Source organism: Amblyomma mixtum, chromosome 3, assembly GCF_055824585.1.
Source record: "Amblyomma mixtum isolate Tamu chromosome 3, ASM5582458v1, whole genome shotgun sequence".
NCBI classification, from domain to species: Eukaryota; Metazoa; Arthropoda; class Arachnida; order Ixodida; family Ixodidae; genus Amblyomma; species Amblyomma mixtum.
Genome location: NC_143014.1, coordinates 253,271,315 through 253,405,056, shown reverse-complemented (window position 1 = coordinate 253,405,056; position 133,742 = coordinate 253,271,315). Strand labels below are relative to the sequence as shown.

General features: G+C 46.1%; 1 protein-coding gene across 1 annotated transcript; it reads right to left on the bottom strand.

The window, feature by feature from the left end:
• Positions 1–20,067: 20,067 nt before the first annotated feature.
• Positions 20,068–132,598, bottom strand: LOC149354391 (uncharacterized). Its single transcript, XM_089575974.1, has 17 exons — positions 132,246–132,598; positions 130,841–131,648; positions 57,099–57,672; positions 48,617–48,828; positions 42,525–42,636; positions 41,430–41,514; positions 40,786–40,874; positions 35,210–35,389; positions 34,809–34,902; positions 34,499–34,585; positions 30,675–30,840; positions 29,046–29,128; positions 27,451–27,573; positions 27,131–27,251; positions 25,685–25,874; positions 24,843–24,985; positions 20,068–20,480 (listed from the first exon to the last, which is right to left on the bottom strand). The coding sequence occupies exons 1-17, from the start codon at positions 132,596–132,598 to the stop codon at positions 20,166–20,168; spliced, it is 3,735 nt and encodes a 1,244-aa protein (XP_089432100.1). The 3' UTR covers positions 20,068–20,165.
• Between the last annotated feature and the right edge of the window lie 1,144 nt (positions 132,599–133,742).

Genomic DNA, 133,742 nt, shown 5'->3' with positions numbered 1-133,742 from the left:
AGGCCCATACACTGCGCCTTGGATTGGCTGTTACCAGAGAATTACGAGAGGAAACACCAGGTGAAATACAAGAGAAATTATATTATTACATGGCCAAAATTATGCGATTTTTTATTTATTGCTATAGCGATATCATCCGCTGCCGAAGTACGCCTGCAGTAGGCTGTCGAGGTTTAGGGTGGGGTTCACTGCAAACAACTACGAGCAGAGCATTGCCTTCACAGTATCTGAAACAGTAACGATATCTCAGTGGAAATATATGCCAGTTCATTTACAAACCTTCATTGAACAAGAGCACAGACTGTTAGGCGAGTTATCGTTGCGCTTGTGGCGTCACCGTTACTCTTGGTCCCCATCTGTGGGCGCTCAAGTACAGCTGCCCCAAAAGTAATACGGAGCACACGAGTGGTGGCCGAAATACAAAAAACTGCATTCCAGCGCGCTCTATCAGCAGATGCGCGGCAAAGAGCGAAGGGGCGTCGGTACATCCGGCTGACCCATCTCGATAACTTGATGCTCGCGTTATCGCCGCCACGAGCGAAGTTGCGCTGCTACCATCAGTGCTCGCCAGGGGCGCTTTCAATACATCCTGCAAGCGATTGTTGTTTGTCCGCACAGTGTAGAAAGTGGCGTTCGGCAGGTTGCACTTTTTGCTTTTTCAGGAACGCCACCATTTTGAGCCTGCGATACTGCCGTGGTTCGCTCTTCGCTTCGCAGCGAGTTTGTGACAGTGAAAACTGAGCAAACTTCACGAAGGACACAAAAAGGGAAGATGAGAAACAGACGCTGATATAACCATGGAACGTCTTACACTGATCGTCTTCCCTTTCTGCGGTCGTCATGAAGTTCGCGCTGCTTTTATAGTGATGAACAAGCTCATCATGTGTTCGTCGAATTTGTGCGCGAACTATAGAATACAGATGCTTCGTCCGTCGGTTTGGCAAGTGTGATCAACTTTTTCTGGGTTCAAGGAAGTGCATGAAAAAAAGAATCACATTCATGTGTTGCCTTCGTTGTTTTCATTATAAAGATAGGGGCTCAACAGTATGGCAACTGAACTAATTAAGGATCAATTCTCTTGTCACAAATTTGCTTTCTTAAAATTGAGGAAAAAAAGACAAACAAAAAACGAGCTTGTCTCTCATTTAGTCGTTCCCTATTGGCTATATTTTTCAAACATGTAAAGGAGAAAACGGCAACAGGGTGGAGGTGATTAAAAAAAACAACTTCCAAAGGCACTTTTCATGCAAATGCAAAGTTTAATGACGGGTGAAGCTCCCGCTCACGTTAATGGCATCGACCATGCGTCGAGGAAGGGACTCGTATAATGACTCGACGTATCCGGGTTGCTCTCGAAGGTGGTCCAGTGTAAGAAAGTGAATTTGTGTGGAAGAAAATGGTCTTGAATTATTAGCCCACTTGCTATGCCGTTGAGCACCTATATTTCTCAAAGACAGCACACGCATGCTATTGGTTTTTGTTTTTTTTTTTGTTCGTCCTGCGTTCCCTAGAGCGAAGCAAAGTTGTCACCGCATTTGCCAAAACGTTGCTCGAGTGCTTATACTCGTCAGCGCACAAACTCGCCGCCATGTGTAGCACAATCTTCGGCTGCTCCACAGACAAAGATAATGCAAGTCCTGACGAAGCATAAAGCACACAGTGCAGATGGGAAACATTTCTGAACGGCCCGGACGAACAACAAACCATGAGGTATTGAAAGCGCCCCTGGCGGGCAGAGATGGTAGCATCGCAGCTTCGCTCGTGGCGGCGATAACGCGAGCATCAAGTTATCGAGATGGGTCAGCCGGATGTGCCGACGCCCCTTCGCTCTTTGCCGCGCATCTGCTGATAGAGCGCGCTGGCATGCAGTTTTTTTCCATTTCTGCCACCGCTTGCGTGCTCCGTATTACTTTTGGGGCACCTGTACGTACATGATCTGCACGTAGCAGAATGTATCCTCTTTGCTAAAAGTCACCGGACACCGGTGGTTCGTTTCTTAGATCTTATTTTATTTATTTATTTATTTATTTATGTATTTTCTATGAGTACTATCAACCCTCATTTTAGGGTCATTACAGGGAGCGAAAATGAAGAAGAAAAATACATATATGCACTACAATGAACAAGCCCCTTCGAGCATACAATACAAGAGAGCATAAAAAAGCAACACAGTTCACAGCAGCGTGCAGCCTCCTGATATACAAAAAGAAGTATCTGATAGTCAGTTACGCGCGCATCAACAGGAATCCCATGCCTAGAAAGAGTCACCAAGAGCATTCACCAAAGCCGCTACACCTGCAGACGCAGCAGCATGAGGGGGCAGTTTATTTCAGTTCTCAATTGCATCCGGAAGGAATGAGCAGCGAAAGACGTTAGTTCGAGTCAAGTATGCCCCAGTCGCTTTGTGGTGATTAGGGCAGGAGTTCAATCTACCTGGAGGGTGCAGATATCTGTTTTATTAATGCTAACTACCGTGAAAGATTCGGTAGAGTATTTTTATTCCCTGATTTTTACGTCTTGTTTCTAATGTCTCTGCAATGCATGAGTTTAACAGCTCTGAATCTTTTTAAACTGAAGTCAACCCTTGACCTCATGTTTTGACACCTTTCGGTCTTGAAAGGTGCTATAAAGGATCAGTAGTACGGTTAAGAAGCAAAAACCTTCTGCCCGGTTACTCTTCGCCAAGCGCGTACATGAGATATCGCGTACATGAATATGTTTACGTTTTGCCAAAACCTGCTGAATACATACTGCCGGTAGGGCGAAATGCTACACGAGCACTGCCCGCAGGTAGAATTCCTGGACCAGAACATTCTCAGAACACTTCTCATTCTCATGGCCAGTTTACTAATGGCTCTTTTAACGCCTTTTTTTGTCTTGAGTGCGCTCGAACCCTTGTAGACGGCCACTTGGTGTTCAAAAAAGAGCAACCGTTATCAGATAACGTACATAACTAAATACCACAATTATGATTCTACATTTCGTCACTGTGGCGAAATTTAGGGCGCTCGATGTTAAAAAGCAATACGACTTCTCTTTTTTATGATCTGTAGCGCAGAACGAAGGCATCATGCAAGACCGTCTTCTGTGATGTAGCCGGCTCAAATTCCACTTCTTTTCCACTCAAAAGCATGGCTTGATTATGGGAAGAATAACACCTCCTTAACTACACAGAATCCGGGTGTGAAGGGAATGTCTACATCGAGCGGACACCACGTCAATAGCAGTACGTTGCGCCATAACTAAATATTGAATTTTCTACCCAACCGGTATGACTATATATTTATGAAATTGAAAACGTTTTTGCAAATACGATAAAATAACTATTTTTAGAAAGTTAAACTATGGTAACGCTTTATACACTGTTCTCTTTTAAACACTGAAGACTACGCAGTGTTTCTTTGCCAGCTTTTTAGGTAGGCGCTCTCTGCAGTGCAGCCTGACTGCACACCCAGGGCCGCTTTCTAAAAAGTGCTGCCCGAAAGTAACGCATATATTTCTGTGATAGAACGTGCCTACGTTAAGGTAGTTGAAGGCGAAAACAATAGTCCTCAATCTGAATCCACAGTTCAAAGGGCTAAATACCCGCGTCAAAAGGACAGGGATAGCCTGAATTTCAGCTCAAAGTCGCTCGGGGTGGGCGGGGACACGTGTTATGTGGACCTTTAGTCGTTTATATTCACCTTCAGGGGAAGCTGCCACGGGAGTATTATTACTTTTATTAGTATAAGCATGCAGCCACGAGCGGAAAAAGGGTGCTATGCACTTCCTTGGCCTGCCTGCACAGTGCACTTCGTAACGTCAGGCCGCACCTCTAAGCGGGGAAAAAAAATCAGCTTTCCTATGGCTTCCGCCTTCGTAAAACTTCTGTAGGTGTCGCTACGTCGAACAGAACTGAAAAGGAAGCTTCAAATGCAGTCCGAAAATACTCTACATAAAGCTACTTTCAAGATATGACGGCATTCCAGCGGTCAGGAAGAAAGCAACAAGACTTGCAAACGAAGCTCTTTATTTGGGCTGACTTACGCCAGCAATAGAGCTAACCAGCGCGGCACCGGCGTAAGCAACAACCTTGCTCGTCAGTCGTCGAACTACGAATGCCCGCCGCTCGCTGCATCGCTCAATTTAAAGCCGGCAAGGAAACTTCGAGATAACCGGTCAAAATCAACTACAGTAATCTGGAAAAACATAGATGCAGTGCTTCATGGCTGTGATCAGTCGAAATTAGTCCGGTCGCTTCTAGCGTCATGAACAAAAATGATAACGCCCCGTTCCTGCGGCCTCGTGCGCGAACGAACACTGCAATGATACGTGGCATTACCCCCTCCCAAAGAAGCATCGCCTCGATGCTTCAAAAAGAAAATAAACACGGAGAATGCAAACTTCGAGTCCTTTAGCGTTCATAATAAGGTTTAAGACGTACGACATGTACGACATCCGCGCGTGTGCGCCGTCACTGAGAGGTTGTCGTGCCGTCGGGGGTGACTTCATAGTCTAGGGGCCCGATTCTCAATATTCGCCAATCCACCCAGAGCGGGGCGTACCCGTAACGCGTAAATTGGGGCGGTACGAAAGTGCGTAAAAGGAGAATAGAATGACGATATTGAAAAATAAAGGAAAAAGTACGACAACAAATAAACATTGTTGTCTGCTACTTGGCGCCAAGTACAAAAAACACCGCCGAGCTGCGGCGCGTAGGTGTGTACGCGTCGCACAGTAGCCACGTAGAGATGGACGGTGAAATGCGTTGCGGCGGCGGTCTCGGCGTACTCGCCACTGACATTATCTGAGTGATTGTGCTGAATGCGACGCGAAAGACCGTGCGGGCCGGTCGTCACGAAAATAAGAGTTTAGCGGTAATTATACTGCATGAAGCAACCGCTTATCGCCCGAAGCCATCGCGCAGCGTGTCGCGTCTCCGCACTTGTGAGACGCGATCAGCGTCACGGGGAGAGGAATTGGCGGAGAAACGGCTGGCTCTCGATCGTAACCTCAACGCGTTAGTGGCGTTGGAAAGCTTTACCTCACCGTGTCACGACTCGCGGTGTAGAGCGCGGGGCTTACGCGAATGTTAGCGGCGAAAAAAAAACCATGCCTAGCACGGCAGTCCGTTATACATTTTAGGAATCGAGGTGCATAGAACTTAACGCTACCCTTGGTTACGTTTGCAAGCGGCCGCGCACGAAACGCGACTGCGAATTGCGTCAAGCGCAACGCTATGAGCTCGTACGTCTTATTATCAAAAGCGTCAAATGCGAAAGGAAAATACGGAGATATTGTTTCCCGCCAGTACTTAAAGAAAAACAGATACAGCTTAGATACAGATACTGTGACAGAAGCATGTATTTCACAGTGTTGGCGTTTCGCTTAATCTGAGTAAGACATATACCTCATTAGTTGCTCTGAGGCACTCATCTTTTGCTTTGTGAACATTAACTATGAAGTCTGCCTGCAAGCAGACTTCACGGACTTTATATAAAAGCACCTCATGAATGCATGTCGTAGAGTGGTAGGTACATTATTTCATTCAAATAAAAAAGGCTCTCAATAATGCTATTTAATTTCAGTGTTTGAAAAGGCCCTGAATATCGTTAATTCTGTCTAACAATGAGCACATAGCGCTTACCAAGGGCATATAGGCAGCTACACCACTCGTGTGATGCGAGTAAGCACCAAAGTGTGAGAGGTGAAACAAAATTTGTCATGCCCATCCCTACAATTCCTTTGCTGTATGACAACAGTAATGCATCCACAGCAGCACCAGGCAGCTCCTTTCAATGCAGCAAGATTCCTCGTAAGATGGCAAGGTGTGATGTCAAGAGAGGTGAAGTCGGCTGGATAAAAATGTCTTCACATATGCTACTCAACACTGGGGAACGGGATGAATATAGGGATGGTTAATGAAGGTGGAGGGTGATGCCACATTACAAGCAGCTAATGCAGTGTGCAAGACACTTCCTTTATTCGCTTCATGCGAGTTGTTATCATAGCGTGCACATACACACGCATATTATCTAGCGCACATGCATAATGTCATAAGCCTGAACATGTCTAGGGTAAGGTCAAAGAGCTGAAGGAGAATAAAAACAACGGTGACTTAAGAAGGAAGAACAGCAACACAACAAGAAAAGCACAAGCATGCACAGCAGCCAGATAACGCACAAAGGGGGCAAGAAATGCAAGGCTAACATGGCCCACAGTATTTGAGGGAGGCAGCATTACAGACAAGCTGTGGTATTCTGGAAAAAGATCCATTAATGCAGCAAGATAACGCTGGGTGATTTGGGTTGGTTTACATATCAACATACATATCAAGACCATTGTTGGTTCTCTTTGAGCGGTGGATCACAATGCCGTTAGGCAACATTTACACCATTTACTGATGCAATAAAGATCCTATGATGCCACTATTGTGCACTGCAGGAGAGTAATGTTCAATTAAATGCGTTCACTTTCAAAGTAGTTTCCTTTACTGTGAACTAATATAGACAATCGTCTATGTACACTCAAAATATGACATCCACAGTTAAGTGAAGGACACCGTACCAGATGTAGGTGCTGAAATGTCGGCAAATGTCTGAAAGGACACTGAGGACCAATCTAAGTTGCTCTGTAACAATAGATTACCACATTCCAATAACAAAGAGCCTACCTGTACTGAGAATAAAGCTTGTGTACAGCTCAGAGATTATTTGTTCAAAGAAGGAGTTCAAAATTACTGCGGTGAAGTGCGTTGGCAAGAAGGTTATTACAGCCCTTGGTTGGTAATAACTTTATTAGTCCCACTTCACTGGATCAGATGAGGGTGGGTGGAGGGGTGTTGAATAGGTCGGCGACGATCTCAGGCCACTCTAGATGACCAGGCATTGCTTGGCTGCGGCGACTTTGAAGGCCTAGGCCATGATGCAAAGCTGTAGCTCAGCCCGTGAGCTGCGCAGAGCAGCCTCCCATCGCTCCTGTGATTCCATCCCTTGGAAAGGAGGTTTCCGTTTGTTTAGGCAAGCCCGATAGGTAGGTTTAAAATCCGCTCTGGTGCTCGAGCATAAGTGACAGGTTGGAGATTTCTCCCCTTTATGTATGTATTACACGCCTTCACTGCATGAAAAAAAAATAGTGCACTTAAAATGCCTATTGGTGTGTGCACATGGAGGGTAATTTTATTTTGAGCATGATTAAGGCAGCTTGAAAAATGGTAAGCAAGTCTAACTCAGAGTTTCCACGAGGAGAGTGTTAAATAAATGAACCGGAACTATTCATCACAAAATTGAAGCCTTCACATCTAAAAATTTCGTGCTACGCTGGAAGGCTGCCTGTGTTAGGCGAGCTTCAGCTAGTTGTTGCGCACCAAGGTGTGTCAGTTGAATGCACACTCATAGTACTAGAGTGCACCGGACCAATCCTGTGCGGGCGAGACCTGTTAACCCTGCTGGATAGAGCTGGAGTACCGGTACTGCAAGTCAGTCAAGGTGAAGCGCCAGTGGCGGGAGCACCCATCAGCCACATCAATGCCTTGCGGAGTAACTGGGAGGATGTCTTCTCGGAGGAATTGGGCCTGATGAAGGGACCCCCAGCCAGCTTGGTGCTGAGGGATGGTGCGGTTAGCAAGTTTTGCAAGGCAAGACCGCTTCCGTACGCGCTCCGTGACAAAGTGGCAAAAGAGTTGGATCGGCTAGTGTCGCTAGGCATAATATCGCCCATAAAATATTCGGTCTGGGCGACCCCCATAGTACCAGTGCTTAAAAAAGATGGCACAGTGCGGATTTGCGGGGATTTTAAAGCCACCTTGAATCAGGCTTGTACACTTGAGCAGTATCCTCTTCCTGTGATTGAAGAGATGTTCGCGTCGTTAAGCGGTGGTGAAGTTTTTAGTACACTCGACCTGAAAGACGCCTACAACCAGGTGCCACTAGACGAAGCTTCACGCAAGCTGTGCGTGATTAACACGCACCATGGGCTCTTCTGTTACAACAGGCTTCCGTTCGGCATTTTCTCTGCTCCTGCGATATTTCAAAAGAATATGGACACCATTCTAGCGGGCCTGCCTGGAGTTCAGGCATGCTTAGATGACGTGCTTGTGTCTGAAAAGGCGTCAGACAACGGAGCTCGGCTGAAAACTGCGTTGCAGCGATTTCGAGAGCACGGCGTAAAGCTCCGATACTACAAATGCAATTTCAGCCAGTCATCGGTTACTTATCTGGGACACGGTATTGATCGTCTCGGTCTTTACCCGACGGGAAAGAACGTGGAAGCTATCATGAAAGCACCAAGCCCTCGTGACGTGAGCGAGCTGCGTTCGTTCGTCGGGATGGTAACATTTCATTCAAGGTTTCTGCCGAACATGTCAACCGTGTTGTCCCTGTTACACCAGTTACTTGAAAAGAATGCGCGATGGCAGTGGAACCACTCCCAGGAAACTGCGTTCGTCAAGACCAAACAGTGTCTCAAGGATGCCGAAGTACTTGCCCATTTTGACCCGTTAAAGGAGCTGAAGCTAGGGTGCGACGCTTCGCCACACGGCATTGGCGCAGTACTGTTTCACACAGTAGGCAGCGTCCACAGACCGATCGGATTCCGTTCAAGGACTCTAACTAAAGCCGAGCGGAATTACTCGCAACTGGAGCGTGAGGCGCTAGCACTAGTTTTCAGGGTCACGAGATTCCGAGACTATGTGTTGGGCCGTGAATTCACCTTGGCTGCAGACCACCAGCCTCTCCTCGGGTTGCTAAGGCCCGACCGCCCGACACCGTTTATGGCTGCAGCCCGCATTCAGCGTTGGGCACTCTATCTCTGAGGATATCGTTACAAGCTTCAGTACACTCCCGGAAGGCAACTGCTGAACTCGGACGCCCCCAGCAGGCTTCATCTGCAATCATCCGGTCCTAGTATGGAGCCCCAAGAGCCGCAAGAGTGCGTTTTTTCTTTGGAAAGCCTGGATGAAGGCACCGTTACGACAAGAGAGATGAAGCAACTCACAGCTGTCGACTCGACACTAGATTGCGTCAAGCATTACGTGCTACACGGTTGGCCGAGAAGCTCTAAAGGCCTTGAGCCGTGCCTGGCGGTATTTTTTGACCGTCGACTTCAGTTGTCCCTGGCACAGGGGTTAATGTATTGGGGTCATCGAGTGGTTATACCTGCCCGTGCGCAAAAACGATTGCTGCAGCTGCTGCATGAAACCCACCAAGGGTCTTCGCCGATGAAATCCATTGCGCGATCGTTGTTTTGGTGGCCAGGCCTAGACTGAGAGATTAAGGAAATGTCGGGTCAGTGCAAGAATTGCATCGACAATTTGCCCATGCCGCCAGCCGCTCCCCCAGCAAGCTGGCCACAAACGTTTGAGAAGTGGTCGCGCATCCATGTGGATTTTGAAGGGCCGATAGAAGGCAAGATGGTGCTTGTTCTAATCGATTCTGAATGGCTCCGGAAATTTCGACCACCTGGGGATCTTTAACGTGCGCTGACAGCTCCTGAGTGGGAAGTGACTACTTTCCGTACCGAGACGGCGTGTGTGCAGACGTAACCACCGGCCCAGCGCCGCGGATGCCCCAAGCTGCTGTCGCTACCGCTACTTCGTAATGGAGAGAACTATAGCATAGCATGATGCGCTACCGAGACCCGCTTCCCCGGAGCTACACTGTGCATACGATTGTTCTCGACGCAGCTGCCTAGGGCGCTTTGATAAGCGCGCCCCCTCGCAGTGTGCAGTGATTCTTTGAAGCGGCCAATGCGTCGTTCGGAACGGCGGCAGCCGTTGCAGCGCTCACCCTTCCGTGCTGCAGGGTGGGGAAGACGCACGCGTAAAGTTTTTTGTGCTGAATGCCTGGTTGTTGTGCCCTAGTGCAGGAACCACTCGTGAAATGACTGAAAGGTGTTCCGACCTCAGAGAGTAAGTAGCTTCAATACTCATCTGGCTGGTAAAGACCAAGCGCGACAAATGGCAGTCAACGAACTGGTCCTGTGTGCGAAGTGTATACCATTTCTCTATTCGTCAAGTTGCCCGTTCACATCCGGGGTTTTGTCCGCGGCCATCATCCTTTGTGCATTCTCGATCTCTTGCGTATATGTGCGCACACAACTGGTGGAATTTCTGGATTGCATAAATTCCTTGCTCTTCAGTGTGTACGCGCTGCTGCGTGCGTATTGTTGTACACGCAGTGCGATTCGAGTCACCAACTCTTTCTGCACACTTTTTTTGCAAACGATGAAAAGAGCATGCGCACGATGTAGTGTTGTGTAGAGAGAACATGAAGCTTGCTTTTTTTTCTCTTCTTCTGGATGCAGTGCGATTCGAAGAAACTTCGGTTGCTTTTCTCCTAATTTATAATACGACGAATGATGAATGACGGTGAATTGATGGTTAGTTGACCCCTGAACAGCCGGCACTTTGGGGTGGGCAGTGGGCGGGCTAGGTAAAGTAGAAAATTCTTTTTTGAAGGTCCCTAGAACTTTCCTAACAATGTGAGGCGAATAACTTACTTAGGCTTGTGAAAAAAGGTGATCAAGAGCTTTGTCTTTGTCGTTGCTGCTTTGAGCGCATATTGTGTAACAGAGTGCCGTTTCCAGTATTTAAAAAAAAAGCGCGCGCACGGAGGCTAAATTTTCCTGTTCACTTTATCGAGGCACCCTACAGCTGTAAAGCACGTGGCGCTATCTGACGCCCTCGGGGCTTTCTGTGCCCGCACGCGCAGTGACGCCTCGCGGAAGCGGTTCACGATAGCGGATAGCGGATTGCACTATGCTGTAACTCTCTAATACTTGTGCCGCGCCTCGTCATCGCCGCGGCATAATTATTACCTGCCTTACCTTCCTGGATTATGCCGCCTCATACCTCAGGTGACATCTCCACCTTGGTTTTATTCTTCGTTCATCCCTCTAAGCGTGTGGAATGTGTTACTGTACTGTGTTACTGCAATGTGTACTCTATCTATGGAGTGCTTATGTGCACTGCAATGAAATATTTGTGTAGTATCGCTTCGGCTCTTGCTGAAAGGCTCCCAGATTGTAGCTGGTTAAAAAAAAAATTCTCAACAGAGCAGAGGACCAAAAAATATCCGTTTGTTAGTGAAAAAAATTCAGGGGGGCACTTTGTTCACCTAAAGTGCGGTGAGGCGAAAGCCTTAAGCGCGGTGTGGCTGCTTGTGTCACTGATGTGTGGTTAAGATGGTAAGCTTCGCCTCTAAGAGTGGAACGCGACAGCATCTTGCAACGCTGCCAGGGAGTCCACAGAACGCCATCGCCCGTTCGGCTCTACGCCTTGCCCGTCGGTAAACTGGTTTTTTAGCAAAGGAAATGTATCTGTCTCGAATATCTCGGTGGACACCTGAACCTCGCCGTAACGGGAAGAGAGGAAGACGGGAGCCAACCAAGACACCGTATTCACTAGACGCGCCTTTGTTCACTCCAAACAGCTGGCATGGCGGAGCGGTTATTGTGCTCGTCTCGCACTTCGCAGACCCTGGTTCGATTCCCCAACTCCACCAATTTCCTACTTGGTTTTATTTATTTATCTGGTCTGACTAGAAAGGTTAATGAGGGTAATTGGTTATTTAAGCAATTAACAAAACTCAGACCCGTTTTCTTGGAGCATCACTATACGATCCCTTTAATTGGTTGTATGGTTACGAGCCAAAATACAATTGGCCTCGTTTGAAATTCGCGCACTTTGACTTCACAACCATTTCGACCAATTGAAAACACACCATCTGTTAGGCGGGGCGGCGGCTCCTCGAGGAGCAGGGGGGTCCACGGGCTACGCGACGAGCGGTTAGACCTGGCGTATTATTGCTTTCGCAATGAATTGTTTCGACGTTTTCTCAAAGACTTCATTGGTTTTAAAATGAATTCCTAGAAGCTACCTTTAAACCTGCCTGTGGGCATGAAAATGGTTGCCTCAGCACCCTTTACCGGTTCCTTGAAGGAACTAATAATATTTCAATTGCGCCCGGAAAAAAACTCCCTCGGCGGGCATCAATTATTAATGCGTAAGCATTTTTCGCCTCAGGCGTGGCGTGTACAGAAAGTACCCACGGTTTCTCTCCACAAAGTAACTCGGTAAGCACGGGCAAGTTCGGAGCAGCGCTGCGTAAGCTGTAGCCAATAGGAGGAAGCTCGGGTAGTAACTAGCGTAAGCTGCTCGAGAAGTTTCTCGGGAAGAGCAACATGGGTCGCACATTCCATACCGATGGCTTGGACGGAACAGCCACCGCCAATGCAGTTGTACATCGCTCTACCGCTGCGCCACTGCGCTGGTATTGGGATAAGGACTCACCGCCATATATGAATATTAAGTACGAAATGACTAATTCTCTACATATCGGCATAACCCGGAGAGATCCGTATGGTGTGTGGTTTGGAGGCGAACGCGAACTATTTTATAGAAACGCACACAATACCACAGACAATCACCCACAAGCGCACCAACGGTAACAGCAGTAGTGCACATTGCTTTCGCAGTCATATATAGGCGCAAGTAGACTTAAGTGCCCCCCGTATTTTATTTTTAACCCTTTTGAAGGCATAAAGTTCCCAATTCCCAAAAGGTTAATGCGCTTGAAACAAGTGATTTTATGGCCATGTGGATATTTTTTTGGTAGGTTCGTGTTTAGTGTGCTATAGTAAAGCCCACACAGGGGCCATGCTTCGTTCCCTGATTGTCATTATGACAACGCTAGATCCGCAACCACCGAAAAACTCCAACACATCGGCTACAAATTCCCTAGGGAGGACGAGGACCTCTTTCAGGCACTGCACAGAAGATATATCGTGAATATGGAACTCCATCCTTACACCCTCATCTACCAGGAGCGCCTACCCCGGATCTAGAAGCCTGCATTACCGTAGAATTGCTTTACGCAGCCGCTCATGCAGCTCAAAGAAGCATGGCACCTCGAGTGGATAACATAAAATAGGAGTGGATAAAACACCACTTTAGGATTTTCGGCATTATGGCACCATGACGGCGATTGTGAACGCAAAACTTTGAAAGTTCACCCCGGCAATTTTTCTCTGTCTATGACAATGAAAACCCGAGCAACATTTTTCGCACATTTCGCATCTTAAACGGACTCGTTCACTATCACTTGAAGAGAGAGCGAGTCAAAATAAATGCTGTGATTATTCGTCTCGCAATAAATCATTGAGGTGTCCATCATTAGTTGCTGCTTACACACCCATTTCAGTATACCTGCGATAGAACCCAGACTTGATAGGCGGTGACTAATATTTAGGGCGCACAATTCAAATGCTGAAATCCGCCTTGTATACGAGAATGTGACTGGGTTCAGGTCGTGTCCAGTACTGTGTACCCAGCGTCTGAAGGGTATGAAAACGGTTGAAGGAGGCTGCCCGTACAGCAGCTACAGGGCATAGCCAACAGCCGGCTGCGGCTACCGCCATCTATGAGACACATTTCTTACAATGCATTTCATGCTTACGACTACTGTCGACATCGAGATATAGTGGATTTTTCGAGCGCGAGCTTTTCAGGCCAAGGTTCCCGCCCGTGCGTAGCAGTCAGGACTGTCACTATCAAGTGTTCGGTGGACCCCTCAACAGTGCCGTGGGAGTAGCGAGGAGGGAGGGAGTGAAAGAAGGAAGACAGAAAGAGACGCCGCATTGCAGGGTGCCGGGTAAATTTTGACCACCTGGGGTTCTTTATTATGTACTGACATCGCAGTCGTGGCCCAGTGGTTTGAGCGCCCGTCTCGGCTACGGGAGGTGGTTGGTTCGAAACCCACCGCCGGACACCCACCGGTAAAATGGGTACAAGCGTCCCCCGGCCTAGCGCTCGGCTTTCCTTAGGGGTGTACGTTTGGTAGAAGTCATAAAAAGGGCCACAAATTGGGCTTCTACTGCACAAGATGGATTTAGTGTTGCATGGCGGCGGAACTTATCTCTGATCCGTCAAAGAAACTGTGCTCCAAGACCCTTCTCTCAAGCATCTCACCCTAGAAGAGCCGAGCACCAGGCCAGGGGAAATCTTGTACCCATTAATGAAACCGGTGGGTACCCGGCGGCACTGGGGATCGAACCCAGCAACTCCCGAATGCGAGGCGGATGCTCTACCGCAAGGCCACGCTTCGGTATTAAGCATGAAATGCTTTTAGCCCCCGTTGTCGGCAGTGTGGTGACGTCACGCCGAGACCGAGTGCCATCATCCGGGTACTGAAATCCACTCATCCGGGCACTGAAATCCACTCATCCGGGCACTGAAATCCAGTCATCCGGGCACTGAAATCCAGTCATCCGGGCACTGAAATCCAGTCATCCGGGCACTGAATTCCAGTCATCCGGGCACTGAATTCCAGTCATCCGGGTTCTGAAACGAGAACATCCGGGCACCGTACGAGACTTAACGAGATTTAACGAGACTCTCTAAGCCCTCCTACGCTACCGGCATGCAAGCGCCGGTCGGTCTCCAAAGGAGTCACAAAAAATAACTGCTGCCAGTGCCTTCTCAATGTTTATCAAGATATCAGTCGCTGTGCGTTTGATAATGCACGGAATTATAACTTCCGATTTCTAATAGCGCGTGCAAAAAGCACATAAATGCCACGATACACTTCGTTGCCATACCTGATCTCTTAGGGGCTTCGCGCATCGAAGCAAAGCCGCGCAGGCGCACAGGGGCCCGCGGGAGAAGCGCTGCGTTCAAAGGGCAAGGCATCGCGCCGAACGGGTGGTGGCGTTCCTCCCTTCCATTACGGTGCGGTTCGGGTGTCCACCGAGATGGCAGAGAATTACTGCGCCATTTCCTTTCCTCAAGAAACCTTGCGTTCAAATGGCAAGGCATCGCGCTGAACAGGTGGTGGCGTTCCTCCCTTCCTGTACGGTGCGGTTCGGGTGTCCACCGAAATGACATTAGGCCCGTAAACATTTCATGCTTACTCTACTCTCGGTTACGGGAGAGGCAGAGATGTTTTGACCACCTGGGGTTCTTTATTATGTACTGACATCGCACAGCGCTACGATAAACGCTGCCGTCGTAGCCAGGGTTCAAACAGCGTTGCTTCGGAGCGGAGCGCAGGACGCGACAACAAACTGTTCTGCACGACGAGAAACGCAACCCTGGTTAATAATATTACTTTGCATCATAGTCTGCCCCTCCCACTCTTTAATTTCTTCATTGCGCAGCCCAGGTGTCCACCAAGTGAAACACGGCTACAGATAGCACTCGGTACATTCAGCGTCCATCGGTGCTTTAGGATAACGGACGCATCCTACACAGAGATAGGACCATCGTGTCCAGAGCTCTGTGCTGTGATTAGTGGCGTCGGAGCACCGCTCTGGAGGATTTTAATCGCAACAGGCTTCCGGAGAGCACTCAGATTTCGCCGCCTGTCCCGGAGTTTCCTTGTGCGGCTGAAGCTCGCGTTAGTCGCACAGAGGAGCAATATCTTGCAGAGGAGCAACATCTTGCAGAAGCGTGGGGCGCCGTGTTAATAAACTGCCAAGGCTCGGCAACTGTGAGAGGTGCAAACATAGCAAGGGCCGTTGCACCCACTTATACGTTAGGAGCAAGAGAAATGGGCCGAGGCCAAGCTTCAGGCGCGTGCTTAACGTGAGATGTGGGCGTCTGAGCTCGAAGCTGCCTGCGAAAGTCGGCCTGTGAGATCCTTGCAAAAAATGGGCGGCGTTTTAGCATTGCTAAGCACAAAATGATCTGCGAAAGCAGGGTTTTTTGCAGGTGGACGCTGCCGCCATGTGCCTCAAAGCATTGTTAAAGGTATCTATTGACCCAGGTAGTCAGTTATGCGCCATTCCTTTCCTCATAATCAACGTAGTCTAAACTTTCCGCTGGTTTTGAGAAAAGTAAAAGCGCATAACTGCCTGCCTTCGTAAGTGGGCGCCACCGCCTACTCACAGCGCGATTGAGGTGTTCACTGACGCATTCACCCAATTACACTTGGTACTCAGAGGCTTCATACAGACCGACACCGTTTAAACCTGGGGAGTGCGGATAGAATTGCTTTCGCACTGAAAACACTCCGAAAGCATGCTGGCGTTCATCATCCGAATTACCTTCTTGTGTGATCACCGTGCAACTATTTTTTTTATTGGTGGGATTGTTTTGGCTTTTGAGTTTCTGCGCTCGACTTCGCAACGTAGAAGTCGAAAATAGTTTTGTCAGCGCGTTATGGGTTACGTGTTTGTACGGCGCACAGAGCAGACAGGGCGTTTCCCTGCGCGGTAAGATGCGAAAGTTGGACGTAGTGGACAAAAAAATTCGCAGTTATAGATGTGGGGAGAAAAGTGCCCATTGCCTGCGAGCAAGCTGTGAACCAACGCCAAACACGGAGGCACAAGAGCGACCACTTTTCACTCGAAATGGCTCATGCGTGTCACTTCGTAGGCCGCATGTTCCTGGAGTGATAGCAGTCAGTAGGCCAAAACTGAGAAATGCATATCATCGCGTTTTGAGTGAGCAATGAATGAGTAACTGCAAGTTAATTGCCGCTTTCTATGCATACGTAGTTTTTCAATAAGTCCACATCCGCTTTATAATCATCACAGATCAATTATAACGGCAAAATAAATTTATTACACTGTCCGTGCTCAGTAAGTGCAGTCTGCCTGATATGCTTTAATTGCAAAAACATGCCTCTCCGTCACTCGATACCCCTTACAATTCGCAAAAATAGCAATAATCAAATTAAATCAAATCTTTGTTCAGAGAAACTTGATACACTTCTCTAGGGGGCTAAACAATAGGCATAGTCTTGTCTTAAAACCGGCAGCCAATCACCTCCCCTCCTCTTCCCATCTGTCAGTGCACTCGAAACATCAACGTAAATGCGAAGCTATACAAAAATCAAAAAGTTAATGGTGTTTCCTTGTCGGGCAGACACTATCAATGCCGTCCAGTCCCTATTGCTGTGAAAAAAGAGGCATATCTTTTCAAAATCTAGAAAGGCTTGCTTCGCTGCCCGCTTCCCTGCTATTTTCTTCTGCAGAAGCAGACGTCCATAGCACTGTCTGCCTTGCTTTCTTGCCAGCATGGCAAAACACCCAGGATAACTTTGTCTTGACCCCTTGAGATATCAGAAAGTCCGCAGTCATGCGTTATACAGGGTGCGTCACCTAAGACTTTATGAGTTTTTAAAAATAGGCTTCTTGGGTTAGAAACCGCTTTTTTTTGGCATAGCACTGTCAGCAGTGTAGTACATCCGAATGAGGTAAAGACGTGCTAAGTAGCAGTCTAGTTAACTAATATGGAATAGTTAACTTTTTATCTATTACCGTTAGCTCCTTAATTATTGACATGTGTGTAGCTCAGCTGAAGTAATATCGATATCAGGTTTTACAATTTCTGAAATGCGGTTACCCTCGACGCGGTGGGCGAACAAATTTTGGCTACATCGCGCCAAAATCCATGCGCTTTCGAGAGGCTTGCAGGCAAAGCAACCCCTCCAATGCACGTAACTCGACGAAATAGCCAAAATTTGTTCGGCCACAGCCTCTCGGGTAATCGCATTTTCGAAATACTAACAATTGATATGAATATTACTTACGGTGGACTACAGGCCTGTCAATAATTAATGAGACTGTCAGTCACAGTTTAAAAGCTAACCATTCAATACCAGTTAACCATCCTGCTATTTAGCTCGTCTTAGATATATTCCGAAGTACTACACCACTGACAATCCTATGCTGAAGAAAGCATTCTTCTAACTCAAAAAGCTTAATTTTTAAAAAGTGTAAAGTTTTAGCTGAAATGCCCTCCACGTTTATGTAAGGCGCTGTTGATGTGCATGTTGCGGCCTGGCAATCAAGGCGGCAGCCAGAGCGGAATGAAAATTGTCTAGACCCGTTAGCGCGTAATGTATTCGACGATACTTGCGCAGGTAAAGGCATTTTCAGGAAAATCCTCGTGTTAGAATAGCGTTTGGTGCGGAATGCTACGATGGACCATTTTCAGAACAAAAAGTTGGGGGAACACTACAGCTTCGTCTTTCAGGGTATGACGGGACAGCGGTTCCCCTTGTCCATGCAGAGCCAAGCGCTATTTCCTTTTTCACATTCATAAATATTATTATGTGAGAAAATAGACGACATACATACAAAGCCACACTATAGCCAAGCCATACGAAGGCACCTGCGCGGCCTCTGGGCAGTGTGTTTGACATGCAAACCAAGGGTTGGAGGGTACATCGACTTGAGTCGTCGTCAGCTGCGTGTTGATATGAGGGTGAGGAGGAAAGCGGCGGCCTACTTCCCGTGCGCTTGGCGCATTGCTCGCGGCTGCTCCCATTGATAAAGATCCGTAGCATCCTAGTGTTGCTGACGTCATCTGTGGGAGCCTCTTGTGGCAGCCACTTTTGCGGCAAATCAGGATTTTTGACTGCTCAGCGTTAATGATCTCGAGGATCTTGAGGCGTCATCACAACCTGCTGACCGGATAGTGAGCAAGCTGCCCACCGTGGCAGGGGGCATTTAAGTTAATAGAGAGTTTTAGAATTCGGGACCCAAGACTCTGGGCCCCCAAGCCGCGTTCCGTTGTTGCCATTGGGTTTAGAGGAGCAGCAGAGTTTGAGAATTGGGTCAAACGCAGACAGCGTTGGGTCGAGCTCTCGTTACGCCGCAATGGGGAAAATAAAAAGGCGCTTGAAAGCAACAACAAAGAAAATTTTTCTTGCAAATGAAAACGAACAGAATGCATTTTTGAACAAGAAGAGCGAGCAACAAAATCTCATGAACGTAATAGTTTTATTAGTACTACTCATTAAGTAAACTATATTAAATCAAGGAAAGCCAATCGCAGCCTAGTGCTCTTCCATGGTGATTTTTTGGTGATTCACTTCAAAACTGCGAGATCACCTGTGTAAAATGGCAAAAATCAGACGAAGGACAGCAAGTTTGCTCTGCGATCCTCTGCTGTACACTGATTTGAGTTGGGCTGACATTGAAGATCTATTTCTGCCGTTGCCGGAAGCGATTTACCGACGACATGGCCGGCGGCAGTATACGTCTCGCAAAGAATGGCTCGACGTCGGAAGCATTAAAGACGACGTCTTTTGGAAAATGTTCTGTTTTGAGAAAGAAAACATCGATAAATTGTCATCTGCTCTCTTAATTCGCTCTCGCGATTTCTCGTCACACCCGATGGTGACCCAAGACGGCTTGGGGGCCCACGCTAGGTTTCGATTTTTGGGTCTTGGGTTAACGCGAACGCAAGAGCCCAAGACTGGCTTGAGTTCTGCGAATGCGCACATGCGGCCGGCAATTCTCCTGGGGCCCCAAGACGCTTGGGCCCCTAATTCTAAAACCCTCTAATGATTGGTGGCCCAAGAAGGGCAACCCGGTCGCACAAGGCCCACCGGAGGCAGCACCTGCATGCCATCGCAGGGCAGTGGCTCATAGCCTAAAAAGCTGCACCGCTGTGCCAGGAGTAGTATGAGGGCTCCCAGGCATCTATGAGCCTAATGTATAAAATGAGCAATTTTGCATATTTGGGAATTAACCCATTGCGCTATCGCGTCATGCCCTTCAAGCGGAGCTTAAGTGTCCCCTCCAATTTTTTCGCAGCAGCAGCAATGGCGACGCCGACAGCAACTCCGACGTCATCTTTTGTGTATAACGAGGCCCTTACGCTGCCGCGTAAAAGAACAAAGCAAAAATGAACCCGCTGTAGATGAAGTGGCATATAGCCAAGCTGCGTCGGATGCAGCTTCCGTGCTCATTCGTCAGTTGGCGTCGTAACGCAATCAAAGGTCCTGGTAAAATGCCACCGCCTTCCCGGCCGCTGCTCGCGGCTAGTTTCATTTTCGCAGCAATTCCGACTGGCGGGACGACGTCCTAATAAGGGGGAGAGTAGTAGCGGAAAGATAGAGTGCACAAAGATGTGTTCGCGAGAGAAGTATAACGGAGGGAGAGAGCACACAGAAACGTAGAGCCTGTGGTACCAGCCTGGTATTATCGGCATGTGTCCAATGCACTGCGGCATGCTCTATGATCTGTACTATTTTCTACCCCACACCTTCCCTGCCAACGTTCGCACACTCAAAATCGCAACAGAAAGACTTGCGAGCCATTCCTTTCTTCATTTATCTATCGCTCTGTTCAGTCCCCCCTCCCCTTACTAGATAGAGCCAGCGCAGTAAAATGACGAATCATCGCGCACTGAATAGACCGTCCACCAATAAGCGTCTCCCACTATGGTGGCGCCATCATAAGCGGCACGACTTCTTGGTGCAGCTTTCGTCACACTCTGCTCCGTCTCCTGCTGGCGGCGAGACCCCGTTGAAGTAGTTCTTGATAATGCCCTCCTCGATGATGCCGACAGGCAAGTCCTTGACATTGTTGTGGTTGTTGATTCCGCTGTTGATGATACCGTTCGCCGGCGCGCCGTTCTGCGATGTGTCCCTTCGCCGCTGGGGCATGAACACCAGCTTCTCTAGATGCCCCGTGGGAGCATCGCAGGCGATGAAGAGGAAGTAGCTCAGGATGTAGCTCCACACCAGCACGGCGAAGCACTGAGACACCTGCGAAGCCGCAGTACAGCAGTATGAAGCAGCAACCTAAAAAGCTCGCTTGTCACTAACTTGCTTGAAAGTGGTAGCTGTATTAAGGCTGACACTTTTTTAGCAACTCTCCCTGTGAAATTCGCGTGACGAAAAATCTAGCGTGGCACGCTACCAAGAATTCATCGCACCGTGCGACGAAGAAAGAGCTGACAGCACCGGTACATCCCGCTCTTTTTTAGGCGTGGGCAAAAGGGAATTTTAGGGTCGATGAGAAATGGAAGCAAATGGATATTCGAAGAATAGTTTCGAATTCAATAGCTCGAATATTTCAAGGAGCACTAGGGACAATGAGAAATACCCCTGTATAGACAGACTACGGCATTTTAATGACAAAGAGATCATTCCCATGAAAACGGAGCTTTTATAAGCTAGGAAAGACCCAAAAGAGACATATAGCTGTCTCCCTCATCGGGCGATTTCGCAAGCAAGATGTGTGCGTCGACACTATTTTGTCTCGGATCTCAGAGGCTACATTACACCACTATTCAAGTAAATACAGTGGCAACTTGTCCTTTTCGATAAGGATGTGCCGAGAATGAATGAACTGGCGGGATGACATTTGATTCCAATTTTCTGGCCGGTAAATGAGCTTTTTGTTGCCCGACAAGGGTCGGTGTAGCGAGAGAGCTGAAAATGACTTTTTACAGAGTTGTCCCGAGTTGGCCTCGGTGTCTCTCTAAGCGGTCTATTACACCGCAGTCTAGTAAGCGGACTTTTCCGCTATGAAACGCACGCCGTAGAATGCTTATTTCAGCTAAACCCCTAAAATATTTGAGCTCAAATTTCACAAAGAGGTGACATTCAGTCGGAAGAATAGTTTTGTATGACATTTGTTTGGGGTACTTGCCTTAATCAATAAGACGAGGTCGGATATTCGTTTTAAGGAAAGTATGTGCAGCGCAAAAAAAAAAAAGAGGGACAGCAGAGAAGACACAAACAACAGGAATGGCGCTGTCAGCGCCAGTCCTGTTGTTTGTGTCTTCTCTGCTGTCCCTGTTTTTTGCGCTTCATATACTTTCCTTAAGATAATCCACCGACTAGCCCATACCAAAATTTTGATCGGATATTCGTGTCGTATGCCGCGATGACGAAGCAAAACAAGCCGCTCTCTCAGAGATTGCACCGTTGGCTCCAACTTGTTTTTCGGCCGTGGAGATTAGGCAAAGGAGATTGGTGTTTTGCGGCAGGTTTGAAGACGTTTCTTCAACTGCTTTGTCAATGATCACGAAAAACTTAGTTTGGCCAAAACTGCACCAAAGTGAAAGCCGTTCGCGAAAAAGCGCCTGCGGACTTCCTGCAAAAGACCCTCCTACACCACTCCTGTAACGAATCTTCACGCCAGACAAGCGAAACGGCGCCACCGGGGCATCGCTGAGAGAGCTGCCTGCTTTGTTTCTTGGTCGCCGCAGACGAAGCGAATATCCAACTTTTTCTGACTGAATCAGGCAAGTACCCGAAACAAATGTGGTACAAAACAATTCCGCCTACTAAATGTTACCTATGTGCAGAAGTTGAACTCGAACAATCGAATGGTTTAGCTGAGAGAAAAATTCGACGGCGTGCGTTTAATAGCGGCATACACCGTAGAAAGTACGCAAAAGCGAATATCACAGCTGGGATTGTTCAGTTTAACTCTAATGACTAAGATTTCTACTGGAACATCTCTTGCAGACAAATTGCAACATCCGGCATTTTCTTATTGTGAGAATTACAAATGGCAGCTGGACGAGCTGAATCGTTTTAGGAGTGCCATTAATCCATATAAGCACAAGGGTTTACTACGCAAAGGTTTACTTCTGTGAAAAGAGCGACTATATTTTCATCTTCACTAAGCTTGAATCCCTCATACCAGAATTCACTGCTGCCAGGCAAACTTTAGACTGCAATGGGTTAAGGATAATGATTAAAAATACACTTGGAAATTTAATTGACCAGCATTAACTAGAAAATGAATGTCTCCAATAATTTGAGGCGGAAAACCCTGGGTAGCTTGTGAGACTCGATTGCTTATCTACAAAAACATCGCTTCCTATCCAGATAAACAAGAGACAAGGATCGTAATCACTATGGCTCCCTAAACCGTCTGAGTAAAAAAAGATTAAGAACAGGATAGTAAGACATAACTATTTTTAGGCCTTAGGGAATAAGCTGCAGACAAATTATATGGAGATATGGAAACTCTTAAAAACTCGTGGGCGAGAACCCATAGGCATACCGTACTTAGTAGAGTGTCACGGTGTTATGGCGGATGATGATTACAATAAGGCCTGTTCATTTAAGACTTTTTCTCTCTACTCTGCCCTATTCAGGCAACCTCCCCGCAGTGTCTGAGGCGCTAACTACTGTTATGCCAGACCTGGTTATTAGAGCGTAAGCAATAACCCGATTGTTGCCAAACTCTAGGCAAATTGTCCGTCGTCTGTTCCCCTGTCTGTTCGCAGCTGTCCTAGCGCTAGAGCTTCGTCCCGTGTGCACAGCCCGCTCATCGTCGTTCTCTACGTAGCACAAATCCGCACTTTTGCACTGATTCCAATGTAGCAAACAGTCTCTGTAGTTTTTTATGCAGAACGGAGCCTAAAAGCTGCTTCAGGATTTAAAAGCTACTTCTGCAGGCGGGCTTGACGGTCTCTCTTCTTATGTCCTGCGGGACAGCTCCAGCATGATTGAGCAATATTTGGTTAATTTGTTGATCAAATCACTTAAAATCATAGCTTTCTGCCCGAGGAGCGGAAAGAAGCCAACTTAGTGCCGATTCACAAAGGTGATTGACGGAAAAGTCTTGTAAATTACAGACGTATCGCCCTTAATTGCATTTGTTGCAGAATAATCAACTACATCATTTGTAGTTCTGAGATTAAACACCTTTAACCAAATAAAATCTTTACTGAACCTCAACATGGTCTTCTGGCTGGCCTTTCATGTACAACGAAATTAGAAGAATTTAGTGATGACCTTTTCTTTGTGTGTGACAGCCAGGAGCAGGTTGAAAGCGTATTTTCGGATTTTAAATATCCCTCCGACGCAGTTCCCCACGTCCTGCTATTTCATAAGCTACCGTTTCTTGGCATAACAAGCGAAGTGTTTTGAAAATGAATTAAATACTATCTTGAAGGGCCAAAGCAAGGAGTCTTGATGAGCGGCCACTTTTCAGACTTTTTAGGGATGCGTGTTAGGGCCTGTGCTGCTGTTAATTTATGTCAGGGACATAGTGAAAATTGTTACTTGCCAGGTGCTGTTGTGTTCGGATGTCTGTATTTTATATCATTCATTTAAAACACCATGTGACACTCTGAATGCCGCGAAATGCCACTGTGTTTCTTTTACGCCCAGGCGTACTCCTATTGTATCGGATTGCCTTTTAAACAACTTGCCGTTATGTAAAACAAGAGATTATAAATATCTCAGTGTTTATTTTTCCGCTGACCTCACCTCGAGAAAGCAGATTGAATACGCTTCGACAACAGCGTCATGCTACTGGGAGCCATTTTGCTACGCTGGGGTGCAGTCAAAATCAATGAGCTATTTTTTTTACAAGAAAGTATTCTTTAAATATTCGCAGTAGCTATATCAAGCAGGAGCTGAATTGGGACTCGCTAAAGGAGCGCTGATTGCGAATTAGGTTTGAATTTCTCTACCGCATCTATTTCAATAAAACCGATATTATTCATAAAACTTCTTTGCTGACAACGCATTTTTATCCAGAAGGTGCGACCACGAATGAAAAAAGATGTCCAGGCTTAGCTTGGTTAAGCCAAAAATGCGTTGCATATTGCGCGGTCTTTTTGCGCGAGGTATTGCTTGGCGGCACTCGATTTTCTCAGCAGCTTTTCCTCCGTGACGTATAGATGGATGGATGGATGGATGGATGGATGGATAGGAGCGCCCCCTTTGAAACGGGGCGGTGGCAAACGCCACCATGCTCAGCCGTCTTTTTTTCTTGTTTTTCTTGTTTTTTCTTTTTTTTTGCGCAGTTTGGTGACGTCACGTCACCACGTGACGTCACCAAACCACGTTACGTCCCGTCACGTGGTTTGGTGGCTGCCCGGCCGCGCCCAAGGGCTGAACTGAGTGATTGCAATATGCTACGCATAAAATTTAGGAGACAAAATGCTGTACTGCTGCGTTAAATGCTGTAACCTGTTGCTCGTACTCGACACCTTTGTTCTTGGCTTGTACTAACGCACTATGAAGAGGGAAAGAAGATCCTTGGCGCCTTGCATAGTCAACGTGTCCTGTATTTACGCGTAGGTCGCCATCAGACGGTGCAAAAGCCTAGAAGGTTAACGTGGCAGGCTCTCAAAGTATGTTCAGCGAACTTACCAGCGTGTAGTGGGAGAAGAAAATGCGTTCCCTGATGACATGAAGAGTGACGACATAGATGGGGGAGTGGATGAGGTAGACGCAGAATGACAACCGACTGAGCGGCACGAATCCATCCCAGGAGAGGAAGCGGTTGACGAGTCCTGCGTTGATTATGTCCCAGAAGTGGTCACAGACATACGAATAATACACAGAAATAGACAAATTTTTGTCACTCTTTGTGGCAGTACGCAACTACAATTAGCCTCCCAAGCGAATTGCTTCAGTCTTGAAGCAGAAAGCCTTATTCAGGCTCCGGCCGGGCATCGCTAAGAAAAAATTTACTAGTCTCTCACAGAAAGGTAAAAGACTAAAAAAAATAAATGTATAAAAAAATTGTCTCAGGCATTAGCTAGAACATCGTATTGCGCTATCAGTATATTCACGAGAAACGCGATACATTTTTTTTTCTGCTTTTTAGCATGATACCGCTTCGCCTACTTTCTCCTTACGGGCCTTTAATCTACGACTGGTCCAAATGTATGCCCAGTTGGCTTAGATCCTTACTGGGCCAAAAGGTGAAAAGCTGGTGTATGAATAGCAGTAGTCCAAAAGCCCAGAGCGTTGACTTAGCAGTGACAATATTTTCCGACGTTTCCTTATCCGCCTCACACAAGTGTAAATAAAAGCTGAGGCTCCAATTTTCTATTCATGCACTGTGCGCGTGCGTGCGTTAGCGCATGCGTGCTCACGTGTGCATACGCGCGCAAGATCGCCGAGTGAACGCTTTCACAAATTACGAAACTTCCTAGATGATTAGCTGTCCACTCAAGTATTTTACGCAATCACGTGTTTAGCCTTACCTCCTCTGCCAGTGGCGCAGGTGAAGACGAACCAGGCGACGCCCACAGACCAGAAGATGCGGTCCGTGAAAGCATGGAACATCCGCCTCGCCTCAGAACCGCGTTCGTTGTTTCGGTACCACTCAAGCTTCATGAACAGGCAATACAGTCCACAGAACAGGCTTATGCACCATAATGAAGCCAGGATTATCTGCAAAAATGTTGCCGTGAAACCCAAGACGTGATTGAACATGCAAGGCGTACACTGTGAATATCGTGCATTCTGCTTTATTTTGCGGCTCATTTGTTATTCCTAGATATCATCATCATCATCATCATGATCAACCTGACCACGCCCACTTCAGGACAAAGGCATCTCGCATGTCTCTCCAATTAACCCTGTCCTTCGCCAGTTGCGGCGACCGTATTCCCGCAAATTTCTTAATCTCATCCGCACACCTAACTTTCTGCCGCCCTCTGCTATGCTTGCATTCTCTTGGAAACCACTCCATTACCCTTAAGGACCAGCGGTTATCTTGCCTTCGTATTACATGCAATGCCCAAGCCCACTTCTTCCTCTTTATTTCAACTAGGATATCATTAAAGCGCGTTTGTTCTCTCACCCACTCTGCCCGCGTCCGATCTCTTAACATTACACCTAACATTTTTCTTTCCATAGCTCGCTGCGTTGTCCTTAACCTAAGCTGAACCCTCCTTGTTAGCCTCCACGATTCTGCCCCATGGAAAAGTACCAGCAAGATACAGCTGTTGTATACATTTCTCTTGAGGGATATTGGTAAACTGCCATTCATGATCTGAGAGAACCTGCCATATGCGTTCCACCCCATTCTTATTCTTCTAGTTATTTCTCTCTCATGATGCGCATCAGCTGTCACTACCTGCCCTAAATAGACATATTATCTTACTACTTCGAGCACCTGGCTACCAATTGCGAACTGCTATTCCTTTGCGAAATATGTCCGTGGCAATTAACGTGTCTGCTGTTGATTCATCTTAACCAGAATTTTAGTGGTGGCTGATATTCATAATGAGTGTTACGTTACGATTTTCAAAAAGTGTAGCATCTTTGATCCCCCCACTTTGCGCCCAGGGACATGTCACAGAAATACCCAGTTTTTTTTTAGTTTTTCTTCTGACAGCTGGCAGGTGCACTTTTATTTTTCCTACAAACACTGCTAGAATTTATTCCCGGTTAGTTTAGGCAACACAGAAAAAAATCTCCACATAAGAATAGGGCATCATTAAAACGCAAGAGTTGATCCGAGCAGCTATTGATGGGTTCCGTACAGACACCAGGTAATGATCTTAAAGTGGAAGATCTTATCTGCCTGTCGAGACGGCCGAAAATTTTCCATTCCTTTTTGTTTCGACTAGTGCGCAATGTTCAGAACAGTACTACGTGAAATCGCGCTTTCTCCGCAGCAGCGTCGAGGCCGTCTGACTCACTTTTGAGATCTTCGCCTTGCCGTACTTCTCCACGAGGAGAAAGGTGATGCAGCCGGAAAAGAAGCAGACGCCATGATAGAAAGGATGCAAGTAGTAGTAGTTCAGCGTGTCCACAACAGTGCTGCAAGAAAAAAATTTAAAAAAGATGTCGCCATTTTATTTTGGTGAGAATCAACGTGCGCTCGAGCTAATAACAGGTTTATGCGCTCTGAAATGCACATGTTTTATTTAATGTCCTTGAGAATATTCGTTGTCTCCCGACCAGACGCTTCACGCGTAGTTCCACGTGAGATTACAGAGTGGGAAGCAAGAAGTATTACCTGAAGTTCTCTGCGAGTGCTACAACGAACGGTGTCATATTAGTGCCGTATATCTCCCAGGCAGAGATGCCGCAACACACAAGGGACAGCACAGCGAAGGCGCAGGCGACGAGCCACTTTCTCCTGCAGACAGAGATGGAAACAACGTTTAGGCGGTCGTGCAAACAAAAAGTGTTGAAAAGCTACGTAACGTGAAATCTAACGTGCCCTAAAAAAGTACAGTGTCGGAGACAGTAGAATAAATAAAATAAATCTGCTGATTTCTCAAACTTCCTCACATTATTGTGCGCTGCCGTTTGAGGATCCGCATGTGTATTTTCGAAAGAACAACGGTTAGTGATCATATAAAGTACTTCGTGATTTTAGAGTACTTACTGTAGATACTTACACGGCATTGCGTCTCATTCTTTGCCACCATGCTTTAGCTATAAACTCATGATAGCGATCAGTTAGACATATGAGGAACGTCTGAAGAAAGAATTTGCAATTGATGAGAATGCAATGCAAGAAAGTTCTCAGCTTCGACTGGCAAATAAAGGACCAAACATTTTCGCTTTCCGAAAATTCGAGGCTTACAAGTGACGAGGGATAGGAAATAAAACATCTGCATTTCATACCTTGGAACACACAATGCTTTTTTTCAAATGAAATAAATGATGTCCCGCTTATACTCGCCACATATATGAGCGCTACAGATGTAATGTCAGCGCCAATTTCACCATCGTGAAAACAAGAGTATGAGGAGAAAGTCCCATTGATTACAGAATAACATGAAACTTGATTACTTTTTCTTGGGTTTGAAGTGAAGAGGAATAAAAATGCGCAGTGGATCGTAGAAGCGATCTCCGCATTCAGGAATAAACTGCAAATGTTTGGAAAATCAAGAGCACCAGGCCAGAATATGAAACGAAAATAAGTAATGCAGTTTAATACCGTGCTTGTGGTGTGCGTTCTTTGCTTCGACTTTAGATTGATTGCGGTTTTGTTTTGTATAATAGATTACCAACTAGATGAACTATTTGAAACAGTTCAATGCCTTTATTCTATGATTCCATATGCAGTAACAATTGGGAAGTGTAGTAAGTAAGCACGTGTGGCATTCGCGATTACACATGCGAAAAAAAATGTTTATCAAAAAGGTAAAACAAACCAGAGCCGTTAAAATATAACATATAAACTCCAGCGAGACTGATTTTTTCGCATCAGCGCTTGATGGGCGCATAAACCTTCGTTTCACTTTGAACGAACCTTGCAGATTGATTTTTACGCTTGAAGCGGCTCCTCTTATAACGTCGCACGCATTAACCTAATAAGCCACGATCCTGACTACGATACTACAACGGGGTTGAACTGACCTCGAAGATGCTGAATATAAGATTCTGTAATCAACTGTAATCTAACGACGAGGAATTTTTTAATGGTCTTCGAGGTGTTCGGTGTCCGCGAATTCATGCAGTTAAAGCAAAATATTAATGTCAAGTGCTGGCAACGGTGAGCGCTAGGTATCAAAGGACGCACAAGGAAAAAATGTCACTTGATCCTGAGGTTCATTGACTTGTTTGAAATCCTCAGGAGATACAACGGAAGGTACCTACGTCTTCAGCACCTGTATAACCAGGACGCCAACGAGGAACAGTTGGTAATCTACGGAAAGATACCATAGATGCGAGAAGATGGTCTGAAAGAAAAATATATGAGGATAATTAATAGATGGCGTGCAGCCAACTGCACATTATGCATTAAAAATTGTAACACTTCTATATTTCATTAAGTTATTTTCATAGACAGGGCGGAAACAGCAAGCCGTGTCGCACATTGCTAAACTTCTGACCTGCCTCTGGCGAAGTCGTTGTCCACTGCTGCAAGATGTGAAAGAATGTAGACGCACTTCAGCTTTTTTTGATTACCTCCAACATTCACTCTATGTGTGTAGTAACGATAGTTCGTCCTATATTTTTAAAACATATAAATTTAAAAAGTCGTTTTCATAAAAATCGTCAGAAACAATCCACAAATGTTTCTAAATGCAAGAAGTCAGTTCCAAATATAATCCCTCAGTTTTTACGACAAAGTCAGCTTTACAGAGGAAACTACCTCATTCGCAGCTAAGCACAGTTTAAAAAGAAAACCAATATCGCTGTATCTGGGGGAGCAATAATCATTCCGTTCGAATAATATTCTTATCATACCCGCCTACGGCATAGTGTCACAAATGCTACCGAATAGAACTGTGTGCTCGAAACCTAAATCTCAGAAGCAGTTATACTTTTTGGATCAATATTATTCTGTCCTGATTCTGTAAGGTGCAGAATCCGATCCAACTTGCCGAGTATGGCGTTCTGGTACAGTCTGTAAGGTGCTTCTGGCTGTATTTTATGTGTGTCTTTGTGTGTTCGTGTGCGTGCGTGTGCGTAAGTGTATGTGTGCGTGCGTGCGCGCGGGTACCGGTAGCTTGCTGTACTGGGCCATAAATTTGACCACTCCATCGCCTCCAAATTCAACTATTGTGGCAGCTCGTTCAAGTTGAAAGAAGTAAAAATTAGTTGGAGGAATTTTGATATATTTAAGTGCGGGAAGGCGAAAACCGTTTGCGACTCATTGCATTGATTTGAATTTGCCGACCTTGAATTAATTTCACGACAGAGGAGCAGAGCGTGGCGAGAAGCGGTGACGTCACGCTGCGCATGAGCATCGAGTCGGCATTCGTTGCTTGGCGGCGGATCACACTGCTTCGACGCCCTTTCGGCTGATGTGACGTCATCATCCACCTTTCCTCGTTTTTGAGGAATTTTAACCATATTATAGATCTTTCGGTGATCTTAAGTAATGATTACAATTAATTACACACTTTTCAATCTAATTTGAAACAAATCCTGCGTTTTTCCGCCCATTCTGGGATAATATTTCCTGTGCTCTGACGACATACAGTGGATGTGACGTCACGCCATTCCCATAGCTATATCGACGTCCGCGCTATATCACGCATTTTGCTTTCTTTGTTTTTTTCGCTATAATTGGCTATAATTAATTACCTAATAATGCTACAGTCATCACACTTGGCGTCGGGGTTACATATCGTTCCCTCTATCTGACGCTACCATTCGTTTTCACCTATCCTGTTTAGATGCCGCGTTATTCGTTGAAGACAGCGTAAACCGGAAGTGACTTTGGCCGCGAAAATGAGCCACAAAAGGCTTTCGCCTTAAAAATGTCTTCACACTCACCACTTCTTGGTCAGCTCTCCAGTTGCGCATCATAAAGAGCAAATCCCACCAATGCTTGCGCATTTCAGCGTAGAACTTATTGTAAAGGTCCTTTGAATTGGGTCCAGAGGCAATCAGCGGCAGCAAGTACATGCACATGAACATGAAGAACAGGGGTACGGTGATCCTGTGGGAGAGAAGAAAGGGCCTTGTATTACATAAAGCGACTGCTTGACATTATGGAATCCGAAGCTCAGCAGACAGCATCAAAGCGTGCGTTGTCTGCTACACTTCTGAAAGTCCCTGAACGAAGTACATTTCTTCCACTATTCTAGCAAATAGAAGCAACGGAAACTGACAGCAACATCGGGTTAGAATAGTTGGTGCGTGTTAAGTTCAGAGGAATCCCCGACGACAGGGCGTAAAAAAAAAAATCAGCATTCCCACTTCTTCAATGTCTTCGCAACTCCCATCTCCGTAAGAATACAGGCATTTCAAATAGAGTGACCCCACTTTAAAAGGCACAGCCTCCTATATTTTCCATGCCTGGTCATCGGCGCCGAGATCAATGAATGCCGACCGTCGCAGTTTTCGTCAAAGCTGCGAGCGCCGCTGCTCGACGATCAGCAAAAGTATACGTGCGGTGATGAATGAGGCGCTGGCAACCACAAGGCGCTCGCATCGGAGAATACCTAAAACCTCGTTCATCTCCTGGTTCATCGCGGCGCGCCTAGTTTTGCCGCTAGTCGCGACGAAGCGCTCGCATCTCAGACAACCTGAGCTGCAGATAGACTGAAGTGCGCGCGAACCAGCAGCAAGCGCTCATTGGCGCGTAGTGAAATCCCCACCTTAAATCCTCACACTTCGCCCGCAACGAGCGCTGGTAGCCTTGATTTTGCTTGAATGGCTGCTTTTGAGCCGATGCTCAGGCACAGAAAATGTAGGAGCCTATGGTTAGGGCAACAGGGGAATAGCGGGGCGCCAGTGCGCAGGCGCTGGACAATTGCGCCCCTCCCTCCGGTCATTGTCCTGCGCGTGCGCACTGGCGCCGCGCTAGTGCCCTATGCTCCTAACCGATATTATCAACCTATTCTAAAGGTGCCTAATTATGGCTCCGAAGATGGGGTTCGAGGTCACAAAGTGACATGGATTGTGGGGGATGCACTAGTGGAGAGCTCCGGATTGATTTCGGCCACCCGGGGGTCTTTAACGCGCACTGACATCGCACAGTACACGCATGCTATGTGTTTCACCTCATCGATACGCGGCCACCGTGGTACGGATTGAACCGGCGTCCATGGGCACAGTAGCCGGGCGCCCTAACCACAGAGTACCTCGGAGGATCTAACGTATTAGTGCAGATTTAGGAAGCAGACCTAAGACAGCGTTATTCTTGGTCTAAATGTGCGCACTATTCTACTCTTGCTCTTGTCCTACTAAATGCACTCACTTATCTAACATCGCGATTCCTAACAGTCTTGGCACACTGTTCCTTTGCGCAATTGTTACGTCTGCGGTCATGAACTTGCGATGCCTACTCTGTACTTTCTTAAACTAATCTTTGAGCTCCTTGAAGTTCTTCCCCACTTGCTTTCGCATCTCATCTATAGTCGGTCCGTCCGATTGGAACACCTTGCATCTGATGTCCAGCCCTACGTGACTGTCAGGTTCTCAGATGTACTTTTCATGAAGGTTCTTGGTCAACTGAAAAGCGAGTTTCATCTAGGCAGCTTCTTTCTTTGTACGGTTCGATGCGAACGCTGGCTGTGCCTCTCTGCCCTCAAACTTTCTGTCGCTTCTGCACCTCTCTCGTCTTCTCTTGGAGGTGATTTCGGCGTTTACCTGCAAGGCGGTCGCTTTCAACCTGTTCCCTGTAACGAGCCCTTATGTCTACCATGACGCCGTTCCTTTTGTGGAAGATGTCTAACTTTTTTTCTCTTCATGAGTACGTAATGAATTTTGGAGATCCCGAAAAGCCGCTTGTGACTTGTTCTGACCGTGGAGTACTTTTCTCAAGTTGAAGCGATGCTTTGTGTCCGCCGAGGTATTTGATCTGTCACTGGGACCGCACATCGTCAGCTTGCGTGATGAGTCAGAAGTCCACATAGTTGGTGACGGCCAACTTCACGCGAGCAGTTACTTGGCCCATGAAGCATCCACCTCCTTCTCAATAGATGACACCGTTACCTGAAGTCAGTATCACTCACTACGGAAGGCTGAGAAGGCTTCTTCGATCTGTCGGTGTTTGTACAAGGCCCCCGGCAACTTTCTGGCACCTCGTTGATAGAGACAACGTTCGTCTTACGCTTCTGCTTGGCGCAGCTCTTCTTAAAGCTGGAAGGCAGGTTGCACACTGACGGTCGTATGCCTTCCATCGCACTGCTGACAACTCATGTTGCGGAGGCAGTCTTTCGGTCGTTGACCCTCAGTTGGGCAACTAAAACATTAGTGGAATTTTGTTACGCGGTGCTTCTTCTTCTGCAGGCCGATGTCAAACGTGCAGCGTTCTGTCGCGTGTTTAAAAGATCGGAAGAACTAATACTAGCCCTGCTTGGACTCGTCGCAGGACAAAATAAGCTTCGAAGGCTGGTAGATCCGGCTCAAGTGTGCCTCGTCTTTCGTGCTCCGTGCGGTCAGGTCACACGTGTCGACCCACTCTTGTTGGCCGCTCCATTCAACGCGGCTATGATGTCCAGTGGTCCCCGCCTCTCTGGGCATAGTTTCTGGACGGAACTCCATGGAAGAGTCTGTTGCAACGCTAAGCACTCGGACAACAGGAGTGTGCGCCTGAGGCGTCTCGATGTGGCAGCACCGTAGCGAGAAGGCCATTGTGGCATTATCTTCGTACTCCAGCACTGGCATAGTCTTCTGCTGTGTACTCGTCCGCAAGAAATGCATCAATTAAGCTTTTGATTAAACAAGCGCTAACTGTCGTTGGAGCTCTTGAATCAATGACACGTGTCTTTCAATTCGGGAAGAGTGTCCACGTCCCAGGCGGTGTGGTGGCAGGCCTTATTATGTATCCAGGTATGGAAAGTACACTGGGATGAGCGACGTGGGGCCCTGTGCTGCTAGCTAGCTTTTCTGTGGGCTCATCACGCGGGCGAGAAGTTCGAGTGGCCTTGCAACAACCGTGAACCTGTAGCGAACGGGCTCTTCCCAGAATACGTCCTGAACTGCCAGCTTTATACGGCACATTTTTTTAGAGCACTAGCTCTTATTAGCTCGTTGTTCAATTTCGAGCCGTCGTCTGCGTCCGCTGCGCCACATACCGCTTGCCACCTGCCTCGGTTGGCAGGTGGCTCGCCATAGCGTCGTCCTTCAACAGTAACACTCCTCCTCCTTCCAGAGAACTATACTCTCCGCGGCAACCACTGACCGGTTGCGCCTTCTTACGCTGTCGCCAAACTCTCCTCCTTTCATGGTAACCCTCCTCTGGTTCGAGATTGCTGTGCTCCTCGTCCTTCAACGGTACACACTTTCGAGACGTAAGAAGTCGCCACTGTCAAACCACACCTAACGCTCAAACATTCGCGTTTCGGATTGGTAACCGCCCTGTGATTTTTTAAAGACCTTCGCGTAAATGTGGACGCCCGCTTCCTGACCCCTCCCCAGAGTCGTTTGAAACCTAACCTATAAATACATAGACATCACCAGAAAAATTAGCGTAAAGATCTCGCTCGTGATCGCATCGCTCCTGAAAATAACCGTCCTGAGTCTCAAGCGATCACAGTGCTTACAACAGCTGTCGCAAAACGCTGTGGAAAATGTTTAAACGGACGTCCAAGTTCCACAAATTTCGCGCGCACACTGGCGTCCATGCATTCATTTGCGCAACAACTTACCTTATGTATCTTCTTATGAGTGCAACCACCGTGACCACAGCTCGGTTCCGGTGCTGTCTGCTAAGTGTGTAGTATAGTAAAAATCCGCTGCAAGGAACAAACAGCTATAATTTGTATAGTAACATTCTTGAAAATAATTGAAATGTCGCAAGCCAATTAAATGCGCTAGGGCTGACTACAGGAGGAAAAACACAGTTTGGTAACTGCGAATAACTGTCCGGCAAGCCTGAAAATCACTTGATGTATAGAAATCGCATAGACTCCATTTAAAAACTTCTGCACCAAGACACAGCAACTCTGCGAAGCTTACCTTAAGAAGAAAAATGTGTCGACAGCCAAGTAGCCTGCTGTAACAATCAACGTCTCCCAGCGCTCAAAGTAGTGCACGGCTTTCAACATTCCCGCTACAGAAAGAATATGAAAAACTCTGTAAAAATGATTGTACTCAAACAAAACGCAGTGACGTTCCATGAAAACAGGCCTCAGTACGCAATAACACTCAATTAAAGTGATGTACCCGTAAGCTAAGCGCATTTGCCATGCGTAGACTTTGTGTACCGATTGCCAGCTCTTGAACTAAGCGTCGGCGATGCGTTTTTTATTTTCGTGGCAATATCTTCAGAACACATCTGACATTGTGATTGGAAACACGAAATAGCTCATAAGCGGAGACGAAACAACTAGGAAAATAAATGGTTGCCATTTACTCACTGTAGTTTTCGCTAATAGTTCCGTAGGAGTGTCCGAGGCAAATCCAGAAAATGCTTAGGAAACGGATGCCATGCATGAATCGGAAAGAGTAATTATCCGAATTCTTGTCCTTGTTGATGCTCATGATCAGTCTTGAATTTGTCAAGGCTGAAAATGCCGTGACGCACTTGTATGAAATGGCTAGAAAAAGAAAGGACCAGCGGAAAGAATGAATTTGGAAGCGACAGAAACACTGCGGACGGTTGAACTCATGCAAATGTGCATGATTATGGTGCATAATCAGAACGAATAAAGAAAGTAGACTGCGAAGGCTGATCACCCCTGCATTATCTAAAAGGTTTCGGATAGTCGAAGACGCGTCTTTGCTGGCGCGGTAAAAACATTAGTGAAAAAATTGAAATTTCAGCGTTGCCACCACAATGGAGTGCATATTGCAACCGCGCAAAACGACGCAGGACGAAGAGAGGAAAGCACAGGTCGTCATCAAAAAATTGACGACCCAGCTTAGCAGGGAAATCTTCGAAGCCTACCGCATAAAAAGAGAAAATGACCGGTTCATCAGCTCCACTTCAGTATCTTTATCTAAGAAAGATTTAAACTATCTAGATGCTAACTTGTGCCACACGCGCCCACGTGCCAGTGTTATTTGATGATTTCGGCTGTTTATCAGGTGTGAATACGGTTCCTGTATAAATGTGGTTTTCCTGTAGTAAACTTTAGTTGAAGTTCCGCGTCTTGTCCTGTGCTTTCCTCTCTTCGTCCTGCGTCGTTTTGCGCGGTTGCAATATGCACTCCATTGTCAACCACCAACTAGCCCGCCTTCACTTGTTACATGTTGCCACCACACCATGCCGTTTAACCTGGCTAACGGAGTATCAAGGCAGTATAAATGAAGACAGTTTCAAGAGTTTTAAGCTTCGTGCCGTCGGTAAAACTCATTTGATTTTATGCGGTTCAGAGCCAGAAAGCGACTCAGGCTATAAGGAATAAGGATCGCCCGCCGTAGTGGGGGGCCCACGATAAGTTAGGCCACCTGGTGCTCTTGAACGCCCACTGATATCGCACAGCACGAAGGCTTCTAGCGCTTTGCCTGAACTGCAATGCTTTCCTCCCGCCCGGGATGAAGCCGCGTCTTTCGGGTCAGCAGCCGACCGCCATAACCACAGGCGCACCACAGCGGCTTGCTCGAACTTGTGGGATCGAGCCATAAATACAGTAAAATAAAGCTTATCAATGCGACCGAAAGAGAGCATTTTTGCTTTTCAGTAAAGCCAAAAATGCAACCGGTATGTCGGGGCTTCTTCGAGACTCGATGTTGTCATACTGCCACACAGTTTCGTCATATTGGCAAGACACCTGAAGAAAAAAAATGGTAGGGTTTTAACGTAGTTAAACCGAGTACGCGTGCGAAAGCATGTGTTTATCATGTTTAGCTCATAGTTTTGCTTTGATGGGTCGCCAGCACGTTTGGCGACGATATAAGACTGAGTTTAAGCTCTGTTCGAGGCTAAGCTGATCTGATCTGTTCGCGCCGGATATGGAAGCTGAAGAAGGTGACGACGTGCAATGCACAGCGCGAGAGTGTGTTGCACTTTAACACGAGTCGTGTTCGGCTGCGGCGACAGCCTAGCAGCGTCACTATAAGTACATTAATAATACTGAATTTCTAATACCTCCTTTGCCAGAACTTCCTGCCTTTCACCACTCTATGCTCGTCGAGATAATTATTCTGCAAGGAACCTAAGCGTCGGAGGTCTAATTAGGGCCCCCTGATATTTTCCTTTGGTAAAGTGTTGCATCTCTGCTTTAATATTGTTTATGTCATCAACATAAGCCCCAGATTAATCCTTTTTTTTATCCTTTTTAGCTCATGCAGGTTATTTAAGGTACGTCCAAGCTGACGAATGTGATGACGCTACAGAAATGCGATTCGTGCTGACGCTTCGATTGGCAGTTCTTCAGCCTAAGGTACAAGCGCTGCACAGACTATTTGCGACCTTTTTTAGGCGCTCTCATTGGGAGCCTATGCGTAGAGAGATGATTTGTTTCTTTCTCTGGAGTCTGAAGAGTTTGCCTTCTACACTTGTTTGCTTATCAGATGGTTTCACAGTTTTTGTTCTTGAGAGCTGCAAGCCATCCCTTTCTGCTAGCTGTGCTTAGAAGGTGACTGAATTGTCTGCCTTATTTGTTTGCTTTCACTGGTTATCGCCTTGAGGGAGCTTTGTGGGGTTTCGTGAAGGAGGTTGCTGGTACCTTTGATTTTCTGATTCTTTCCTTCTCGCTGCAATATTTATAAGACCTGTCAAGGAGGCAGATGAGAAAAGTAATAACAGAATCTCTGTTCCCTCTGCCCGTGTATTGGCAGCCTAACATTAGTTTCCTTCATTCTAGTGTATAGGAACGAGTTCAGGTAATGTATATTCAATCAGCTGCAAAAACGTTTTTTTTACTCTATATTTGGTTGGTTGGTTTATGGGGTTTAACGTCCCAAAGCGACTGAGGCTATGAGAGACGCCGTAGTGGAGGGCTCCGGAAATTTCGACCACCTGGGGTTCTTTAACGTGCACTGACATCGCACAGTACACGGGCCTCTAGAATTTCTCCTCCAAAGAAATTCTAGCCGCCGCGGCCGGGATCGAACCCGCGTCTTTCGGGACAGCAGCCGAGCACCGTAACCGCTGAGCCACCGCGGCGGCTACTCTATATTTCGACTCTACCAGTAAAAGCTTGGCTTCGCGCCAGGGGGGCTTTTGTGCCATTGTCGATAAACTGTGGGCTGTGCGGCCAACCAGAGACGATTGATCGTTGCTTTGTGTGGTGCCATGATGAAGTTTTTTTCTTGGAAATACTTCATCGGGTAATCAAAAAGGAAATTGAGATATCTCCTTACACTATAAGGTGCTTGCCTTTCCTTAAAGACTCCGGGATTCCATGCGATTTTTTAATGCTGATCAGACATTTTAGGCTGTGGAAGAGCCGCATCACGGATTGACAAGTAAGACCACCTCGTTCACCTGAGTCTCTGTTCAGTGCACAGTGCGCCTTGGTGCGGGGGGTTTATGCTGTGCACTACCGGCCGCCTGAAGGGCTGCCGGTTCTTGACGCATGTGTATGCCACCCGAAATTTTGATGTGCAGGTGGAGAGCACTGTATGAAGACGAGAATACGCGTCTGCATTGCGGAATAGTATGTGGGCACTAAAAGCGTTTGGTTGCTCAGCGGGACTGATTTCCACGTACTAAATGAAAAGAACCGCGGCGAGAGCCTACGGATCTCGCGCAGCGGGATGCGAAGCTGATCTGTTCGCCTTAAATATCGCCGTAAATCTCCACCCTGTTCGCCGTAAATTGCCACTCGTGGATATTTATTGATTTCTTTTTAAGTTAGCATGACCTCCGTGTTGCTAGGCAACGCCTCAAGAAAGATAGCGACAAGATTCATGGTCTGTGTTGGGGAGAGTATGTGTGTTAAATGTATCTAAAATTCCACCTGTTAGTATCCCAGCCGAAGGATTATGTAAACTTATTGAAAATTTAAAGGTATCAAGTGCTCCTTTGGTCGACAACATTTCTGTGAAAATTCTTAAAGGTAACAAAGTAATATCCAGCCATTCCCTGCAAATCATTTTCACGCAATCTATTTCTAGTGGTCAAATCCCGTCTGAGTGGAAGATTAGCCGAGTCGTCCCTTGCTTCAAGGTTGGAAACCGCTGTGATCCATCTAATTATCATCCCATCTCGCTAACATGTATTGCGTGTAAACTACTTGAACATATAATTTACTCCCAAGTAGCTAATCGCCTCGATAGAAATTCTTTTTTCTTCCCAAACCAACACAGATTCCGTTCTGGCTACTCATGTGAAACTCAACTTTTTGAATTTATGACTGACCTCCACCCAAACCTTGACTCCTCGTTCCAAACAGACATTTTTACCTCAGTTTTTCGAAAGCTTTCGACCGAGGTCCTCACCAGCGCCTCTTGGCTAAACTTTCCTCCCTTTCACTGCACGTGCTGATATTATGGATTCGCAGTTTCCTAACTGATCGTTCGCAATACACCGTCATCGACAACCATCCTTCTACCGTGTACTAAAGTTACCTTCGGAGTGTCTCAGGGCTCAGTTTTTGGGCCACTCCTGTTTCTTGTCTTTATCAATGACTTTCCTGTCGGCATTTCATCATCCATCCGTTTGTTCGCAGATGATTGCGTTCTTTACCGCCGTGTTAGTACTACGAACGACCAGTCATTGCTGCAGGACGACCTGAACTTGATACAAAGTTGGTGCTCGACCTGGCTCAAGAAATTTAACGAAACTAAATGCAAGGTTATGCACGTGTCCCGTAAAGGATCTAACCTGCACTTTTCATACACGCTAAACAAGACCGCGCCATCTGAAGTTGACTCCTACAGATACCTCGGCATAGAAATAACAAGTGATCTTAACTGGTCGAAGCACATTTCGTCCCTTGCTGCTAGCGTTTCTAAATGACTAGGATTCATCAGACGATCGCTCACATTTTCTCCCCCTAAGGTTAGACTAATCGCATATGAAACTTTCATCCGCACTAAACTTGAATATGCATCGAGTATTTGGAATTCCTATCAAGAGTATATAATTCATATGTTTGAGGCCATTCAAAATCGAGCTGCTCGGTTTATAACATCAAATTATGATTCTTGGATGAGTGCTACTAATTTCAAATCCTCCGTTGGTTTACCTTCCTTGGCATCCCGTCGTAAGATAGCAAGACTCTCTCTATTTCATAAACTTTATTATAATTTTCCCCAACTGCGTGAGAGCCTAATTATGCCCCCTTTAAGGTCATCGCGACGTTTGTTTGATTGCCGTAGTGTTCAACGCATTCATGGTTCAACCATTGCGTTCAATTCCTCGTTTTTGCAAGCTGCCATAGCGGAGTGGAATGCCCTTCCAGACAGTGTTGTGAATGAGGGTAATTCCATAAAATTTAAAGTAATGTTGGTTGATTTATTCCCCTAATAATTCCTGTTGAAGGCCCTTTTTCTTTCTTTTTCTTTTGTTTGCCTACTTACTCGCTTGTTTTTCTTTTGAAGTGTTGACACCTGCATCTGCATAAATTTATGCTCCAAACTTTGTTCTTTGTGACTTGATTACTGTTGCCCCCCCCCCTCCCCCTGTGTAATGCCCCCTGGGGCCCTTAAGAGTAAATAAATGATGATGATGATGATGATGATGATATTGCTGCAGACACAGTGAGCACTAGAATAATTACTAGGAAACGTAAGATTCGCTCTATTCGCTTAGAGAATTTATGCCCAAAAATTTAAAGTTTCGCATAATCGCGCATCTGCCTGCAACGAAGCTTGCAAAAAAAAAGTATACAACCTGCAGTCTACGTATCCAGGGATTTTTTATAATGAAGCTCATGCTTTTCATTTTGTTTCGCCAAGCCTGTTGCTGCTACTAAAGACCATCCGCTGCAGTACACAAGATTGTCGCCTGGCCAGGACGCTTCTAACCTCCCTTGCTGTTTGCGAAGTAAACGGCCTATTATATCCGAATGCTTGTTTTCCGGATCATAAGGATTTTACTTACCACTCTTGCGGTTCTTGTCCCACTTTTCCGTTAGCAGATCAAAGCCTGTTGCAGCAACAATAACCGTCGCAAGGACCGCCAGAAAAGCTCTGCACACAATTGCCCAAAAATTCGTTGTTTAAAAAAAACGGCACCTGGCATTTTTAGTGTGCCATAACTAGTAGCTGTGTAATATGAGTAGGATTTTCTTTCTTTTCTCTTTGCTGTTAATCATACAGCGCCAGGAAGTTCCCATTTCGGGGTGGATACTGTAAAGACGCATTTTCAGCTCTGTTTTATCCATATTTTTGCTCCTAATTGGAGAACAATGTAGTGGAAGTAGGACTTTTTCACCTCGAAAAATATCAGGGAAGTCACCAAAAAACTGCGTACCGAAATATACTTTTTTGTGGGAAAGTAGTGACCAATATCATATGAGACCGAAGAAAGGTTTTCCAGAAAACTACGAATTTTATTGGGTATTTCTCCGCAATATGCCAGAATGACTATTCGATACTACACTTTCAGATGAAAACTAACTGAAAAACAAAAAATATGCTTGTCACATTTAATTGCAATTAATAAGTGAATGTTAAACTCTTTGCCCCCTCAAATTGTTGACGACTGTACGTGTCTGTATGCGTGCCTGTATGGTGTGTACTTACATGATCACCGCTTGAGTACTGTTCATTCCGTCGTCCACACTTGTCACGCAGTTGTCGACAACAATCTTCGCTGCGCTACCCGCCACTAAGAACATAAGAGAAAATTATTTGTTGATAAACTCCTCTGTGTGTGCGTGTTACAAATTTACTGACGAGCGTAGGATGCTTGCTAAATCAGAAGGTGTGGCAGATTTCCACTGATTATTGCCTGTGTTAGTGGAAAGCATCTCTCGTAACACACAATCACAGGACGGTTGCTTTCTTGGACAACATGTAGCAACGCAACCTAAACATGCTAATTCACATTTTTCTTACCTCAAAAATGAAAAATGTAGCGCCAATCAAATCGTATTATGAACCGATTCTAGCGGAAATTCAGTTACCAGCACTTCGCAAACTATGCCTTTCTCTCATTAGCGATAAACGCCGTAGTAGCGCGAGATTTAAAACAATTACAGCTCCTTTATTCTTTTCACTCTCTTTCACTAAGATACCACCGGTACTAAAACGGGTTATTCACAATGTTATTAACAAATAAAATTGCTCAATGCATTTTCTTTTCTAAAACGAACTGAATAAATAGTAGATATAAAATCCGCCTATTGCCCCTCACCAGGGCATTGTTCTACAGGCTGTGAAATACCCTAAAGACAACACTAAAATACGTAGTTAAAATATGGTTTGTGGGGTCGAGCATTCCGGAGGTCTACGTGGTATATGAAGGACGCCTTAGTGAAGGGCCGCAGATTAATTTCCAGCATCTGGGGTATCTTGACGCGCGTGGCATCGCCCAGCAAGCGGCCGTTTTCGTGTTCAGCCTCCGTCGAAATTCGAGCACAGCAGCAGCCTGGGCTTCATCCTGCGACCTTATGGGCGGAGCAGCTGGACGCGCCAAGGCCACTGAGTCGCATCGGTTGTGTTTGGTGAACAGCGCGGAGCGAAAATGCGAGACAAAAAACTAAATGATCGTTACTGAAAATCAAAATGTTAATTGTTGCACCCCACATTTCGACCAGCAGGCTTTATAGGAGCAGTTAAGTGAAATAAGGCAGCAGGTCTTGTGTTGTTCAATTTTAGAGAACTTGCGATACATACTGGTTCGTGCGATGTTCGTCAGGTCCTGCGCACTGCATGAGCTGACGAAACACAGGCCGAGGCGAAGACCGGGCAGCTTCTTGTCGACGAAATAACTCCCAAATTTGTCTGCCTGAGAAAGCAAAGATCACAAGAGGTATAGTGAAGAGTTGAAGCCCAAATTTTTCTGCAAAGGAGCAGGAATTTGGGTGCAGCTTAATGCGTAATCTGGATTCTGCCGTTTCAGTTATCATTGACTACAGATCCTTGCAACGTCCTAGTGTTGGTTTTAGAAGGGGAGGCGCCGGAACTAGAGAAGGAAAAGGCGAGGGCAAACTAACAACTGAAATGCTAATAGAAAGTTGGTCTTTTAAGCTGAAATGCAGATGCGTGGAAGAATGAATTCACGGCATATATAATTAATGGACAGCGGCAGGCCGCGATGAGCATTTCGCAGGCTAGGCGGTACACAGATAGTGTTTCTTTTTTTTGGTCATGCTGATTTGTGGAGTATTCACGCATTCGGCGCTGAGTACTTGAAAAAGAGACAATGGCGCCTACCAACACAAACACACTGGGAGAACGACGCAGGAAAAATGACGACTTCATCTAAATTTATTCACTGAGAAGCCAGAAAATAAAAGGAATACCAAGGTATCTGCGGAATCGAGACCACTCACAATCAACAAAACCAGTCAAGATACAAAATCTCCCTCTGAAAAAGGGTCACGGTATTATTAACACATCTCTTCCCCTCGTTTTGTGTGGAAAGCTTCTCCTTATCTCTTTACTTTAGAAGCCTCATCTCATGAAACTGTGGTTCACACTTCCTGTAGTGCGAGCATTTTTCCCTTTGCGAACGGTCTCCCGCTCGGTGACACACATTGCATTCGGCACAAGGTTTTGAAAAATGCCCGCCTCCTACTTATTTTAGCGATCGCACGTGTTCAGCCTCACGGTCATTCACGCATGGCCCCTTTCGGCCTACATATGCCTTCCCTAAGTGGGTACAAATCTAGGCCTAATTGAAGTTCCTGTAAATTCTCGCTGAGGCTTGTTTAAACTAATAAAGAAGGCCTATTTCTTATTTTTCTGCGTCCTCTTCGCCTTTACATTTACTTTCTATTTTCTCTCTCTTCGAAGTCTCCTAGTGGCCCACGGGGTGATTGCTTCAGAGGATGCGCAAGACAAGGCTGTGTCGCATTCACCCACCAGGCCAACAATGTCCGACGGATGTCCGATTAAGATCCGTATCTCCGAAGCCAAATCCTGACATGTCCTTCCTGTCCTGCTGCCGCCACGGAGGCATTGCTCAGCCATGTTTTCGAAACATACCCCGGATGTTGCGCAGCACGCGACTTGCCTAGACGCAGACAGCTACCACCCTAACTACCCGCCAGATACACGCTTGTGGACACACGGGCCTCAACATCGAGCCTTGCTAGCATTCATTACTGACACCAGCCTGTATCTTGGCTTTTATTTACGCCAAAATGCGAATTTGGGGAACGAAAAAAAAAAACGAGCCTTCAATATCGCGAACGGTTTATTTCGCTGCGCTATGTTCGTTTACATTACCGTATATTTGCTAGTCTTGAATCTTGTATTGCCTTTAAGCGAAGAAAAAAAATGCCTTCGAGTGAATACCAAAGCTGAATTACAATTCTCGACATTTACAAACGTACTTTTATATATTCTTTCCATTTTATTCCTCCTTGGAAAAGAAAACTCCGTCGTCGAAAAGGCCGGTGGCTCAAAAAAAAAAGGCAACGGTGGCATCACGAGTTAGCGAAACTAGATAAACCCATCGCGAGCCTCGCTGAATTAAACAACAAAAATAGGTGCCGTTTGGATTTGGCTTTTAGCCTGTAAGCTCGCTTTTTCTTTTTTTTTGTCTTCGGCAAGCACTCTTCGCCGACAGTGGAGTCTTGTAATTGACGAATGAGTGTCTCGTCCATCTGTAAGTGGCACCTGTTTTCGGAAAAGAACATTCGACAGCAAGAGAAAGAAGCAATTTGTCATTAGCCCTCGTATGCTCTGAAGTAACACAGCGGAACCTTTCTTGTCAGGGAGTGGTGGCTGGAGGAAAGCAAGCGTGCGAAAATGCGCACTGGTGCGGTCAATTAATACTGGTGTTTGAAAAAAAAACCTTGAAGTTAGAAAAAGTTTGATGCGCCTTATCGTCGTGTTGCGCCTGTAGACCTAGCCTCTCCAGCATAACTCATCTGCTGGAGAGAATGGAGAGATCCTCCCTTACGATTCAGCTCACTCGAAACTGGTAAAAAGAAACATTGTAAGATCAACCTTCATAAGTTCTCTCACAAATTCCTGTGAGCACTTTTTGACAGACAGTTTTTCCCGTCAAGTTATTAGGCGAACGCATTCGGGATACCCGAAGCCCCTCCTCACATCGGTAGCGGAAAAACTCCTGAAAAGCTTGAAGTGCGGATGTAGTAACTAAGACGAAACGCAGCAGCGGGAAAAAATGGTTGCTGTCATTCCATTTCTTCACCAACTGTCGCACAATCTCAAGAAAATCGGTAAAAGAGCAGGCGTAGAAGTTGTTTTATCCGCCCCGTCGCGCCTCTCGAGCCTCTGCAACAAAGTCAATAAGACAGAAATGAGAAGAGGCTGTGCCGTTCGGCACCGGAAACCCTTTGTTGCTTGTGAACAGGGTGTTGTGTATAGGATTCCGTTAATTTGTGGCAAGGCCTACAAAGGCCAAACGGGAAGATGCCTCAACGAAAGGTTAATGGAGCACAGCAACGATTTATCAGGTTCCTCACAACGAAATCTACCCACCCACTGTCAGGGATGTGATAGCAAAAAGAAATGTGTTCCCCGTTTCAAGAGAACATCTGTGCTAAAAACGCATAAAAACCAGTTGACGCGCGAAATTGTTGAAGCTGCCTACATCAGGAAGTCTAGGGAAGGTTGTGTTAGCACTCCTTCAATCTCCCTGTCCGAAAAAGAAGTCGCCTTTTTCTCTGGTTTTATTTGATTTCACCCGGTTTTAGTGGCATCCTTTACATGGTTTCTGACCTTTTAGCTGTGTTAGTTGTTGGCGTTCATCTTTAGTTAACCTTTTTAGCAGTTGTTTTTGCCATTTCACCTAACAACCTCCGCTTCCCCGGCTTTATTATCCCATCGTGTTGTAGCAATGTCATTCCTGTGTTTTTATCTTTTTTTGCTTGTGTTTTCTTCAGACCTTCATGCACCCTCAGCCCTGTTGTTCCATGCTTTTTACATGTCTTTCACTGCTTTTTAGTCTTTCTTTGTTAGCGCTCATGCTCGTTGTACCCTTGATAACCCGGGAAAAATTGATAATATACTCGTTCGCGCTCTGATTGTGTTGTGCTTACATAAACCCCCAGGTGGGCGTTTCTGTGGCGTGTGTATTTAAGAGCGGGGCCTTGGGCATTCTTGAAATAAAGTTGATAGTTAAGCGCTCTGTCCTGTCCGCCTTCTGTCTTTTCCTAACCGTGTTCGCGCTGCTGAAATCGTATTTCTTCAATAGCCAGGTTAACAAAATAATCATGGTATTGATAAACAGCCAAATAGCTCTGTACGTCGAGCAAGGTGCCAGTGTCTGCCAGGACCTGATCGCACATCTGCGGCCTTCCAAGTAAGGAAGGATTTGAAAGCTCTTGGTCTTGAACTTCTCTCGTGGCATACCCCACTTTCGGCTGTTACCAAAACTGGCAATCGAAACCAACTAGCTCAGCTCCAGCGCACTGTCTTTTAAACGTCTAATGTTCGGCAACGAAAAGAACAGGAGGCCAAGGCTGAAAAAAAAGTACCATCCAGTCACAAAATCAACCATGCGCTTTCGAATCTGAATGAGTCGGGCCGGTTAATTTTTATTTAGAGTGGCGCCGCTGTTTTTCTTGCAGTCAGTCATTTTGACCTGTTTTGCCTGCAACTGAGAGCTCTCTTCTTTATTTTGTTTCGCTGATCACCTCCTTATGAGACCCCAGTATTTGAATTTACGAGTGCGATTTTTCTGGGTTTCATGTCTTATCCGCCCGGGTTTAAGGCACTTCGATTTCTTCCCGAGTAATGTTGTCAAATACGCCATAGAATATGAGTTCAACAGCAGTAAACACCAAGAGAGTAATAAGCCGGGGTAGTTGGTACATTCTTTGCATGAAAACAACGCAGCAGACATGACCGAGAAAAGAATTCACAAACACAGGCGTTGACTGTCAGCTCTCTGACGGTCTTCTTTTCTTGGTCCCGTCTGCTGCGCTGTTTTCATGCAAAGCAGGAAACACTTTCCCCTCTCCGCAGTTCCTTCATACCCTATTTATTTCTACAGAGTATGTCATAATTTCGTTAACAGGACTCATTGTCCGTAAGTTCGCCCGCGCTTGCGTGCGCGCCCGCATGGCATAGACAACTCGGACTCCCATGGGAATCTGTGCGTTGTGGAAGCTGAGGATTGCGCGTACAGATCCCGTGAAGACCGCAGAGCAACTTTGAGTCTGGTTTATTCGATACTTGCCTCGAATGGAGGAAATGAATCGAAAAAAAATGGTGCCGAAGACTGAATCAAAAGCGAAGGTTGTCATGAGTACAGAAGTGAACCGGAGTCATATAGGAAAGTACTTGAATGATATCCAACGTAGTCAAGAAGCAAGTTATCCAGGTTACCAAGGTCACTGGGAGTTACTGTTCTCGCTGCGAAGGCTCAGCGGCTATGACGCCGAGAGCCTTTGATCGGAGGAGTTGACGCGGCTTATCTGTGGTAATGCTCAGTTCATTACTCATTTAGATTTAAGACTTGAAGCGCTTCTTTATGGCGATAGCGCTTAAACGGCTTTATGATGTGGACAGTTTTGGCAGCTCTCTGGATGAGAAAAAGCGAGGTGTTTCCTGGTCCGAAAAAATGCCTAGGAACGCTTAATTACGATGTGTTGGAAAAGAGATAGCATTACTGAAAGTGTCGTCACTTCTGGGCTTTCCCTCCAGCTTATGGGAACTATCCGGAATGATGACGTCACTTTCTTCCAGCCAATGGGCGAATTTTAGGCCGACGACGGATTTTGGTTATGCAGGCTTCTAAGGCTGCACCATTAAAACAGTTTTTTTTTTCTTTATGACACTTGCGCACGAATTCGCTTAGCATTCTGTGTCATCAATAGTACAGCGTTGTGTGATACACTCACGCAAAACCATCTAGGAATAGAAGGTGCTTTCGTTCAAACGCAGGTATACCAGAACAGCTATGGTAACAAGCAAGATCCATCATGTCACGCATCTTTCCCACTGTCGTACCGGTCTTAGAATTGGGACTCTGGTTTTTTATGCCGGCATTAGCGCCAAAACACTGATGGATGTGAGAGATAAAATATGTACTGCACATTTAGACTTGAGCGAAAGCACGTGTATCTCAGCATAAACCGAAAATTATCAGCTCTGGGCATTCCTCAGAAAGCTGGCAAAAAAAAAAGTTAAAGAAGTACGCCCTTTTTAATGATGTTCGGCTACACAAGTTTCTCTTTAAACACGCTGGGAGGAACAACTTTGCATCATAATATGTAGTGTGCCCTCCTACGCTGATATAACTACGTATAGCTTAACCAGGCACTATAACGCATGTAAATATCCGACGTCTCGCTGAAACGTCGTAGCAACACGAGAGCAGCAGACTGCATCGCCTAAGAGGAGCTAAACTCTACAACTTACTCGCATGGACAAGTGGCTCGTCAGCGGCTCTCACTGATTACCTGGCCAACCATGGTAGCTCAGCGTACGATAGCCAAAGAGCCGGCGAATTGGCAAATGTTTTCCTCTACAATGCTCCATATAAGCTGACATGGGCAGTACTTCTCGCAGCTATGCTTACAAAAATATTATGCCTTTTCTAAGCACCCTTGTTGGGACCTTGCCATCGATCACTTCTGGTGTTCTTCTGGCACAGGGCATGCAACTTCTCGGGGCTTAGCATAATTTAACCTCCTTTCATGCTCATTCCCATGAAACAAGTTTGTCATTGCGCCTCAGTCAGTCGGACACTGACGGCGGATACCGCTGTTCATCTTCAATACGCTTCGTTGAACGAATGAGCATGAAAAAGGGAAAAATACAGTGAGAACCCAACAAAGGCTCACCCTCCTGTGGGTGAAAGCAATAGCCGGACGGATTTCTTCAAGGAAAGAGTCTTCGTCGATGATTGAGAAGCGCATATTGCAGTACTGGCCGCGCACTTTCTCTGCGCCATCTTCATCCCGAACCACGGTCTCGATGCACTCGTCGTAAGCGCCCAGCTCAGCTGAAGTCCCCTGCAGGAAACCTGTCGGATACTTGGCCGTGGCGTCGAATACTGCGTGAATGACGAGAAAGAGAGAGAGAGAAAAACTATTAGACATCCTGGGTCTGGGTAGTCGCTTCAGGCGGGTGGTTGAGTAGACAGACAAAAAACTTTCAACCACAAACCGTGCTACTACCGTCGGAAGGACATTAAATTTAATCGGCACAACTGTCGTTGCTCTAGTGAGTACAACATTGTGGCTGCCTTGCTGAGCTCGGGAAAGAAGGAGAGGGGCGTTTTTCGTCATGAGTTGGTAGCCGTAGATCTTAAGTAAAGGGTGTTCATCAATCATTTTACCGCAATGGTTGGGCGAAGCACTTTGACGCCGTTAACATCCTTACAGGAGGCAACAACCGTAAACTTTTGAGTTCATTGGCTGACCACGTGGACCTGGACATGGACTCGAAAGCTCCATCTGTTGTTTTGCGATCCATCTCGCTTAGCCCGCGTCATTCTCTTAGAGAAGCTCAGGAAGGGAAGAATGAGTAAGAGTGGGGAGCTGCTGTCACTGCCACTTTTCCCCCATTTGAATGAAGAAAAATTGGGGTTTTCGCTTCCTTCTATTTTATCTTTTTACTGAGTTTCTTATCAAAGCTTGATGGTTTCTACCTTCCTTTTTTTGTAGAGATTCGTCAGAGAGATTGCTTAACAATAGCCGTATCCTTGGGATATATCACTAACGTGCCGATGAACAGTTATTTATTTATTTATTATACCTCAAATGCCCCAGTTGGGGTATTACATGAGGGGTGGGCTTATTACAGGCTTTACGTAATAAGTTACACCCATGGGTAAGTTACACCCATGGGTACCTGGATTTGAACGCTCGATCTGGGGACTGCGCCCTCGCTCGCTGTATTGCTTCCATCGAGGAATCTGAGGTTCATCCTATTTTTGAACTTAACATATGCGTAGCCAAATTGTCGGAATTAAGTCAAACGTTTGTGCAGTGCTCTTTATTAAACGCCCTTCAAGAAAACAAACTTAACTGCACTCTATTCATCACTACTGCTCCTTCGTACATTATAAGCCTGAGTGACCAGGTTGTAGTTCACGCTGCTTTTTCTACCAACATTACCTAATGTTCTAAATCCAAAAAAGTACTGGTGCCATACGACAATGGAGAATAGATTAACATGAATTCCTTAACGATTTCGCCTCTACCTATCAACTACGTTCTAGTGAGTCGAACTGGTCACTCTTCAAACGCAAGTTGTTGCGTTTGATAAGACTGCATCCCTACAATCAGCCATAACCGAACGAACATGTTCTTCATGGCTATAAAACTAAAACGTTTAAACGACGATAAAAAACGCTTTTTTCGTTATGCCATGCTATCTAACACCAAATGCGCAGTGAAAAAATACCACATCAATGCCAAGCAATATTCCGTCCTCACTATCCAAACTAAACGCCTGTTCTTTTCTGACACCCTACCTTAAACGTTACAAACTAACCTGAAGCGCTCCTCGAAACATTTAACCCTGATGTAATACTCTTTCCCTCTGTTAAAGCACGTTCTCATCATTACGCGTATGTGAGGTACCTCACCTATCAAACTACGCCGTTTGTAGAGCTTTTACTAATAAAGAAACTCATGATATTCCTGATCTCCCGCCGTTACCGCTTCCAACAATAGACAGCGTCACCTTCAACTCACAAGGTATTCTTAATATTATCGACTGCCTAAATTGTCATCTTCCTACGGTATCGATGGAATTAAATCCAGATTTAAAAAAATAAGCACGTTTGCAACCTTATTCTTTCCCTCATTTTTCAGCAGTCGTTTGACACAGGCTCCGTTGCACATCACTGGTGAATTGGGAAGGTCATTCCAGCTTTCAAGAAAGGTGACCGATCATCCAAAGGCAATTGGTGACCCATTTCGCTAACTAGTGTATTCCCCAAGATAATGCAACACTCCTTACTCTAATGTCGCTACATTTATAACACTGCTAAGTTATACTTTCATCCAAACCAGCACGGATTCCGAAAAGGATGCTTATGAGAAACGAAATTAGTTTTGTTGCTGCATGAAATTCATTCCAATCTTGAGTACAATATCCCAACTGATGAACTATTCCTAAATTTTGAGGAATGTTGCGACAAAGTATCCCACTCCCGTCTCTTTCTTAAACTTCCCTCCTTCACCCATATGTCTTGAACTGGATTTGAAGCTTTTTAACCGACCGCATGCAACTTCTTTCGGCTAACGACTTATCATCTCTTACGTGTTCTTTCAGGAGTACAACAAGGCGCAGTTTTTTGGCCCTTGCTCTTCCCAATAAACCTTAACGACCTGCCTTCCACAGTAACATCCACCATCCGCCTTTTTGGCGATGACTGCGTACTCTAACGCCCCATAACTAACGCCGACGATTCTTCTGTCCTCCAAAATGACCTAGACAGCTTACATTAGTGGTGCACTACAAGGCTAATGTGCCTGAATACTGCGAATACAAAGACTGTACTGATTTCTTTTCAGCGCCAACGAAATTATACTCCACCTACTTATAAAGTTAACGATGTTACCATTATTTCCGTTAACTCATTTGAATACCTTGGTATCAACCTCACTAGTGATATGTAGTATTACCACGTTAACCACATTATAAATTCATCTAATCGAACAGTTACGTACCTCTGTCGTAACCTGCTCATGGCGCCTTCTTCCTCAAAATTGCGTATGAAATATTTGTGCGACCGAAACTTTAATACGCTATCGCTACCTGGACCACATGTCTAACCTAATTCAGCTCTTGAATAGGTTCGAGAATCGTTCTACTCGCTACATTTTTTTTTTTTCAGACTACTCAAGATACTCTAGCATATACGCCTTAAAATTTCAGCTGCAGCTTTTTTCTTTCGCTTCTCTTCGCCAAATTTCGCTCCTGTACATTTATCAAAGGTTTTTTCTTCTTGTTGTTCACCGCACGACGGCCAGCTCATTCAACCAATGTGTCAAATACCTGGCACAGGCCATACTAACAGCGCCATCCAGGATCGTGCCCGCGCTACTCCATCCCAGAGGTCAGTTTTTGTGCACACAGCTCACGACTCGAATGACCTCCCCAGCGCCTAGCGCAAATTCCTGATCCTGCTCATTTGAAGACTGCCATCGAGGAAGCTATATCATCTCAATGATTACCACGCAGCAGTAATCGTTAACCACCGTTTAAGGGACCACCCCTCATGTAATGTCCCGCTGGGGGTCCTTGAGGTTCAAATAAATAGAATAAATAAATAAATAAGGTAGTGATATCCCCAACAGGAGTTTCACATTTCTGGGTGCATTTTGGAAACATAACGGTGTGAAATTAAACCGCGAGGTCTAACGGGAAGCTATGCACCTTGAGCGGGCAGCTGCGGCCGCGGCACTAGCATGCTTTACTAAGGTTGATTTATTTCAAAAAATCCTGCGCAGCTAAGCTTTAAGATGGTGGGGTGAAAATTGCCATGCCAGTAGCAGCTTAGAAGCAAGTCAAAATCTCAGATATATTCCACATCAATGCAGCTGAGATTTTCGATGTTTTTTGTGCAGAGAAAAAAAAACACACTTAGCCGTATTATTTTCCCTACTTTTTGAGTTTTTCACTATGATGGAAATCCTTGACCAGCACTGCTATTGTATCATATTTAGGCTAATTACTGGGGCCTACCACGGTGTATTAGTGCGGTGTTCTGCTTTCCAGTGCCGTCTAAAATAACTCTTAGCCATCTACTTCGTCTTATCTTGTAGTGTTGGCAGGCAAACTATAAATTATCTGAATGAACTGCTCGAAATGATTGCGACGTGTAAAGAAATCTTTTTGGGATGTGAAAACGACAGTTCATCTGAGTCCTTTACTTGCGAGCAACTATACCAGGCAGAGGCAGTGTTAACATCGTCAAGGCAAAGTGGACGAAACAAGTTTAAGCTTTTCTTCACCAGAAGGGCTTTGTAGCCTAAAAATTACAAATAAAAATAAACTACGTCAATTGAGCTTTTTCATGTGAGACAACTGTTCGCTGAGAATCAGAAAACTGATCTACTCAGTGAAAAAAAAAGATTCCAACCAGTCCACAGCACTGCTGAAAGAGCCTAGTTTCTTTCCTTGGGCTGTGGCTACAGTTCCGTCTAGACAGAGCTCTGCCGCCTGCAGAATGCAACCAATAACCGTAGAAAGGAGTCCCACATGTCATTTAGTCCCAAGAGCTATACCTAAGCACGTCAGTCTCTATGTGAGGTGGATGCCTCCTCATGACAAACTGGACTGCTCACCTACTGGCGGGCAGGATTATTCAAAGTGTGGCGGGCTAACGAATAGTGCATGAAGGTCAAGACGCGTTCACTGCGGCGAGGGTTAACACCCGGAACACCGCAATTTATACAAAAATAGCACATAGTACGCCAAATCAAAGTCAAGAACCACTATTTTCCAAGGGCTATTAGTCGGAAGGGAGCGCCAAAATAATGGGCCATGTAGCATGTAGAATTACTGAAACAGAAGCCTTGCTTGGTGCATAGAATGAAAGCCGCATGCGCGAGTAAGTGTGGACGATTCCATATTAAAAATTTGTGTTGTCATCATAAACCCTGTTTGGATCTGTATACAGGCTGAAGTACGGGGAACGCGCATACTATATCCTTCTACACCTGCACATGGCATGTTCACCGGATAAATAAAGTTTTGTGCAGAATAAATTGCGGGAAATGCTGAGCACCACGACTCCTCGGCCTTGGTTTGCTAGGTTGAAATGCGGCGCGTGTGTGCTTCACGATTCGGCGAAGGCACTATTCTGACCTTTTTGCTCTTTATAGGTGTGGTTGCTCGAATTGTGTAGTTTTCTTCAAAAGGTTCTTCCTGAAATGGCTGTTTTTGCCGCTGCGATTTCAACCGAACTCAAGTTTCCTTGAAGGGCACGCCGCCTTGCTTTCGCTTGTCTTCGGGGGCCTGACGTAAGCTACAGGATAATGAATGGCATGTACAAAAACTTTCCCTTCACCTTGGCGGTCTGGTTCAAGGCGTACCTCAGAACGCATTAAGATGCAACTCAAGATGCAATTAAGTTGCAAGGTTGGTCAATCAGCCTTGATTAAAAACGAGCAACCGAACTGGTACGGAACATCGCAGAGAAGATGCAGGAGTTTGGCACTAGCAACCGAAACGTATGTTGAAACCCGCTGCAACTTGAATACCGCACGCGTATATGTGCACGAGAAATTAAGAAGAAATAAAACCGACAAATAGATAAATTACGCGCGAAAAACGAAGTCTTCCATCAAGTACGACGATATAGTGGAATCCGGCATGTGGAAGGCTGCTTCTTAAAAGAAAGTTTGACTTGAAAAAGCACTTTCTTATTGGGTACAGCAGTGGAAGTGAGAGTGGTGCACTCGCTCTCTTGTGAGAAAATGACAGCCGCTGCTTTTGCAGTTTCTCCTTGAAATGTTCTTTTTCATCAAACAATTTTTGTGTCAGTGTATTGGGTGCAAGAGCCACAGCGTATAAATAATCTTGGGAATGTCTATTATGGAAGAATTTATTATTTAATCTTGTGATTTAATTTCCTCCTGGTGATTAATTTTTTTTTTCATTTCTCTTCAACCCCCTGAAATTTCAGTCAATTCTCCGGTCATTTACTTTCTTGCACGCTCCTGGTGCACCCATGAACATGCCGTAAAGAATCAACAGCAGGTTTCAATAACTTTGTTTCATTTGTGAGTGTTGCTTGGTTGTCCTCTATCTCTTGTTCGCAGTTTTTGTTATTGGTTTTTAACTGTGCCCAAAGTTAGCGTGCAAAGCTACAAAAAAGTGAGCTTTTAGAATAAGGAACACTGATGCAGAAGATACTTGCTCCTACTTTCCATCACTGACACCGTTTTGTTTTATCGGCCCAGTTAGAATTTATCTGATCGCAGTAGGTGCACTCAGGCTCTAGTATGAGTACATGGATGCATTCGCTGCGCTCTGGACAGTCTGGTGTCCCTAGTCATTTCGTTCTGGTTGTCTCAGAGAGTAGATGCAATCTGAGTGGGCGTAGAATGGATGCATCCACTCATGCTCCACACCCATTGAGAGCATCCACTGCGGGAATAAAATCCCGCTGTAAAAATTCCATGGGCAAAAATTCACGAGGGCTCATGTGATCCAGGGGAAGAAGGGATGTGTGCACCGAAGGACCGGGGAAAGTACATGATGCAGCAAAAAGCGTACCTGGCCTATTTTTCGTCCATAACAGCACCTAACACATTGCCTGATTTATTAGTACAAAAGCACTTCTAGTCGCACTCCCCGGGTTTCAGCGGTGTCGGTGTGAAGCTTCTGTGCAGCAAGCGTAACTGGCTCACTTGGTCAGCGGACACCTCGATCGCGCTGTTAGAGTAGGCGGTGGACTCAACCTACACATTACTGCAGTTATGCGTCTTTCTTTTCTCAAAATCACCTGAAGTCTCACACTCCGTTGATATTAAACAAGTAAAGGAAAGGTGCCCAAGTGACTCCCTGGGTCAGCGGACCCCTCAGTCGCGCTCTGAGGCACGTGGCGGTGGTTTCCACTTGCAGAAACTTGTGCTTGCTCACAATTCATAGTGCTTAGCAATGCTAAACAACCGGAAATGTTTTTGCAAATGCTTCTAAGGTGTAGCATGGTCTTAGAGAAAAATGCCGTTCTGTAGCGTTTTTGTTCATTGGAAAATGCTAGCGTTGCAAAATTAATAACAGCACAGATGCTTTCCTACTTCAACCCAAGCTACGGCGTTGCTGAAAATGGTTTATGGTTTATGCGGGTTTAACGTCCCAAAGCGACTCGGGATATAAGGAACGCCATATTGAAGGGCTCCGGAAATGTCGACCATCTGGGGTTATTTAACGTGAACTCACCGCGGCCGGGATCGAACCCGCGTCTGTCAGGTCAGCTGCCGACCACTATAAACACTGAGTCACCGCGGTGGCGCTAAAAGGGGCTAATGCGCTTACACACAAATCAGCGTTATTACTCTGTTTCGTCGGCAACACTACCAACCCTGAAAAGTGTCATTTGCGGCTCTGAAGTATCCCTTGTTAATTCGTACAATTGCTCTCGGCCTCACCTTTTCTAATACTTTCAGTTGGTCAGCGCATGTAATGAACATTACTAACGACGCCACTGGCACTCTGGTTACTTCCGTCGAAACTTCCTACACACCTCTTCCTCGGTAAAAACGTTTACTTATCGCACATCTGTATGGCCTAAATTAGAAAAGGTTTGCTCATTCTTGATGGTCAGTGTGGGACCCTCAAGAATCTAGCCTTTCAAACATCCTCGAATGGGTTCAGACATGGCCAGATTTAGTTTTTGGGCCATTCCTATTATTCCAGCGGCCCTGCACTTAAATCCCAGATTAATCTTACTAATCTCAAATCGTGATGTCCAATCTTTAGTATGTACCATTATAACAAATTATATCATGCACCGCTTAATATTTCAGTCACTTTCAAGTCTAATCAGCCATTTCAAAGTCGTCTACACTTCCTCAGCAGAGACGAGCTGGCATATCCGCTCATTCATCGTGAAAACGGCGCGGAACTGGAAGAGTCTTCTCTTCTACACTGTGCACCACTCCCACCCACTGCAGTTAAAGGCTAACTTCGAATATCATTTAACTTGAACATTCTGCTCCTTCGACATGTAATTCCACCTTTCTATTGCATTTTAGCTATTAACAAACGAGCGAATAAATAAATAAATGGTGAATGCAGCGTTTTAAGGCTGTGCATGAAGAGTAAGGAAAGGAGATTTTTTCGACGGAAATTTTTTGCTTTGACATTCAACCCTTTGACTCACGATGACTCTCATACACGAAAAATTTTACGCCGAAGTAAATATTGATGCATTACGAAAAAAAATGCTATGGCACATCTGAAATATACTCTTGCTTAAACAGTACTGGTTAAGAACCAAGGTGAACGTAGAAGGCGTTACTAAGTTCACCATACATAATAAATAGCGCTGTACCTACCAAGTAACACAAAAAAGAAACCCTGAAATATAATAAACAAAGAACATGTACATATACAGGATAATAAATCCATAGGTCTTACAATATATTTGCGACTTTTGTTAAATACGTTAAACAAAAGTCACACAAACATCATCGAAGCACTTTGCGGCCTCACAGCTTAATATCTTTTTGGAAGAACGAGACCGGGGACCTTCAAGCACTGTGAGGTACGCGATTTTCACTACATCACGCAACCTGCCAAGGCTAGCGCGATAGAGAACACGTTAAAAAGCAAATAGTCAATCTGCAGTATACTTACGTCTCAGGGCCCATGGCTCCAGCTCTCGGAAGGCGCGCATAAACTGAAGCAACCCGAGGACGCAGTCGGCTGATATGTCGGCCTCAAGCAACTTTCGGGTGAAACCGCCACCTCCAGTGGACGTGAGCTTCTTGATCATGCTGCGAATATTGTCGAAGAACCTGGGCTTCTTTGTTGGCTGCATGGTAGACGCTGTCATTGCCTCTGAAGTCGATGGCTCAGTCTCGACCGATGCGAAGCCGGGGCTTGGCGTACTTCTGAGAGTTGAATTTTTTGAACCAGACGAAGCGTCAGACGCAGCGGTGGTCGCGTACGTCGAGTCAAGCGTCGCAGGTGAGGTAGCTGCAGTGATAGCCCCCTCCTTTTCAGATGCTTGTTCACCGTTGGTCCCTGGAATTTCAGCTGTGGCTGCTCCATCCTGAATTGTGGTTTGACTGTCGGGCAGCAACTGAGGAAACACATGTGTCGTTACGAAATTATCTGGCTTTTCAGTAACTGTAGACAATCTGAGACTGGTGGTCCACGCCACCACGTCGACGTTCGCTTTAGCAGTGACGCCAGGAGGTGCCACCGACTGAGCACAGCACGCAGTGAATAAGACAAATATTGTGCGATAAATAGGTTCCCTACGAGTCATTTTCTACCGGAAGCACTTCGGTGAAGTCTTCTGCCTGGCAATAAGTAATTTGCGCTGGACGCAAAACTAGTAGTGAGAAACGTTTAAAGTTCAACGATGGAAATCTTTGTATAGTAGCAGGGAGACGGCATTCTGGGGCACAAAACCGACAAACCAGGGTTGCGCAGGCTGCAACCGATGTAGTACCAGCCGCAGGTTTTGCTCCTTCGTTGCTTGTCCCACCAAACTCCTGCCGCGTCGGTGCAGGGGGCCGCTGTGAGCCAGTCACTCTGTATTAGGGCTTTTTCATCGTGACGAAAACATTTCCCAATCTACCCTTAAGCGAAGAAACTACATTCTCCACCCTCTCTTCTACTGCACCATAATCTTGCTCCTGCCATAAACGAAAAATATGCGGTCGTTTCCAGCAGGTCCGTGACACGTTTTCGTAAGCTTGAGAGAAATACATGTGGTGAGAGAGGGACGGCGATGCAAGCGCTACCATGTCGCGTGTGCGTCAGTGCCTCTCTCACATGACGCCAACGGCAGAGGGAAGCAATCATTCGTAGCCCGAGCACGCACGTCCTTACATTCATGTAGCCATGCTTTAACTGGAACCTAATTTAACCATTTCAGCGATAGCTGCCAGCGAAAGCTTATTCAAAGTGATGGCGATACTGATTCCGAAGAATCGCTGTTGTTCCCCTTGCAAAAAATATTGAACTTCTTTTAGGCAAAAAATTGTGAACATTAAAAGCTTCGTCTGCACGCACATATTTCATACTCATGTGCCCGAAGTAGGCCAAAGTTAATCTAAACCTGACTTGATACTTTTGCATAAAATATGTCGCAGCTTACCCGTTTGGGACAAGGAGACCAAGGAAGGAAAGGAATGCGTTACGATGCACCGACGTGAAACGAATCTCACGAGCCGTAGCTGGAAAAGTTATTTTCGACAAGAAACTCAATTCTTTCCTCTCCAGAAATAAAAGGAAAACTGTGAAGTAGGAAAAAGCTTCATAATTATCTCGCTCTGCTGCATGGTTTTCTGGTTGCTGGAGCGCACCCGTCATTCTTCGGGATGACATCAACAAAAGCAAGAGCCAAAATGCTTCAGGTCAGTGCTCCGTGGACGCACTGAGCAGCTGTGAGTGTGAAGTACGACGCATTAAGAGGCTTGGGAGCAGAATGCACGCAAAACAAAGAAGGGGAGAAAAACAGGAAAAAAATGCGATCTAGAGCTTTATGCACCAACGTACACCTTTCGCTTTAATCAGACAGAACGAAAGCAAGATGAGGAAACAAATGTTTTGCTTCAATAAACGCCACATGACCGATAGAATGTATTTACAGAACTCACAAAGAACTGGCATTTTTCGTCGTTGGCCATGGAAACAACATTTTAGTAGCCAGGGCGTCAATGCTGAATCCGGACTCACAGAAACGCGATCGGAATCAGAAGGACGCAACCTTGACTACTTCCTTGGCAGTGGACACCCGCAACGACGGCTCGCGCGCAAGTAGTGGCGTTACATCAGCCATGGGTTCAGTATTACCAGGAACGCTTATACCACGTTCAGTATACTGAAATGTGTGCAATGCTCTCGCTCTGCTTACAGAAAGCGCACATTTATTGTTTATTCCTATTCTTTCGTACGCCTGCCAAAACAGTTCCCCAAGAGCCTTTTGCAGCAAAATTACTGCCATCTTAAGTAACGCCAACAGATTTGCTTCAAAACATGCCTTCACGACTCCTCTTCAAAAAAATCTGTCTGAAGACACCTTTTACTGGGTGATATCAAACAACGCTTGGCTGCTGAGCACTGATCACCTTTTTAGTGTTTAGTTGATAGTTTGCCACCCAAATTTGTGAAACGTGCAATAACTCCTCCTGTAAGGGGATATATGTTCGCTTTCCAAGTTTCTTTGATTACGAGCCGCTCAGTGGCGGTAGTAATACCTTGTTTTGTCTGCATTGAAAATTTGTATGTTTTAGAGACTTGGAAACTAGTTAATGGCTGGTAGCTTAACTACCACTCAGTGTCATATTAATCTTCGTTGCAGTCATGAACCGCAACGAATGAGCAACTGGTCTTTAGTTGTTTGTCCAAGGCCTCGCTGTCTGTTTCGCCCGACTCCCTCTCCCTCCTACAAAGCATAATTGCTAATTTCAATAATCTCTGTGCATTTGACGATCGAAAACGCACTTGAGCAGAGTTAAAACAATATCGTTATTGACACGCGCGCTTTCACCAGACTTACTGTACAACATGTAGGCGTGTTGGGCACTCTCAGTCTTAAGCAGCCCCTATATATATATATATATATATATATAATTATATATATATATATATATATATATATATATATATATATATATATATATATATATATATATATATATATATATATATAGCACGAAAAGATAAACGTGCGTGGCTGCTAAAGGTAAAATGCGCAACTGAATACCGCTTCATTTAGGTAAACATATTTATTGTGAGTAAACGCTTGGGACAGAGCCTGAAAAAGGACAAGCTCTGTCCGAAACGTCGACTCGCAATAAATGTTCGCCTAAATTAAGCGTTTCTCAATTGCGTATATATATATCAATGGAGAATATTACTGAATACGTTATCACTTAAAGAAAATTGATTAGAAAAGCAGAAGAAAAAACAACCACATGCCGCCAGTGGGAACTGAACCCGCGACCTCTGAATTACGCGTCCGGTGCTCTACCTCTGAGCTACGGCGACGGCTATCAAATCTTCTGCTTTCGGGGTGTTTATGTTTACAACTAACTTAACGTTGAGACTTCATAAGCGCCACCCACGTTCGTAAGTTCGTAAGCGGCGGACGCAGTACGTCCTGAGTTACCGCAGGTGTGGCGTGGAACGTCAACGAACGGCGAAGGTGGAAGCTGTGTGAAAACCCTCTTATGCTCTTGTATATATATATATATATACATGGGACAACCAAGGGACACAGGGGATTTTAATTTATGTTATTTATTTTGTGGTGTTGATCAATTTAGAATATTACTGAATATGTTCGCACTTAAAGCTATTTGATTAGAAAAGCAAAAGAAAAAACAACCACATGCCGCCGGTAGGATGCCGCGGGTTTCGCTGATGAACACTCTCATGGTTAGGTTATTTGCAAACATAAATACCCCCAAAAGCAGCAGATTTGACAGCCTTCGCCGTAGCTCAGAGGTATAGCACAGGACGCGTAATTCGGAGGTCGTGGGTTCGGATACCACTGGCGGCATGTGGTTGTTTTTCTCCTGCTTTTGTAATCAAACCGCTACCATATTCAGTAATATTCTAAATTGATCAACACCACAATATAAATAAATATAGATAAAATCAATATATATATATATATATATATATATATATATATATATATATATATATATATATACTAATTTAGGACGGGTTAACGCTTAAAGTCACTATCCGATCAGAGGGAAGCAGAAGTGGCTCAAGAAATTAAAACTTTCCACAAGAAGTCTGCTATAAACCGACTTCTTTTTACACAAAGCAAATCGTATGAATGAGCAATAGATTTGAAGGGAAAGTGAAGGAGATTTTCCCTCTACCATAAATCATGTGCAGTGCCAGTACAGCTGCACAAACAAATGCAGGTTTTTTTGAGGTGGCGCACTCTAAGCCGGGGTGAGTGGAATTCCAAAAAAAAGCTAATAACATCATGGAAGACGTGCTTTCACAAGGGAAGCAGGAGTTATTTTCGAACGCCATTCAGTAGCAATTTAGGAAGAAAACAGTCTTTCGCCACCTGGGAGGAGCATCAGCGGAAGCACTTCTTTTCTGCTCTGGCAAACCTTTCGGCAATTACAGCGTAATATTCCTGGTTCCACCTCATTTCAAGAAATGCCGATATGAGTGCTATGTGTTCTCGCGCTTAGCAAAAGTTCCTGCCCGGACGCTCCGCCAGCAAAAGAGGTAAAAATATCAACTCCAGTTTCGATGACCAGTGTGCATTGGTTTATTCCTAAGATTAGAGTGCGCCAGAGTGTTCGCTTAGTCGCGCCAGCGTTCGTCACTTCTCGCTGAGGTTTGTTTTGAGCTGCACGCCATGCGCAACTCTGAATTTAGCTATCCCCAGAATGATGATTGCGTATGGCTGCATATGGATTTAAATGCCCACAGGGATCTCGTAGCTGTATGAATTTTAGGGAAAATTTATTCTTGCACATGAAAACACGCCCCCGCACAAAGAATTGGCCCACCAAGCTTAGTTTGGTTTCAGATTGTGAACCCCAGTAAAATTTTTGCGGCACATCAGCAGAGGTCGCAGACCAGTGGCGATTGACGATTTCCCAGCTGTAATCAGCTGTAGGCGAGAAAATACTGAGTCTGCATCGCTGAAACTTTGTTCTTGTTTTATGCATCGCTTTCTCTCTTACCCAGCAACAATTTAACGGTATGACACCCACAAAAAAGACAAGGTAAGACCAGAATCTTCTCTCCAAAACGAAAAAACTAAGCGTCCCATGATATGGCGCCATACACTGTGTAATTCGTCATTTATATATCAAGGGCCATACACTGCTCCTTGGATTCCCTCTTTCCAAAATAAATGGCAGAGAAATGATGTTGCTGCTGGGCAAAAATTATGTGATTTTTTTTTCTGGCTTGTCTTTAGCAGCATGTGATTAATGTCGCCTTTGCTACAGGATCAATTATTGCCGCTGCAGTCGACTATCTTATAGCGTGGCATGTAGACTGTCAGCAAGTGAACCATTTCGGGCCTGCAGTTCGTGATCAGTGCGCCTTGAGGATTTATTTTCCCCTTAAGCAGGGCAAGCTTTTTCTCTTCGGCTTTGTATCTCCCAGTGCGCGCGGAAAGTTTGCCGACTGCACAGATTTCAACTTAAAACAGTGCGCAGGGACAGGACACAGTCAAGAAACACACAGACACAGCACTGTTTCTTGACTGTGTCCTGTCCCTGCGCACTGTTTTAAGTTGAAAAATGAACCAACTGGCCCCGCTACTTCCCATGATGCACAGATTTCCTTATAAAAACTCTAAAGTAGGCCTGGAGATTTCCTACCTCGGCATGGCGTTGCGTGTTCATCTCATCAGACGGTTTGTTGGTGTATGCAAATCAAGGCCAGTGTTTATTTATTATTGGCGGGAATAAAGAACGCGACTCCGCATTCAATTTCTCCAGAAAATACCACCCGCACTCCACGAAAGTCTACAGACCAAATCTACTTGCTTTATATGTGATTGCGGCCAGCGAGCGCGACGATGGAGGGAGTACCTCTATTTGTGGTGTAATAATCAGGCCCCAATCGTGATGTCATGAGCCTCGCTCCCCATGGCCGGCTGCTCATCGAGCGGAGAAAATAGCGCGCTAATGAGTCGCTTTCGAGTGCTAGAAATCGCCAATAAATGCGATGTCGTTGGGAAAGAACAACTAGAGGTTGTATATTGGGGATCGAAGGCGGTCATTTGATTAAAGCGAGTGAATTTAGTAAGCTAACGCTTTTTTAAGTAATGATGACCGAATGCATTGAATTGCTCAAGCACCGGAGCAGAGTCCAAGCTTGAGTCTTCTTTCTGCAGAAGGTCGCATATCTCCAAAGCCCGCAATGAACGCAAGCTTAGAAAACCAGGTCTGCGCACGGAAACTGCCGCAGCCATGACGTTATAATGCTGAAAAATCGCAATTCTTATTGAAACGTGTATTAAGCAAGGAGTATGACGATAATAATTTGTTTTAAAAGGAAATGAATGACTGAGACCGACAGCGATTTTCAGCTGCCCAGGGTGGTGGCAAATTTGGGGTCTCTGGCTATGACAATATTGTGAACAAAAGTAGTCGCTGCGCATAGCGTTTCCACCTTGGTTACCGCTTTTTTTTTTGTGAGCCATCCTGTTCCATTTCGCCGGCAGTGCTCTGTGGCGCATGCCTCTCACGGGAGCACCATACGTGGACTCGATCTGTGCCCCCTTCCCGTCCGGTGTTTCTGATTCGCTCCCTCAGACGTAGCCATCGCCTAAGCTTCTGACGTGCCACTATCCCTACGAAAAGAGCGCTGCGACAAGGGACGAAGAAGGACAGGCGCTTGTCCTTCTCGTCCCTTGTCACGGCGTTCTGTTAGCAGTGAAACGATGTACCAGCTAGCTCATCTCTCTGTTTTGCTGCATTCACTTTCTCAATTGTGGAGCATTCGCAGTACGGGGAAGAGAGAGAGAAACCTAATTTATTGCAATATAAAGGGTAGGGAAATAGTACACTTGTGTCACAAATTCACGACAAAAGAACCTACAGTTCACCCATCCCAGTCATTCTGATAAAGACCTGTATCTGGGGGGAAAGCATGCCAATAAAAACCTTTACAGCGGCTACAATTTTTGCGTTTATTGCGAAATTCAGCGAATTCTAGCGTAAACATTATCTGTTATTTCAATCTCTGCTCTTTTCACCTTTTCATTGCCTCTCCACTTCTCGGTAGGGTCTAGGTGTACACCCTCTATAAGGCAGGTTCCACGCCTTACATATAACTTCTCATAACTCCTGTGGTCTCGCACAATCGATGTCACTTATGCACAGCCAAGACGCTTGTGCCTCGAGGTATGCTATGAATCGGACGTGTCACCTGCGCGGAGGGGCGATACTTCTATCACAGTTCCCATGATTACGCAGCAATCCAGCCTGACAAAGCCCTATTCTCCCTGCGAATGACTGACTCTAACACACCCGCTTCTGCGCACATACCTGGAACTTTTGGTTACGCATATTTGAGCTGTCCTGGCTTCTTAGTGTCGGGGATTTTTGGAATACCAACGTCTGCTCTCTTGACACCGCCCCACACATGACGTGGGTCAAGTTAAGCAGTGATAGTCGTATGAAGACTTCCTCTGAATGAAACGATGTCGGCGCCTTCGTCGTCGCCATAGCGCAAAATAACCGAAAATATTTTATTATACTTCGGCCCAGCTACGAGGTTTTGCCTTGGTGTACCTGAGACATTAAGGACGCATACTGGGCGAGGGGGGGGGGGGGGGAGCTTTACCGACGGTGAGATTTTTTCTCTACAATACAGCGATATCATCCGCTGCCGAAGTACGCCTGCAGTAGGCTGTCGACATCTAAGGCGGGGTTTACTGCAAACAACCACCAGCTGCGCATTGCGTTAACAGTATCCGAAACAGTAAGGCCATCTCAGTGAAAATATATGCCAGTTTATTTCCAAGCCTTCATTGAACAAGAGCACAGACTGTTAGGTGAGTTATCGTTGCGCTTATGGCGTCAACGTTTCCCTCTGTCCTCATCTGTGTGCGCTCGTACGGGATCTGCAGGTCACAAAATGTAACGTCTTTGCCGAAAGTAACCGGGCTACGGTGGTTCCTTTCTTAACCGCGCAGCGAAGCATTTACAGCAGCACTTATTTTATTTATTTATTTTATTTATTTATTGTGAATTTTTTCCTTTATATCCTGCCAGTACATGTATATGGCACTGATTGTGACCTGGTGTATTTTTGTTATGTAACGCCTCCCCCTTATGTAATGCCCCACCACCCAGGGGCCTTTAAGGGTCAATAAATGATGATGATGATGAATTGTGTCAACCCTCATTTTAGGGTTGCAAGAAAAAATGAAAAAAAAATGCATACTGCGGAGAGGGTCCTCCCACGGTGCACAAACCTGGAACCTCAGCAACGTCGTGGAGGAAGGCAATAGCCATGCCTTTGGCCAGGTGCTGATATTCGTTGGCAAAGTTAGTCAGGAGGACGTGGGTGCGGCCGTCACGTAGTTGGACGAGACCTCTTGCAACGGCAAGTCCCCGCTTAAGCAGCAGTGGACTATGGCTGTCCGCTAGGCCCTCGTAGTCATGAAAGAGGTCGTTCCGCACGAGCACCAGAACACTGCACCGCGGCGGCACCGTGACGTCGTTCTCGACAATGCGCAGAGCGTTGCTGCAGGGATCGCGGGAGTCAAAGCGCGCCACGGCCTGTTTGGTCGAGAACGTTACACGTGCCTCCTGAAAGTCAATCACAGCGCCGTTCGACTGCAGGAAGTCGATCCCCAGAATCAAGTCTCTGGAACACTCGGGGAGTATGACAAATTCACCAACGTACGTAAAACCACTAATCCCAACTCTAGCCGTGCACTTGCCCACAGGGGAAATTAGGTGGCCACCAGCGGTGCGAATGGGGGTCCCCGTCCACGGTGTCAGAACCTTCTTAAGTTCTCCAGCGAAGGCACGGCTCATAACAGAGTAATCAGCACCGGTATCGAGCAGCGCGGTAATGTCAGTGCCATCAATTGCCACACGCAAATCGGATGCAGCGTATCTGATACTGTCGCTGCCTCTCTCTGTCCGGGTATCGTCGGCTCGAGGGTTCCGCGATGGAGGATCTTGACACGTCCCGACGTCAGCGGCCTTGCCTCCAGAGGTCGCTGGTGTTAGTTTTCCCGACGCGGACTCGGCGAGCGACGGCCAGCAGAGCTACTCTGGCGGCCAGGGCTGGAAGAGCGATAACGGAGAGGCGAAGGGGAACGGGACTCGCGCCTTCCAGAGTAGGCAGGGTTCTGGCGTGCCCAGAGATGCTGCGCAATCTCATGCGGTCGTTCGCCGTTCTGAGGGCAGGGTGCGTCGGGATGGAAACCGCGAAGGCCCACTTGGCGGTACGGACAGGCGCGGTAGAGGTGACCAGGCTCCCCACAGTGGTAGCAGAGAGGCCTGCGGTCCGGTGTACGCCACAAATCCGACTTGCGAGGGCGTGGCCCAGCTGTAGCAGATGCGGTTGCAGAATACGTGGCGATGTTACTCACGGAGGTCGACGGGGTCACACCGTAGCCAGGCACGCTTGCGTGACATGTGCCGATGTTGCTCACGCCAGGCGTTGGGGTAATGGGACCGTAGCCTGTCGTGCGACGTACAACAGATGCGTACGTGGGTCGGTCATCGAACCGGGATGGCGCTTCGGGGACAGGAGGTGCCTGCGCAGCCTGTCGCACCTCGTCCCTGACAACTTCGGACAGCGCTGCCAGCGGCGCAGGTGCAACCTGAGGCAGATGGATCCGTTGCAGTTCCTCCCGGACAACGGAGCGAATTAGTTCACGCAAGGTGTCTGCACTGCCGCCGAGACACGACGAAAAGCCTTCGGGCACCATGCAGTTGATGTCCCGGTTGTACTGGCGGGCCCGTTGTAGCAGCGTCGTCTCCATCGTGGTCGCCTCGGTTAGAAATTCCGCCACAGTGCGGAGTGGGCTGCGCACGAGGCCCGCGAACTACTCATGCTTAACCCCATGCATGAGATGGCGCAGCTTCTTCTCCTCTGTCATGTTGGGGTCGGCGCGCTTGATAAGACGGGTCATGTCTTCGGTGTACATGCGCACGCTTTCGTTCGTGCGCTGATTTCGGGAGTGCAGCGCAGCTTCGGCCTTCTCCCGGCGGTCAGCGTTGGGGAACGTAGCCAGGAGACTCCGGCAAAACGTCTCCCAGGTGGGAAGTGTAGCCTCGTGGTTTTCAAACCACGTCCGAGCAGACTCTTCCAGGGCAAAGTAGACGTTATTCAGCTTGCGCTCGTCGCACCAGCCGTTGTAGCGTGCGACCCGCTCGAACGTCTCCAGCCAGTCCTCAGCGTCTTCGAACACGTCACCGTGAAAAGATGGCGGTGTTCGCGGTGGGTGGCAAAGGATCGGCGCCAGGGGCCTGGTGTCAGCGGCCATGGCAGTTGGACTCGACGGTAGAGGCTGGATCGGCGGCTGGGTCCTGGTGTCAGTGGCCATGTCAGTTGGACTCGGCGGTCGAGGCTGCGTCGTCTTTGTTGGCGGGGGAAGGGGCCCAAATTCAGGCGACTCTCCGCGGAGACGGCGGCTGGGTCGCTGGTGAACCGGTGTGAGGTCCGTAGTGACGCTGTACGGAGTTTGCAGGTCGGGAAGCGTACCCAGCACCTCCACCAAACTGTAGCGTGCAACGCCAAAAAGAACACCCGCGCAGAGACGAAAAACCTGCGGCGGACCCCTAGTGGTTCGAGCGCGCGCGAGAGAGCGAACTAACTTCTTCCTCTTCTAGCGCATGCGCTACTTCTGTCTCTTCTTCGAATGCATGTATCAATATACACAAGAAAGAGCAAGACTCTTCAGCATACAATGCAAGAGAGCATAATAAAAGGAACACAGTTGACAGCAGCGTACAGCCACCTGCTATACAAAGAGAAATATATACAATACAATACAATACAATACAATACATCTTTATTTTCCAGAAGACAACTGGATGGTCTCTAGGGCTAAAAGCTACACAAAAGCTTGACGATCGGCCCAAGAGACCATTACAAGGCAGCAGCGTAAAGAATAGAAACATAATAGATGAATAGTACATAGGTAGACAGTAATAGGGTAATAATAAAACAGTTACTGTGACAAGTAATAATGATGTCAATCACATAAAGCAACCAGTAATGAACTGAAACCAAAATAAAACAACTGAAAAGCACATACGCGGAAACAACAAACAAAAATTAATGGATCACAACTGCACAAAATAGGAATGTAATTGTTTTTTGTTCAAGCCCACTGTGTGTCTATATTTGTTTAGTATTGTAGGGATTTTATGGGTAAGTGACTGATATTTATAAAATGTACGAAAATGAGGAACTGCCCACGCATCAACATTTCTTGTTTGCACGCTAATATTTCGTCGCTCTAAGGATGCCAAGGACGTTAGAAGGTTAGTAACTTCGGGGGAGGAAAAGTAGATTGACTGTAATAGGCGAAATTCATACAACTTGTCTACACTCATGATATTGAATTATTCAAATGCACCCTTTGTAGTTTCCATGGGCTCACTATTTGCTATGTAACGGATGATTTTTTTTTCTGTAAAACCAGGAGTTTATTTAAATTGGTTTTTGTGGTTGTGCACCAAACTAGACTGCAGTATCTTAAATGAGAGTTAAACAAAGCATGATATACTTGAAGTTTTATCTTGGGTGGAAGTACTGTACGACAACGCGATATAGCTCCTGTAATCGAGGAAAGTTTTTTTACGAAGGTGATCAATGTGAGCATCCCAGGTTAGATGCGAGGAAAAATGTACACCTAATATTTTATGGTTGTCAACGATTTCTATTTCTTGGTGCTCATAGGTTATAGTGTGATTTATTTCAACTAATTTGTTTTCGCGCGAAATATAATAGCTTTAGTTTTAGTGCAATTGATTTGAAGTCTGTTTAACTTGGACCATGTAGATAGCTTAGCTAAAAATTCATTACATTGCATGATTAAACCATCAGCATTAGGGCCAGAAATAAGAATAGTACTATCATCAGCATATATCACTAGTTTTACTGTATTATCAATATTCACCAAGTCATTAATGTATGTATTGATCAACAGCGGACCTAACACACTTCCTTGGGGTACGCCACTCTTTATCGGAAAAAGGGATGAGCTGCAGTTTTTGACAAACACTCTCTGAAACCTGTTGCTGAGGTAGGACTTCAGCAAAGCTAGACACGTGCCGCGGATCCCGTAAGCTTGTATTTTGGATAGAAGAATGTTATGGTCCAGGCAGTCAAAAGCCTTGCTGAAATCTATGAAAACAGCCAACGAGAACAAATTACTTTCTATGTTTCGTAAAATATTTTCTTTTAACGTTAGTAAAGCAGTTTCCGTCGATCTGTCCTTCCTAAAACCGAACTGTGCATTTGTTATTATGTTTTCCTTGTCAAAGAAGTTAGTTATACGAGCAAAAATGATTTTTTCTAGTTCCTTAGAAAATACAGGGAGGACTGAAATTGGGCGATAGTTTGTTGCCAAGTTTGGGTCGCCGCCCTTGAAGATTACAGAAACCCTGGCACATTTCATTTTTTCAGGAAAGATGCCCGAATCCAGTATTAAATTAAATATGTAAGCAAGTACGGATGTAAGTAAGGTCAATACATACTTTATCGGCATGATTTGAATGTTTTCAATATCAAGCGCCTTACTGTTCCGGAGCAACATGAAAGTGTTATAAATCTCCTGCTCATCAGTAGGCTGAAGGTATATTGTTTTCATTGTACTAGTGGATATTCCAGTTGTATCTGGAGGATAGTCACAAGGATTTGCAATACTCACAAAATGATTGTTAAGGTAATCCGCAAGCGCTTTACCGCTCAATTCACCACCTTCATGTGTTAAAACATCCGGAACGGAACTTTTATTTTTACGACCCAAAACAGTGTTTATTGCTTTCCATGCAGCATCCGGGCGTTGTCGAGCGCAATCTGCAAATAACTGCTCATAGTATAAAGATTTGGCTCTCCGAAGCTCAGCGTTTAGCTTATTCCGCAATATTTTAAACTCCGTTAGAGTTTCTTTTGAACGTTTACGCAAGAAAGAATGAAAGTGACCATTTTTATTTTTGATCATTTGTAAGTGTTCTCGAGTGACCCATGGTTTCTTAATCTTTTTTGTCGGCACGATAGTTTGCAAAGGGAAATGTTTAGCATAGATGCACACAAACCGATTTATGAATTCGTTATACGCGTCATTCGCATCCACATTTTTTAGCACGGCAGACCAATCTTGGTTCATGATTTCATTCTTGAACGATATTACCTTTCCTTCGGTAATGCGCTGAACAAAAAATGTTTCCCTTTTCACATTCCTGTCCAGTGAATCAATGCGATATGTTAAGAAAGTAGGACAGTGATCACTAACGTCGCAGGCAACTGTGCCTGCATTGTAAATTTCAGTGTCAAGATTCGTAACAATGAGATCTAGCATGGATGATGTAGAACATGTAATTCGAGTTGGTGTTTTAATCACATTTCTGAAACCAGATGAAACCAGTTTTGTGCTAAAGTCACGAACACAGTTATTTTCCTCTAACATGTTTATGTTAAAATCACCACCACTGATGAGCCTAAGGTTGTTTTTACAAATAAATTCCAAGAAGTCTTCATAAAATTCTAAGAAGCGTGCAACGTTCCCAGTTGGTGGACGATACAAGAGAGAAATTATTTCTTGTTTATTTTTCAGCGTTAAGATTTCATAATCCACAGTGGTCTTACTGAATTCCGTCAAAATTTCACATTTCTTGTGCATTGCAACTAGAATTGCGACGCCACCACCCCTGCTGTTTTTACGATTAAGAAAGAAGTTATTGTAACCATCTAGTTCCAACATTTTGCTACTGTTTGTATACCAAGTTCCCGACAGCATTAGGACAGAAAATTGAGAGCAAAATTGCTGTAATAAAAGGACAATGTCATCTTCTTTACAGTTCACTGAGCGTGCACTGATATACATAACTGATTCGCATGATAAATAATCAAACTTCACATCAGATGGCAGAGTAAGCTCCTGATAATCCATCTTTCAAGGCTTTGAAAACACGAAGCAGATAGCCAGATGAGCACGATGTCGGCAATCACACGTTATCAGCATCACGAGCTGTGTTGCCCGCTTGAGTAGAAAAAATCTTGTCGACAACGTCCTCACCTGTCACATGCACAGTGGGCGTGTTATCTGCCTGCTTGGCAAAGATGACAGTCAGTTACGCGCACATCCACAGGAATCCCATGCCTAGACAGAGTCAGCAAGTGCATTCATAAATGCCGCTACAACTGAGGACTCAGCCGCATGAGCGGCCAAGTTTGAAACAGAAAGGCGCAAATGGGTCGAGGACAAGAAGGAAAGTAATACAACAGGACCTTCCTGTTGCACCTTTCTCTTTCAAACAAGGCTACGAACCAACTAGCCCAAACCAAAGTACTTCTAGAGCATCAGTGGGCAGTTTATTTCAGTGCTCAATAGGATCCGGAAAGAATGAGCAGCGAAAAACGTTAGCTCGGCTCAAGTATGGCGGAATGACTTTCTGGTGATTAAGGCGGGTGCTCAATCTACCTGGAGGCTGCAGATATCTTAATTTATTCATGTTAATTCCACCGTTAATGATTTAGTACAGTATTTTTATTCTCTACTTGTTATGTCTTGTTTCTAATGTCTCTAGAATGAATGAGTTTAACAGCTCTGAATCTGTGTAAACTAAAATCAACCATTCTCCTCTCGCTTTGACACCTTTCGGTCTTGAGAGGTGCTGTAAAGGCTCAGTAAGACGGTAAAGAAGCAAAAACCTGCTGCCCGGTTACTCTTTGCAAAGCGGGTACATAAGATATCGGAAATAAATATGCTTACGTTTTTCCTAAACCCGCTGGATACATACTGCCGGTAGGGCGAAATGCTACACGAGCACTGCCCGAAGGTAGAATTCCTGGACCGGAACATTCTCATACCACTTCTCATTCTCGTGGGAAGTTTACTAATGGCTCTTTTAACGCCATTTTGTCTTGAGTGCGCTCGAACCCTTGCACACGGCCACTTGGTGTACATATTGGAGCAACCGTGATTAGAAAACGTACATAACTAAATACCACAATTATGATTGTAGATTTCGTCACTGCGGCGAAATTCAGGGTGCTCGATGTTAAAAATTTGCCCCGCCGCGGTGGCTCAGTGGTTACGGCGCTCGGCTGCTGACCCGAAAGACGCGGGTTCGATTCCGGCCACGGCGGCTGAATTTCTATGTAGGCGAAATTCCAGAGGCCCGTGTACTGTGCGATGTCAGTGCACGTTGAAGAACCCCGGGTGGTCGAAATTTCCGGAGCCCTTCTCTACGGCATCCCTCATGGCCTGAGTTGCTTTGGGACGTTGTACCCCAATCAACCAACTTATATTAAAAAGCAATACGACTTCACTCTTTTTTGCGATCTAGAGCGCAGAATGTAGGCATCATGCAGGACCGTCTTGTGTGGTGCAGCCGGCTCAAATTCCACTTCTTTTCCACTAAACAGCGTGGCTTGATTATCGGAAGGATAACACCTCCCAAACTACATAGACACCTGGTGTGGAGTGAATGTCTACATCAAGCATACACGTTGCGCCAAAACAAAATATTTCATTTTCTAGCGAACAGATATGATTATATATTTATAGAATTGAAAATGTTTTTAGAAATACTACGAAAAAATTATTTTTAGAAAGTTAAGCTATGGTAACGCCTTCTACACTGTTTTGTTTTTTCAACACTCAAGACTACGCAGTGTTACTTTTCCAGCTTTTTATGTAGGCGCTCCGTGCAGTGCAGCGTGACTGCACGCCAAGGGCGCTTTCTAAAAAGTGCTGCCCGACAGTCACGCATATGTTCCTGCGATAGAACGTGCCTACGCTAAGGTGTTTGAAGGCGAAAACCATAGTCCTCGGTTTGAATCCTCAGTTCAAACGCCTAAGTACCCGCGTCAAACGGACAGGGACAGCCTGAATTTCAGCCATGGGGCCGAGGGTGACTCCGTTTTCGAAATTCTAAAAACTCATATGAATATTAGCCACAGCGGGCTACACGCCTCTTACTAATTAGTACACTAATGGTAGTTATTAGAAGATTTTTCGGTAACAACCTCTACCCAACCGAGCCGCCCATTTCAGACCGGGAGCCTGACGTTGTCGCGTCAAAAGCGTTGTTGTATCGTCTTCAGAGTACGTGCTTATCTCCACTTCCATATCCTTTCGCGGTCGCCATGAGCAAGCACACGCTATAGTATGGAGTTCAATGAGAAGGAACAGCATAATAGTGTCTTAGGTGCTGCAAAACCGCGGTATTATGCAGCGCAGTGATGTTGCACATCACGGCAAGCAACAGTACGATGTCGGCTCAGCAGTTATGCACCAGTACCATTGCGAGGTTGCACATTAAGTATGGCTGTAGGTAGAGGCTATTTTAAAGTGATAGCATTTAGGCTGTCGTCTTGCAAAAATCACCCGGTTTCTCTGTAACGAAATTATGTGAATGGGAGAGGGGGCCGTGACGTCATCAGCACCGCCAAACTCAAAAATGTGTGGACTAAAATATTCCAGCACCTTCGATTGAATTATCACACAGGATTATATTATTTAGACTCACTAATCCACCTTAATCTACCCAGTAATCCACACTAACCAAAAGCCGCCGCGGTGGCTTAGTGGTTATGGTGCTCGGCTGCTGACCCGAAAGACGCGGGTTCGATCCCGGCCGCGGCGGTTAGAATTTCTTTGGAGGAGAAATTCTAGAGGCCCGTGTACTGTACGATGTCAGTGCACGTTAAAGAACCCCAGGTGGTGGAAACTTCCGGAGCCCTTCACTACGGCGTCTCTCATAGCCTGAGTCGCTCTGGGACGTTAAACCCCATAAACCATAAACACTAACCAAAAATAATTCATTTTCCTGAATAGGCCTATTTCTGTAATATAGGTGGTCCTTTGGATTATTTAGAGATAGGCAAACTTCCAAATGCCATCGGATTCCCTTTTTTATGCAGTTAGAAGGCCCCAATTTTTGTTATCAACTCTTACGTCGTGTTTGCTGTTGGTGTCGGTGATCCTATAAAGTATCCCTAATGATTTTGCTCCTTTTCGGGACTTAGACCACGCTTTGTTTCCTTCGCAGACAGGTCCACCCAATCGTCTTTGGAAACCCTTACTGGAGTGAACGGAGTACTACTTACAATGTAAACACAATTGCATTTTATACTTGGCGAAGCACATTAATCGCTAATGTGTCCCCGTCATGACGGTGCACCGAGTTGCCCAGTTGCTGAGCTTCTGTCGACGAATGTCGCCAAGCCATGCCAGTCAACCAAAAACCAATGTTTAGGCATGCCATCCCAGATATGGTTTCTGGCGAATATACTGCCTTTTATAATATTCGAAATACATCGGACAGTGCGCTTTACAGTCGGATTCGAATATTAAATGTACATGACTCTATTCGTATTCGACACTTCAAATATTCGCTCACCTTGGAGTAGGGACAGCAAAGAATATATTTTCGGACGTTTGTTTAATTTAATAAACCAACGTCAGAAAATATTTCAAAAGCACTTTCCTCCCACTTAGCCTAAATAAGGCTGGGGAAATGATCGCCATGGGCAAGTGACCGATTGTCAGTAACCTCCCATCTGCTCGAGCGAATCGTCAAAAAGGCACTCAGTCATCTGCAGCATACTCACGTCGCATGGCCCATGGATCAAGCTCCTGAATTGTGCCCATAAGTGTGCCAAGGATGCAACTGGCTGATATGTTGGCCCGAAGTAACTGCTGGGAGAAACCACCGCCTGCGGTGGGCATCAGTCTCTTGATGGTGCTGCGAAATCTCTTGAGGAAGCTCGACCTTTTTGGAGGACGAGTGGCTGCTGTTGTGTTTGCCTCTCCTGTCGGATGCTCATTCGCGAGCGCTATGAGGCTGGGCTCTGTCGATCTTCTCACAGCTGAATTATTTAAATCGAAAGGCGCTTTGAACGCTGAGGTGTTTGCGTGCTCCGTCCTCGACATCCCAGTGCTCGATGAAGCCGCTGAAACGCCATCCCACACCTCTTCGAATCCTTGTGCACTCCTGAATCCCGGTGGTATGGCTGTCTTTCCTCCTTCCGAAGGCGTCTTCTGGTGGCTAGAAAGGACATCTTAGAAAGGACATCTGTCGTTACAAAAGACGTCGGATTTTCAGCGAGCGCAGATACTCCAAGGCTGTCGCTCGTCCTCTCCACGTAGACATTCGTCCTCGCAGTGACGCTTGGAAGTGTCGCTGCCTGAGCACAACACGCAGTGAATAGCAGCAGGAAAGCGTAGTAACAAAATGTCCGAGAGATCATTTTTTACCAGACGTACTTCGACCAACCTTCCTGTCAGGTAGTATGCAGTGCGTGCTGGACGCAAAGGTGCCTGGGATGGGCTTTGTTAAGGCGGCACGAAGTGAACAGTGCTATAGCACAAGAATCCCGGGGAAAAAAAAAGCGACGACGTCCTCCCGCAGGTTCTAATTCTGCAAGTAAGACGGGTAGATTAAATTTTTAGACCACTAGGTCAATATTCCAGGCAGCTGGAGATTTAAAAGGTGATTTAGGCATGTTGCACCTTCGTCGCGTGTGGCACCGCACTTGAGCCATACCGGTGCGACCTGCTGCTTTGAGCCATTTGTGTTGCACTAGCGCTTGTTAGCGCCGGAAAATTTCGAGAACCATCTTCGGACGCACAAGCCAACCTCCTCACCCTGCTCGATTCTTCAATATTGCTCTTTACAAATACATGCAAAACCCGTGGGTAATATCGCGAAGTTCGCAAATGAGGTCTTTTGCGAGAACGAGGGAGAGTAAAAGACTATGTAGCACGCGAGGAAAGAAGAGGGACTGGCCCACACACTCTCCCGTGGCCCCTGCATCTGTTCACGTCTGTGCCACGTACTGAAAAGGAGAAAGAAGCAATAATTCGCAACCCGAGCCCACGAGTCTTCACGTTCATGTAAGCGTGGTTTTTCCGGACCCTAGATAAACTGCACGTTTGTTAGATGCGTTCACAAGCGTTACTGCTAGTGCGGCGAGAGTGATTCAGAAGGATCGCGGTTTTGCCGCCTTTAGAATAAAAACTGTGTCGAACCATTTTTCCAACAAACAAACAGCGCAGCATTTTTTTTTTGCGGACACCTATACTTCACACAGCAATTAAAAATGCCAGAGGAAGGCCGAAATTCCCGTACAACTTTTATTATTTATTTTATTTTGACCAAACCAATCCACGCACCATCTGGGCCTCCTAGGCTACCGACGAAGCCCTTGCCAATGCTGTTTACTCTTGAGATCTATTCGTACACTTGAGAGCTCAAGTAGACTGGAGAAATGGGTAAAATTCTATTCCAGATGCCAGCGTAGTGATCAAATGAGTCGTTACGAGGCATACTGCTTTGAGATCGAAATGCGATTGCCGAAAGCAGAAAAGTTGGAGCGCTGCATGCAATGGGGCCGGCGTCCGTTACGGCTTGTTGTTCAGCGAGGCACGTGAAGCGGAAGCGCTGCTGTGATATACATGAATGTGTAAGCATGACTCATACGAATCTATTCAAGCTGACTTGACTTCGAGGAGACTCTATAAAGGACCCCGGCCCATTATGCCAGCGGAGAGGGGCCAGGTGTAACAGTGCACAACATCGGTACTCGCCGCTCAGCATTCGCTGCCTTGGAAAAAAAAAATGCCAGCCGAAAGTGAGCGAACATAAACCTCATTTGCTAAGGAAAATCCCAAACGTCGAACCCATGCTTCATCCCACCACGTGTCTTCTGGGATGAGCGCGTGACCGACTTCACGGCCGCTGGCAAGCAATGACTGCTGGAAGCAATGCTGGAAGCAATGGTGAAGCACGCCGGGGCTGTGGCGAAATATACCTCTAGGGCCCCAGGCTAGGGTCTGCATTCTGAAGAATCCTCAAAACCTCTCTTCTTGAAATAAAGTTTTGCAACTACTCCTACTAATACTAAGGTTAATGCATTAATGAACGGCTCCTATTCTTGTGTTCAGAAATGCTGATGGTGAGCATTACGTGCCCTTCTGTCCTGCGAGAGTTGTTATGCTTGCAACTATTGGACGCAGGAGCGGCTGGAATGCGTCACGATATGGCATCATTCCCGGAAGATTTATAGCTATAGTCCCGGCGTCCTTGACCGGAAGCACAATTCCTCAGAGTTATTTTTTTTTTCCTCAGTCTTCTGGTTTCAGAGCTACACGTGTCATTCCGCGGGATGAAAAAAAAAAGGAATTGTTTAGGTCACAGCCCCATGAAGATGGGGAAAATACACACATCAAGGAAAGAAACGGTAAAAGAATAGAGCTAGAAACAGAAACATTTGTTACCGATAAGGAAGAGAATGAGCGAAAAAAGAAAGTTGTTTGCCGATTTTTCAGTGAAGACACGTGGACGATACAAAGCCCTTGTTTTGCTGACGAAAGAATGGCATTCTTTGCCAGTGGCCCTGGAGTCATCGTTTCTGCACTCAGAGTAACACTGATGATGCGAACCCGTGAAAGCGTGACCGGAATAGCAAAATAGCATGGAATCGGCCTTCGCTGCGTCTTGGGCAACACGCTGTCGCGTGTCCTGTGCACAGAATAGTTCCTTCGTGGATCACCAATACTGCGGGCTTCCAAGGCGTGTCTGGGACGAGCAAGCGAAGGCTGCAGGCGCGATTGGTGGTGTTCCATGTTGCATCGGTTCTATTCCGCGAACACGTTGAGTAGGGCCTATTAACTGCTGACAACAAGCTTTGAACGTTTACGTAGTACGAGTGCTTGAGAGAGAGAGAGAGAGAGAGAGAGAGAGAAAAGGACGGAAAGGCAGGGAGGTTAACCAGGCGATGCCCAGTTGGCTAAGCGTTCATAAAACCAGGTGTCTATTGAGCATTTTGGTGCAATCGATATAAACCGATGCTAATCTGTTTGGTTTGGTTTGGTTTATTGGGGTTTAACGTCCCAAAGAGACTCAGGCTATAAAGGACTAATTAGTGATGGGCTCCGGAAATTTCGACCACTTGGGGTTCTTTAACGTGCACTGACATCGCACAGCACACGGGCCTCTAGTATTTCGCCTCCATCGAAATTCGACCGCCGCGGCCGGGATCGAACCCACGTCTTTCGGGTCAGTAGCCGAGCGCCATAACCACTTAGCCACCGTGGTGGCGATAATCTCTTTGGTTCAGTGTCCTTAAAGATGTTTGACCTCTAAATGACAGGTACCGTTAAGGGCACCGATATTCAACGCCTGTTAATTTTTCTCAGCGTTTGCTTCTTCGAGAGCGCAAAAAAAATTATTCAAAAGGCCTCTGTAGCCAGAGTACTCCCATCCTATTCTTGACTTACCCCTCAAAATTATTTTAAAACGTGCCTTCATGGCTTCTGCGCGAGTGTACTTTTACAGGCTGACATCCAACAACTCTTCACTTATGGATACAGGTTTCAGTTTTGTTGACTTTTTTTTGACGGCCTGGCCCGAACGATTTCTGGCACGTGCAACAACGTATCTTATTTTACATCTCTTCGGATTGCGCAGCTGCACTGGATTCGGAAAAACTCAGTGTCGATTCCAAAGCTTTGTTTTTGTGTGCGTAAAAGATTTGTGGATTTACACGCGAGACTCAACACATCGTTCACATTTTTACGACCACTTGCCGTCATGTTTACCTTTGTGAAAAGCATAAAGACCAACGTCGAAGTATCCTTCTCTCCTCAATGTTAGCTCCGGTGTTTTGTTGTTGGCCAGTCCCGTCCTCCTTCGTTTTCCCTCACCGCACAGCAGCGCGTCGGTGAAAACGACTGTAAATTCCGTGCCTTGCAGGCTCGATGGCATGCTTTTGAAAGGCGATTCAGTGACGCGGTCGGTATGAAAAAAAAAAGAAACGGTATTGACGCACCCCTCTTAAGTGGCGCTACGGGACTGCGTACATGTGTGTTATCCGGCTTAGGTCTAGCGCTCTTATTTTTTTTTTTTTTCGTAAGCAAGAATTCTCTACGGCCTAGTCAATGAAATTCCCTGTCGATTGATTGATCGATCCCCGCAAGTAACTTCGACAACTCAGATTTTTTGCAAAAAAAAAAGGTCTGTTGTAAAGCTTATTTTTTGGGCTTGTCAATGAGACTTGTCAATGGGGCCATACGCAACTTTGTACTTTTGCGTGCCAAATCGCCATCATGTTAAGTGCTGCTGACAGAGACTGGCGTGGTGAAATCGCCTTTGTAAATCGACACTGAAAAGTTACATCGGTGCTCGCACTGGAGAGATAGTCTCTTCACTGATAAAGTAGCTGCACCATGCTGGAGAAAATCTGCACTCCAAACAGGTGAAATTATTTTTTGCAGATCACGAAATTATTTACGTATTTTTATAGTAATCTCTGCATGCAAGGTGTGTCTCCCTTATCATGGACGAGATGTATATTAATCAGGCTACTGCATACCCCTTCCAATCTGATGCTGTCCATGGCTTGGCCAACTTGGCAGGCAATCAAGTGGATTACGGCCTAGAAAATGAGTTGGCAACCCACCTCCTATGTACTGTTTTTGTTGCTCTCTCCATTCATTAGAGTTAAGCTGAGAGTTTCGCTGTACTAAAACACGAAAATTCACAGTTTCTCTCAAAAACGGAACTGTTTTCTTTTCCAGGCTACCGGTGGGTTACTATTAAGGCGGAAGCCTTTAATGCCTCATCGTTGTAAGCAGGAGTTGTCGGCAGAAATGTCACGCTTTTCAATTGGCCGAAACGGTCATGACGTCAGAGTGCGCGAATTTCAATCGAGGCCAATTGTACTTTGGCTACTAACCATGCAACCAATTAAAGGGATCGTATAGTGATGCTCCAAGTAAGTTCGACTGAGTTTAGTTAATTGCTTACTTAACCAATTAGTCTAATTAACCTTTCTAGTCACACCAGATAAATAAAACCGAGTAAGAAATTGGCCGAGCTTGGGAATCGAACACCGGTCTCCGGAGTGCGAGTCGAGCCCGCTACCACTCCACCATGCCAGCTCGATGGTTTGGAATGAACAAAGGTGCGTCTAGCGAATACGGTGTCTTCGTTCACTCCCATCTTCCTCCCTTCCCGTTACGGCGAGGTTTAGGTGTCCACCGAGTTATGAGAAAGAGATACATTTCATTTCCTCAAAAACCAATTTACCAACGAGAAAGGCGTATTTGTCCGCGTTTCAGATTGGTCCAAATTGTCGTGACGTCACCGCGCGCGAATTTTGACGGGTGTCCACCGAAATATGTCAGGCAGTTAATGCGCAACTTCCTTTCCTCAAATACAATTTTCGACTAGTGTCTACTGAGATATGTGAGACACTTAATGCGTAATTTCCTTTCCTCAAATACAATTTTCATTTTCTTCATTACGGCCCCTCTTTCTTCTTTCACTCACACTTCCTCCCTTCCTGTACGGTGCAGCTCAGGTGTCCACCAAGATGACAGAGAATTACAGCCCCATTTCCTTTCCTCAAAAAGCGTTGCGTTCAAAGGGCAACGCATCGCGCCGAACGGGTTGTGGCGTTCCTTTGACTCCGTGGCAGCGCTACGGCGAGGTTTAGGTGTCCACCGAATTATGAGAAAGATATACATTTCCTTTCCTCAAAAACCAATTTACCAACGAGAAAGGCGTATTTGTCCGCGTTTCAGATTGGTCCAAATTGTCGTGACGTCACCGCGCGCGAATTTTGACGGGTGTCCACCGAAATATGAGGCAGTTAATGCGCAACTTCCTTTCTTCTCAAATACAATTTTCGATTAGTGTCTACTGAGATATGTGAGACACTTAATGCGTAATTTCCTTTCCTCAAATACAATTTTCATTTTCTTCATTACGGCCCCTCTTTCTTCTTTCACTCACACTTCCTCCCTTCCTGTACGGTGCAGCTCAGGTGTCCACCAAGATGACAGAGAATTACAGCCCCATTTCCTTTCCTCAAAAAGCGTTGCGTTCAAAGGGCAACGCATCGCGCCGAACGGGTGGTGGCGTTCCTTTGACTCCGTGGCAGCGCTAAAGCACGCTGTCGCGTTGCACTCCTAAAGGCGAAGCTTATGCGTCATTAATTGACAGTGAATTAATGCACCAAAAAATGTGCAGTGAACAATCGCATAGCAGAATGCAGCACTCAGGCTTTCGCCTTTCACCACTTTAGCCGCTAAAGTTCCTTGTAATTTTTTTTACGAAGGCCGTAACTGGAGGACCGCTCGAGAATCTTGCCCTTAAAGTATTGACAGCTGTCGAAGAGGCAGAGTTTCAGGTGGTGAAAATTGTTGGAGACAATCACCAGGCAAAGTGGAATTTTTTTTCAAGTTTTTCAGGCGGCCCTATCGAGCCTGTCATAACGTGAGCGTAGCCACTGTGTTTCCTCATTTAACGCATATGTTGGTGTGAATAATTCTGCGCTAAACCTTCTGCCGTGTTTTAGTTCTGGATGTTTTATGTGGAATTTATAATGGTGCTATAAGCTTACATAATGCTAATTATTACTTTGTTTTTATAGGTATCCTCTTCACGAAAGTTGTCAGCTCTACTTACCGTTCGACTAAAAACATCAGGTCACAGTTGCTTGATGAGAATGAGTTTACAGAAACAAAGAGAAGCTGATCCTGCCAGATTACTTAAGACAACAAATAATGCTTTCTTACTTCGTAACTTTTGCAGCATTATGCTAAAACTTTACTTTCTCATAGGTTACTGTGCAAGGTGCAGGAATGGCAGGGCGCTTTTAAAATGGTGCGGTGTTTGACAAAGAAGCGCCCCTGCCAAGTACCTTCGAGAAAATCAATTCCAGCTTTCTTGGAAAAAGGTTTTGAATATTCGAATATTGTAAGTAAGGGTTAGGGAAATATTAAAGGTAATGGTCCATTATTCTGATATGTAGCGAAATCATTATTTTGAAGTGCTTCCAACGATCGTGTCGCACAGTTAAGACTTCCATAGAAATCCGTTAACAAAAAAAATACAAGAACGCCGTCGAGTGATCTGCGGACATATCATCCTTATAGTGAACTCTTCCATTATATGAAAAAAAAACTGCGTTCATAAAAGGTTTCCCATTGAAAAATGTTTTTGTCTAGAAGTGCTGGGTACGGAATATCACTACAGGTAAAATATGCCTTGATTAATTTTCTTGTTGTGTGAACGTTATATAAAAATATAAATAGTAGTCACACTCTCTAGTGCTGCTTGCAAGGTATAGACTATTTGTGATTCTTCAAAGGTCTTTTTTAGAGCGCAGCTCTTTGGCGTCCGTTCCTGGGTTTCGCGTCGTCGTCGGCGTTGTCGTCGGCCTCGTAACCAGCTCCGCCCCCCTTTCATCCCCCCAGCGCTAGCAGCGACCGACTGATACCGCTGGATGCCGCTGACGCCGCTAGAGAGTCAAGATAATGTGACTGCATAGAACACCGTCGCCGCCATGCAGAAAGAGGAGGAAAGGGTCCCCCCCCCCCCCTGTTCTTGGGTGGCGGATAGGGTGCTCTTCAGTTGCCGACGCGCCGGTTATTTCACGTAGGCCCCGGCACGTCGACGAATACGTGACCACCTTCCCACGGCTAGACCTGGTTCTTAGCGCTGCGGAAGCTAGGGTATCATATTGTTTGTGTCGGCATCGGCGGCGTTGTCCCTGAAACCAACTCCGCAGCTGGGGTTGACTCACTATCGGCGTCAGCGGCATCAGTCAGTCGCTGCTATCTCTTCCCTCCTCCCTTTATCGTGTTGTCCGCTTGCTGCGCGCGCTTCTGCCCCCATCGTTTGCCGCTGGGTGTACACGCCGCCCCCCTCCCCCCTCTTCCTGCGAAAAATAAAAAAAAAATTCTGTGATAGCGCATACATGTGTTGCTCGATTTCTTTGCCTCAATCTATCGAAAAGGTGAAACAGCTTATTTGCTGCGCTCAAATTTCGCATTAGGAAGTAACGTAATCGTCGGTAATTTTTTTTAGCTTCTTATCAAACCAGCGGCTTAAACCTCCTCAGATAATCACCGCTGTTTTTTTTAAGGTCGTATCAGCCCTGAGATTGCTGCAGTAGCATGGACATCACCTTGGTGCTCCTGGGTTGGACTATTGCTTGAAAACTATCGAATTCATAGAGATGGTCGAGTGATTTTCAGCCCACAACACCAAGATCACTATCTTTTACACTGTCAGCAGAGATGCCTGAAGGACGCCCTTCTACAGTGCAAGTGACGATAGTTATGTCATGGTTGATAACATGTAGAAGCACTTATCTTTCAGGAGTCTCAGTTTACCAGAGTGCGTCTACTTGAAAAAATAGGCGTCTTGACATAAAATGAGCTTGTGAAAGCTGATACTCATTTACTCCTTTGAAAACCATTTTTATTCTCTTTTTTTGTATACTGGGAAAAAAAAGCCCAGCCTCATTTTCTTAGATGAAGCTTCAGTGTTTGTTGTTTTTCTTTATCTTGTAGGCTTCTATGGCTGTGGGCAGAGTGCCTAGATTAATTTGCCTCGTGGCAGAAGAGCACCATCCACAAGCTAGAATTTCTCACAACGGAGACATACAGGGCCTGTTCTGAAAGTAGTAGGACTGGTTTTTTCCTGGGTGAACGGGCGGACGAGAGGCGATCTGCGCGTGCAGGATCGTTGAAGGGGGATATTGGGAATGCTGGGGAAAATCGGCAGTCGACTCTCGGCCGTTCAAGAGAGCAGGTCGCTTGTACTGTTAACCCCTGTCGACAAGTCTCGTCACGCAGAATTATAGAGCGTTTACTGGATCAGCGATACGCGACCAAATTTTGTGTAAATCTTGATAGAACGGGCAAATAGATTCACGACATGATTAAGGCGACCTACGGTGACGCTTCCATGGGTAGGTCAGGTGCTTTTTGAGTGACAAAAGCTGTTCCGAGAAGGTAGGGAAAGAGTGAAAGACGACGATCGCTTCGGACGGCCTTCGACCAGCAAGACCAACGAAAATGTGTAGCAAGTGAAACATTTACTGAACAGTGATTGTAGGACGAGTATCAGAATGACTGCTGATGACTTGAGCATCCCTCAAACCCATGTTTCTGAGATCGTGACGGAAAACTTAGCCATGAGGAAAGTGTACGCGGAGTTGGTGCCGGGATTGCTGTCAGAGGAGCAAAATGCCAACCGGAAAGCGATCTGTCAAGATCTTCTTCGTCATGTGAATGAGGACCGCAATTTTTTGCTCAGCACAACGCGGCAACGCTGCCTCAGGTCCCCTACAGCCCCGACTTGGCCCCGCCAGACTTTTTTCTATTCCCGAGAATAAAATCGACGCTCAAGGGGAAACGTCACGGATCGGTAGAGGCGGTTTAACAGGCCATGACGAGGGAGCTAAACAGCATTCCGGTCCAGGCGTTCCTGGAGGTGTACGAAAACTCAAAAACTCATTGACAGCAGCGTGTAGGTGCGGAAGGTTGCTACTTTGAAACATTCTAATCGTTTGTACTGTTCTCTTGAATAAATTTTATTTTAAAAAATGACTCCTACTACTTTCAGAAGAGACCCTGTACGAGGCACGAGCTATAACGGCCATGTCCACTGTTATGTGCGCAAAACACCTCCTAAATTCAGGATTTCACTTTGCGTTGAAAGGGAAGTTTTCGAGTGATGATGTGGAGTCATCGTCCTCAACTACTAAGCAGCTAATTGATTGCCTTGATCGGACAGATGCCTCAGATCGGACAGCGCCTGAGAAGATTCTGGTCACTGGCATTCTTCATTCATCAGCTAATGGCAATAGTGGAAGCGTTGTGGCCAATCTAGCGGCAGCATCACATCTGCATGCTAAAACAATGAGCAAGGACACCGCTGGAATGGTCGTCCGGAAGCTTTTGCTCCTCTACCCAGGGTTGCCAGGTCCTAATCTCAAAAAATAGCCACGAAAATGATAAAAGTAGCCAAAAAGTAGCCAATCTACGGCCACGGTCTCAAAAGTAGCCAGAATTGGCGCCAAGACACCACAAAAACGTCACCAGAGGCAGGAAATTTGCAGTTTAGAGACAGAGGGCAACCTATGGGGCAACAGTGCTTGTAAATAAATTGGAAGCATAAGAGGTATTTCTGACATGAATTGAAAAGTGACCAGAATAAATCATTTTCTCTTCGGCAGAGCAAATACTTTGTGTTCTTTTGATGCAGTCATAGTTGTTAATGAGTGAGCATTAGACGGGACATGTCGCGATTTCGTGATGGGTAAACAAAGTGAAGCCCTACGTGAAGCCCTACGCGAAGCCCTTGCGAGTCCTACGTGAAGGCGTACGTGGAACTCTAAGAGTGAAGCCCTGCCTACCAGATTATGAGTACTCTCCCCACCGTGGCTTGCGGAAGTTAAATTACTGGTTGATTGAGACTGGTTGCTTGGGAAGAGCAACCTGGGCACAAGCCCCACCGCTGGAAGCACCTGCCATCGTAGGGCAGTAGCGTATTGCTTAACCACTGCACCACGGCGCCAGGAGTGGTAGGACTCTCAGCGATCAGTAAATGTAGAGAATGACCAATTCCACATATCTGGGCATTAACCCATTAATGCTATCTCGTCATGCCCTTAAGACGGAGTTCAAGTCTGATTAAGTCGCCGATCTTTGTCTGAAGCCTGCTTGACGTGTAAAACCGAGCCTCGAACCGAAACCGAAGTGCCTGCCCAACTAATTCGCATTTGGCCTAAACCCGCTAAATTGTTCCCCATTTATCGACAACAAGGCAGGTACAACAGGATAATGGTGTTCATAAATAGCACTTCAAAAGTAGCCAAAAAGTAGCCAAGTAGCCAAGCTAAAATTTTTGGCGCCAAGAGCTCTCAAAAGTAGCCAATTTGGCGCAGAGTAGCCAAACCTGGCAACCCTGCCGGGGCCTACGTGAAATAACCGGCGCGTCGGCAACTGAAGAGCACCCTATCCGCCACACAAGAACAGGTTGGGGGGGGGGGACCCTTTCCTCCTCTTTATGCATGGCGGCGACGGTGTTCTATGCAGTCACGTTATCTTGACTCTCTAGCGGCGTCAGCGGCATCCAGCGGTATCAGTCGGTCGCTGCTAGCGCTGGGGGGATGAAAGGGGGGCGGAGCTGGTTACGAGGCCGACGACAACGCCGACGACGACGCGAAACTCAGGAACGGACGCCAAAGAGCTGCGCTCTAAAAGAACTCGCGGGAACAATAGATCATAGAGCTTCTTTTAGCCAGTAACTTTGCTGTCCGTGGCAGTCCGCTGAACCCCCCTAATACTGTAGAATGGGAACGGCCCGGCACTCTCGTTATCAGCCTCTTCGCCACCCGCAGCGCCACGCGTTGTCATTCCGGCGCGCTGGTGTTCCGCAATGTGTGCTAATCTTTTTTACCCGCGACTGTACTATAACCCATAGCTCATCCGTGTCGCTGCTTCAATGCCGCAGTTGTGCACTTCACTCTGCAATAGCGAATGAAAACTCGGACACCAGCCGTTTCTGTAAGGACCGAAGCCCGACTCGGGCCCGCAGCTTTAAGCCCGAGCCCGGCCCGGGCCCGCAACTTCAGGCCCGGGCCCGGCCCAGGCCCGGCAAAATAAATCATGTCCCGGCCCGGCCCGCGGGCCAGGCCGGTCCCGGGCTTTAGGGCTGGCCCGAGCCCGTGCAGTGCACTAGTCCAGATCAGAACAACCATGGAGGTTCCATGACTATTTCATTTTCGGTAAAACCTTTCAAGCAGATGAAAAAAATGCGTGCGCACGAAGTAATGTTGCTCCTTTATTTCGCGGTATACGGTCAGGCGTCATTGCACTAAAATGGCACACCACAACTAATGACAGGCCACACATTCACGATTTAACGATTTTCCAACTGTAAGCATATGTGGAAGAAAAACTAATTCATTCGTTGCACTAAACGTTTGTCGTTGGAATTAACATTAACTTTTTCTCTTAGTCGACAAAATTTAGTATACTGACGTCTACAACATAAAAGTCGCCAATTTCGCTTGAGAAGTGAAGTGCTCTCCTTATGCAGCTCCAGGAGGAAAGCAGGAAAGGAAAACGACGGACGCATGAAACACTGACCATGTGCGCTGTAATCGCCACAGCCCCCGTTATGCAATGCCCCTCGTTTCTAATATCGGCTGGCGTTTTCGAAACGTCAACAAGCTAAGGGAAAAAATGCCAGGCTGTTCTGTACAACTGGGTTTCAGCAATATATTGCTACACATGTTTGAGCATAAATTAATGGTGCTATAACCAACCACCCAAGCAGGGTACAAACGACGTCAGGAAGTGAACAATGCTGTATCGAAAGTTTTTGATCGAGACGGGCACGTATTATAGGCTTCATAATTTATCAACCCCCAAAATCTGAGATTCATTTGTTTTTGACTGCCTACCTGTCACTATGCGCCAGAAGTTTGCCACGTGTAGCAAATTGCTTATCTCTCTTTTAAAGTTCCTGTTGTTGCGTGCTACCTTCTCCTCCTTGCACTGCGTGGTCAAATCATCAGCCGGTGTTTTGTCTCGATGTGTGTCTCTGTGTTTGTCTCGGTTCTGAATACTTCATGCAAGCTTCGAGCCTAAAGCTGCTTGCTTTATCGGTGTTCGCGTCTAGCGCTCCCGAAGAGAAAATAACTTGATAGTAGCTAGCTTTGGAGTGGAAAGGCGATATTCTCACGGAAGAGGAAGCACTCGTTATGATAAAGAAGGCAGCAAGTATCCTTTAAATTCTGCCAGCATGAAATTCGTAAAATCCGTTTTGCAAAAGTGACATCTGAATGAATCCATCACTACTGCGTACCACGTGCGCACACTTTGGCGAGTCATGGTTGGTTCTCACTGACAATGTGCAAGCTTACTATCAGAACAGATAAGCACTCGATTACGCTTGCCGCGGCGATCTCAGGCATTCGTTGCTAATTTAAAAAAAATGATAGCAGTGTGGCAGCTCTACAACCACAGGAATCTCAGACACCCTACGTCAGAAACGCAGCTTTCGCTCACATTCACAACAGTCTCTGGAAAATGACATTTTGAAATGCACGTTTCGAAGTGGCTGTGTGCATAATAATGCACGTTGTTGTCAAGATTTTCTCATCAACCATCAAGCAATGCAGCATAACCAATGAGGGTATTTGGGCACGCAGCGCGCCGATGCATTTGGGGTGATGTTGCCAAAAATACTCAAGAACGTATTTTTGTGGGCCTCTTCGCCTGATAACCCTGATAAATCTTAATAAATTCACGCGTCCTAAATTTCCTTCTTACTGAAAAGGAAACATTTATTTTACCTAATAAGCAGCTTTCGCTTGCGAATAAGTCCGGAACCGCTGTTTATTGGACACCAGAATTATATTTGTCATCTTTGTCTTCACTGTAACAACTTGCGTTCTTCTTCATAAATATACCTATTCAATTCGAGAAGTTAGATGTGTGCGTCCTTTTTTTGCTCCTTTAAAGATCTGTTAGTGAGAAAACGCGTGCCAACTTTCGATAGCCATTATTCTCAAGTAACGCTTTTGTAGTAATATCGAATCTCCTGGTAACAGCGATTTGTAAAAACTACGTGAATTTTCTCTCTTTTTTCCATTTACCAGCAGAAGCGAAGTGTTAGCGCCGCGTTTGTATCCCCGTCCCTGAAAAAAAAATTGAAAAATAAATAACTGACGCAAGTCGCAGTCACTGAAAGCATAACGTGTGCGTAAATAATTTATTTCCCCATTACTTGGCTCAAAAATTGCCTTTATTGCACATCGCACACTAAAAGGACTGAATATGAAACAAGTAATGTCCGGCCGATCCATTTCAAGAAATGTTTCATTTCGCCAACTCTGGCGCTGAGAATGCTGTTATGAAAAAAAGGAGGGCGGGGGGTGGGGAGCGCGATACCCTTTCACCTTGACAAACACCGGAAGGGTGCCTCGAGGATTGGTATGGAGGCGGTGTAAAGGGGGTCATAGGGTTTGCAGTTGTACACCGCACACGAGCATCGCAGAGCAACAGGGCGTTTTACAGGCAGCTACTAGCGGCGCTTTCCAAGTCACAGTAATTTGCGCAACATGGGCAGCCGCGTTATGGAAGAGGCATACAAAAACAGATGGCTTACACCTGCATCCCTTCATACATAGTGGGGCGCGTGCCGGTTGCTTACGCCTACTTGATGCTTGCCATTAGACTTTACAATGACTGCAACCTCGCAGTTGTGCCGTAGGCGCCTTGGAAGGGTGGTTGTTCTCGGTCTTTTCCTTGTTTTGCGCGGTGTTGTGCAAGCGTAGAGTCTGGCGAGAGGAGCGCCATATATGGATGCCGGGAGCGGACAGCGACAACTGTAGTAGTTGGAGAGAGCGGTGACTAACGCGGAAGACAGCAGGAGTTGATGCTGTATAGCGGGGATTGGTTGCTACGCATATCGTACCATATGGTACGATTGACGTCAGTACTTCGGAATGAACAAGCTGTGTAGCCTTCTTTTGGATGCTTTGGGAAAGCTGACGTAACATACCTCTGGCGATCAAGACGGAAAGCTGGTCTCCGGCGAATCCAGACGTCTCTGATTGTAGCGCTACAGTGACGTTTTACAGCAAAAGCTCTAAACCTACAGCCGTAAGTTGTAAGCCACAGTTTCCGGGCAAAAGCTCTTATAAGGTGCTTTCTTTGGTGGATTCAAAGAGAAGACCGTCAACGTCAGATCGCGTATTGTCATGGGACCAGCGCCAAGCACGTGACCGCGCGCCCATTGCAATCGTTGTGGTAGCCTAGGTTGCTGGAAGTCTGTAGGTCTCTCACAATTTTATGGGTCTAAGTCTAAGCCATTAGCAAGAAACAGACAGCAGCCTAGCGACAGTTTTTTTCTCAATTCAGCGCGTTCCGCAACAGAAAGTAAATACTCTTGGCAACTTCCAATGCATTCGAAGCCTCTTCACGTGCGTCTTAAAGTTTGCTGATTGCGAGAGTTGTCACGTCATGAGGTCACGCGACATGCCACTTGCCACACCTGCCCCTCGTAGCCCTGTCTCCCCGTCCTCTCTCTCCATCGGCCAACCGCGCGCAAGCTGTATAGAAGAGCAGCCACACACGAGCGCCAGCCAGCGCCTGCGCCTGCTACCGCATAATTGTCGCCCCGATTTTTGCATTTCTCCTCCCTTAAAATGCGCCTCTCGCAAACGAGGTTCGATCTCACGTCCTCGGGCTCTCCAGCACGACGACTTTGGCGCAGTGCCTCCGCGACTGGCAGCTATAGTCGGAGAAGCAGAAAAAAAAATGGAATTCAACGTTCTGCAATGGGCTATCCGTCCCTGCGAACCAATAACGCGAAATTATTATTGTTGGAACTGTAAACACCCAAGACTAGTATTTATTGAGCAAAACGGCCGCTACGACTTTCATTTTTCACCCTCATCTGCGATGTCTTCCCTAAACTTAAACCCGCTCGCATCCCGCCGAAAAACTGAGTCCTTAAAACTTCTTCACTCCATAGTCCATTCTGCTAATTGCCTTTCAGAGGGTAAGCATATCGAGTCAAAAACCATCTGCAACCAGGAGCCATCACAATCTTAATATCCAACCTTTGTTTGCCCGCACTAACGTTTTCAAATACAGTTTTTTTTCCACGCACTGTGGAGAGTTGGAATTCTTTGGATGGTAACATTCGTGCATTATCAGTCTTTGATTTTGCGTCGGCATTTGAGTCGTAGCATTGTATGTTGTTGTTCTCAGCGTTTATATTTCTAATGCTTGTAATGTACCCTTGTATGCGTGGAATTGTTCCACATTTTATGTACCCACTCCTGCTATAGCCCCTAGAACGGGGCTGCAGTATTTTCAAATAAATAAAATAAAATTATTGCATGCCACTTTGCAATAGAAACAAAAGAATGCGTCAAATTCTTTAGAAGAGCCCTTTTTCCTTATTTCTACTAAACATTTCTCCAAGTTACTTTTTTTTCTAATTACCAGGCTCACTCCTTGCGTGGCTCTTAGCTGGGATTAAAAAAAAGAAAAGGTAGGCACGGAGAACCGTCCCGAGCAGTCTCCTGGCAGGTCCAGACTTGCTGTATGGAGTACACTCTCTCTACTTATCCAAGGGTTCTAATACAATCTCACCATAACCTACATGGCCTGTCCGAGCACAGGGAGCGGCTTTAAAAGCTCAAGGATAATGGGTTTGACAGCAGGCAGCACTCAGTAGCTTTTGCTTGACGAACGAGAGCCTGTCAAAGTAGGGGAGAATGGGAAAAAATGCAACATCAGGCAGAACGCGGCATTTTGGTACTTGGTGCCAGGTAATTTTATACACGCTGTCCATTTAAGGCTATATTCAGCAGAAATTACCTGTCACGGATACTGCCCAATTCAACCCTTGCACGTGTGGCGGAAACCATTCTTCTCACTTTTTACATATTAATCGCAAGCTCGTGGTCGCAAGCTCGTGGTCACCTTTCTTTTTTTTTTAACCACAAAAGCGTGTTGCCATCCGATGTCACATCTGCAAAACTTAAAAAAAGCAGTTTTGCCATCTCGTGCAAAAAAAAAAATGATTTTCAGACTAAACTGAAGCTTGAGCGAGTAGATAATCCGTACATTAGAAACAGCGTGATTTGAAACTGGGACGAAAGAAGGCACGCAAGGGCGAGTGCTGCCTTGTGTGTCTCCTTCCGTCTCAGTTTCAAATCGCACTGTTTCTACGGAGTTAAGCACACTTCACACTTGTCATATGTTGGTAGCAAGCTCGCGTTAAACATTTTTTCCACCGCAGGAGCGTGTCGCTATCTCGTGTCATCTCTGTGTGACTTGAAAAAAATATGCAGTTGTGTTATCTAGTGCGAGAAAATTGATTTACAGATCCCTATTTTTCCTACGCTTTGATCAGCCAATATTGGCTGGCCAGCGAAAGCTTTCCTTCAAGTGGAGCATAAAATGGTGTGTAGAATCTTTTAAGCAGTTTTCTAAGTTACCTTAAAACATTATTTCAAAATAAATGCAAGGCTAAAATGAGTTCCTGTGCCTGTCCTTAGTATTTCTCATGATTGGATGCATTTTCTGCTATAGATAGCGTTCCTTGCATATGGGTTTCTCTAGCCTTTCCTTAGCCTTTCACTTTCTTGAATGCATCTTCCCAACAGCCAGCAAAAGCTGCCTTACTGCTTGGTTATTTTGACTGCAAATATAGCTTCAGAACACACCCTTTTTATATAGATGCATGTACGTTTTTTTTTTTGTTTTTGTTCTGAATGTCATCAAGAAATGGGCTATATGTCGACGAGGCCCTTCATCTGTATTTTGCGCTTCCAAGCGATCTGTTTAACTCAGAAGACGAATCAGATGGAGACTGTAGCGAGCACTCAAAACTCAAAACGCGCATGTGTGGTACTTCATGGCAGATTTAGCCGTCATGCTAGGATTGCTTGCCACATGACTAGATGGGTATCATGCACGACTGAGCAAAAGGTTCCACAGTAGAATCTGGATGAGCAACTAAGGATAATGAGTCCGGTCCCACAGAGTGGGGATATTGCATGCTTTACTTCCGCTCTCTGCGGCTGCACACTAGAAAGGAGCCGGCTCTAAAACATATTTTCAAAAGATTAATTCAGCGCGGATGTAAAAAAAGAAGAGCAAATATAGAATTCGGATGACATGGCTATACCCGAATATAAAGCTTGGTTAAGAATGTTATAATTATGGGAACACACCAGCTATCTGAAGTGGTACACTACTGGAGTTACGATCCTGTCCATGGAGTGCCTTCAGTCTCGAATGTGGTGCATGAAAATCTCTTCGAAGAAATTCTCTAGGCGCTTCACTTTAATCATAATCCGACTGCGAAAAAGGAAACGGAGTCAGGATTGAACAAACTACACACGCTGAGGCCCCTCATGGACGGTCTAAATAAATCTGCCAGCAAAACCTATGACGCACCGAAGCTGCTTTCCGTGGACGAATCAATGATACTTTTCAAAAGTTGGTCATTTCTAAAACAATACATGCCCATGTAGCCAGTAAAGAGGGGCTGCAAGTATTGGTGCTTAGCCGGCGCAGAAACTTGATATAGACTGCAGCTTGAAATCTCCACTGGAAACTCATTCCTTTCTTCACCAGCATCTCACTAACTTCATAGGGGATCGTGTTGTCCTTGGCATTGCACGTTCATTTGAGCACACAGGTTCAGTTGATGCTTTTGACAACTTGTTCTCAACAGTGCAAGCGCTGCGCGCCCTATGGAAAAGATGGAAATGGAAAGCTCCAAGTATGAGAGAAATAAATGCACGGCTGCAGAGAAATGAATGGACAGCAAGCCAATCAACTTCCTTACTACATCAACTAATCCTGAGCTCACCCTCATTGTTCAAAGAGAGAAAAAACGATAGAAGCAAATATGATGTCGCTTCCTTAGTCTCAGTCGCAAGGTACAATGCAATCATGGGAAGTGATGGTCGTTTCGAGGAGCTCAGGGAGCGGTATGATGTCGGGCGTCGCTCAAGAAAAGTTTGGCATGGAATGTTTTATTTTCTAGTCGACGCAGCCTCCGTGAATGCATACCTCCTCTACATGGTTACGAGGAGAACGCAGACAGGCCAGCTGTCCTTTGCTTTGACGCTTGAAAGGCAAACTGTCAACAATTGCTTTACACGGAGGCGAGCTGCATGGCCGATACACTGTCTTGCAAACAACCACCGCATGCCAGATAGCGTCGGTTTTCCAATGTGGGTGAGTACATACCGGAGCAGGAAGCAGGCACGAACCGAAGATGCCGGCACTGCAGAACGAAAGCGGCAGGGAAGCGAACACAGCAGTACATCCGTAGGGTCTACGCTGTGCCACTTTGTATAGAACCCTGCTTCATGCAGCTCCACAGGAAGAGCAAGACTGTTCGTGCTTTCTTAATACGAATACGCTCATATGGTAGTAAAAGGGAATAAGCTGTCCTCTTGCGCGCGCCCTTTTATAAAAGGGAGTGGGCTAGATAAAAGCATACCTTTTTTAAATCCTTTCTGTGTAGAGCGTTTGATGTTTATTTTATTTTTTCCCAAGTCTTGTGAAGCTCATCTTGCTCCTCAAACAAAAATAAATGTCCTGGGAAAATTTGGTTTGGTTGGTTTATCGGGGTTTAACGTCCCAAAGCGACTGAGGCTATGAGAGACGCCGTAGTGAAGGGCTCCGGAAATTTCGACCACCTGGGGTTCTTTAACGTGCACTGACATCGCACAGCACACGGGCCTCTAGAATTTCTCCTCCAAAGAAATTCCAGCCGCCGCGGCCGGGATCGAACCCGCGTCTTTCGGGTGAGCAGCCGAACGCCGTAACCACTGAGCCACCGCTTCTTTATTTTTTTCTTTATTGACCACTGAACCACCGCGGCGGGGCCTGGTAAAATTTGTGCCCGTACTTGTGCGGTGGTAAGTGTACTTCCCACTGTTCTATTTCCGGGAATGTTCGTAGCAAAAATCTTAAATTTTCACTGTGAACATTCGCGCCTTGAGGAAAAGTCGCATAAGTAGTTCCCTACAACCACAGCAAAAATGCGCCCAAGAAAGGGATATGGCTGATGGTAGCGGTCATTCTCAAGCAGAGAATATTACGATGTCAGCATTGGTGATGAGTATATAAGTAAAAAAGGACCGAACTTCTGCAGGCCACTTTTTTTCGGTACTCTGCAGCACAACCGAAAAAAGCGCGATGGATTAAAAGGAGCATGTATCTATACCAATTATTTATTCCTCTTAATTCACGAAAAGTTCAAGACTGTTTGGTTCTCGCGGCGTTTTTAGCGGAAAATTATTCTAGTCGCAGGATACATGTGGAACAAAAATTGGCAGGGCAGCGGGATGATCTGCGGAATCTAAAATAAAGATAATTAGTTGCTTCCTTACTCCGGAGCTCTTGCCTTGTTTTCTCGCTGTTTGGGCGGAGAGGTAAAGCGTAAAAGAGAACACTAGTAGCCAACAGGCGCGCAGAAGACGCGGAGAAAGCTCTCGAGAGTACTAAGCAGCACCGATGACGTCAAGCGTTTTATAAAAATGCCCTTCACGTATAAAGAAAATGAAGGAAAGCGAAAGCTAGGAACTGCATGAAGTTTTTTTTTTTTTGTTGCCCATCTAAGAGGCACTACTCTTCCAGACCATGAAGAACGGCTACTTGCACAACACCTAATGACGATGAAGCAAATTCTATTCGATGCGATTTACGATCACGCCCGGCATCGCATGTGCACGTGCTGCCAATTGAGAACTGTAGCTCATCTATTCGATAGGAACGTCTCGCAAGAGCAAAAGCTACGGAATTGAAAAAGGAAAAAGTTGGGAAGAAGGCAGGAAACCGAAAAGGAAGCCGATTCCAGGCGACACACAGAGACTGGCTATGCAACTACTAATTCTGAAGACGAGTATTGAAATAAGTGGCTTGTTATGACCTGCATATGAAGGAAGCAGTCACTGAAACCAAGGGAGGCATAGGGGATTCAATTCTTTTTTTTTTCCTTTTGACGAGATGAGACCGCACTAAAAGCGGTGATAACGGCTTAACATGGGTCCAGGCTCCTTACAAGTTTGCATTCCACAGGTACGGCTATCGTGTAATTGCTTCACACGTGTTGATCGAAATTAGTGGTCTTATTAGCTTTTGCTGGAAAAATCGCAGATCATAAAGTGGAAGGAAAGGTACACGGCGATCGCTGGTTCGACCTCTATAACTTCCGTCGTGTCTATGCAACCGTCTTCATTGTCAGCGGCCGAAGGAACTGCAACCATTATGTTGTTTTCAGTAATCATCCTACGGGCTACGCTGCTACTTGCTGAGTGACCGGCGTCCATCACGTTGTCGACACTGCTTGCCCTTCACCTATTTACCCTACTCCTCACTGAAAGCGCTTCCATGGCGCCGCTAAAGAAACCACAACTCACTTCGCAACCGCAGAAAACATCGTACCACGTGTACCCTTTTAGGCCTGGCCTCGAAACACAAGCGCAGGCTGAGCGGGAACAGCTCTCGTTCCTGCCCAGCGTCCACATGCTGCGTACGCTACGCCGAAGGTCACACCGCCGCTGCGCTTCTCTTTCTCGCCTTCTTTATTTCCTCCTCCTCTTCTCACCTCTTTCTGCCCTCTGCTACTCAAGACCGGGCCATTCTTACACCGTGGACCGGGTGCGCTATCTTCCTTCGTCCTCCTTTCCACATTTTTCTTTCTTGCTGCTTTCGCCGTTCTCCTCTGGCGGGCGGGCGCTTCTGCGCCTTTTCCGTCCGCACTTTTCCCCGTCCTTCTTTCTTCTCCTGCCTTACTCCTTCCTCGCGGCGCTCGCTCCCTCTGTGGTGCAGTTTCGCTACCACCTCGCACAGTGCGTGGGCGCCTTTTACGTTTCGCTTCCGTGGAGGGAAAAACACTGCGGTGGGCGAGTCCGGCGACAGCCTTTAAGCCCAGTCATAAAAAGTAAAATTATAGTAAAAAAACCGGTAAAGTGTTACATCCATTAGCACTAACAAATTAACAGCAGTTAGGAAACATTCATTTCAGTAAATTGGGATCTAAGCTTAATTAGTTTAGTTTCTGAAATTGTTGCTTATGGCAATGCCTATGAAATGCCGTGGCAAACTGCAAAAAAAAAATACAGTCAGCATAGGATGAGCGATAAAGAATACGGTGTTATGCGTGTGTGAATGATATGAGTTGGGACTCACAGGAGTATAATTTGCGGAACCCGTGTTGTGCTGGGACCAGAAATGAATTAGATTCAAGAAATTCAACGAGCCTTGAGAATATAATAACCCCGAGAGCTTCGTATGAAGTACTTGTGAGTGAAATGTGGCGACAATTGAAAGGCGAAGTTTTAATGCGAGTTTTGTACACAGGAACCACTTTCCGGACTTTCCGCTCAGCACGGAGAGTGTTGATGTGTCGACTGAATGCTAACAAATTTTTTATTAGAAATAATGAACAGCGGGTGTTTTTCAGGAACTTTGAGTTAATGTAGTCAAATCCAGGGAGGAATGAAGGTTAAGAGCCTTGATAAGTTTCGCAGCGCCGAGCGGATCTGCTATTATCGAAGACATAAACATATTTCTAAGGTGGTACAAATGGGAGCAATGTACCAGTAGTTTTGAAAAGTTTTGTGCAAATGCGTCATTAAGCACACTTGCATCCAAATTCTTGGGAAAAAGAAAATCTTCGGAATACCGTGAAAAATAAATATGTCAAGCTTAGTTAGCGAAAACCTTCAACTTTGTGGTTAACAAAGCGCCTCACCGCCATTGGGGTATGTCTGATATTTCATCGCGTGACAGTAGACCAGCGGAACGTAGCAAGAATAAAGTAAAACAAAAACTTGGGAGGATAGCTACGCTAAATAACTCCTTAATTTTCTGGCAAGCGTAAGGGGCGGCAAGTTAGCAAAATCCAACAGAATCACTGAATCATGAAGAAGAAAAAAAAACGTATCAGATCTTTGCTTCAATTCATTGGCTTTCCAATTTTAGCTCAGGTGTGAATTAAGCATTACCGTCTTCTAAGCCAAGAGATTACGCAATAGTCGGCTACCAAATCAAACAGACAAGAAGTCTTGTTCCAGCTTTTAACACACCTAGAGCTCGGTTTAACGACTGCGAAGACTGACCCCTCAGGTGCGTTAGCGATGGGTCACGTTCAGTTGTCTTCTCCATTGGCGATCGCTGAAGAAATGTGGTGATAAAAATCATGTGTTATCCTTTCTATTTTTTTCTTTTCTCCATATTCTTACTTAATCATCTTAGCCTAAAGAAAAAAACTGCACCGTGAATAACAATTCCAGAGCTGTAGAACTTGGTGCGGGGCTAGTTGGTCACTCATTCTTTGAAAATTATTTGTAGCGCTACTAGGAACACCACAGAGAGAGGACGACAGAACAAAGCTGAACGCTGCTAGGTACTTGTGTATTTTATAAGCATTTATATTAGGAATGATTTATAGGCATTACCTCCTCACATGCGCACAATGGGGGTGGCGCCAGCCGTAAACGTGCTATTGTTGTGGCCCATAATCTTATCTTAGCAGCAGTTAGTAACGTTCTTCTTTGTTGTGTCGGGCTCTATTTGGGCTCTTCCTAACAGCGCTACATCCAGTTTTCGAGAGCAAAACAAAAGAAAAGAGCTAGGAAGGACAAATGCGGCTTTGGCAGTTATGGCTAAACAGACAGTTCGAAATTAGTGAAGAAAAAAACGGAAGTACAGCGAGATTTCGGAATTATCGATACAAAAATATGGAAACAGGAATTGGCGATGGGATATATCTGGACGTTCCCGCCCGGAGGCCAAGCAGACACTGAGCGGCGTGTCCTGGCTGCAGTGTTTTGTTTCTAAGAGCGGTACGTGCGAGGCCACTGTACTGTTGTCGATCTGACCGCGTTTCACTTAGTCGACATTGTGTAGAGTCCGCGCTTTGTCCGCGCTACCATTTCTTCTCCTCTCTATGGAATGATGGTGCGTGGTGCAGCGGTGACTTTAATTTAGATAACCTACAAAACTTAGGATAATATTCGTGCTAGTATTGCAAGCTTCGTTGGAATGTTTGTGCCATCAGGGGTCCGGGTATCAGCAACACGTGGGAATTGGGAGCCGGTGTGATGCCGTCTCACACGACCGAAACAGCTGACAGCTGATTTCCTGCATCAGCACTTGAGTAAAAAACCGTCTGGCGCGTTGGAGTGCTTCCTCTAACGAGACATTAGGGTACTTTAATTGAAACCACGATGATTAGCACCCTAATAAGTATGATTTGGTGATTACCTGAAAAGGGTTTTGCCCCAGCCGTGAAGCACGGCGAGGGACTTAGTACACTGCGTCAGCGTAATCGAACTTCTCTTATTTTTTATGTGCCTAAAAATATTTTGCAAGTACCAAAGCTGTTCGCGCTCATTGTTAGCGCGACTATGCAGAAACCGAAGTCTAGTCACGAGTGCTGCTCGGTTTCAAACCGAATTTCAGCTCTATGATTTATACTGACCCGCTTTCGAAATGTAGTTTACACGAAGTCGAAGAAAATAATCGATCCTGCTTTTTTTCATTCCGAGCTTGCTAACGTTTAGCCATACACGCGGAGTGACCTAGGAAGCTCGGCCCACCAGAGAGCGTCCGAAAGGTCGAATCTCTAGCATCTACCATTGCGTACAAAGGAAAATTACTGCAAACATTTACCTTTTACGTTAGCTTTTTGTATAAGATTTATACAACCTCCTGGCCCGAACAACTCTTAATCAGGAAAACCATGGCGTGACAAAGCAGCACACTTTCGCTTTATGTTGACTTGGAAGCTGAGCGTGCTTGCTTTCTCGCGGTTGATTGGTTGAGTCAGGTAAATATTGCCAGCGCACCCATGCGCCACAGCTGCCGCTCGTGCATGACTTCATTACACCGTTCACTTGTGTAAATTACCTTCAAAGCATTTCTAAAACCCCGCGTACTAATACGAGGTCTGTTAGAAAAGTATCCGACCTTTTGCCGAAGAAAAAAAACTGGATTAACTGGAGCGTTGGAAACCTAATCACCTTCAAAGTAGTCTCCTTGGGACTCCACATACTTCTCCCAGTGGTGCTGCCATTGTTGGAAGTATTCCGAAAAGGCCCCTTTCGGAATGAAGTTTAGCTCAGTTGTCGTTGCAGCCATAATGTCCTCTCTTGTGATAAATCGCGCTCCTTTCAATGGCCTCTTGATTTTGTGAAACAGCCAGAAGTCATAGGAGGCCATATCAGGAGAGTAAGAAGTCTGTTGAACTACAGCAGTCTGGTTTTTCGCGAAAAAAAGTGTGAATTTAGTGCGGTAGTGCGAGGAATGTGCAGGAGCATTGTCATGTTGGATGCGCCAATTTCCTGTTGATCTCAACTTCGGCCTCTTGCGCCGCACAGCTCCACGCAGGCGACGGAGGACATCCCTGTAGTATTCTTTTGGTGAATGTTTACTTTGTGGGTGCGTACGCGTGGTGTGCCACCCAGAGGGAGTCAAAGAAAGCAATCAGCATCACTCTGACATTGCTGCGCACTTGGCGGGCCTTCTTTGGTCTTGGTTACGTGGAATGCTGCCATTGTGACGACTGGGATTTGGTTTCCTGGCCGTACCCGTACACCCAAGACTCGTCACCAGCGATTATGGTGTTGATGAAATCGGGGTCACAGTTTGTGGAATCCAGCATGTCCTGTGAGACTTCAACACGAAGCTGCTTTTGCTCCACCGTGAGCAGCTTCGGCGCGAATTTCGCCGCATCTTTCTCCATGGCCAAATTTTCGGTGATAATGGAATGCGCAGAAAAATTGGTGATGTCCACCTCTTCCACAATTTCTCGGATAGTCACACGATGGTCCCGCGTCACCACCGCATTCACTTCGGCTATGAGCTGGTCATTTCGGCATGTTGATGGCCGACCGGAGCGTGGCTCGCTCTGCACCGATGTGCGGCCGTCTTTAAACCAATTGTATCACTGCTTAATCTGTGTGCTGCTCATACCATTGTCACCGAAAGCCGTTTGAATATTCCGAATGGTTTCCACTTGGCTGTCGCCCAGTTTCTGGCAAAATTTGATGCAGTAGCGCTGCTCCTGTCGCTCCGCCATTTTCCTTGCAATAAAAAACCGACGAGAGCACTACGCTATGCCTCACTCAAACGCTGCGTGTCAGTGACTGACGCTATCGGTAGGCGAGAAAAAATTTGTGCATGCGCACGAAGATTCAAGGTAGGCTGGTGCAAGCGGGCTTGTTTCAAATCCATCAAGTGTTCGTGGAAAAAAATAAAGTCGGATACTTTTCTAACAGACCTCGTATTCGCCACTTTTCTCAAATTTCGTATTAAAAAAAAAAAACCTCCGTGCCAAAACAGTTCCTAATTTCCTCATTTGACATGCGAATGTCGCGTGTCACTTCTGTAGCATCTTCTAAATGTTAGACGATAGAACCGCAGCTCGCAGTTGCCTAACCCGGGGTATCTCTGATGGGTGATGACTTTGCCTTAAAGTTCTATACGACGTCTGGAAGCCGGAAAACGTGTAGACTAAAAAAAATCCGGCCACCTTGTCTCCATATCGGTGTCAACTGCACGAAATGCTATAATTTTATGAGTTAGCGAGAGAGACTAAGAGGACGAGGGAAGGAAGGGATGTTAACCAGAAGGATGTTCTGGTTGGCTACCCCGCACAGGGGGAGAGGGATGAGGGGATTGAAAAGGGAAAGAGAGAGGGGTGCGAGGGGCACTGTCGCAACCGGTCCATCCAGCCAATCGCTCTCAAGAAGCTGAAGGCCTTGAGGGCAGTCGGTTGCTGTGGCTTTGGCCCCAGGATCTTATCCTCTGATAAACGGCGCACTTACAAACGTCGTGACAGTAACCAAAAATGGAATGAAAAAAACGCCGTGTGTCCACTGCGCCAGCTACGCATAGACTTAGGTAGCGAGCGATTTAAACGGCATTTCTAGAACGCTCCTATCGCTTTCAAGGGCGGAAATGCAAACATTGAAGTGGAGCTTTTTATTTATTGTACTTTGATGTCAAAGCTCAAAATATCTTTGTAGTATGCAAACAGGGCCATGCGTAGTGCGTAGTGTCAATGCGGGTATCGACTGCGATAGCCTCTAAAAAACTATTACATGTCGCGTTACACCTCTCGCTGCTTCTCCTGCCCGTGTTTCAGTGAAGAGAATTTTGGCATTACTGTTGCGTTGGCTTTGGCATCGAAGACCTTCCTAAAGAGAATGGAGTGTTAATAACGAAGTGCAAAGATAGCGTTACCAGCGAAAATCTGAAACAGATTCGGACTGGGAACGGTGCTGAAGTGCTTGTCGAAATGCACTGAAAGACAGCACAGTACATCAAAGAGTTAATGACGGGGAAATACTGCCGTCAAATAATGAATCCGCATGGGACGGGTTCGCTGCCCGCGTTGAAAGAAAAGCGAAAAATGTATTCGAAATGTAGTAAAAAAAAAATCAATGTGAAGCGTGGAGGTTAAATGCCCTGCACGTGCTAAAACGATTATTTTAGAAGTTCTTCAGTTCACTGCGCAGAATTGCTTGTTTACGAAATGATGGTCTTGTGGTTTATGAGATTTAACGTCCCAAAGCGACTCAGGCTATGAGAGAAGCCGTAGTGAAGGGCTCCGGAAATTTCGGCCACCTGGGGTTCCTTAACATTTAAAGGAAGAAACAGCGCGAGGAAACACGGACACACGAAGAAATAACACACACATGAGCGCTGACAGCGCTCGTGTGTGTGTCATTTCTTCGTGTGTCCGTGTTTCGTCGCGCTGTTTCTTCCTTTAAATGCATTACCAACTAGCCCGGAACCTTGCTCTTCTTTCCTTAGCCGCCGCGGTGGCTCAGCAGTTATGGTGCTCGGCTGCTGACCCGAAAGACGCGGGTTCGATCCCGGCCGCGGCGGCTGGAATTTCTTTGGAGGAGAAATTCTAGAGGCCCGTGTACTGTGCGATGTCAGTGCACGTTAAAGAACCCCAGGTGGTCGAAATTTCCGGAGCCCTTCACTACGGCGTCTCTCATAGCCTCAGTCGCTTTGGGACGTTAAACCCCATAAACCAAACCAAACCATCTTCTTTCCTTAACATGCACTGAGATCGCACAGTACACGGGCACCAAACCTGACGTCAGCACAATACGCGTAAAGAAATCTGTCCAAACTGACATTCCCCCTGATACTTTCTTCCTACCTGGTGGTAAAATTATCGTCGACAAAGCTGGCTGGTGGGTAGTTTTTGTCGGAAATTTTGCCCTTCACCGACTTTCCTGCAAGCAGTTAAGTTGATCCTTCGGAGCAGCCAGCTGTAGAAGCGAGCGTTGCTAGCGTGCTGATGGAAACATATGCATATGCTTCAATATGCATTTACCTAAAACCTCAAAAATTCCCCTGAGGTGTTGCAGCCTTTTGTTCTGCAGCCGTGAATCTTTTATTAAGAAATTCATGAAGGCGTACGGCAGTGAAGGAATCAATCTTTCCTTAGAAGACAGAACTCGAGTGTCGTCATCCTTTAGATTGCTTTGTCAATTTTTGTTCAAACATCATGCACTTCATAAATATTGTAACGTGGCGGCCAGCCGAAGAATGAGACGTGGTGAACCATGGCTATGAGATGATTTAATGGCCGCTGGCCTAGCGCCAGCGCTCCGTCCCGCGCCACTGCCAGCTTCGTCTTCGTCACACTACCCGGGGCCTCCGAGCGATCGGCCCGATCGGTGACGAACAGACGGCGAAATGGCGATGGTCTTGAGTGGAGGGTTGAACAGTATGTAGAAGATGGTGCAGTGCTGGCCGCCACGATGAGAAAGATGATAGAATGAGTCCCGGTCCACGAAGCATCCGGGCCATAGGGTGCCAGGAGCCGAGGTCCGAGGCCGAGGTCCTTGGACGCACCGGACGGCAGGGGCAGGGGGGGCGGTGTCCTCATGTGTGGTCAGGGTCTCGGGTCGGTCGGGTCTTGGGTCGGTCAGGTCTTGGGTCGGTTGGGTCTTGGGTCGTCGTGTCTTGTGGTCCGGGCGGGGGACGGGGCTGGGGTGAGCGGCGAGGTCGGTTCAGGTCGGGCGGGCTGGGGCACGGCCGTGCGAGGCGGACTAGGTACTCACGGCCGACGTCCACGGCAGGCGCAGGACGCCGAAGCTCCGTGACCAGGATGGCGATGAAGGGACCCCAGCACCTCACACCAAATGTAACGTGGCGGGCAGCCGAAGAATGAGGCGTGATGAACCATGACCAGGAGATGATTTAATGGCCGCTGGCCTAGCGCCAGCGCTCCGTCCCGCGCCACTGCCAGCTTCGTCTTCGTCACAATATCATGAACATGGTGTGGGGTGGGGAGGGGGGTCCGCACGTTGACGGAGCTGCTGTGCAAGGCCTCCGCCACTGGCGCTCCGTCAAAGGTTGAAGCTGCCACATACCTCGGGTTTTCTCAACTTTGCTATGGAAGTAATGCTTTCGCGCCAGGATGATGTCAAGCAAAACTGGACTATACTGTTGGTTTGCGCAGGTTGCACAACAGGCGTGGCACTTAAATTACTCTTGAAAAGGAAAACAGAGAATGATTGCATCAGAAGGGAGTGCATGCAATGCACTCGACATTTTATGTTCCTTGAGAGCGTGCGAGCATTTAGTTTAATGTACCTCTCGAATACCACCACCGTCTGAGAAAAAAAAATTTAGGTTTACGTAGCCTTTTTTTTCTGCAAGCCGGTCTGTGTTAGCGGCGCTTATAGAAATTTAAAAAATGAGACACCTTTTGGATGCAGGCCTTGGAATAAATAGTTCGTGCGCTAACTATAAAATATACCTGTTTTTTTTAGAAGGTCCAAAATTTAAAAAAAAATGTAAATTGCTTTAGATTTATTTTAGCACTGGGGCTATGCTGGAGGCTACGGCGGGCGCCATGCAAGAGGAAAACTGCTTTAATTAGTTCGCTGATTGACTAAATATGTTCATAAACTTTTCTAATTTTTATTTTAGGGGGTATGTTGTATTCGCAGAATTGCAGGTCGTCCTCCGAACAGTCCAACCGAGAAAAAAACAATTTGAATTAAAAATTTTTCACGCACGTTACAAGGCGCGAAAGAGTCACCCTGGTAGGCATTATCACAGCGTAACTCAGCTGCAGTGAGCTCCTCTGACGTAGTTCGCTCCGCCCTGCGCTTTGCGTCACACGGTTGACGTCACCTGAAGCCCGGGCGGGCGGCCTGCGCTATCGCTGCTTGTCTCGCTTCGCTTTATTTTTGCCGCTTCTGCAAACGGAACGGCCCGCTGTCCCTCTGAGGTCGGATCGCAAGCGCAATGACAGTGCGTTTTGTGTTCCCACGCCGCACTCCGTGCCGCTGAGCGAAGCGAAACGACCAGCGATACCGCCAGCCGCCCATCTGTGTTTCAGGCGACGTCAACCGTGTGACACAAAGCGCAGGGCGGAGCGAACTACGTCACAGGCGCTCACAGACGCTGTGTTACGGTGTGAAGCTGCCTACCAGGGTGACATTTCTCGCTTCGTAACGCACGCAAAAAATTTTTTCATGAAATTTTTTTTCTTGGCGGAATGTTTAGAAGACGATCTCCAATTCTGCTAATACAACATATCCCCTAAAGTAGAAATTATGAAAGTTAATTAACGTATTCTGTTAATAAGTGAACTAATTAAAGTAGTTTGCTTCTTACCTGGTGTCCGCCCCAGGGTTAAAATAAATCTAAAGGAATTTACCTTTCTTTCAAAATTTTGGACCTTCTAAAAAAAACACCCGTTGTTCATCATCATCAGCCTGACTACGCCCACTGCCGGGCAAACCTCTCCCATGTCTCTGTAATTACCCTTGTCCTTTGCCAACTGCAGCCCCCGTATCCCCGCAACCTCCTTATCATCCGCCTACCTAACTTCCTGCCGCCGCCTGCTTCTTTTGGAATCTACGCCGTTACCCTTAAGGACCAGCGGTTATCTTCTCTTCTCTTTACATGAACTGACAAAGCCCATTTCTTCTTTATGTATTTAAGAAAGAAAAAGAACTGGTTGCAGTCGTGTTCCCCCTTTCGAAAGGGTTGAGAATTGGGCGAGTTGGTACGAATTCATAGCACTGTGGCACCACAAGGACAAGGACGTAGACGGAGTGACGACAACACAATTTTAAGGTGAAAGCCTTTAATGTCTCATCGTTGTAAGCAGCAGTTGTCGACAGAAATGTCACGCTTTTCAGTTGGTCAAAACGGTCGTGACGTCATAGTGCGCGAATTTCAAACGGCGCCAATTGTACTTTGGCTAGTGACCCTGCAACCAATTGAAGGGATCGTATAGTGATGCTCCAAGTGGGACTGAGATTGGTTAATTGCTTAATTACTCAATTAGCCTAATTAACTTTTCTAGTCAGGCCGTATAAATAAATAAAACCGAGTAGGAAATTCGCCGAGCTCGGGAATCGAACCCCGGTCTTCGGCGTGCGAGACGAGCATGCCATCCACTCCGCCATTCCAGCGCGATGGTTTGGAATGAACAAAGGCTCGTCTAGTGAATACGGTGTCTTCGCTCACTCCCATCCTCCTCCCTTTCCTCCTGGCGAGGTTTAGGTGTCCAGCGAGGTACGAGAGACAGATACATTTCCTTTCCTCAAAAACCAAATTACCGACGAGCGAGGCGTAGAACCGAATGGGCGATGGCGTTCTATGGACTCCCTGGCAGTGTTGCAATACGCTGTCGCGTTCCACTCTAAGAGGCGAAGCTTAACATCTTAACCACACCTCAGTGACCACACTTTAGGTAAAAAATGTGCCCCCCTGAATTTTGACGGCTGTCCATCGAGATATGCGAGACAGTTACTGCGTAATTTCCTTTCCTCAAATACAATTTTCATTTTCTTCATTATGGGCCCTCTTTGGCTTCTTCACTCCCACTTCCTCCCTTCCTCTACGGTGCGATTCAGGTGTCCACCGAGATGACAGAGAATTACTGCGCCATTTCCTTTCCTCAAAAAAGCGTTGCGTTCAAAGGGCAAGGCATCGCGCCGAACGGGTGGTGGCGTTTCGTGGACTCCCTGGAAGCGCTACAACACGCTGTCGCGCTCCACTCGTAAATGCGAAACTTAAGCGTAATTAATTAGCAGTGAATTAGTATTCAGGCATTAATCAGTAATTAAGCATTAATAAGTGATTTGTCATCACTTAGTAATTAGTACTCGATTATATGTGACGCCACCAGTGCCACAGAAGCAGCGAAAGTGGTGCGGAAAACGCTTTCGCCTCCACGCACTTTAGGCAGTCAAAGTGCCCCCTGAATTTTTTGTCAGTTGTTAGTGAGCACTTGTGTTGTCGTCACTCCGTCTACGTCCTCGTCCTTGTGTTGCCACAGCACTATGAATTACCCCTTACCCCTGTGCGTAAATAATAAATGCGCTTTGCGGAAAACAACATCTGGAAACCAAGGATACGAGACGCTTGCCTTCCTGTTAGTAATTGAAAAACAAGCAAAAGCACCGCCAATACTCGCGTAGAAAGACGAGTCGCACACAAAATTCGAAATCTTTCGAGATACGTAGCATTAGTTCGCTACACGTATACCTGCCTGGCGTAACCTAAACTCTTGCAGCTGCTGAAATATACACTTTCCTGAAGGCTGTTTTGGTGCGCATTTATCGATTATCAATCACGGGCGATTGTCGTATTGCCGTCATTATATGTCACTGTGTTTCTCAGCCTGACATTGAAGGAACCTATGAGAAAATAAGAGCGGACTAGGCAATTAAAGTTATTTTCGTTATTTAGGCATGGAATTTAACTTGCTAGGTTTACAGAATTAGGTCCCTTTTTGTCCACATTTGAGAGCTGCATTTATTTTAAGCTAGCTCCTAGAGATGCTGAGTAATTACAATTAACACCCTCGTAAAGTCATACTCCTGACGTTGAACAATTAAGAAGAAAGTGGAAAGTTATTATTTACGCGTACCTAGAAAGGACTGCTCTAATAAATCTATTAGTATTTTTTTGGATGGGCAAAACTCATAAAAATAAAACAAACTCCACCATGCATATTGGCCCGAAGACTTTTCTTACAAAAATCATTTTCTAAAACTCTTGCCCCTTATCATCATCAGCCCGACTGCGCCCACTGGATGACAAAGGCCTATCTCGTATATCTATAGTTAACCCGGTCGTGTCCCAGCTGCGGCCACCCTATCTCCGCAAACCTTTGAATCTCATGAATCTCATCCGCCCGCGGTAAGTTGATGAAACTGAAAGCGAATTAGCATGAGAAAATAAATTAAGCTATAAAGGATTTAGCGATCGCAGGCGAATTCGACGCGGTGATTTATGTATTCTAATGTCTAACGCATCATTTGAAAGAAGAAAACACGGAACTAAACTTTCGTGTCTGCAGTTCATTAAACTTATTCCCACGTTTGGCTCGTCACCTAGTGTGCTGGTACTTCTGGTTAGAGAAACGCGGCATTGCAAAAAGAAAAAGCTCTGATCTCTCTTATTCACTTTGATACTAAAGTAGGTGCACACTGGGTTGTGCCTTAATTGACAATATCTAGTTGTCACTATGGAATCACTAAGCAATACAAAGCTGCATTAAAGGTAAAATATCGCGGAATGTGTGCGTGAACATGTCTTGAGCTAGTGGTCATGTCCGTTTGGCATTTTTGCTCCGTGGAGCGCAGCTGATTTCTTTGAATGCCGAATTTACACGCTGGAGCAGAGCGCAGCAACCTCTCTCCCATTTTTTTGACGTTCGCAGTACTGTGTTAATGTGTTCGTTTCTGCAATTTATCCCGAGCTTTTATATGACCGTAAAACGGATAATTCTCATTTTACCGAACCCAAATGACTCGGCCCGTCCGTTGGCGCATGGCCGGAAACACAATGACGCCTCGTAACGGCGCTCTCGTCGCGTCCACTCCAATGCAGCTACCGGCGCTTTGTACATGGTGCGCCATCTACACGATGTGCTCAATGCTACTTATGAGCCGTCGCTCTCTTCTGACGTGAGGTGGCGCCTGTTGGCAGGAAGAGCGTCGTCTCACAGTTGCGGAAAAGGTGTAGAAAACTAGCCAGTTATTACGCAGGAAGCCACGGGACGGAGAAATAAAGAGTTTCAAACGTCAGATCAGAAACCCAGAGTGCGAGAACTTGATTAATGCAGTAGAGAAAAAGCAGACTGTAGACCTGTATAATAAATGGAAAATAAAAATGCTATACATCCATGATAACAGGCAGGGCCCAACTATTTGAAGCGATATCAAGGCGTGTTACAAAGCGAAAGTACAAAAGAAATTTAACCTTGAAGATGAAACATGTGCAGTGTGCTGTAAATCCCTAGAAACCATGAAAGATATTTTAACAGAATGTTGCAGTATCCGCCCAGATGTTGGTACAGGCACAGTCACTCTCCCTGAGGCCCTAGTGTTTTGAGATAACAAAGGTAACGGGGATGAATCTGCGGTACACATCAGTAAAAGACGATTAGAATATTGGTGGCCCAAAAGCAGGTCATTGACGCAAGGAGTGAATATTAAAAATGGGAGATTAAATGATTACAGTTTGTCAAACGTAAAAATACTAGAATTTATACTTTTAAAAGTGGCGATTTTATAGATAATGCCGTTAAATATGACAGATGTATTAGAGAAATATAAAGAAAAACAATATCAAGCATCGTGGCACCTACCAGGGCACGCTCCATCCATCCATCCATCCATCCATCCGTCCATCCATCCGTCCGTCCGTCCGTCCGTCCGTCCGTCCGTCCGTCCGTCCGTCCGTCCGTCCGTCCGTCCGTCCGTCCGTCCATCCATCCATCCATCCATCCATCCGTCCATCCGTCCATCCGTCCGTCCGTCCGTCCGTCCGTCCGTCCGTCCGTCCATCCATCCGTCCGTCCATCCATCCATCCATCCATCCACCCATCCATCCATCCATCCATCCATCCATCCATCCATCCATCCATCCATCCATCCATCCATCTATCCGTCCGTCCGTCCGTCCGTCCGTCCGTCCGTCCGTCCGTCCGTCCATCCATCCATCCATCCATCCACCGCTGTGGCACAGACTGCGACTGTAGATGTTGAGGAAAAATTAGGACAAGGTTGTCCGGTATCATGAAAAAGGAAAGATGGCAACAAGGAAGCAAGTTATCATATGGACTTTTACAGGATAGTAATCTGAGGCCGCATTTTATAAGCAGTACATTTTGTGTCCATTCGTTCCTCTGTCAGTGGTCTCTGAGATACTTGCGGCTTTCAAGCGTCTGGGGCAAGCGACCCGGTCTTGAGTGTTTGGCGACCGGACAAAAGCAAATTCATCAACTATAGTCGTAAGGACGCCGAAGGCGACGACCACCGCTTCTTTAAACGAAGCTTTACTGTACAGCCTAACAACGAAAACTAATGTCACAGAAAAGTATCCGGTAGACTGGTCGGAAACAGTGCCCATCTGCTTAGTCTGCTAATGTCTGTCTTCACTCTGCTCTGTTGGCTTTAATGGCTGTAGCATCTACCAACTAGCCCCAACAACATGTCTTATTGCTCTCGAGGACAGATAACGACGAGGAACGTGTGTGTTAAAATTCGGAAGTTGGGTTAAAAGTGCGTTGTCCTTCAACTTAGCAGTGCTGTATTAATGCGAAAGCACTCGTACGCTCGCCAACACCGACCAACAATCTTGTCCTCTTTGGATTCTGAATCTTGTCATCTTTGGACCTTGTGCCGTTTCATAGCAACAGAGACGCCGCGCTAAGTTAAAAAAGAAATGCAATCAATATCCATGACCAGGAGTCGAACCCGCGTCGGTTCGACTCCTGCGCGAGATAGTGCGCGAGAGCACTATCACGCCGCAGCAGAACACGCCTAGTGTTAAACTGCGACACAGTCTCGCGTTGTGCATTGCACACCACCTTGTCCCACTGCTTCGGCGTTTCGGGCTTGCGTGCATTGCGCTGTGCATTGTACACTGTCTTCTTCGTCCACTAATACTCCTTCGTGGCTTCGGGCCCGTGCTTTCGCACTATATCGGTTTAACCAAGTGAAAACCCTAACATTTTTTTTGCAGATCCCAGTCCAGAAAAGCGTTCACTTCTCTTGGCTTTATGCTGGGGCGCATGCATAAATCGCCGCGGCGGTTGCCCAGACGAAGCTTTTATGCTTATACCTTGCCCTTTGGAGTGTCGGAGGCACGAGCTATATTATAAATCTTTCACGCCACGTTACAAGTGTGCAGTACAAAGAGCGTTCGACATTTGGCAGAGGCACGATATGTTCACCCATCCCTCCCTGCAACATGGTGTCACAGTAGCTGGAGGCAGTGGAAAAAATACGGATCGACAGACCCGCCGGGGCCGACTCGGCGCTGTGCCATTTACTCATGAAAATCAAGTCGGACCTGAAGATTAATATTGACAGACTAAACTTCGCAGATAGTCAAATGCTGTCATTGCCTTCCATTATCTTTATCTACAGCGGAAATAAGCTCCGATATATACGGCGATATATGTTCCGTTGTGCCGACCTGTACCATAGTACACATGGCTGCGCCAAGGCTTTGAAAGAACTGAATGCTTTTGGATAGAAAAAAAGTATTTAGCGATCATGCAGCTTAACCCTTTACGCTTTACTGCTGAAATTTCCATGCAGCACGCATGTCGGCTGAATGAATTGTAGGTATGTGGTTCTGTATCTCTGTGTATAGGTATAAACGAACCGCGGTCCAGTAGAGCGTCACTCTCTGCGCAAAAATGTCCTTTCATTGCTGCAAAGCACTCAGTCGCCTTGTTTTGTTATTTATTTTTTATTTTTGTTTATTTCTACACCATAACTGTAACGCCCCCACTGAGGCGTTAATGTAGGGGGAAGCATCATTATTGACGACACATATGTGGCATACAATAAATTAAGCAAATAATCCAATGTAAAAAGTAGTCAGAAAGCCCGTGCTCCACAGGAGTAAAAACTAAAAGGGAAAAGAAGCGTCTTAGAAAGGATAACAAGGGCAAAATAAGAACGTTTAAAAATATAGCACTAATTTAGCAATAGAGCAACTCTGGGAATAATCAAGAGAAAAAAATGCACTAGGACAAACATACTGCACTCATCTTAACAGATGGTTTTGCGAAACGGCGAGAAAGGATGTGGGAGGGGAGGCAGCGTTTTGCACAGAGAGACTGCTCCAAATTACAATAAAGTATTGTGCAAAAAATTAGCGCTACATAAGACGTTCACAAGCCAGAAACACAACGGGCTTATATAAACCGGCTATCACAGCGCCTAACCGGGGCAGGATTTTTTACCCAAGAAAATGAAATCCTAACAAGCCCATAAAAAAGTTGTAATCATCTATTGTTGGTGGAAAACAAAAATTATATTTTATTATGTTGATTGCGCATTGTGCTCGCGCCTTTAGTTGGTTGTCAGTGCGGACGGAAACGTAGCTGGGCTCATTTATGTATTTCTCTTTTGTATGACAGTTTTATCATTAAGCCTATAATAAAAGAAATAGGGCCTCAATTATTTTCGCCTCTTCCAAGCAACGGCAACCCCAACTTCACGCGCAAAGCAGAAGAGCTTTTCTGGAAATTATAATCACTGGGCAATATAACCTAGCACCTCGTTTTGGGCCGTGCTACAGTTCGCCAACGCTTAGATCTGTATGCGGGTCCCGAAAGGTGCAAGCATATTTAAGTTTGGGGCGTACGCTGGAAATGTATAAAATCTCCTTCAGTATAAAGGGAGCATTCTTAAAGTTGCGTCGCAGGATGTTTAATGTGCGGCTGGCTTTAGCCAACGTATAATTTACCTGTGTATTCCGATAGGTCCGGGGAGCAAAAAACACTCGAGTAATTATGAGTTGAAACAGAACATAAGCTGTGATACCGAAAAATAGTCTGTTTAGAAAAATTGCTCTTTTACTATAAACTTGAGCAGATCACAGTCGAAGAGATTTAGCGCAATATTCAATTTCTAGACCAAGTCAATATGAAGTTGACGTCGTGCTGCAATGTAGCTGCATCAGCTTGCAAGGAAATGTTGCGGGAGATACAGCAATCATCAGCATAAAGTGTGCTGATACTTGAAACGTTGGTAGTAATATCATTTGTAAGTATCAGAAAAAGAAGGGGCCTAAACCCCACCCCTGTAGTACACCTTAAGTCGCACTTACTCTTGGCGAACTGAAACCGTCGTAACCTATGCACTATTAATTTCCTTCCCACCAGATACGCTTCAATCCAGGTTAGGAGTCTATTAGGAATATTTAAAAGGAAAGCTTCTGTAGTAATAGGTTGTGAGGAACTAAATCGATAACTCTCACGCAGAAGTGTTGGTGTGATGAACTCAGCCGACCGCAAGAGGTGACCAAGATGTACCGATGAGAGGCACATACCGAGCTCAGGGAAATGAGCATGCTGTTGAGAATCTCTCACGTAATATGGCAATGAGCCTACCAGAATTTTCATTGTAGCGTTTTGTAGCTTTCTTTTTTTGCATGGGACATTTTGCAACCTGATTTTCTTACAAAGTGTAGCCGTTGTGTAGGAACTTACTCTGAATTTACGAGGAATTTTCTGAATTCGAAGCAAGGTGGGAATTTGGCTGCTATGTATTTTTTTTTTTACTTTCAAACTGAATGGCTGAATTTCTACGGATGCTAAGGGCAACTGAAAAAATAAAAGATTGGCAGGACTATATAAGACTAAGCGCATGAAAAGGGACGAGCCGTGTAAAAAAGAAATAAATCCCGAAATGCAACTTTCATATTTTGTGCTAACTTTTTTCGGCACTAGGCCGATTTACTTCCCAACCCATTACTTTTTCTTTTCCCTCTACCCACGATACATTAGTGGCGTTGTTGAGGCCGCCTGCCTTCTATCGGCCTCCATCTGCACTCTCTGCCCCATGTCGTCGTGCGGGAGCAGAAGATTCTACCACTCGACCAGAATGGGTTACTTTTGCTTTTATCATAACATTGCTTAACGTGAATGGGTGTTATATCTGACAAGAGCTATATACAAAGCAACCAGGAAGCAGGCCTTAACCCGCCTGACATTACGAAACACGTTGACACAGCTGCACACTTGGAGGGAGGTAAGGATAAGCAAGCGGTTAAGAACGCGTTCCGGTTCGGTGGGCAGGTCGGGCGTACATTTCTCAAAGGTATACTATCATTTCGCTAACGAGGGATCTTGACGGTACAACAGACTTATAATTGCAGCCCAACATACGTGTTTTTCACAGGCTCGGCAGACAAATAAGGGAAGGACATATATTTAGGAGTTCACTAACAGGGTGCAACGCAGCAAGGTATGGTTGAGTATAGGAATGATAGCTATGGCACTTCTTTAAGTTTCTGACCGAACGCATCAAATCATTACCGCGTGTTAGAAAAATCACAAACCAGTGCTGCATTGTTGCGTCGGGATTTGTGAAATAAAGAAGTTTTGGTTGGAGATGTATCGCAGTTTACTGTAAGTTATCAAATCCAACCAGAGAGGCAACTGCACAGAAATGTTTAGTTTTTAAGCCCATTTCTTCGTAAATTCCCGAAAGGTGGCGCATGTGACTAATATTTTGAAATATTGTAATGGCTGCAGCAACATTTTCAGATCCTTATGGGTTTTTCTTCTCAATTCAGCCCTTTAAGGCGCTATCGGCAGCACAATGCACATGCATTCTACAATAAGTCAATAAGTTTCCTTCTCATTTGTAGCTCAGAGTGCAGTGGTTCGATTGCTAAGGTAACTTACAGCGGCCACTGGTCTTGTCAGTCGCCCCAGTGAACGTCGATTGTCGGTGCGTATTTACTCACTCTATGTCACTAGCCCATCGCGACAGCCAAAGCAGCCGAGAGTTGTTAGCAGACGAAATACGGTTGGTACTTCGTTTGACTAAATGTGCCTGCGAGTCTTTGTGCAAGTAAAAAGCTCACAATCACCCATTTTGGTAATCAACCATATCGCGCTAAGCACTGACACCTTTTTCACACGATGTAACCTCATATTCTGCGGACACGTGGCACCTTTGATTAAAAACTGGGCAGTACTTTATAGACACCTGATTGTCCGTGCCTTTGCAGTGCGTCATCGGACAATAGTTGCGGATATCTGTTGGAATAGAAGTGCGAGGTGTCGGACATTGCAAGCAGCCGTACAGGAAAACCCAAGGCCAGGAAATCTGGACAAACGCTTCTAGTTGGCCCGGCTGCACCAAGTGCCCCATGGCGCTGAACACTCAAAATCACAGAATTTTCGAATTTCCGGCACATTCTATTGATTCTTTGTGGCCATCGGGAATAGTTGATGGGAGTTCAGGAACCATTTTACAGCTCAGATTTTGCAGCGAGGAGAAAGAGTCGGCCATGACAATCATTATGTTGGCCCATAAACTGTCGACACTTTGTAGTTTCCACGAAATTGCAAGTTTAAAAGATCCCCTTTAAGTTACGTGGTGTTCACTACTGCCGGCCAACATATGGCTCTAGTCGCTGAATGTTCAGGAAGGCAGGATACCGTAGAGCTGGATGCAATTTTAATGCATGATAATGCGTGGCATGATATCACCGTAAAAATACGTTCGGTTATCGAGGTTGCCTCCAGGAAGATTTGCGCATGCAGAGTGAAGTTTGCGGTACTCCGGTGATGATAACGTTAACACTCGTGTATGCAGAAGTTAATTTCTTAATCACCTTACCGTACAAGCCTGAAGCGGGCCCAGATTAGGCAAAAGGCTCGGGCACGCGCTGAGAAGATAATATTTGTGACATCCTGAGCATACCCAAGCCTAGCTCGGAGTTACCTGAAAGGGTGACCCGTTAGATTGCCGGAGCCAATCCGGTATATACGGCCCCGTTATCCTCCTACTTTCAGATCATAAGAACTAGGGTCACTGCATTGAGTGAGGGCTTGATGACCAGAAGCGGGATAGGTGTACGAATCAAAACTAAGGGAACAATTTCTTTCAGGTTTGTGCAGCAGCCAAATTACGTCTAGCTGCTGTAATCTCTGTTTGGTTCTCAGGATTGAGAGGTGAAGCCTATATTGCAGAAAAACTCTTTTTTACTTCATTTGCTATGGTTGGCGGAGTACAGTTCGCATCGTGTAAGGGGACATGGCAAGAATTTTCCGTGAATGAAAAGAAAACAATTTTCTTGCATCCGCTGTTACAAGCAGGGTTTACAGGTGTGACCAAGTCCTGTGAGGAAGGTCCAAAGCAGCGTCACAACGCCATGGTGTGGTCATACTGTCTATAAATGCACGCAAACTATTACACATCAGCAATGTGCTGTGATGAGAAGTAGAGAAGCCGTATGTATAGTGAAGACAGACATTGGACATTGATGGCACTAAGTCATAAGAGCTGGAAGGAACAGTTAAATATAGCTTAAACGATGGCGCTTTTACAATGCATGTCTAGAAGCACACTCTACGAAAGTGGAGGTATTTTCAAAACTTCTGAAGATGGCCAACCTTAATTCAACATTTAAGTATTGAGAATCTATGGGACCTACTCAACAAAACACCATTTGGTAGGTCGTACCTCATCCTGTACAATTCTAACCTGCAGGCTTATTTCCTTTGCTTCTTACCAAGATTGGCGAAACGATCCTAAGGCCATCCCAAGTTTTATTAAAGTCTTTTATAAATATAAACCATTCGGGGCGAAGAGCATATTTTTTCGGCTTTATTATCAGTGAAAAACATCTGCATTTTATGGAGAACTTTTCTAGTTGTGTGTACATTAAATTTATTTTCTAAAAAATTGGAAATAATCGTACGTAAACGTTGCTCTAATTTCTTCTTCCAAAGGAAGGGTAAATTTTGTGGCTATTTTTATTTTCGTTAAGGTTATCATAACGATGAAATTATGCGTTTTCTTTGCTTGATCAGAAGAAAGCAGTCTTCCGCTGACTGCGTGAATTTTGTTCCCGTGATTGTGTTGTGCGCACGCGTGCTATCTGAATAGAATGTGACTGAAAGGTATCAATATTTATTTTTTCTTTACACGAATCTTCATGGGGACATTGTGTGCCCGGTGGCGTATGACACCCACGGACGAACGTAAACGCTCATCGCATCTCTCATCGCCGAGGTCACTTGAGGGGATTCACCATATGCGTCCTCATCCACATCGGAAACTTTCCGGTGTCCCTCCGCGGGGACCCCAGAACCCAAATTGGAGAAAAATACCGTTCCTTTCATCTTGACGTCTTCGAAGGCACATTTACACTCAGTGGTATTTACTTGAATTATAAAGTAGCCGACTTTTTTACTGCTTTACTCCTTAGTAGGGTTCTGTGAATAGTACTGTTTCGAAACTGAGCCTAATACGAATAGTCTAGCTATGCTAGCGAATCAAATACGAATCGAAGTTTTGTGTGATTATTCGTAAAAAGGAACATCTATGCAAAACAATGAAACACTAGTGCTGGCGCTATCAAAAGGCGCCACATTGAATTTCTCTAGGGGCCGCGTTTCACGGAGTGAGTATATTAACTGAATGATCGTCACCCCTTGGGCCCAGAAAAATTAGCTTTTTGCTATTCATGGCGGCAGTGAACAAATTAGGGCCAAATCTAAGTTGATGAGAGGGACGAGATTTTGAGCCATGGCCTCCGATATCGGCCATGAAGACAAGGTTTGCTCTACCTGGCTTAACCCAGCTGCGTTTCGCAATCTTAAAAGTTCATATATCTGACCATTACATAATCCGCCACTCAAATGGACCCAAATGTACAGCTTCGGAGCACTGGCAGAACTCGCACAGACAGAACGCGGCAGCGTGCTGTGCGGCGTCGGAGTGGGCCATATTTTTGAAATAGCCATCGAAAAAAACTGCGGCTTCACCGATTCGAACTTCGTGCCAAATGTTCCAAAACTATACAGGAACTTCAGAAGAAATTGGATTTGCTGCGAATAATTTCGAACGTGCGCTATTTGATTCATTCCGCGAAGCGAATAAGAGGATTTGCGATTCGCTATGCGAAAATTTCTAAAATTAGCACACCCCATCTTATTAGTGCTATCTATGAAAACGGCAGACCTCAAGTGGGCGCAGCGAATGCAGCAGATAGACTACTGGATAGTTTACCATAACCATAAAATAAAAGCATGAGTACAGTATAACAGTATATATCCTAGTTCATTAATTGACGTAATGCGCCGCTGACGAAGCGCCAGCTCGCGGCAGTTAAACAGAAGCTTGGTTCACACAAGTAATTCATGTGAACAATCATAGCGCAACAAACTCGTGCGGACGAAGAAGAGAATAAGACAGTACACGACAGCTGCTGTCTTAGTTTTTTCTTCATCCTCGTGTGTTCGCTGCTCTACGCGTGTACATAGGGAATACCCACTCGCCCGAACCATCACACTGCTAAGTTATAACTGTCACACACATATAAGACGAGGTCGTGGCTGATTGGCTCCTGGGCGCTTACAGATCACGATAGTGTATGATACGACTGACACATCGTTAGAGCGTCATACCGCCATTAGTACGTTTGAACAGCTTAGTCGTTTTGCATCGCGGTCACCCAATTTAAGTTGTAGCTCTTACAACGCTGCAGAATTTCTTGAAAACAAAGCCTCAGAAGCGTTTATGCTATCTATGTGTTAAGGCCAAGCCAAAACAGACACTCAGCATTTGGAAGTTAGTGCACGGATATGTACCAAATCTCCTTTTCTACACATGACCATATAATCTATAATCCCCGTCGTCACTCCATTATTTAATTACTGAAGTAGATTATGCGACTCCTCAGCGCTATGATAAAGTTCCTAGAACTCAATGCACCAAAAATGTGCCCCATAATATCATGGTAGCACAAGTTTGATAGAATGTTCCTTGAACTTCTCAGTCAGGTGCAGTGCAGGCATTCCTCGCAATCATTTTTCTTGGCCCAAAGACGATGAAAATACACCTTGGCTCTCTACGACGCTGGCACGTGTATTCAACAAAGTATATATCTTTTCATGAAGAGAAAGAGAAATAAAACTTTTATTTATAATCGAACAATTTCACAGGTGCTGGGTGGTTAGGGTCCTTAGTCCAGGGATCAGCTGGCGGCAGCTGACTTGCGTACTAGCTGAGTGATCCAGGCTGTCACTGGTCAGGGACCCCTCCCGCTGCTCGTGTGTCGGGTGTGACACTATTAACGTTTTGTCCGGTTTCTCCTGGCATTCCCAAGATGTATGGTAGAGCGTGGGACCTGCTCCCCATCAACGGCAGTAACTTATTTATTTCAAAATTACTGCCAGCCTTAGCAGAAGGCCTTTGGCAGGAGTGAGCATACATGGTGAAGAAAGTACAACAAAGCAGACAAAAGCGCAACAAGTCTTGATAATGACACCGGTGGTGTCATCGGACTGCTTGAGCAGATAAACACTGAGAAAAAAAAACGAGAAATTCTTTGTACAAGCTTGCGGTGTTCAAGCATATAGAAACAAGACTGACACATAACACGAGAACACGGGCATCAGCAGCTCGCTTTAGCAGGTAAGCCCTAAAGGAAGACATTCGCTGCTCCGTCAGCAAACACAAGATGCCAAACACAAAGATTGATGAGTAAAGGATCTTCAGTCTTGATAAGAAAGATTCGGCAGTCAGGCATTCCACAGCTTCAGAAGGCAGAGCCTTCCACTGACGGACGGTTGTTGGAAAAAAGGAATTTTGAACGGCATCTGTCCGGCACATATAATATTTCAATTTTTTAGAATTGATTGAACGTGTACATCGCCGTATAAAAGGTTCAATATAAATGCAACTGTCTATACCAAGCTTTCTATAGCAAAGTAGATGCATGAATTTGATTCGTTCATTATACCGCCGGAATTGTAAAGGTTCTAAATTAGCTTTTTCCACGGGTGCAGTTGCTGAGGCACGCAAGCAATATGAGCTATAGATGAATCAAGCTGCCTTTTTTGGATGCTTTCAAGTTTGGTAATGTTTAATTGAGTGTACGGATTCCAGACCGCAGAAACATATTCAAGAACGGATCAGATAAAAGTTTTGAAGGCAAGGAGTTTATGCCTTGAGTAGAGTTCGGCAGGGTTCTTCTTATGTAACCTAGCTTCTGCACAGCCTTTTTTTTAATTCATTCATTCATTCATTCATTCATTCATTCATTCATTCATTGTACCCTTAAAGGCCCTTTTCGGGCATTACATAAGGGGGGAGGAACAGTTGAAATACAAAGTAAAGAGAATAACAATGTTAATACAGTAAAATACAACACAATGCAATGCAAAAAAGGAAGAAAAAAACGAAAAAGAAACTGGAATACACTGTGAAATGTCAAGATGCAGTTCTAAGCAATACATGGTGGCGGATAGGCTAAAGAAGGGAATATTAACAAGAAAAATAAATGGTAAAAATCAAAGCATGAGCTTGATTTTTCATTTGCTGTAATGTTCGATTAGTGCGTCCCTAAATTAAGTAGCGTCACGATTGTTTACAATGTGGTTTGGTTCCAATTTTCTATTGCTGTAGGTAGAAATGATTTATTGAAGGCTATTGTAGAACCATGTAAACGCTGAACACTCAGTGAATTGAAGAGGCGACGCGATGTTCTAATGGGAGGTAGGAGTAATGAGTCGCGGAGGTAAGGAAAGTTGTAATACAATTAATGGAAAAGGCAAAGTCGTGAGATTTTTCGACGGTTCTCAAGTGGTAGAAGGTTGAGTGTTGATTTAATCCTGGTGATGTTGTGGCATCTGTCATAATTCGAGGTGATGTAACGTGCTGCACGCTTCTGAATAGCTTATAGGGTGTTAATTAAGTATGCTTGATGAGGGTTCCATATAGAAGATGCATATTCAAGTTAACTACTGATGAAGGTTTAATATGCTAATTTACGGACAGGAGGAGGAGGCAAGTATAACGATCGTCTGATGAAGCCAAATGATTTGGATGAATTGGCTGCTAATTTCGAGATGTGTTCAGACCAGGTTAAATTGCTGGAAATGGTGACTCCCAGTTATCGGTAGGATTGCACCGATACCTGTATGAAACGTATTCATTGCATCTGAGATCTGACGTGAGGATTACACCTAAGTATTTACAGCTTTCAACATATGATAAAGCTTGGGTATTGTGTGCGTCTAATCTTGTGTAAAATGTGAAGACATGGATATATGTTTGTTCGTATTCTCCTCCCGTCAATGACATCCGAGGAGGACAGTCGTTTGTGCAGCGGTGAGAAATGTCTTTTTTCTAGCCTAAGGTGTCCTAGTCTTTCATCATACGGTCCTACGAGGGCGGTGGGATAGCGATGGGAATGCGTGCGGTTTCTGAGAGCTCGGGCTAGATCGTTCCCTACCTCGTTTCCGGTTAGGTCTTCATGTCCAGGTGTCTGTATCAATGTTAGAGTGGACTAAATAGTGGGCTCGCCGTCAAGGTAGTCCTGAAGGCTTATTCGGAGAAGGCAGCACATCTCAGGCAGCACATTTTGGCATGAAGACCTCAACACTTTCGCAGTTTTCCTTGGCATTATCTCAAGCGTATCATGTGCTCTGAAGAGAGTATCGCACTCACCAAGTCACAGTTATTGCCTCCACTAATTGCGCCTAACGATGTTCCGCCTGCGTGGCGTTCGAGCGATGAGAAACCACCGGCCGTTTGCGCACCACGAACAGGCGTTGAACGAAGCGAGGAGACGAGTGGATCGCGCCGTGTGCAATGCAGCCGTCCGGCCCCACGCAGCGGTCCCAGCCGTCTAGCTACGAACAATCTCGTGCGCATGTCTGCGTGCGCAACGAGCATCGACCTTCGGTGAATCCCCTCGCCAAGACGAAAAATAGGACGCTACAGAGCCTCTGAAAGCCTTGCACAGCGGCGACATAAACCAACACATGCGTCGAAGAATATGGGCGATAAGGATCGAAGCAGCAAACACACCTTCCCGGTCCCTTCCCCCACACACGCACACGCACACTTTCCGGCTTAGTCACTACACGTTCTTCCCTTCCGTTGCAGCTCGGTGGACGTGACGATGGGGGCAAAATTTCCGGAAAGCACACGGGTAACAGCTTCGTATGTAACCCTGACCGCTCCCCCCCTCTTCGCCTCCCTCCATTGACAAGCGTATTCCATACACGCACAGATTAACGAACGATATTCAACACCGTAACCTTACTCTTACATGTTGCGTAGCATTGAAATTACTCCAGAGCAGTGCTTTCCGCGGCTCCACAGCTGACCATCTTCTGGGCGGCGTTGGCACAACGGAGAGAGAGGCTCTTTGCAGCGTGGCTGGTCGAGTGCATTCACCCGTCGAACCACTATCTGCCGTATCCTGTGGCACTCATTATACACACTGAAGACAGAGCGAGGTCTTACTCCGGGAAGACCGGATGGCGAGGTCGCGCTGCCGGGCCAGGGTCGTCAAACACCGCTCCTGGTTCCCCATGGGCACTGCTGGTGATTAATCCACATTTGCTATGATCGGGGTAAACAAAAAAACTGACTCAGCGAAAGTCTTCGCGAACATAAGCTCTTGGCGTTCCCTGGTCACTCCTCTAGTCTGCTTGCTGTTATGATTGTGTACGGCCGATCCAAGCACTTTTCTTGATTGCATGGTGAAGCGGTACTAAATATGAATTTACCTCAAGTTTCCCAAAAGCCATGTGGGAACCTGCTAGTCTCACAACATGTGAACGTCAACACAATTGCTACATCGATCGTAGTCGATGACTGACCCTTACGATAAAAGCGTGGGAATTAAGGACCGTTGAATGCCGGGCGTATTGGAAGGCAAGGAATGAGAGGGAAAACTGCAGGCTATCGTCGAGGGCAACAAATGTGAGGCCAGGCTGGGCCTTGAAATGACCAGCCATTTGCGTGATCACGGACAACAATAACAACAATATTGCGAGAACACCCATAAAATTACCACAGGAGCTCGCAATGGTTACGCGCCATGGAGCATGGTGACAAGCTGTTATCTGCACTAATATAGCGTAGGATCGGTAAACAGGAACTATTCTACGCGAAAAATATTTGCTGCGTAGGTGCCTCGTCGTCTTGTTCTCAACCATGCCAATTCGAAATGGGTAGTAATTTGTTTCTGAACGAGCCTCGATTATACGTAAGAAAACAGGTGGTGAATTCAGCAGCAAAGACTCAACTTTTGAGATTATACCTGTATAATTAATTCTAAGAAAACAAATTCACCAATAGCCAGCCTCCCAGCCGGTCTTTTTCTCTCCTTGGCAGGGAAAGTAACCATGTATATTTTGCCGACTCGTCACAACTGAAAAGACGCCGCAGCATGCAGTAACCGAATTAAAGTTGGCGTAAAGGCTCCATCTGTCTGGAAACAACAATTACGTTTAAGTGCTAGGTTCTTAAGCAACGATACTGCTATCGTTGTAGATGCATGGAAGGATGGAAGATTATGTGTCACTCTATTTCAAGCTTCATGGCGTTTCCGATGGGGCGTACAGGAAAAACAGTAATTATTTGAACTGTAAACTGGAACTTGAAAAGCATCGATTTCTTGGCATTTGCCCTGGCGGATTTAATATTTCTGTTCCACATAATAATATTGTTACCGTGATTACAGAACCAGTTTAAATCGCGGTTTTCGCGGATGACTGTATGCTATACAGTGAAATTATTGAATCAGGTGACCAATAACTGCTAAACTCTAACCTGAACAGTATGCGTGATTGGTGCAGCAGATGCGAATGGGACTTAATGCTTATGAAACCGTCTCCATCAAAATAACTGGTAAAATAGACCGTCGATCCTATCAGTCTCAATTAACACAGTACACACAAATACCTTCCGTTACAATGCTCCCGTTTATAATAACTTTGCATCGTCTCCTGTGCTCTTGCGTTAAAAAACAAATAAATAGACAGTCGTGTTTCGCTTTGCTTGGCAAGAAGAGCATCAGTTTTTCACGGTGCTCAGCACAATTTGAGTGGTAAGTCCGCTTTTGAGGAAGTGTCTCTCGACAACGGATGCCGCTACACAGCCGAAACCCCTCGCACGAATTAAACGATGGTTGTAGTCGGGTTTTTGCACATAGAGGTTACGGCTGCATTGCTCTATTGTAAGTTGAAAGCTTCGTCCGTGCACAGACACTTTATTCTCATGATTCTTGTAGGCTTCTTCTCAGAGTGTACACCAATAAATGCGATGCTCTGCAAGTAGCCGGCGCTTAAGTTTTCTTCCTCTTTCTAGACTGAAGTATCCTTTGCGGATGCCGTCTTGCTCTCCTTTGGAGATTCAAGCAATGATTCTGTAAAGGTTACAATAACACTTGTCTATATCTACATTAAGGCGAAAGCCTTTAATGTCTCATCGTTGTAAGCAGCAGTTGTCGACAGAAATGTCACGCTTTTCAGTTGGTCCAAACGGTCGTGACGTCACAGTGCGCGAATTTCAAACGGAGCCAATTGTACTTTGGCTAGTAACCAGGCAACCAATTGAAGGCATCGTATAGTGATACTCCAAGTAAGTGGGACAGAGCTTAGTTAGTTGCTTAATTACTCAGTTAGCCTAATTAACTTTTCTAGTCAGGCCATATAAATAAATAAAACCGAGTAAAAATTGGTCGAGCTCGGGAATCAAACCCCGGTCTTCGGCGTGTGAGACGAGCATGCTATCCACTCCGCCATGCCAGCTCGACGGTTTGGAAAGAACAAAGGTGCGTCTAGTGAATACAGTGTCTTCGCTCACTCCCATCCTCCTCCCTTCCCTTCCGGCGAGGTTTAGGTGTCCACCGAGATATGAGAGACAGTTACATTTCCTTTCCTCAAAAACCAAATTACCGACGAGCGAGGCGTAGAACCGAATGGGCGATGGCGTTCTATGGACTCCCTGGCAGCGTTGCAATACGCTGTCGCGTTCCACTCTTAGAGGCGAAGCTTGACATCTTAACCACACATCAGTGACCGCACTTTAGGTCAAAAAAGTGCCCCCCTGAATTTTGACGGGTGTCCACCGAGATATGTGAGACAGTTACTGCGTAATTTCCTTTCCTCAAATACAATTTTCATTTTCTTCATTACGGGCCATCTTTGTCATTCTTCTTCCACTCCCACTTCCTCCCTTCCTCTACGATGCGGTTCAGGTATCCACCGAGATGAAAGAGAATTACTGCGCCCTTTCCTTTCCTCAAAAGCGTTCAAAGGGCAAGGCATCGCGCCGAACGGGTGGTGGCGTTCCGTGGACTCCCTGGAAGCGCTACAACACGCTGTCGCGCTCCACTCGTAAATGCGAAACTTAAGCGTAATTAATTAGTAGTGAATTAGTATTCAGGCATTAATCAGTAATTAAGCATTAATAAGTGATTTGTCATCACTTAGTAATTAGTACTCGATTATATGTGACGCCACCAGTGCCACAGAAGCAGCGAAAGTGGTGCGGAAAACGCTTTCGCCTCTACGCACTTTAGACAGTCAAAGTGCCCCCTGAATTTTTTGTCAGTTGTTAGTGAGCACTTGTGTTGTCGTCACTCCGTCTACGTCCTCGTCCTTGTGTTGCCACAGCACTATGAATTACCCCTTACCCCTGTGCGTAAATAATAAATGCGCTTTGCGGAAAACAACATCTGGAAACCAAGGATACGAGACGCTTGCCTTCCTTTTAGTAATTGAAAAACAAGCAAAAGCACCGCCAATACTCGCGTAGAAAGACGAGTCGCACACAAAATTCGAAATCTTTCGAGATACGTAGCATTAGTTCGCTACACGTATATCTGCCTGGCGTAACCTAAACTCTTGCAGCTGCTGAAATATACTTTCCTGAAGGCTGTTTTGGTGCGCATTTATCGATTATCAGTCACGGGCGATTGTCGTATTGCCGTCATTATATGTCACTGTGTTTCTCAGCCTGACATTGAAGGAACCTATGAGAAAATAAGAGCGGACTAGGCAATTAAAGTTATTTTCGTTATTTAGGCATGGAATTTAACTTGCTAGGTTTACAGAATTATGTCCCTTTTTGTCCACATTTGAGAGCTGCATTTATTTTAAGCTAGCTCCTAGAGATGCTGAGTAATTACAATTAACACCCTCGTAAAGTCATACTCCTGGCGTTGAACAATTAAGAAGAAAGTGGAAAGTTATTATTGACGCGTATCTAGAAAGGACTGCTCTAATAAATCTATTGGTACTTTTTTGGATGGGCAAAACTCATAAAAATAAAACAAACTCCACCATGCATATTGGCCCGAAGACTTTTCTTACAAAAATCATTTTCTAAAACTCTTGCCCCTTATCGTCATCAGCCCGACTGCGCCCTCTGGATGACAAAGGCCTATCTCGTATATCTATAGTTAACCCGGTCGTGTCCCAGCTGCGGCCACCCTATCTCCGCAAACCTTTGAATCTCATGAATCTCATCCGCCCGCGGTCAGTTGATGAAACTGAAAGCGAATTAGCATGAGAAAATAAATTAAGCTATAAAGGATTTAGCGATCGCAGGCGAATTCGACGCGGTGATTTATGTATTCTAATGTCTAACGCATCATTTGAAAGAAGAAAACACAGAACTAAACTTTCCTGTCTGCAGTTCATTAAACTTATTCCCACGTTTGGCTGGTCACCTAGTGTGCTGGTACTTCTGGTTAGAGAAACGCGGCATTGCAAAAAGAGAAAGCTCTGATCTCTCTTATTCACTTTGATACTAAGGTAGGTGCACACTGGGTTGTGCCTTAATTGAAAATATCTAGTTGTCACTATGGAATCACTAAGCAATACAAAGCTGCATTAAAGGTAAAATATCGCGGAATGTGTGCGTGAACATGTCTTGAGCTAGTGGTCATGTCCGTTTGGCATTTTTGCTCCGTGGAGCGCAGCTGATTTCTTTGAATGCCGAATTTACACGCTGGAGCAGAGCGCAGCAACCTCTCTCCCATTTTTTTGACGTTCGCAGTACTCTGTTAATGTGTTCGTTTCTGCAATTTATCCCGAGCTTTTATATGACCGTAAAACTGATAATTCTCATTTTACCGAACCCAAATGACTCGGCCCGGCCGTTGGCGCATGGCCGGAAGCACAATGACGCCTCGTAACGGCGCTCTCGTCGCGTCCACTCCAATGCAGCTACCGGCGCTTTGTACATGGTGCGCCATCTACACGATGCGCTCAATGCTACTTATGAGCCGTCGCTCTCTTCTGACGTGAGGTGGCGCCTGTTGGCAGGAAGAGCGTCGTCTCACAGTTGCGGAAAAGGTGTAGAAAACTAGCCAGTTATTACGCAGGAAGCCACGGGACGGAGAAATAAAGGGTTTCAAACGTCAGATCAGAAACGCAGAGTGCGAGAACTTGATTAATGCAGTAGAGAAAAAGCAGACTGTAGACCTGTATAATAAATGGAAAATAAAAATGCTATACATCCATGATAACAGGCAGGGCCCAACTATTTGAAGCGATATCAAGGCATGTTACAAAGCGAAAGTACAAAAGAAATTTAACCTTGAAGATGAAACATGTTCAGTGTGCTGTAAATCCCTAGAAACCATGAAAGATATTTTAACAGAATGTTGCAGTATCCGCCCAGATGTTGGTACAGGCAAAGACACTCTCCCTGAGGCTCTAGTGTTTTGAGATAACAAAGGTAACGGGGATGAATCTGCGGTACACATCAGTAAAAGACGATTAGAATATTGGTGGCCCAAAAGCAGGTCATTGACGCAAGGAGTGAATATTAAAAATGGGAGATTAAATGATTACAGTTTGTCAAACGTAAAAATACTAGAATTTATACTTTTAAAAGTGGCGATTTTATAGATAATGCCGTTAAATATGACAGATGTATTAGAGAAATATAAAGAAAAACAATATCAAGCATCGTGGCACCTACCAGGGCACGCTCCATCCATCCATCATCCATCCATCCATCCATCCATCCATCCATCCATCCGTCCGTCCGTCCGTCCGTCCGTCCGTCCGTCCGTCCGTCCGTCCATCCATCCATCCATCCATCCATCCGTCCGTCCGTCCGTCCGTCCGTCCATCCATCCATCCGTCCGTCCGTCCGTCCGTCCGTCCGTCCATCCATCCATCCATCCATCCATCCACCGCTGTGGCACAGACTGCGACTGTAGATGTTGAGGAAAAATTAGGACAAGGTTGTCCGGTATCATGAAAAAGGAAAGATGGCAACAAGGAAGCAAGTTATCATATGGACTTTTACAGGATAGTAATCTGAGGCCGCATTTTATAAGCAGTACATTTGGTGTCCATTCGTTCCTCTGTCAGTGGTCTCTGAGATACTTGCGGCTTTCAAGCGTCTGGGGCAAGCGACCCGGTCTTGAGTGTTTGGCGACCGGACAAAAGCAAATTCATCAACTATAGTCGTAAGGAGGCCGAAGGCGACGACCACCGCTTCTTTAAACGAAGCTTTACTGTACAGCCTAACAACGAAAACTAATGTCACAGAAAAGTATCCGGTAGACTGGTCGGAAACAGTGCCCATCTGCTTAGTCTGCTAATGTCTGTCTTCACTCTGCTCTGTTGGCTTTAATGGCTGTAGCATCTACCAACTAGCCCAAACAACATGTCTTATTGCTCTCGAGGACAGATAACGACGAGGAACGTGTGTGTTAAAATTCGGAAGTTGGGTTAAAAGTGCGTTGTCCTTCAACTTAGCAGTGCTGTATTAATGCGAAAGCACTCGTACGCTCGCCAACACCGACCAACAATCTTGTCCTCTTTGGATTCTGAATCTTGTCATCTTTGGACCTTGTGCCGTTTCATAGCAACAGAGACGCCGCGCTAAGTTAAAAAAGAAATGCAATCAATATCCATGACCAGGAGTCGAACCCGCGTCGGTTCGACTCCTACGCGAGATAGTGCGCGAGAGCACTATCACGCCGCAGCAGAACACGCCTGGTGTTAAACTGCGACACAGTCTCGCGTTGTGCATTGCACACCACCTTGTCCCACTGCTTCGGCGTTTCGGGCTTGCGTGCATTGCGCTCTGCATTGTACACTGTCTTCTTCGTCCACTAATACTCCTTCGTGGCTTCGGGCCCGTGCTTTCGCACTATATCGGTTTAACCAAGTGAAAACCCTAACATTTTTTTTGCAGATCCCAGTCCAGAAAAGCGTTCACTTCTCTTGGCTTTATGCTGGGGCGCATGCATAAATCGCCGCGGCGGTTGCCCAGACGAAGCTTTTATGCTTATACCTTGCCCTTTGGAGTGTCGGAGGCACGAGCTATATTATAAATCTTTCACGCCACGTTACAAGTGTGCAGTACAAAGAGCGTTCGACATTTGGCAGAGGCACGATATGTTCACCCATCCCTCCCAGCAACATGGTGTCACAGTAGCTGGAGGCAGTGGAAAAAATACGGATCGACAGACTCGCCGGGGCCGACTCGGCGCTGTGCCATTTACTCATGAAAATCAAGTCGGACCTGAAGATGAATATTCACAGACTAAACTTCGCAGATAGTCACATGCTGTCATTGCCTTTCAGTATCTTCATCTACAGCGGAAATAAGCTCCGATATATACGGCGATATATGTTCCGTTGTGCCGACCTGTACCATAGGACCTGTATGGCTGCGCCAAGGCTTTGAAAGAACTGAATGCTTTTGGATAGAAAAAAAGTCTGTAGCGATCATGCAGCTTAACCCTTTACGCTTGACTGCTGAAATTTCCATGCAGCACGCATGTCGGCTGAATGAATTGTAGGTATGTGGTTCTGTATCTCTGCGTATAGGCATAAACGAACCGCGGTCCAGTAGAGCGTCACTCTCTGCGCAAAAATGTCCTTTCATTGCTTCAAAGCACTCAGTCGCCTTGTTTTGTTATTTATTTTTTATTTTTGTTTATTTCTACACCATAACTGTAACGCCCCCACTGGGGCGTTAATGTAGGGGGAAGCATCATTATTGACGACACATATGTGGCATACAATAAATTAAGCAAATAATCCAATGTAAAAAGTAGTCAGAAAACCCGTGCTCCACAGGAGTAAAAACTAAAAGTGAAAAGAAGCGTCTTAGAAAGGATAACAAGGGGAAAATACGAACGTTTAAAAATATAGCACTAATTTAGCAATAGAGCAACTCTGGGAATAATCAAGAGAAAAAAATGCACTAGGAGAAACATACTGCACTCATCTGAACAGATGGTTTTGCGAAACGGCGACAAAGGGTGTGGGAGGGGAGGCAGCGTTTTGCACAGAGAGACTGCTCCAAATTACAATAAAGTATTGGGCAAAACATTAGCGCTACTTAAGACGTTGTGAGGAGGTGAAGACTGCAGGTAAAATTTACGCATTAACATTCATGAGTTAAAGGAAAGAAATAAACGAGGCGGCGTTTGCAGGAAGAAAATCTAATTGAAGTATTGAAATGAAACGGGGAAAAACAGACAAGAGAGAGAACAAAGAGGAAAAAAGAAAGGAAAACAAACACTCGCGAGAAGACAGTCAAAAAAGAAAGTCACACTTAAGTTTCTTTGTGTCCCGGTGATGAGCCTGGTGCGTCGATCGAGGAGGTGTGGCTGGGCGTCGGGGCAGACTTTAGGCACGTGTGTCGGGTTCCCTTCGTTGACACCCGGTTGGCGGCGTTCTCCACGGCGGCCTCAACGCTGCCGAAGAAAGTAGCGTCTGTGCGCTCCGGGCACGGCCCCCAGGTCAGGTAGCCCGGGTGCGCCACGGAGATGTTAGAGGCGGCCCGTGTCGAGAAGCTGTCGGCTGGGCGGGAAGAGAGGCGCCTGGATGTGACGGCCGAGGCTCCCGACGACGGCTGTCCGGGTCTGGTCACCCGGACGTCTGCAGCTGAGGCCCAAGCCTGGTAACTCGGGGCGCCCGCAGAATAGGTCCACCTCCGTCGCCGACCGCCGTCTTCCTCTTCTCCCCCGCACGTTCTCTCTGCCACGTATTCCTTTCCTTTTCTTCTTCGTCCGCCTCCCGTGCGTCTTCTGTAGCCGCAGTGTGGCGCTGGCTCCTTACAAAAGCCCCCCTTTCAGAGTTTTTTCCATCGGAAAAAATTTCCTGGGGCAGCGGCACACAAGACTGAAGCCAAAGACGCGACGAGGAGGCGCTGGACACTGTTTTGCACGCACCACATCACCACACACACGCACTCTGAACCGAACGACTGGTTCGCACTAGCCCAGTTCGCACCAGAAAACACTGAACACACGACAGTCAACTATACAGCCGGGAACACAATGGAACACAACAGGGGAAACAAAGGAGCACACTAAAGGAGCATATATACATTGACCACTATGTACAATATTTACAGCATGAGTACACTTCAGTAATTTAAGATATTCAGCCCGGTGCATCAATGAGCGGTAGACGGCTCAGCGGGGCTCTCGCTACCTTCCCTTTGGGTAGAGTATGCTGGCATACAACGCAAGACTTTACGAATCTTTTGGTATCCGCCTGAAATCCTGGCCAATAAAACTCTCTGCGCACCCTCTCAGTGGTCTTGCGGATGCCCTGATGGTCGGAGAAAGCACTTCCATGCGCACGTATAAGGACTTCATGGCGCAGGCTTTTCGGCACCACGGCCTGCTGTATCGTTTGTCCTGGACAGCTCTGGAACGCACGGAACAGAACTCCGTCTTCGAAGTGAAATGAATAGGCGGTGTTGTTTTTGCCAGGATAAGTCTCGCCGACTTTGTTCCGGCACACATCCAGTGTTGTGTCCTCCTCTTGCTTCCTTCGGAAGGTGGGTTTCGACACCTCCAATGCTTTGATGGACACGTCCCTGCACGCCATAGGAACCTTCGCTGTCCCCAGCACGGCAGAGCCTTCAGCCTCTCCTATCCCTTTCTGGACAGTCAGAACTCTTGGTGGTACCGTTCGGATGATGGAAAAGGGGTCCAGAGCGCCTGGTACATTCCCAATGATCACGTCGTACAGTGGAGATTCCAAGCAGCGAGCGATGGACTTGCCCGAAAAATATGGCGACGAAATCAGCACCTCCGCCTCTGGGACCTCCAAACTGCTGCTATCCACCAGGAGCAAAGTAGTTCTGTTACCAGTAAGAGCCGCGTCGGGAACCAGGTCTCTACGCACCACGATACTGTTCGTGCCAGTATCCCGCAAAACAGAAACCGGCTGCCCGAACAGCTCGCCTTGCTGCACCGGCATGTTGACACTCAAGACCGTTGGCCGGCAGCCTGCATCCACACTGGTGATATCAGGCCGCACTTCAACCGGAGGAATGGCAGGATACACACAACTGGCTGACGCCTCGCGGTCTTCTGGTTTCTTGCGCCTGCAAGACTGTACATTATGACCCTGCGTGCGACAGAACGTGCAGTACTGTTGTTTCGGCTGCGTCCGGCAGTCCGACGCTTTGTGTCCCGCCTTATCGCACAAAAAGCATCGCACTTGTAATTTGGATCCCGTAGTACTGTCCTTCGCCTTGGGGATATTTGGCTCCAACTTATCCTTGAAAGTTGACAAGTTAGATTGCCGCTGGGCCTCCAAAAAATGATCCGCGGCAACCGCGATTTCGTCGACTGTCTTGCAGTCCCGCTCACGAATGAATATTGCAAGCCTCGCATGGCAGTTCTTCAAAAATTCTTCGGCGACAATCATGTCGCGAACCTCTTCGAACGTTTTGCCTCGTCCTCTCATCTCGACCCAACGATCGAAAAAACTAAACAGCCTCGTAGCGTACTGCTTACCGGTCTCGCCGTCGTGGGGCTTACTATGGCGAAACTTTTCGCGGTATCCCTCCGCCGTGAAGCGGAATCGCTGCAAAAGCGCTAGCTTAGCTTTGGTGTAATCTAGAGAGTCTTCCGGCGATAACCTTCCGAAAACACGAAGAGCTTCTCCTCCCAAGCATAGGCTCAACGCCGTGGCCCACTTGTCTTTCGGCCAACCCTGACCGGTGGCCACGTGCTCAAATCGCTTGAGGTATGCATCAAGATCATCACGATCTTCGTTGAAAACGGGAATGAGCCCATGAGAGTTGATGGGAATAGACGATTCGGCCCTGGGAACAACTGGTTCAACATCAGCACGTCGCTCCCCACCCTCCATAAGCTTCACTCGCAACTGTAAGTTCTGTGCCTCTTTCTCCAAACGTTCTTTGGAAGCTTCACGCTCCGCGGCTCTCTCATCCCGCGTTCTCTTAAGCTCCTCTTCTACCCACGCGCGCAACTCTGCACCTTGGAGCCCCATGCGCTCTCCTGCCGCCACAAGCTCGGACGCGCTCATTGTGCTTAAAGAAAAACAAGTACCAAAGCGATAACAGCCGACCTCGTCCTGTCGTAGCGGACGCCAAATTTGTGAGGACTCTGTGAAGACTGCAGGTAAAATTTACGCATTAACATTCATGAGTTAAAGGAAAGAAATAAACGAGGCGGCGTTTGCAGGAAGAAAATCTAATTGAAGTATTGAAATGAAACGGGGAAAAACAGACAAGAGAGAGAACAAAGAGGAAAAAAGAAAGGAAAACAAACACTCGCGAGAAGACAGTCAAAAAGGAAAGTCACACTTAAGTTTCTTTGTGTCCCGGTGATGAGCCTGGTGCGTCGATCGAGGAGGTGTGGCTGGGCGTCGGGGCAGACTTTAGGCACGTGTGTCGGGTTCCCTTCGTTGACACCCGGTTGGCGGCGTTCTCCACGGCGGCCTCAACGCTGCCGAAGAAAGTAGCGTCTGTGCGCTCCGGGCACGGCCCCCAGGTCAGGTAGCCCGGGTGCGCCACGGAGATGTTAGAGGCGGCCCGTGTCGAGAAGCTGTCGGCTGGGCGGGAAGAGAGGCGCCTGGATGTGACGGCCGAGGCTCCCGACGACGGCTGTCCGGGTCTGGTCACCCGGACGTCTGCAGCTGAGGCCCAAGCCTGGTAACTCGGGGCGCCCGCAGAATAGGTCCACCTCCGTCGCCGACCGCCGTCTTCCTCTTCTCCCCCGCACGTTCTCTCTGACACGTATTCCTTTCCTTTTCTTCTTCGTCCGCCTCCCGTGCGTCTTCTGTAGCCGCAGTGTGGCGCTGGCTCCTTACAGACGTTCACAAGCCAGAAACACAACGGGCTTATATAAACCGGCAATCACAGCGCCTAACCGGGGCAGGATTTTTTACCCAAGAAAATGAAATCCTAACAAGCCCATAAAAAAGTTGTAATCATCTATTGTTGGTGGAAAACAAAAATTATATTTTATTATGTTGATTGCGCATTGTGCTCGCGCTTTTAGTTGGTTGTCAGTGCGGACGGAAACGTAGCTGGGCTCATTTATGTATTTCTCTTTTGTATGACAGTTTTATCATTAAGCCTATAATAAAAGAAATAGGGCCTATATTATTTTCGCCTCTTCCAAGCAACGGCAACCCCAACTTCACGCGCAAAGCAGAAGAGCTTTTC

What these genes read in the sequence shown, in the direction of transcription:
- LOC149354391 (XM_089575974.1), bottom strand. Translation starts at nt 132,598, where the DNA reads ATGAGCGCGTCCGAGCTTGTGGCGGCAGGAGAGCGCATGGGGCTCCAA. An exon ending in AACTATTAGCGAAAACTACA is followed by an intron (nt 34,903 to 35,209) that starts GTGAGTAAATGG and finishes TTCTTTCTGTAG; the next exon opens with CGGGAATGTTGAAAGCCGTG. An exon ending in TCTTCTCCCACTACACGCTG is followed by an intron (nt 20,481 to 24,842) that starts GTAAGTTCGCTG and finishes GCGGCTTCGCAG; the next exon opens with GTGTCTCAGTGCTTCGCCGT.